This window comes from Centruroides vittatus, unplaced genomic scaffold (genome assembly GCF_030686945.1).
Source record: "Centruroides vittatus isolate TY-2023 unplaced genomic scaffold, ASM3068694v2 contig_3236, whole genome shotgun sequence".
NCBI classification, from domain to species: domain Eukaryota; kingdom Metazoa; phylum Arthropoda; class Arachnida; order Scorpiones; family Buthidae; genus Centruroides; species Centruroides vittatus.
In genome coordinates, this window is record NW_027122077.1 from 5,738 (window position 1) to 149,916 (window position 144,179).

At 29.6% G+C, this 144,179-nt stretch overlaps 7 protein-coding genes and 2 non-coding genes across 19 annotated transcripts; 5 read left to right on the forward strand and 4 right to left on the reverse strand.

Moving 5' to 3' along the window:
- Positions 1-21,369: 21,369 nt before the first annotated feature.
- LOC136973598 (patched domain-containing protein 3-like) lies at positions 21,370-29,991 on the reverse strand. Its single transcript, XM_067268336.1, has 3 exons — positions 28,725-29,991; positions 24,387-24,719; positions 21,370-23,506 (listed from the first exon to the last, which is right to left on the reverse strand). Exons 1-3 carry the CDS (start codon positions 29,719-29,721, stop codon positions 21,696-21,698), a joined length of 3,141 nt encoding a protein of 1,046 aa, XP_067124437.1. The 5' UTR covers positions 29,722-29,991; the 3' UTR covers positions 21,370-21,695.
- Positions 29,992-35,659: 5,668 nt separating this feature from the next.
- Positions 35,660-44,084, forward strand: LOC136973596 (pyridoxine-5'-phosphate oxidase-like). Of its 7 annotated transcripts, none has more exons than XM_067268334.1 (7): positions 35,660-35,683; positions 41,706-41,862; positions 41,952-42,051; positions 42,162-42,215; positions 43,318-43,446; positions 43,524-43,585; positions 43,654-44,083. In XM_067268334.1, exons 2-7 carry the CDS (start codon positions 41,708-41,710, stop codon positions 43,814-43,816), a joined length of 663 nt encoding a protein of 220 aa, XP_067124435.1. In that variant the 5' UTR covers positions 35,660-35,683; positions 41,706-41,707; the 3' UTR covers positions 43,817-44,083. The 7 variants fall into 7 exon arrangements, with proteins under 7 accessions (XP_067124435.1, XP_067124428.1, XP_067124434.1 ...); XM_067268327.1 differs by lacking the exon at positions 35,660-35,683 and adding an exon at positions 38,948-39,093; XM_067268333.1 differs by lacking the exon at positions 35,660-35,683 and adding an exon at positions 39,219-39,257.
- Positions 35,825-35,896, forward strand: TRNAW-CCA (transfer RNA tryptophan (anticodon CCA)). Its single transcript has one exon. It is a non-coding gene; the product is annotated as a tRNA-Trp (tRNA).
- Positions 36,243-36,313, forward strand: TRNAD-GUC (transfer RNA aspartic acid (anticodon GUC)). Its single transcript has one exon. It is a non-coding gene; the product is annotated as a tRNA-Asp (tRNA).
- On the reverse strand, positions 37,624-38,937 carry LOC136973597 (partner of bursicon-like). Its single transcript, XM_067268335.1, has 3 exons — positions 38,679-38,937; positions 38,118-38,415; positions 37,624-37,910 (listed from the first exon to the last, which is right to left on the reverse strand). The coding sequence occupies exons 1-3, from the start codon at positions 38,729-38,731 to the stop codon at positions 37,755-37,757; spliced, it is 507 nt and encodes a 168-aa protein (XP_067124436.1). The 5' UTR covers positions 38,732-38,937; the 3' UTR covers positions 37,624-37,754.
- Positions 44,085-44,183: 99 nt separating the features above from the next.
- On the reverse strand, positions 44,184-52,546 carry LOC136973594 (zinc metalloproteinase-disintegrin-like protein H4 subunit A). Of its 3 annotated transcripts, XM_067268325.1 has the most exons (26): positions 52,157-52,542; positions 50,726-50,874; positions 49,892-49,971; positions 49,378-49,444; positions 49,227-49,309; positions 49,083-49,146; positions 48,953-49,013; positions 47,675-47,748; positions 47,545-47,604; positions 47,403-47,474; positions 47,168-47,334; positions 47,018-47,099; positions 46,867-46,945; positions 46,751-46,805; positions 46,499-46,598; positions 46,112-46,183; positions 45,947-46,042; positions 45,798-45,878; positions 45,613-45,727; positions 45,437-45,545; positions 45,256-45,375; positions 45,106-45,178; positions 44,952-45,038; positions 44,637-44,787; positions 44,458-44,557; positions 44,184-44,392 (listed from the first exon to the last, which is right to left on the reverse strand). In XM_067268325.1, exons 1-26 carry the CDS (start codon positions 52,221-52,223, stop codon positions 44,305-44,307), a joined length of 2,352 nt encoding a protein of 783 aa, XP_067124426.1. In that variant the 5' UTR covers positions 52,224-52,542; the 3' UTR covers positions 44,184-44,304. The 3 variants fall into 3 exon arrangements, 2 of the variants coding, with proteins under 2 accessions (XP_067124426.1, XP_067124427.1); XM_067268326.1 differs by lacking the exons at positions 44,184-44,392; positions 44,458-44,557 and having other exon boundaries at positions 44,671-44,787; positions 44,917-45,038; positions 52,157-52,546; XR_010880517.1 differs by lacking the exons at positions 44,184-44,392; positions 44,458-44,557; positions 44,637-44,787 and having other exon boundaries at positions 44,981-45,038; positions 45,260-45,375; positions 52,157-52,546.
- A 7,718-nt stretch (positions 52,547-60,264) lies between these two features.
- Positions 60,265-108,277, forward strand: LOC136973599 (sentrin-specific protease 1-like). The gene is made up of 20 exons (XM_067268337.1): positions 60,265-60,557; positions 71,833-71,900; positions 74,398-74,570; positions 74,658-74,730; positions 77,029-77,121; positions 80,236-80,328; positions 84,373-84,626; positions 86,409-86,533; positions 86,687-86,949; positions 90,415-90,478; positions 90,586-90,645; positions 90,719-90,803; positions 90,890-90,922; positions 90,990-91,074; positions 91,145-91,287; positions 91,365-91,568; positions 91,787-91,866; positions 100,211-100,289; positions 106,920-107,015; positions 107,333-108,277. Exons 1-20 carry the CDS (start codon positions 60,469-60,471, stop codon positions 107,393-107,395), a joined length of 2,223 nt encoding a protein of 740 aa, XP_067124438.1. The 5' UTR covers positions 60,265-60,468; the 3' UTR covers positions 107,396-108,277.
- An 11,042-nt stretch (positions 108,278-119,319) lies between these two features.
- LOC136973600 (SH3 domain-binding protein 5 homolog) lies at positions 119,320-134,686 on the forward strand. Of its 3 annotated transcripts, none has more exons than XM_067268338.1 (9): positions 119,320-119,467; positions 124,109-124,171; positions 124,236-124,364; positions 124,446-124,613; positions 124,849-124,979; positions 133,809-133,851; positions 133,924-134,107; positions 134,177-134,281; positions 134,352-134,686. In XM_067268338.1, the coding sequence occupies exons 1-9, from the start codon at positions 119,426-119,428 to the stop codon at positions 134,591-134,593; spliced, it is 1,107 nt and encodes a 368-aa protein (XP_067124439.1). In that variant the 5' UTR covers positions 119,320-119,425; the 3' UTR covers positions 134,594-134,686. The 3 variants fall into 3 exon arrangements, with proteins under 3 accessions (XP_067124439.1, XP_067124441.1, XP_067124440.1); XM_067268340.1 differs by having other exon boundaries at positions 134,338-134,471; XM_067268339.1 differs by having other exon boundaries at positions 119,328-119,467; positions 124,060-124,171.
- Positions 134,687-138,424: 3,738 nt separating this feature from the next.
- LOC136973602 (progranulin-like) lies at positions 138,425-141,632 on the reverse strand. The gene is made up of 3 exons (XM_067268341.1): positions 141,487-141,632; positions 139,454-139,524; positions 138,425-139,371 (listed from the first exon to the last, which is right to left on the reverse strand). Exons 2-3 carry the CDS (start codon positions 139,521-139,523, stop codon positions 138,884-138,886), a joined length of 558 nt encoding a protein of 185 aa, XP_067124442.1. The 5' UTR covers position 139,524; positions 141,487-141,632; the 3' UTR covers positions 138,425-138,883.
- Between the last annotated feature and the right edge of the window lie 2,547 nt (positions 141,633-144,179).

Genomic DNA, 144,179 nt, shown 5'->3' on the forward strand with positions numbered 1-144,179 from the left:
TCTTTCTGACGAGAATAAAACCGGACGTTCATTAGAAGTAACGTGTGTCAATTATTATTTTGTGTCGGTCTGTTCGCGGAAACCGTTACACCTCGTCACGAAACATCACATTATTATGGAGTTGTGCAACCTGCTTAATTGCTTAAATAATGTACTAATAACATAATAATATTGCTTATGTATAATATTATTGCAATGGGTTATCACACACATCCTTTTATTGTAATAATTCCTGTGATAACTCGTTCTAATAATCTATGTATGTGTAATAAAGTATATATGCATTAAATATCTTAAAAAAAGAGATTAAAGGCTTATTGTTAATTAAAAGTAATATTGCAAAAATTATTGTAATATTTACTCAAGATGAAGTTGTTTAATGTAGGATATGAGTGTTAAGAATATTAAATTCTTTAGGAACATAAGCATAATGTGAATTGACTCTACTGGAATTTATTCTTAAGTGTTATATAAAATTATAAATTGTAACTAGTATAATTACTCATAAATTTGAGTAGATTTTTGAAATTATGTTTTTTCATATCTATTGGGTGAACAAATAAAAAGTGGACTTGGGAGAGGTAATGTAAGATGTTTGGTAAAGCTGTGACTGTATTCTTATTATTATTGCTTAAATTAAGTGTTGTGATAAATGAACATAGTGTACATTGCAGAACAAAATTTTTCTAATTGAATGACACAGGAAGATAGAAAGTTACCAAAAATCATACTTACATATTAGAAAGGAATTGATCAAATAATATATGAACATACTTCATGAAGTAACTCTGTTCCAGAGTGAAATCAATTAAAAATTTTAGAATAGTTTTTTCAAAGCTGGATGGAAATGAGTTTTCTGTTAAGAATGTTGTATTCAGTGAGATATTTGAAAAGTAATATGTAAAAATTAAAAATATCTGAATTTTAAGTAAATTTATTTCTCAAATTTTGAAAATAATTTCAAAAATTTTTATTTCTGTCAAAAGTGGATTTTATAAAGTTAAGAAAGAAGAAATGAATAGTTTTTTACTCAGTATGAGTGCAGTTCAAAATTCTAATGAGTTTGACATTGGACTAATTGGCAAATCATATTCTGATCAAACCGAATATTTAATGGGTTCTGGCTAATTAAGGTTAAAAATATTTAAAATCATCCTTGCCTTATAGAAGTTTATTTTTACAAGTGGTAAGTTATGATCTATGTATAACAAAAAAGGAGTTGTCATAAACAAAAAGTTATCTGAGAAAAGAAATATTTAGGCATTTTTAGAAGAGAATTCGATACAATGTTTAAAATGTTTATATGAAGAAATTATGTTATCTTATTTCGAAATTTGAACTGAGATAACCCAATTTTGATCTTATACTATAAAAAGTTGTCTACAAATCTTATTTGTTTGTTTGTTTAGAGTTTTAAACAGTTTTAAATATCCCTTGAATCCATAGTAAATAAATGTTCATGATTTAAGTGTTACTCACAATGCATAGCAGATAATGACAAGCATTGCTAAACTCCTCACACTTCTCCTTTTGTTTGATCATCCTATAAATATAATATATATTTGTTTGATTTTATATATAAATATTATTAAACTTATTATTCTTTTAAATTTAAAGATTTATAAACTGATAGAACTTTTATTTTAGTTAAAGCCAAGTGGACATCTTTGTAGAGAAGCGATTGATGAATGTGATATTCCAGAATACTGTGATGGAAAGGATGGACAGGTAATTAAATTAAATTTACTAAGTATTTATTTCAGGTTTAACAGTAATTTTAACTGTTTTTTATTCATATTATTGAATTAACCAAATATGAATTCACAATATAAATATATATTAAAATATGAGCCTAATTTAATGGTGCATTAAAGTGTATTGAAATAAGAATAAAATCAATTTGTTCTTATTTTATTATTATTATTTATTATTGAAGATAAAAGTAAGTAAATATCAATAATCTTCAAATTTAGATCAATAAATTATGCAACACTGCTTTGTATGGATACCAAAAACATATGATTTTTGTTTTCATGATGATTCAGGATATCTTCTAATTTAAAATTTGAAATTTGTTTAATTTTTGTAAATAATCTTAACTTTGAAGTTAAGACTATTTACAAAAATTAAACAAATTTCAAATTTTAAAGTAGAAGATATCCTGAGTCGTCATGAAAATTGTAATTATATGCAAATGAAATGGATAACTCGAATCACCACCAGAGAGCTATGAAGCAGTTATAAATTGGCTAAGGACTTGATATGGTGAGAAGATTTTCTTGTTTTTAATGTAAAAGTGTCAGATCCTCAAATAAAAGGCTGATGTTTGGTATCGTTTTTAACTTTGTGAATTTTTACCTATTATTGTCTTTTTTTAATGAAGTTTTTTCTTCAATCCAATGTAACTGTTACTTCTGTGATGGTGTTAAAGGGATAAATGGATAGACTCAAAAACGTATATTTTTGTAAATAGTCTTAACTTCAAATTTTAAATATGATTTTCGGTATCCATACAAAGGAGTCTTGCACAATTTATCTATCAGAAATCTAATTGAAGAAAACTATTTAAAATATTATTAAAAGTAATTTGTATTTATTTCAATAGACAATTAAAAATTGTACAATGGAGAAAAGCTAAATCAATTCAGTATGATATTCTAATAATTACAAGTAAATTAGAAGTTACAATAAAAAATAAGTTATATTTGAAATCAATGTTTTTTAATAACTAAAAATTGATAAAATTTACATAATTACAATCAATAAAGATTTCTTGCCCAGTGCAACTGTTTAAATGTAACGAAATCAAACATTTCCATTTGAATATTATTATACAATAACAGTTTTGTTTAGCAGAAAAAAATATTATAAAATAAATTAACCTAATTTTTAAAATACAAAATGATGATTAAAAAGTTCTGAGAAATGGGCATGTAAAATAAAAATATTAAAAATATGTTTTTGTAATTTACATATGATAAGTTTAATGTGTTCCCATGATAGTAATTGTGGAACTAACTCTCATACAAGGTTGCAATAGTTCTTATTTTCGTTTATAAAGTAGCAAAACTTCTAAGACAGATTTTAAAAATTTGTCTTTGAAGTTTTTTGAGGTTTAGAAGGAACAGAAAAATGCATTAAAATGAACTACACAACTGCAGAAATGTTCAATGTGATAAAATAAGCTTTTGAAGAGATGTTATGGATGGTATAAACAATTCAAAACTTTGATTGTTAGTTATAGCAACTTCTCTATGTAGTAGATTACCCCAAATCACAAGAAATGACAAAAACATTGAAAATATTTGATCAATTGCTAGTGCAAATTGTAATGCAACCATTTGAGAAATTGCACAACAGTTGGAGATATTTGTAGGGACATGTCATGCTATCGTAATGTAAGATCCTAAGCTGAGACATGCACTTTGCTGATGTATACCTCAGCTTACATCTGACAGACTGCAGAAACAATGACAAAACAAACTACAATTTTCTGCAACACTCTATTCCCATGATCCTAATGACTTTTTCTTTATCAAAGTTGAAAAAAACTTTGAAAGGAAAACTAATAGATGAATTGAAGAAAATGTGATTCCTGAGAAAAACTCATTTTTTTGTTTCCTGAATTTGAGAAATCATTGGAGAAAATGTATTGAAGCTCATGGTGATTACTTTAAAAAATAGGATATGAAAACAAATTTATTTAATAACATGTTTGATTTTTTGATGTATTTCTGGAACATTTTGAACTCATCTTATATTTATAAATTTTTTTAAATATTATTATTTTTAAGGCAATTCTGTGCAATTTCTTGTTACTTTATCAATTTAGAATATGGCTTTAAAATGGTCTTAATAGTTCAAAATTTTTAAATATTTCTTATTAAATTTAGTGCCCAACTGATCTATATAAAAGAAATGGTGATCCATGTAAAAATGGTGTAGGATTTTGTTTCTATGGTCGTTGCCCAACAGCTGATGAAAAGATGTGAATATATTTGGGGATATGGTAAGTGGCATTTTAATCATTAAAATATAATTAAAATGAAAAATTATTGAAATAGATGTAATTAAAACTTTCATTCATTAAATTTTTTTTAATCAGTGGTTTGTGTTTTAATTTTTTATTTAAAATAATGTATATGAATATTATATAAATTCCCAAAATTATTATACGAGGGCAGTTTTTTCAAGCTCCAATGGTCTATAAAACAATGACAAGTATAAATAACAAAATGAATTTATTACCAAAAGTTAGGTACAAACATGGTTACTTTTTGACAGAATTACCATGAAGATTGAGGAATTTTTCTATCTATGGATCAGCTTTTCCATCCCCTTGTCATAGAATGTTGCCACCAGTGAATTGAGATGGCTTTAACAACATTGTTTTGAAGATTGTCATTAGTCTCAAACTCTGCCCGGCTAGTCACATTTTCAGTTCAAAAAAGAGGTGGAAGTCTTCACATATTAAAAAGTTCCAAGCTGGATAGAAGTCTGAAAGGTGAAAGTCTTCACCACCTTTAAACACCCAGCGTATAGTGTTGAGCATCTTCCACCTCTTTCCTGAACAGGAAAAGTAGCTAGGAATGCAGAGGTTCGAGACTAATGACGATCTTCAAAACAATGTTGTTAAGGCCATCTCAATTCACTGGCGGCAACATTCTATGACAAGAGGATGGAAAAGTTTGTTTACAGATATGACAAATTTCTCAATCTTCATGGTGATTTTATGTCGAAAAGTAACCATATTTGTACCTAACTTTTGGTAATAAATTCATTTTGTTATTTACACTTGTCTTTTTTTTTAAGGACAATCAGTGCTTGAAAAAAAACAGCCTACGTACAATATAATCAATCCACTTACTGTTACCTGTCATTCTAATATTATCAGAATTAGCACATTGAAAACATATAGATTAAAATGCATTTACAAAACTTTACATTTTGCAATTGAGTTCTAGTTATACTTACCATTAAGAGATAAATAGGTATTTTTAAGTTAATTTTTTTATGCTATGAATAATGAGTAAGTGGAATGAGTAAATGATTTATTTGTCAAGGCTCTGAAGGCAGCTAATTTGTGACCAATTATAACAGTTAGATTTCTAGATGAAGGATTCAATGAAGTAGGTTTTCTACAAATTTTCATGTTGTGGCAACCATCATTTTTGTATATCTGAAAAGTTGATGTTAGTATAACTGCTTTTTACAAAACAAGTGTGACTCCTGCAGAGTTAGTATTTACAGGTTTTATAATGTCCTGTACTTTCTTTCCAAATTATTAGTATGTCATTGACATTGTGAAGTTTAGGGCGACAGGTACAAATAAATGACTAGTTTACTTAATGTGACAAAGTAATTTATTATCGCTCTAAACAAGTTTGTTGGATCCCAACAACTACAAGTAATTGACTATACACACATACGCTACGATATATTCTAACGAACAAAAGATCAATGCGCGCGACAACTATACGCGGGCCGAAACTTACGAACTAATACTTATACTAACTACAACTAAGGAAGGGTGAGAAAATGGAAGATAGAAGAATGAGAAAAAAGAAGAAATACCCGGGATTTTCCTGGTCTTAAAGACTTGGGTGAGACAAATCTGATTCTTTTCTTGGGGTTAATGTTACACCTCGATGTTATGCGTCGGAGCTCTTCAATTCCTTTACTAGTTCCTTGGGGTGAACGTAACTTTTGATCTTCTAAAAAGTCGATCGGGTGGCTACCCAAATTCCGCCCTTACTCTTCAGGACTCGAGTACAAGTTTCCCTTTCGCAACTCATCGGTCTCTGATTAGCGTGCTAGCTATATCGAGCCTTCCTTCTGTCCGTCTGTACTTGTTGAGTGTCCCGACCAAAGTGTCTCTACTCTTTGTTAATCGGCTCCAGGGCCTTGCCTCACCCTTTGTTTATGTACTCCTTTTCTCAGAATTGGCAATCCCACCCAAGGGGTAATGAACCAGAAAGACAAAGCAAGAAAGTTCTAGAAGGGGATGAGACAAAGGATAGGGAAAAGAAAGATATTAAACTAAACTTAAATCTATATTTACAATAAAAAGGTATAGCGTACAGCTACAACATATTGCAGAAGAATTTCGTATATTGAATGAATATTAAATATTATTTTGAGTTCTTATTATAAAGGAAGTTGTATTGATTTTGTTTTAATTTTTACTTTATATGTATATGAAAAATACAAAATAGTAAAGTATATGTCAAAAATATTGTAATTCATATCTTATGTTTTAATCTAATGAATATACAGACCTACTTACATACAGGTTAGGTTCTCATGTTTTATCTTGAGTCAAAAACTAACCTAGAAAGTACATTTGTACACAGAATAACCATGCACCACATTTATCCATTTGCTGCTGCTTAGTAGCAGATTTTTAAATGTGGTTCATTTTCTACCTAACATACTTAATTTTATAATGTCAAGTTTAGTTTCCATGGAAATAGAGTAACACTGCTTGTAATCACCTCAACCTTAACTGCTAGACTTATTATTACATTTTGGAGACATTTTTGAAACACTAATCATTAAAGTTTATAAAAATTGCAAACAACAATGAAAATGTCATTACTTAAATGTTACCAACTTCAACGCTACCTCACCAGCAGTGGTGGAACCTCAGAATTCGCACGAAAATGAAAAATGCAATAGAAATAAGTCCACATTAATTATTTATTATTGGCCAAAAATAGACTTTGATGCCACCTCATGAGTGGCAGGAGAACTTCAGAATCTGCATGAAATTTAAATTTTAGACATAGTCAAACTGTTTGTAAGTAGGGGAACTCCTCCATTATAAGTCAGAAATATTAAACTTTATACTTGTGGTTTATGTTTAAATTTCTCTGAATGTAATGTCCAAACTGTAAATATTCCATTTTATAATAATTAAATATATTTTATTATTATTATCATCATTTTTGTTGTATAAATAAAATGCACAGCAATTCTTTGAAATGATTTTTAGGTGCAGTTTCTTCAGAATTGCAATGTTATGAACAGTTTAATACTCAAGGTAGCCTCAATGGTCATTGTGGGACTGATAGCAAGGGTGAATACATTAAATGCAGTAAGGAGTGAGTATTATTTTACTAATTATAGGTAGTAGCTTGAAAATGTGAGCTTTATGAAAGAATTTATAATTTGATTCTGCATCGAAAATACTTTTTAAAAATAAGAACAGTTTTAAAAAGTTTTAGTGTAATTATTTTTACATTTTATTAAATACATAAATAATTCTTAATAAATTATAGTAGACTCTGTAATAGTAGACTTATTGTAATAATGGATATTGTTTTAGTCATTTAATGTTATGGAATTAGCATGTCTAAATAATTTGCCCATAATTAGTTAAAATACATTTACAAAACATCACTTACTGTTAAGATTACCATATGATATCCATAAGGAAGGCCTGTCTTTTATTTTGACCTTAAAAAATAGTCTGTCTTATATATTTTACAAAAATCTAAGAATTAACATTAAAGTTATGTAACTGAAAAACATGGTAATAAACATTTTTTGGGGTAATATATTGATTGAAGTAAAAAATTTTAAAGAAATCAATCACATTCAAATACACTCCTAATGTCTTCTGTTGTCAGAACAATTTGTTCTCTGCTCATAATTTTTTATCTGGTAAAGTTGCTTATTGTAGTAAAGGCTTAAGTAAAGATTATTTGTGCTATCAACATCATCATCTGCTGATAACATTACCAATTATTATCAGTCTTTAAATCTGGTTCTCACTATTGTAAGTATGCAATAGATGCATATTGTTATCATAAGTATATATATGCAAGTCCTCACATCCATTCTGTTTAGATGTAGACATATATACCTGAATGTAGTCAGTTATATGCTTTGAAACATTGCAGTTTGTCCAATAACAGAAGCTAATTCATTTGATTTGTGGCTGATAAAAATATTTGTTCTTACTTTTACACTATTTTCTAGAAATTAGTGATTTGTTAAACTGAATTGGTATATTTATGGTAGAGTATAACATCAATAAGGAAGATGTGTTTTTTTAAAACTATGAAAAGTTATTATTTCATGTATATTTGAAGGAACTGCCACTGGATATATATATTTTGATAATAGTCTGCTCATTGATATAGACAATTTGAAGTCACAAAGAATAGTGCTATTGTGAATAGTTTAAACTAGTGCTTCAGACTTTTAACATACTTTTCTTAACATAAACGAAAACATTCCATACTCTTTAATTTATATCGGGTTAACCCAAAAAACTTACTTCTTTGTCCTACACCCAATTTAGTAAGAGCTGTGTGAAGCATGTTGGGTTCTTGTGTAATTGTATGCTTATACTATTTGGAACGTAATGCTGAAGAAATTGGGCATATTATGATATAGTAATGCAAAGCTATCTTATGAAATGTTTTAAAATACATTATATTTTTAATTTATTACTTAATTTATTAAATTAAAAGAACTTTTTTTAATTTCAGAGAACTTTAACTTCATTCTATTTCTTTATTCCTTGATATGATTCAATTTTATGTCATTTAATATAATGCTTTAAGAGAATACAAAAATAAACTTTGGTAATTCTGGAAAAAGACATACTAAGTACCAATTAATAATCCAAAGCAATAACAAAGCAAAAGTTATATTTTTAAAATTGTTAATCATCATTATATCAAAAGTGATGATGAATTATCATCAAATTATCAAGAAATTATAATACTTTTTTTATTGGTATTAAATGTTCTTTATACAAGTAAACTGTGAGTTTAATACAGATTTCTGTTGATTTATATTACAGTAGAGTGTCGATTATCCAAAATAATTGCAGCATACAATTTCATATACAGTAGTTGATTTTTTTAGATAACTTTGGTAGGGAAAGAATGAAAAGGTAATTTTACTTTATTTAAGGTATTTATTTCATCTACATATCTAAGATAGCAAGCCAGATAGCTATTGTGAGCAGAGAGGAGAAAACTTTAGATTCAATATAGATGACATCTTAATTGCCTGGGAAGATTCTTTTGACAAATTACTAGTCTTCAAAAGTAAAACTATTAATTTTAATTTTAATACAATAGTAAGAAAGGTTAAGGCATAGAAATTTAATACACACAGAGGGTAAGAAATAACAAAAAAGTTGTCTAATTTATTAAAATAGGCTTTAGTCTTTCATCAAAGTCTACAATGCACTGATAAAACTTTGAATTCAAAGCAAAAATATATAACAGTAAAATTAATACTAAACAAAATACAATACTCACATGAAAATTATTTATTACAGTTCTTTTTTTTAAGAAATCACTTATTAACATAAATCTTTTTCTTTTTAACTCCACTCAATCCTTGGCTTGAAGATCAAGCAAAATCAATTATGCAAGTTGAAAAATTGATTCAGCTTGCATTTGTAATCTACTGAATACTGTTTATAATGTATCAAATGGTTCACTGTGCACAATGAACCATTTGATGCATTATGAACAGCTGCATTCACTGCATTAGAAGCATGTGACTCATTAATCATGTTTTTCTATTTCTACTGTAACAAATAAATTTAACATTATTGTTGATAATGAGTTAACTCAATCACACTCCGTTTTCAACTCCATAGTCCTTACTGTAATTCTGATTTTCTTTGAATAATTCTTATAAAAGGTCAAATGTTCTAGCAGGCTGTAAGTATTCCAACAATAAATTACATCTGTATGAATTAATCCTGTATCTGATAATAGAGCTGGCTGGCTCAAAAAATAAAGAAATAAACAAATAAGCGAAGTTTAGTACAAACAAATAAAAATGAGACATCTATGTATGATAGTGATTTGTTTTGATAGCTCAATACTGGACCTAGAAGATTTCCAACAATCATTATTACAGAAAACTTTTTTAGTTCTGGAATTAGTATTCTCTGAAGTCAATTTTAGATAGCTGATTTTCACATTACTGTATTTATTTATATTCTACCACTACTTATTTCATTACTTTATGTAGTTATTACTGTTTGAAAGAGAAATTAGAGAAAAATAACCTTCTAATTTTACTTCTTTAATAATAATTAAATTTCTTTACTGCAATGGCAATCAGAATGAACTTTAGAATTCAGAATTTAAATCCTTAATCTTGTATATATACATTATAACCCATATTATTTGTACATTTTTATGAAATTATTTACAAACCTAGTAAAAAAGAAATATATTTATACAGTAATTAATATAACAAATTGTCTAGAAATATTTTATGTGGAGCAGTCCAGTGCCAACAAGGAGGACGGACACCTATGGTTCAAGGAATGAGTAAACAATACGCACGCACAATTGTATCTATTGGTGGTTCCGAATACGAGTGCAAGTAAGTCAAGATGGTTTTTTGAAGTAGTTTTAATTAAATTTCGTTTCAGTTGCTTAAGTGCTATTATTAATTTTCTAGAGTTGCTAGCGGAAGTCTCGAATCAGATATTACTGATTTAGGAATGATGCCTGATGGTTCTAAATGTGCTGAAAATAAGGTAAAATATTTTTATATACAGTTTATTTTATTTGCATTTATTAATTTATTACTTTAATTACAAACTGGTTTTGATTTAATGAATGTTTTAGACAAAAATATCACATACTTGTTGCAAAACATCTTTGAATATATTCAGTTTCTACAAAGTTAGATTAAGGAATTTATTATATACTTAAGGATATAAGTAATCCTATGAAATAGAAAATAAAAATAAAAAAAAAATCTTTCAATATCAAATACACAATATTATTTATGAAATAAACATGCAGACTGAAAAATATGTGAAGATTTTCATATAAAATTCTGAAATTTTTAAATACATTCTAAGGAACTGACTGATTTATTGACTTTTGCTTTCCTAGTTGTTATATATGCATAACAAGAGAAAATATTGCAACTGTGTCAGATTTGACCCTCCAAGTTTTTTGCAACTCTCCACAATTTGAGACCTCCTGAACTCAAAAAAGTAAAAAAAAAGAACAATGGAAAAATTCTGCATGTGCACACATGTTGGTGTCTGTTTCAATTAATATCTCAGGATGGGGTAAAGGTTAAGAAACAAAATTTGGCATTGTAGCTTGTGTATAACAATCTATAATGCCAAATTTTGCCAACATTACCACAAAAATTACCACTTAATATTTGACATAGATTCTGAAAAAAGTTATATAATTTATACATAATAACTATTATTAGTATTTAACCAATATCTGATATAAAGTTTGAAATATAATAATTATTATTTTTAACAGATATGTATAAATCAAACTTGTTTGAAGTTAGAATTTTTTGTAGAACCAGGATCTTGCCTTACAAATAATATAGCTCTGTCATGTTCTGGACATGGGGTATTATTATTATTTTTTTAATTAAAAATAAAATATTACAGCAATAAACTCTTAATTCATATAAAACAAACATTAATCTTTTAATGGAAAAACTTATTGCTTTGACCTAGGTATGCTCAAACATAAACACTTGTTTTTGTGACGATGGCTGGACTTCGCCAGATTGCAGTCAGCGAATAAATGGAGATGAAGATATCGGTTTGGGTCGCACCGATATACCATCTGCAGGTGGGGATAGACCTCGTGTTTTTGGTGTAACGACTCAAGGATCTATTTCGGATACGGGACAAGGTTTAAAAAAGACGTCTAAATCCACAACATACGGTAATTAAAAACAATATATATTATTATGTTATTTTCATTATAGACATTATACTTTTTTACATAAAACAAATAATTATAAATAAGTTTAAAATTTTTAAAGGAAAAAAAGATGCTCTTAGTGCTCCATCTCTAGTTGTAGTATTGGTGTCGGTAGTTGGTGGTGTATTCATTTTTTTCGCTCTGTTGGCAACTTGTTACAGGTATATACATTACATAAATATATTTAATTTAAATAACAAAATCTTAAAAATAATCTTATTTTTAATTAAATTTGTTGTATGTTTCTATTAAAATAACTAATGGATTTCCATTAATTACCAAAATGTTTCAAAAATTTCCTTATGTAAAAGAAGAAGCACCCTTCCTAAACAAGAACCACCTCACATAAAAAAACATGTTGTTAGAAAACACACACTGCCAGTAACAGTTACTGCAAAAAGTGAAGATGAATCATCTCAGGAAAATGTCAATAGAATAATAACTTTTGGCAGTATGCCATCTTATAGGTAAATTGCTAATGTGTTAATTTATTCAAATTTAAAATATTTAGAAATTTTTTAAACAAATAATTCAAATGCCTCTATTTTATACTTGCCATTACAGCATTTACAGAAAAAATAATTTTGTTACTATAATTAGTAATTTGATTTTTATGTTTGTGCTTGTTGATTTAGGGAAGATAAGCTTCAACAATTGAAAAGGCAACAGTTACAGCTGAAAGATACTTCACTTTCGGAAGAAGGAGAAAGTCATGGTCTTATTGCTGAGACGTCTGCATTTATTGAACTATCCCCTAATAATCTTTCTAAAGTGCCAGAAAAAGGTATCTTAAAACATCCACCTCGGTCTGATAAAGAAAAATGGAGTGATGAAGCATCTCAATCCGATAATCAAGATTCCGTGAGCCAATCTGATAACAACTTGGATCGAAACAGTGATACTCTAACAGAAGTTGAACGTACTTTGAAGAGTCTTAATGGTTATCATGAAGAAATATTAGAAGCACTTCATACAGCATCTTCACATCGACCTCCATATACAAAACTAAGTCCCAAAGAAGATTCTAAGAAATTTCCTGATGGGATGTCAGATTATGGTGGAATTGGTATATTAAAAAGCTCTACTGAACATTTAGGTTCAGGAGGTGATGAACCAGAAGAAACTGTTCCACCATGTGGTCCAATTAGAATAAGGAATCTAGAAGATCTTTTGAGACAGTTAGAACATACACCTGGACCTCATATTTCCCCTGCCGGTTCAGAAGATGTTCGACTTAGTGAAACAGAAGCCGATCGTCAATATAGATCAGACAATGCCAGTGGAACAGAAAGTCAAGTGGATCCAAGTCTTCAATTTTTGCTTGGTCGTCAAAAAGCCAGTCTTGGAATTACCGGAGATATATCTGCAGGCCACCTACAATCAGCTTCCGGTCATTTACTTAGGCGACTTCCACTCGAGGTTGAAGAGGAAGAGGATGAAGATGATGACGAAGGAAGCTTAGACGATGAGGGAGATGACACATATTCAATTCCTCATTTTATCCGTAGTGCCAGTGAAGAAGCCCTTCCAGTTTATGGCTATAAGCGTAACCTCAACACACAACAGTGTCCAGAAAAAACGTTAAAAAGAGACACATGTGAATATTTTCCCAGTCCCCCTTCGGACGAATCTTATCCATCATATGGAGAAAATAATTGCTTCCCTTCTCTTACAACTGCTGCCAGTGGTTCGCGGGGTGACAAAGGAATCACAATTCAAACTCATGGGCTCTCACCTGCTACCTCTTCCTCATCTGGATCTCAACCAATGTCTGGGGCCAAAAGAAAAATGAGGAAAAAATTTCCAGAGTATAAAGTAAGCTATTATTTTTATTTAGTTTTAATTTACAACTTTCTTTCAACAATGAAAGTAAACATTTAGGTTTGGCAGTGCTCTAAATTTTGTACTTTATTGAATAAAAGAGAGAAATCTGATTCGTTAAGAACCTGACTAAATTATAATGTAATGAATTAAATCATTTAACTGTAACATATTCATTGGAAATACTATATTATCTTTAATTTTAAAGTATTAGTATTTTGGATTATTATTACTATTTTTCTAATAATTTTTACAATGAGAAACATTACAATGAAACATTAGAAAAACTATCATATTGATTTTTTTTTTAATTGTTGAATTTCGTCCTTAGGCAATTTTCTTAATCAATCCAAGAAGACACAGTCTGTTCAAAAAATATTTTTGAATTCACCATATATTATATTGATATATCAGATAATACTGTATTTCCTCAAAAATAAGACTTAACCAGAAAATAAACCCTAGTATGATTTTTCAGGATGCTCATAGGCTTATACAGGGTGGAGCAAATAAAAGTGGCCCGGAGAACCGAGTTTCAGGGTACAAAGAAACACAGCAGAGGAAAGGAAATACTAACCTGACTGCTCTGAACCAGTGTGGATCACGTGGCGGGCGTACACGTGGTTTGTACGTCACGGGGTGTGGTTGTATGCATACATTCACGTCCAATCATATCCATTTGTCCGGACCACTTTTATTTGCCCCACCCTGTATTATGATGGTTGTATTTAATACATTCGTTGCAACCCATGACGATATATTGAATTATAAAATAATAATATTAATACATATAATTAAACATAAATGAATATTATTATTGACATTAATACTTAAAATAAATGATGATATAAATTATAATTAAGTATTTTTAAATACCCAAGTGAACACCTTTGGACAAGACATCCTCTGAAAATTAGACCTAATGCATCTTTTGGAGCAAAATTAATATAAGCCTGATCTTATTTTTGAGGAACACAATATAACAATCAATATATTAATTAATACTTCCTCCATCAATAACTAATGTATTACATCAGTAGTGCTTTATGAGTTCTTAAACATCATTAGTGGTCTACAGGATGTATTAATATTGTGAGACCCAAGAGCGAAACAAAGACACAAAGTCGAAAATGAATAAAATAAAATACAATGCTTTTATTAATTTGCTTGTTACAACACAGGATACTGAAGGATACCAACTACACTACTCCCACCAAATGTTTAACACAATTAATTATCCAACGGCTGTACAATATAATTCCCCGACAAAGGATGCGCACGTGCAGTTCTTTGTTTGATGCGATAACTCGATGACTTAAAATTAGATAGGTTAAAACTAAATTCCTATAACTATTTATAAGTATTGGAAGAAGAAGGCTTATAAGGACAGTTAAGAAACAATAGTAAAGTATAGAAAAGAGGGTACTCAATTTATCGGCAAGCAAGTAGTCCAAGTACTTCTTCGTCTCGACTTCCGAGTCTTTAACGTTTTATTTTCTTGCAGACTGGCTACCTGAAGATTCTCCTCCAGATCTATTAATATATATCTTTTTTGACCTGTTCTCCGCGGTCTCCTTTTTCAAAGCGCTCGACAAATTCCACTTCCAAGCCTTGCCACCACACATCCGTTACCTCTCGTCTCTCGCCCAAGAATGAATGCTCAAACTCTTATTTTCCCCTCCAGTCTTGTGGCAGACTATTGTTTGCCACAAGACTGGAGGGGAAAATAAGGTGGGCTAGGGGTGAGTTCGAATTCCCGGAAGTTTGAAACAAAGGAACAAAGGAAAGTGGAGGGAAGGATAAATTTAGAGAAATAGAATATAAAATTAAAATAAAAACTATACAAAATATAATGGCGTACAGCCACAATCTTACTTATATTACAGTTATACAATATAAATATGGCATGTAGCCACAATATTATACTGTACATACATTCCATTTAGATCAGTGGATAAACATGTTTTGTTACTAATTCATATATATTTCTTTTATTCATGTATACATTCTAGGTAACTGAACTGTCTAGGTAATCTGAACTGTCAAAAAAAATGAAAGTTCTGTTTAAAATAAAGATACAAAAATGTTTGTCTTAAAAAAATATTAAAACTTTTAAAAAGAACAGAGTTAAATAGCATCATAATAAATTTATCCTTACATCTATTCTTCTAATTAAGATTAATTAGATAACAATCAGAATATCTTTCTTGTTGATCAAGATCATTGGAAATACAACATAGTCTCTGTAATCTGACATATATCAGACTGACGGGTATTGAATTATAGCAGATTATAGATTTGATGTGTACAGTACAGTAAAATGCATAGTTAGTTCACAAGTTAAGTTTTTCTATTAATGAACATGCAACAAACAAGTAGTAACTGACAGTATATATATATATATACTGTACAGTACATCAATCTCTCTCTCTGTCACATACATTGACAAGTGATAAAATGAAAATTTTGTATGCATTGGAGAGTGTCAGATTACTGGACATGACAGACTGTAGATAATCTACTATATTCATAATGAATTACATTATTTAAAATTTACATTGCTGTTTGGATATTCAGAGATATAAAGATCAACGAATTTGAAAATAAAGTAGAACATCGTTTATTTAAATCAATTGGGGACTGGGGTTGTTCGGATAACTTATTTTTCGGATAACCGATTATATACGAAAAAATATATTAACCTATCCCATGTTGCAATTCTTCTCCGTTGCTTGTCGCTTCGCATTGAATTTTCGTCTATTTTAAGCCTAACGAAAATTTTTATAATAATAATTATGGCTATTGTATCGTTAAAAATTATTTCTTTATTTTGTACAAACAAAATAAATATATTGAAAAATATAAAAACAAAAAAATATACTTTAGAAGTTAATCTAGTATCAAAAACATTTCGATTCAGCACGACACAGTCCGACTGGAAAGCTTTCGGTTAACCGACGTTTCGGTTGATCGGCTTTTGGATAAACGACATTCTACTGTATAACATTTTTAAAAAAAAGTTTTTGGAACAAGCTTTTAAAATACATACGTCATCTTCAAGTTATATTTTCACAAATGAATAAAACTTCCTCTTTATTGGTCTTTTTGATAAATAAGCATATACTGTTTAATCTAGTACTTTTGAGCTTCAAAACTTATCTTTGAAATGTATTTCTATTTTGTTGTGGTGACAAATTCAAATACAGATGTTCAAATGATTGAAACTTATGAAGAGTAGAATTAGCTTTTAGCAAAACTGAATCCTAACATTTCAATTTTTTTATATTAAATTTTAATAGTGGCACTTGCTAGTTATTCTACTGCCTCAAAAGGAGAGCTGTCTTTAAATTATTTTGAAATATTTTCTTTATACAGTCAAACCTGTTTTTATGCGGGGGATAGGGACCGCATTAAAAAGCATACATCATTATAATGCACGTTTCTGTTGCTCTGTTTCATCATAAAATAGTAATAAAAATTAATTTTAAACTCAGCACTTTATATTTATTATGAATAATGATAAATACAGTTTTATTCTTATAGTTTTAAGGCATTAAGTACTTTAATTATTTCCTTCAAGACTTATCTATTAATTTATTTTACTTTTGCAGAGAGATCGCAGTAAGCCACATCATACTTGACATCAATGAAAAATTATCTCGACAGGAAGAATCACATCTAGTCAAAACACTCATCTCCAGTCATTCAGCTCCTAAAAGGAACTAGGGATCACTGCCATTACCATTTGTATAAGATGTGATGACCTGCATTTTACAACTTTGTTTTCATCTAAAAAGAAACAAAAATTTGGGATTAGCTACTTCCACTGAATTCCTGCTCATTTTCAACTGCATTTGCTCTCAGTGTGTGCAGCATTTTGAAGCGGAATGCTCACTGTGTCATCATTCTTACAGCCCAAGTGAAAAGTGAGCATTAGTGACAGATATATCTTCTGTACATTTTTTTTTATCACTTTATAAAATTACAAAGAAATGTACAGCCTTTAACTAAATATTTAAATCAGACTTTTTCTTAAAAAAAAGCAAAAAAACAAAAACAAGAGAGGGAGAGCGAGAGAATGATCTTAGTTCAGTTGACACTCGCAGAACAAAGAACAAGTTTTACTGTCATCGAGCTTAAACTTTTCTCCTAGTCTTCTTTTAATCATTATTAACTTGTTCTTACTGAAACGAAAAAATTTTTCCTCTTAGATTTGTTTTTAATTATTGGACCTTTGGAATATCATATGGAATTTTTGAATAAGCTATTTCTGAAACCAGAAGAAATGATGGTGCTACTAATTAATGCTGTTATTGGATAAGAAAGCCAGCTTAAAAATACACAAAGCCAAGTTGATTTGAAAATCTTTTGACAAAAACTGATTAAAATATATTCAGGACTTTATATAATTTCAGCATTGCATCACATAGAGGAGCATTATTAAGTGTTTATAAGATCTTTTTTCCTCCCTCTTTATTTTGTTTACAAAAAAATGGCATGCCCAAAATAGCCATTTGCTAATAATAAATGATATCAGTCTTTTTTAGATAGAATAAACATATACTTTAAACAACTCTGCCTTATGTGCAAACTGACATTTTTTCATCTGTTTGTCATGTAAGATATATTCATTTGATGTGTATCATCATTTCAGAGCTTAAAATGGACACTAAAAAGTGGATACAAGCTTCTCTTTGTGTACTGCCAAATTCCTGGGGATTTGTTACTTCTAAATGTTCGAAGATTTGAATCTTAAAAGTTTCTCCGTGATCTTCTGACTTCTATTTTTCATTTTTTGGTAACGCCAATTAATATTTATCTTCTATTTTATTATGAATCTGATGTTTTACTTCTGAAATTTGATTTTTTCCAATCTCTTTCTTACCTGGAAATAATCTAAAAGATTGGGGAAAATATTACTAATTGAGAAAAATTTGCCAAGAGATTTGAGAAATTTACAGAAAGAAAAGAGTGAAGAAATTACCCACTCAAATAGAGAAAAGAAAAGAAAAATTATTGATGTATGTGCTGACTGTGCATCATTCTAAACTGATATCTCTAGTTTTATAACAAGATCATGATATTTTTTAATCTAAGTAGAAATTTTTATGAGAAAGATTTCATTTTTTCGATCAGAATTCTTTTTATGCAATTGAATTCTTGTTTTGTTCTGCTACAGAATCGAGAAATATTCTATGCTTACAATTCTTTTTTACTGTAGAGAATGGTTTGAGTACAGATTTACCAAGAGACTTTGTGTAAATTGCAGGATGAAATGTAAAGATTAAGAATAATTTTTTTTAGCACACTTTGTTCTGATGTAGCTAATTATTTTTCTCCCAGATTAACAATACTTTATCATATAACAAAGGTGCTTATTTCTGCCTTAAAATATGCATTTATTTTAAATTTGTTTAAGCCGTCTGACCTTATTAGTATTGCATATATACTTTATAAATATATTTTACAGTTCACATTGAATTGTAAAGTATGGTTCGGTCATGATAAACTGTTATAAAACTTGAGATAAAAACACTATAGACAATACTTATTTATATAAAGACAGGAAACTGTAGTAATTGTTCTCTGTCACATTTTTAATAATTCCTGTTTAGGATAGAAATCTGATGTGTAACGTCAATGGAACAATATCCATACAAGCCCAGATTTAAAAAAAGACGCCAAAAATCTTTTGTGGATCTTTTGGCAATCCAGTAATGGTTGGAAAAACTCCTCCCATTGCATGGGCATGTCAAAATGTGGCAGCTATTTTAATCTTGTGTCATCCTACTGGATACTCCAGTAGACATGCCTCGTAGTTTCAAAAGAAAAAAAAAAAGATATGTCATTGTATGAAACAATTTTTAGTTTGTCTCTCCAATGTTTGTCATTTGTATGCCTTTGATGATATAAATAACTGCTCATTATGGAAGAGAAATATACAGGATATCATTGAATTTTAGGAGTAAATTATTTACTGTTTTTTGTTTATATTTTAGCATAATTTGCTTACACCAAACTTCATTTTAATTGTAAGAAATTCTCTATATGGAAAATTAATGAATTCCTGTAATTTCTTTCCTCATTTTGATGTTTAATAGGTACTTTACAAGGAAGATCTGTTTCCATTCCAAATGATATTTTATTACATCATGTGTTAGACATTTTATTGGAATGGTTGCAGATGTTAGAAGTGAAATTCCACAAGAGAAGAATTTAGCATTTAAAGATTTTTCTACCCTTTTAAATTATTTATATCTTTCGTTATGTGTAAACCAAACTACATATTATTGGTGACCTTAAAGTGCAGGTAAATTAATGAATAATTTAAGTTTTTTTATATACAAATCTAGTCATGTATCTTTTAAATCAAAATGTTAACAGTAAAATAACCAGCTTTTTTGAAATTCATTTATATACAATAATTTTAAAATATTAAAAAAAAAAAAAGAGAGAGAGAGAACAATTAGAATCTTAGAGAAGCAGGCATACCACATTTACTTCATGCTTCTGCTTTAAACAGAAAAAAAAAAAATGCTTAAAGCATGTTGTCTACAGTACACATGCCGATCCGAAGGGGCCTCATTTTTCTCTACCCGTGACTTTTTACTGTTTGAAAAAATTGCTCTACGGTGAGCTTCCCCCTTTGATAAGTTTAAATAAAAACTTTTAAGAATAAATGAAAAGAATGTTGACATTTTAAGATCACTGAATGTGCTTGTCATTTTTAAAGAATGAAATAATAATAAAATTACTTTATAATTTATTATTTATTTTAAAAAACAAAAACAAAAAAAAAACATGCTTTAAAATTTATTAATTTTGGACCTTCCAACAGCAAGAAGATTTATGTTCTTATGTAAACAATGTAATTTTCCTCATGATCGGAAAAAAGCCGTCCCCAAAGACTATTGTAGCATGCCAAATTTAATGAGGTAATCAAGTGTATATACATATTTATAAATTATATTCTTTGCTAATTGATTTATATGTATTTTTAATTAATTAATTTAATTAATTTTATTTGTCTTCCAACAAAAATAATTTCCATTAACTCTTCTTTATTGTGTGGACCATTTTTTTGTAATTTTTAATGTTGCTTTTTTAACTAATTAAATTAATTTTTTTTAAACTGTTTATTAAACAACAGTTGCAACAAATAAAGATCAAAAAATAACTAGTCAATTTTTAAAATATTTATTGGAAATGGTTACTCGGCATAAATTATACATATTCATACATGTATATAAATATATATATATTTAAAAAAAAGTAAAGGTAGTTTTTATCTAATTTTGTTGGAAAATTTTAAAATTTGTTTCTTAGTAAAGCCGATAATGCCCTCATGTAATTGGAATGACTATCGGGTTGGGATATAACAATATAAAGAAAAAAAAAGTTGCATTGCAACCAGACCAATTCGATGCTACTGTATGTATGTCGGTGCGTGTGCATGTGATGTGTTTTGTGTTACCTGCCATTTGTACCCCATTGCCAAAATAAAAACAGATTCTTGCCTTTTAATAATTTGTGTTGTTTTCTTGCATTCAACCTAGAAATTAATGATTCGTGCCCACCATACAAGTGATAAAAAACATCACAACGTGGTTGTTGGTGGGTTCGCGCCTCACCAACGGGCTGAAGGTGTTTTTTTTCACGTGCCTAACACCTAAATAGGGGCCGTTTCATATTAAAGGTAGATTGCCTGCGTGTTGCGCTGCCTAATTTCCATTAGTCAAATTAAGAATGATATAACGTTTTTTTACTCGATGAAGATGATGCCGAGATTTAAAAATAAAATAATTTTATTATCCACAACACACATTTTTATACAGAAGATCAGCACATTATTTTTTTTTAAAAAAAAAAAAAGATTAAACAGAAAAACTGGCTTGTAGTCCATTATTGTTATGGTTAAAATTCCCAAAAACTAGGCAGTCAGCCATGTGTTAGAATTTAGTTTGAGTCAAATCACAAAATACAAACATTTCACCAATCAACGCATGGATTTGTGGAAAGGCACTCGCTTTCCCTGGTTCGAATCCTGTTGGCTAGAAACAACATGGCACCTCAGTTTCGTCATCGAGTAGTGCCATTGTCTTATATAAATTTAAATTTTCGCTTTGAAAGTAACAACTAAGGTCGCGACGAATATTCCCTACGTGCAGTCCAGTTTCTGGGAGGTGCTCTCCTGTGTGGTAACTCCCAGTCACTGTAATGACGTTCTTGTGTAAGGGGATGTGCCCACGATGAGGGTCGTAATTGGTAGGGTGGATTCGGCTGCTCGTGATAAATTGCAATCCTATCCCGCGATGTTCTTTGTGGTGCAAGTTGGGGGCGAGAATGCCAAACCGTATCGGCTTCTTCGTCGTGTATGTAAGCTGCATTTGCATAATCTCCTCTACTTCTGTAACGGTACGGATGAAGGTAGTGTCGAAACATTTCCACTGCTAGCTGTTGTCTTGGTAAATCTTCGCTAGGAGATTTCCAGCTGCCATCACTGCTTTCCTCACCACTTGTTCCTAAGCCCAGGTCTTTATCCTGAGAATCTGCCATGGCTTTGCGCTCTTCCATTTCTGTTGGAGAAGTGTAAGAAGGACGAGGTATACAGACATTTTCAGCTGTGTTTGTTTCCTTCTTACCCTCTTCGCTAGTGGAAATAATGTAAGGAGCCGTGATCTGTTTAGTAGTTTTCTTTACCTTCCTTCTGCAACATGTGTCGGATAATGACAGTAGCACAGGAAGCAACAAAATTCCATGAAGAGCACCAAATAATATAACTAAGAATACAGTTTTAAAAAAGGTGAGAAATATATAAGAAGGGGCAAAAGCTAAGGCAATGACACCCAATATTGTAGAGATACTTCCCTGAAAAATGGGTAGTCCCAAAGAGTGTAGGGCACTCTTCACTCTCTCATCTGGCGCGGTGTTTTCTGATGAAAAGTAAGCGTAGGATATGTGAGCAGAAAAATCAACAGAGAATCCAATACACATTATTAGATTAATCATAGATATTGAATCCAGATTGACTCCCCATAGAGTCATGTATCCAATGACGCCGACTTCTATAGATATAATGGAAAATGCTACCCACACCGCACAATTGACATTAGGTATGAACACCAAAGAAATTACCATCATCACTGCCACAGCCACGCATATTGATTGAATGGAAGTTTCTCTAACGAGTATAAACTGATCAAAATATATGAAATATTGTTGAAAAACCGTTACGGGGAATGGGAAACTATCAGCAATGTTACGTAATGCCACCACCATGTCTTTCTCCACGTTGGCATTAAGTATATCAACAGCTTGAATGATAAACCTGCTTCCAGTAATTGCTGTCATATCATTATTAAATACCACATCCTGCTCGAAATAATCTGCAGTGGGGAAGCGAAAGAAAACCTCTCTTAGGCATCTAATGAAATCCACATTGTTAGTTAGATTGAAGCCCTTCAGGAAAAGAGAAGTCCTCTTGTCGCTGGCAAATTTTAAAAATCCTCTGAGCCACGATTCGGTTAAAGAGCTATCAGCAACGTATGGGCTGGCTTCGAATTTCTGCAGCATGGACTCAATGACACTCTGAGTTTCGGGGTTAGAATAATCTAGTGTTGCGTTCACAATGACCTGGATGCGGTAGGCATACTTACGAAAATACTTATCTTCAAGATCGTAGAATGTTACAGAGTACGAATCGCTTCTAGAAAGTTTGTGCCTTTCTAGACCTTCTCTAACTTGCAAGCATCCCCATATTCCTACTCCAAGGTACGCTGCGAAGATGATCACAACTAGGATCTTAACTGGCATCCTACCGAGAAAATCTCCCATAAAATCACGGAAAAACACCATCAAGGCATGTTCTTTGTTGTCTTCTAGATTTGTCGGATCTTCGGAATTTCTTCCACCAGTGCAAAATAGTCGGAAGAGAATGTTTCGATTTTCTGAAAGAGGGAAAAAATATTTTGAATACGAATATAATTTAATAATTGAGTTAATTTAATTTTTTTTATCGTGTTCCGTCACAGATTCCACTTGTGATATCACAGAGGGACTGTTTTGGTCTTATCTAAGCCGTAATCACCTGACATTGGTGGATTTTTGCTTGAACCCACGATTGGATTTTCATACCAATCATAGGTTGGGTCATGCCCACAATAGGAATAACGGGATATTGAGGGAGGAAGCCCGACATATCCGGGACAGACCTCCTATGAAAAATTCTTGTGGTTTTTCGACCACTCGGATTCGGATTTGATCCCGGATTCCCCCGAGCGGTAGGTTGACGCCTTTACCGTTTCGGCCATCCGGCCCACCTGAAATGGGTATAGAAGGAGATCCAACCCATACTATTCATGAAGAATTATGAGAATGCGGATGGAAATCGAACCCGAAACCCTCAACACATAGCGACCGTCTTACTGAATTTTCTTTTCAAATTTGCATCCGATGATTGAGAGGCAAAAACATTTGAAACCTCATAATGCAATTCGTGTCTTCTGACATAAAAATCGGCAATTTTATTTTTTTCTGATTGATTGCCAAAAATAGCAGATTACGATCATTCATTCACAAAATAAATCCGCTTCCTCCTCGACCTACTTTCTATCAAATTCTTGTTCTAAGTTCGATTCTAGTTGCTATTTCTAATTATAGAATGAAACCTGAAGGTATGCGGTTTATATATATATATATATATATATATATATATATTTTATATTTTGTTGATTAATAAAATACTTCAACAGATATTGTATTTCAGTATCTGGATAGTTATCTGTGATAAATTCACACTTGGAATCCATTTTAAAACACGTAACTTACTGGCTAACGACTTGGGTACAGCGGGCAGACAGACAAACGAGTGAATATTCCTTTTTTCTCTATATCCACCGAAAGCCAGACATCCTCCAAAAAATGTCAAGTGGAAGGCATATGTAAACAGCACAGCCATAGCTGTATATATACAAAATATGCGTACACTAGGAAAAGGTGTTATGGCTCCGATACAAAAGGATATAAAATTAGTTAAGGAAGTGATAGTGACTGATACTGCTGCTTCCGAATAAGTTTTAGCCATTCTGTCTTCAACGCTGCTTGTTGGGTCCGTCTGTCTCCATGCTGCTAGCAGTAAAAAAGTATCGTCCATGCCGATACCTAAAAAAAAATTAACGTAAAAAGTCATTTAAAATTGTTTAAAACAATTAAATTTGCATTGTTCCTACATAATTAAAGGTAAATTCGATATCATAATAGGCAATCGTAAACACTTTCAAGTGTCAAAACTAAATACCACGAACACAATAACATTAATTTCATTCAAATATTTACAATTTTCTAGCGTTTAAACCTTGTATTTTATATTGTTACTTCTGTAATTAAATTTCGATCTCTATTGTGACGTCACAATGAAGTAGTTTAAAATCAAATATTCTCTCCCTTTGTTAGTGTTTGCTACGTCACATTACACGCCAATAATTGTTAAGAATACCGTAACGTTAATTTTCACCGTGTGACATCAAACAAGCGATAGTGAATAGATGACGTTTTAAGTCATGTGTGATGTAAGAAGAAAAAAAAAACTTTTACAAAAGGAATTTAAACGTGATAGATAAGGGAATTTTTAAAGGAAAAATCTTTAAGAAAAAGATATTTATCAGTAGGAGACGAAAAATCTTACTTGTTTCTTATTGAAAAATACCTTAAGGGCGTAGACAGTAAAAGAGGACAAGACGTCAAAGAACTTCGATATTGATGAAAATATACAGTGTGTGTGTAAATATGTACGCTTATACAACACATACACACTCGTATAACGTGCTTCTATAAATATATATTCGTATATATTATTTCTTAAACTATTTTTAACGTAATAAAAAGTTATCGATTTAATATTGACGCATACTACACTACTGTGTAACAATAAAATAGGTCATACATTATAAAGAATCGTTTGTTACGCTATGAACTTAGTTCGTATAATTTTCATTTTAGAGGAAAGTAAATTAAAATTAAGTAAATAATATCCATCTAACTAGCTGATAATTAAACTTTTTTATATATATTATTATTATTAAATTACACAGGGAAAATAATATATGTGTGTGTCTGTGTGTGAATCAGAATGTTTGAATGTATCATTGACCCCAATGTCTATAGAGCAAAACGGATGGAGTAGGAAAGTGTTAAAGTGTTATCGATAATATCTTAAAATTATCTAATGTTAAATCTTTAAAAATATATATATAAAAGAATAAAGCTGTTATTCCGCATTTAACTGTGTTTTATTTTATTTTTATTTCCATAACACAAGCTATTTTCTGAACATAATTCTTTTTTTTATTATCGAGTTTATGAATATAAAATGGAGTCCGAGGAAAGTTTTATATGAAGTTTAATCGGAAAGGAACCTATTTAACTAACGAAGCGTAGGTGTATAAATAGACTGTTAAAAACAATAATAATTAATATATAATTTAAATATTTTCTACGTGTAACGTCGTTAAATTCAAATTCTCCGCCTCGCGTTTTACGTAATTTTAAACAGAACAATATTAGCTGTAAAAAAACTGCGATGTAATGTGACGTCACTGATTACGTTTAAAAAAAATTATTATAATAGCGATTGTTTTGTCTTAAGCGGCTAGTCTCTGTGTGACGTAATCGAGCGAGATAACCGAGCTGAATGACGACATAATAGCCGAAGTGTAATTTACAGTTAACAAAAGCGACGGTCGTAATTTTACACTTCGGAGTCACGGATGACGTCTGACGATAATGCGACGCGTTACACGCTTAAATTTTGCTATAAGCTGGCGTGTTTAATTGGACAATTGCCACTTGGCTCCCTGTTTTTATAATTATAAACATTTGCTCGTTAATTATAAGATTAACGATTAGTTTTTGTCTAATTCAAATACCCGACGTAACAGTAAGAGGTGCATTGTGACGTTTGATCGCGGGTCTGTTATTTTTAATACGTTACAGTAATCTTTATGCGTGACGTCACAAACGAAGAAACTTTACTTCCTAGAATGTCGGAAACTAAATCCGAAAATAACATTATAATGCCATTATTAGTAAAAATTCATGTACAAGCGTAATTTGTGTGCACGCGAAAACACTAGCCCACGATGTCACCTGACCTAGGTTACGAGGTCAAGTCAATTCGCCGAATGAGAAGAGACAAGCAAATAATATCGAAATTAATAAAAGTTTATCGGGGGTATTTATCTATGACGTCGTAGTTACGCTGGTATAATCATGCGGCACTTTATGCTATTTATACGTATAACTTCCGCTTTCGTCTTTAAGTAGTGGACTCGGCGAAATTTTTAAGAAAAGAGATGAACTTTTGACCTCGCCAAACCATACCAAATATTGCCAATAAACACATACGAAAACCTCCCCTAGATGCGGCAGAACAGGAAGTCTAGTGTATGCATTTGGTGACAAAAGTAGGCATTTTAAGGGAACTGTCATCGTTTATAAACTTTCTACTTTCCTGTATCCGTTTTGTCCCCGTTTTGGCTCGATAAATTCTTTTTTCTAGAACCTTTTGGTGATGTTTCCTGGTCTGATATTTATTTTTAAAAGATTTTCGATAACCAAATTTTGCAGGTACGGGTTTAAGATCCTGCTTTACGCACATTACATCGCGTGTAGTTACGTGTGTCTCTGCTCTGTCACGGCTAAGAGATAAGCTTCTTAACAAAGTTGCCACATCGCTAATTTAATATATACCACGAGCCTCATTAATTTTATCTAGTTTTATGAGTTGCTCATTGTTCGATATTTTCTCGATTTAAATGGACAATGCAAGTCCGTATTCTGTCCCGTTTACACAGATCATTATGCGTCGGATCGGTAACGAATACCCTCTTCACGGTTCGAAGAATCGGGAGATCACGCGTGACCTGTTCGTGATGCAGCTCTGAACACACACATCTTACATTAAATGTTAGCCATTTGCTTTAAGTAACGAACGTGGAAGGATCAAGTGGACATTAAGGAGGTCATAAGTACAGTACATTATATCTCGCCTCCTATGTGTTGCCCCCTTTCAGTCTGTCGCTGATCAAACAGTTTCGATCGTCACGTGGGTCGCTCCCAGTAGAAAATTCTGATGGTTAGATATATTTAGAAAGATCTTCGTGACTATATCGGTTCTATCTCGGAAGGATACACGCCTGGCCCAGTTATAGAACTGCAATGTTTTGTTTCCGACCCTTGAGAACTGGTGCATCAAGAGTACTCGAAGAGCGTGTATTTCCTCTTGTTTCTCATAATTGTTAGGTGAGAAATTAGATCGCAATGACTGAAAGTTCTAGGAAACAGAATTTCAAAACCAGGTAAAACCATGATAATGAGACCAGCACCAAGTACCCAGTGACCTGGCGCCATAGGAACCTAAAAAACAGTTCAACCCTTATACATTTTTCCTAAAGAAAGTTTTAATAATTATAAAAATGCCGATTTTTGAAGTTAATTATCACCTGTTAAATACCAAACTGGAGTTTATAAGTATGGACCGGTTTTAGAGTTGTATCGAATAACTTCATCGCTGTATAACCTGTTGCGATTGTAACGGCAGCTTGTATTTTTTTTCTTCTTTAAATTATAAAATCAACCAGCTGAACCAAATTTAGCTACTCGCAGGAACCATCGAAAGCTTTGCTACGTGAAAAACCCAAGCGAGAACCCTCTTGAAAGATCAACTTTGCAATTGGAATGTTTATTGAAAGTGAAATTTTTATAATGAACACCCTTCTAAAGTCTAGACAAATTAAAACCGTGGTTCAAATATAGGTAAATTCATATTTTTTTTTATTATTTATCCGGGGTCACACGTGCAGGAAACATCTTTCATTCCTCGGCTGTCTTGACTTTCCTGAAGATGGTGCTTCAGGACACATGTGCACCACTTCCCTCTGCATGGACTCATTTTATAGAATAGCTTACGATCAATTATCAGCTTTATTTTTTCGGTGAATGAACTATTCTTATTGTTAAAACTTTTTAGTGAAAGTTTGTACCACGTTCGAACACCGTATTTAATATAATGTACATTTTATGAACCAAACTGGTTTCTACACTACTTTTTAGTCAATAAAGGAAAAAACTATAATGTATAAATTCGGAAATGCACGAAAATGAACTTACCTAGCATCAGGAAAGGTGCTGCCAAATTAATTCCAATAAATTCCAACCCACAATAGGCGATGAGACCAAAAGCAGCACCGACAGCAATTGTAGAGGAAACACAACCCAATACACCAATCCAAGGTTTGCTCCTAACACAATCGGCCATGGTGCAAGTTATCAGGGAGAAGATCAACATAACGGCTACAGTTAAACTAAAAAATGGCACCACACTTTGAGTATTTCTCTCCAGTTCCTCCGTTAGAGTTTTCGACACGAACATAGCCACTTCGATTCTGTCAAACTCCAAAGATTCTACCATTTCTAAGAATGCTGCTTCCCACGCTGCTGCTCTTCTTTCCGATCTTGGCGTGCTGGTATCTAGGTAGTACATTAAATTAATAGCGAAAGCAGACTTGACGTAACCATTATCGTCTACGTCCACTCCACCTATGTTACCAGCAAAGAAATAAGTTTTGTATGTCTCGTCGTTGGTCATCAGAGGGTACTTCAGCAGCAGAGTTCGGTTTTCGACCTCACTTATCCTACCAGCGATCTCTAGTATACCATTTTCGAAACATTTTCCATTCTGTTTGGCACATGTTTGCTTGTAATGCCATTCTTCGTCGTCCCAGTACACGCTCATATTTTGTATAAGATCGTCCAGTTCGAGGACTTCCTCGAAAACCGAATTCCTTAGCATCGTCCCACCGTCTTTAGCAACGGCTATGACCCTCCCAAATTTGCCAGGGCGCGTCATGCGACTGAGGTCGAAATTTAGGGAAGAGTTCATAGGGAACAGATTCTCGACCACTCTTCTTTCGTCTTTGGATCTCCCGTTAGTTGGGGTAAAGAGGTACTCGGGATCATCCTCGTAATGGATCCTTTGCAATCCCGAAGCAAATATCCCAGCGAGGAGTAGAGGAACCACAACGAAATAACCAGGTTCACAACCTACTGTTTTTCCTAACTTATAAAATATCCTTGACACGAAACGATCCACGCAGTCCCAGGACATGATTATATACAATTCGATTCAGGATCAAATCTGTTGTGGCATCACGTACTCGTCCATTGGCACAGAAAGTTGAGCACACCAAAAAAAGAACCCCCCTTCCTACGTACCAGTTATGATATCTGACTTTGCAATTTTTTTTCCTTTTTTTTTCTTCTACTAGAGGTTAATCACTTGGGTAACAATCGATTTTGTTGCTGTGGTAACATCTTGCGATTATTTAACACAGTATCGAAGAAGAGGTAAAACGCGTAATTCATTAATAATAAAATATCTTCTATGTCACTAAGAAGGCTACGTTTATACCTTACGTGATGTTTCGATGGTTCGTTGAACTTCGTCAGACGAAACAGCTTCACTCATAAAAGTTACCGTAACTTCGTTATTCTTAAACTTAGTGGATAAACTAATAGTTGTATCTATACCGCTTAACATAATACAGTACACAGAAAATTGTGGCAAAAAGTAATATCGGTACTCTACACTCTTAACATTTTTGTACGAATGAAAACACACGAATAGTCTCTCTCACCGCTCGAGTTGTACGATTAACATGCGTTACGTCACCGATTGTACACACGCTATTGGTTAAAGGAAGAACGGTCCTCGAGCGTTCAAGAACTTCTCGACTTTGCGGAAGTCGACTTCGCCTGTTCCCCTTTTACAACTGTAGCGGTAACTTGTCGCGACGACACAAAACTAGGGTAACATCAGCGAGTGACGTCATCTGGCCGAAACCAGTCTAAGATGTCCCTTCTTCCTGAATGGACCAGTAAGATAGTAGTTTTCTGTGCTTTTCGCTGCTGACCGTTGCCTTTAGGTATTTTGTGACCTGGTCGATTCACTGAATGTCGTTTCCAGGGGAGGATATGCTTGCGCGTGCAACGAAAATGCAAACACCCTACACTCGTTACATTGAACTTCTATGTGAAAGGAAGAAAGGTGTAGGCGTTGTTTTTCTGTGCTAACTTTTTTACATAGGTAAATCTTACTTAAGAAAGTTGAACACAAGTAGCAGATATACATAAAACTCTATTAATAAAACTGACAACAGAGAACACACACAAATTGATAGAACACTAAAATTGGCCGTGAATCCTACGACCTTTTTGATTCTCCACAATTCAGGATTTATAATAATTATCATTATATTCTTTATTATTTTGTTGATGAACTTGCAGCTGCAGATGTTTATAGTTATGCTTCCAGCTGAATTGCATACAAAACAGGCATTACAAGATTATTTATACGGTATTTTGAAACAATATAATGATAAAGGACACTACGAAGAGATTACTAAACCATACATAATCTTATATATAAACTATTCTTTATTGAAGATCATTTATACAGTTGTGTAAGCTGCTATGCCCGTAGCCGTATAATAGATACAGTATACCATAATTATACCATTGCTATAGATAGAATGGCAATTATACTTCCCTTACCTGTTGCAGTTTTTAGATGAACTGCAAAATTATAAAGATTAATGCCTCTAACATGAACTAGAACTTGAAGAAACTATAATTTTATCTATAATTCTTCGCCATACTTCAAAGAACCATATATTAAAGATTTGTGAATCATTTTGCCCATTTTCATTGTAGATAACGTGATACACTCATATAATATAGATCCTGCCGTAAATCATATTTAAGATGTAACAATACAGCATTGTTACACGCTTCTTATAGATGATTTATATTACAAATTGTTATATGTCTCTATATATTGTAAATCGTCACACACACCTCCCTATATGATGTAACAATATAATATTGTTACATCTAATAGGGGCAAGCGTATAGTTAACTGAAATTATTTTCCTTTTCGCTTATCTACATCAGTTAAATGTAATTAAGTAATTACATTTGTTATTAATTAAAATTAAATTCCAATTATCTATATCTCAATTGAACACTCACCCAAACTAAATTTAAAAACATTCTTTCAGAGGAGTCATTTGATTGGCTGGTTTCGCCAATTTCGCCAATTAACCAGCACGTAATTATTTAATAAATGTAGTAATTGGTCGATTTAAATTATTTTAAAACATTTAAAAATTCGAAAATAGAAATATTTAATTAAAAAATATGGTATCTAGCTCAACTATGCGATCATTTTTAACTACAGTAAACAAGTGACGTTATTCAGCAGACACGACGAAAATCTAAATGCAGTTTTAGTGAAAGTATTGATTTATACGTAAAATAATAATCGTAATATCAATATATTTTACCCCAGATATACATTATAAGTCGTATAATATAAAAATCAATGGGGTATAGTTAGATAGAAGACCGTTATGGACGTACAGAGAAGTCGGGATTGTCTCGTGTGAAACGGTCTGTTGCTGTGAAATTAATTTAACGAGATGGAAAAAATATGTACGTGTATATTAATCAAAATTTGTAAAAAAAAATCTCGATTTTATAGGCGAAATATATAAATAAAATTCGTTTTAATATTGGCGGAATTGTAAATGCATTAGAACACTTCCCAGTATATAACTCATGAACCGTAAAGTGTGATCTACATTCTTCTTAAAGATTATCTTATCAGGATGTACAAAATAAACGGAACTAAGAAAATTTATTGACTTATACGTTTTGTTTTAAATATGTACAAGTTTATTGCTTCGTTAAAATATAACGCATTTATTATTATTTAAAATTATTTTTTTTAAAATTAACAACACAAGAACACTCTTACGAGTCGCAGAATTTAATGGTTTTTTTTATAGTTATAGGATATGAAACAAGGTAAATTTAATTATAAAAAATTTAAACAAGTTTTCAGTAATTCTAATTAATAATTTTAAAAAAATAAATTAAATTTATTGTTAATAATATCCGAGTAACCGTGATTGGTTAATTTGAATTGGTTTTTAAAATTACGCAACCTGATTGGTTCGTTTGAATTTTTAAATATTTAAAATCGCTGTAAGTTAATAAATATTTAATTGTTACAAAAAAAACTAGTAAATTTTCTTCAATTTAAATTACTTTCATAATTTAATTTGAAAGATAATGTAATTAATACGGAATATAGTTTTATATAAAAATTGTTACATATTTATATGTACTGTATTTTTAATTATTGAGGATAAAAGTTCATAATCAAATGCAGAACTTTTAAAATATATTAAATTTTTTCAAGAAATCGAAATTAACTTGGGTTAAAATTTAAAAAAACATCATTGACATTTCACTAAAAAATTTATGTAAAACAAACCTTTTCTTTCTTTCAGGTAATTTTATTAATAACAAATCAAGTTAAACCCGGTTTTCAAGAACTTAAAAATGCCGAGATATTTTTATACAAGAGATTTACTGAGAATGATTTTTAAAAATTATTTATTTATTTATTTATATAAGATAAATAAACTCTAATTCTTATTTTATTTATTAACTCCTCATCTGTTGATTTAACGATAAATTATAAATGAATTTTAATTAAGTATAATTAAACAACAAAAAAAAACATATTTAGTTTAAAATTTTTCCTTCATAAACATAAATTAACCACATATTCTTCTGTTAATATCAGAATAGCTCTTATTGGTTTAATTTGAATCAGTTTTTAAAATACGCCATCGTGATTGGTTCGTTAAAATTTTTAAATATCTAAATCGCTACAGGAGAGAAAGATAGTAATTTTTGTTTAATCAAATGTTACAAATTAGTGAAGAATAAAGAAATAAAAAGTTAAAACATCGAGAGCTAAGACCTACAGGACGCTACCCTATTTATGTGAAAACAATTTCGAAGAAAGAGAATTTTCCTTCTATACAACGTTTTGTAAAGGTCGAAATTCTCTGCCTCCATGTCCCTTTTTTTTCCCAACAGCCATCTTATATTAGGGCAATGTTAAGGTTGATAATCTTTAAACAACACCTGGCATAAGATTCCCATGCATGGAAAGAGTTCCTCCTACTCACCTCCACTCAAAATCAGAGAAAACTTGAATCTATTTTTAGAATTTACGCGCAAGAAATTCAGGTGACGTAACACATTTAAAAAAAGGAACCTTTAGGCTAAAGAGAGGTTAGAAAAGGGGAATTAAAAATATATATATATGTATATATATAAAAAAGAAAAATTAGGTTAGTAATACCAAGTTTATCTTTCTAATAACTAACCGTAATTTTAGTCACCATTTTAAATTGCTTCTTTATCTGACACTAACTGATTTTTTCGTTAAAATTTATTGTGTTAAATATATGTTTTTTTCCGCCAGTATGTGAGGGCGTGACGTCACCGATAATGCTCCCATCATTTAGCTGAATTATGAAATAAGCGAGTGACCGATTTCTTGGTAAATATGGTGATTTCTGATTATGGGTCATACTCAAGGAAACGATTAAAAAGAAGTTCAATGCTACCTATTACCCCGAACTAGTTCGTTGGAATTTTAAGATCATATATGAAATAAATACAAGGAAAGCATTTTTAGTTTATTTAGAATGGACAGTGAAATTATGAAAGTGGGATAATGTCCTTTTGTTAATATGATTTTACTTTTTTTCGTGAAAAATCTCATTTTCTATATGACCTTTCATCAGTTTTTTTTTTTCGTTCGTTAACTTAGCTGCAAGGCGCTACGTAACGGATCGAAAATTTGTAACGTTACTTTGCTCATTTCTGTTTATAAAGGTGTTAAAATAATATTGTTACGTTGTCTTGAAACAAACCGTATTATTATGTAGATGGATTTGTGACGGTATTTAAAATTTTGTTAGTAGGATATAGACTACTATAATTGTTATGCATTATCTTTTTTTATTTTATTATACGTAACAGTAACGCAATAGTTACGTATTGTACAAGCTATTCTGTATAGTAATAGTCAGAAATATTTAAAATTTTTGTTAGTATACTATGATTGTCACTCACACCAATTTTTGTTTTATTACCACGTAACAATAACGCATTAGTTACGTAAGCAAACAGTAGCGCATATATTGTTACATAGATACATTATTGTTATACATCTGCGTTTTAATTTAACTGTTTCGATTAATCGCGAGATATTACGTCATTATTACGCGAGAAACGTGATTGTTAAGCATTTTTTACGTATGTAAACGAACAGTACTGTTTCACTGTGCTTCAATTTTCGTAAAAATACATAACATGTAACGATTTACATAAATAACGAATTACGCTGCTTTAACAGCGTAATTCGTTAATCGAATGATCTAGAAGCAAGATTTTAAAAGCTGTTTTCAGTCAGACATTCGAAATAATAACGACATTCATGTTCTAGGCATCACTAGTAAAGCTAAATTAATAAATAAACATGGCATGAAAATAAAATGAGCGAGTTAATAGAACGGGAAAGTTGATAACAAAGATTTAACTTATTATTTTGGAAAATGAAACGAATGCACTTTCTTATCTACAAAAGGAAAATAATATTCATTTCTTATTGTTATATAAATTTGATTTTTCCTTAAAGATCCGAACGTAACATTAACAATTTTTCGAGTTGAAAAGTGATTCTATCGGTTGCATGTCACAGAAATTTACTTTAGGCAATATCGCTGCAGGCTTGTTTTTATTTATTTTTCGCTACTCCGTTCCTATTTGTTTTCGCTGTGTTTTGCTTACACCAAGCTTCTCCACGTTTCCCTATATTTAAATCAGCGAAATTATTACTAATCTTCGTCAATAATTATAAAATTAATAACGGAATGTAATACAAGTTAACACACAACTCCGCGTTAGACGTTATAAAAAATGGCTTCCATTCGATATCTTTTTTCTTTAATTTTTACCTTTAGTTGAAATCCGAAATATTTTCTAAGATTAATATTAAAAATTGTTAATTTTTAAATTATAAAAATATAAAAATTTACTGGAAGTATTAATAATAACGGACGTTTACTGCTGCTGTCATCTGGTGGGAAGTTCAAGCAAATGTTAACAAGTAGAGGGATATAGTAAAGGATGGAGGCGTTATCGTAGGTTTATACGTTTTCATTTCACTATGCATGCAATTAATTGACATAAACACACGTATAAAAGTAAAATAATAACATGAATTAACAAACGATGAATTAGGTTGTTACTTATATAGGATATTAAAGGAAGCTTGGTCAGGCGGGCCGGTGGCGCAATGGCAGCGCGTCTGACTCCAGATCAGAAGGTTGCGTGTTCGAGTCACGTCCGGCTCAAATGCAATTTTTGCTCTTTTTTTTCAATTTTTCAACTTTTTTCCAATTAATTAAGAAATTTTAAGGTTAAAATTTTAATTAAACTCAAATTTTTTCTTATATATTTCGTGTAGATGAATACTTTTCAAATCGGCACGCATATTGAGTTTGCAGGTAGAATTCAAACTTCCATGTGTAAGTTTTTTGCGAAAATTAAAGTGGATTGGACTCGATTTTACATAACAGGTTGGACGTGTTCAATTATAAATGCCTAATTTTTTCATAAAACATCAATATCTAAGGGTTTAAAGGGAATTGATTACGTTAAAGATAGTATATATGCGTAAAAGAAAGAAAATGCTTTCAGTCCTCGGTAGTATAGTGGTCAGTATCCCGCCTGTCACGCGGGAGACCGGGGTTCGATTCCCCGCCGGGGAGGAAAATATTTTTTATTATTATTTTTTTTTCGTAAATTTTTAACATTTCTCTTCCATTTTTCTAACAGTAAGTTAATAGATTTTGCGCTATTATCTTAGTCACATCATAAACGCTATCACTCCTGAAAGAAATGTCTTGTATAGGATATTATAGTCTTATTTACATGTATTTTAATTTATATATAATTTAATTAAATTATATACTATACATAACAATAATTTTGAAACAATTTTAAACACTTTTTCATGAGTAAAAATTTATATAAAATGTAATTATTCCATATCACCGCGCCATCTGTTGGGCGAACTGTTATACATTTCTTTTTAATTGAGTAATTATATATAAATATTGTTACTAAAAAATTTAATTAATGTACAGTTTTTCGACATGTTATAAATTAATGTTAGAAACATAATTTATTAATGAGAACGCAATAAAATTGTAAATAAAATTTCAAATATTGCCATCTGGTGAGTGAAATATGTACGAAGTGGATGCTGTTTCATATTCTAAAGTATTTTTACGCTATTAATTATGGGAACGGATGTTTGAAATTGAGATCAGTGCAGGCTGTAATCTCCTTGATTCGTTTTTAAGTATGAACAGAAATGAATTCAAGAAAACCTTTAAACACAATGATCAGTTTGGGATGCCATAAAATTAAAACTGTGTAAAAAATAAAGTGATGCAATTAGAGCTTACTAAATGTTACGTACAGTACACGTGTTGGAAGATTGCCAGTTTAGAGATGGTCTAGGTTCATTTCGGTACGCTGCTAAGGGCACATACAAAATAGAAGCACAAAATGGCAGTCGCATGGCAGCAGGCGAGTTATATACTTTAATGCGATAAATTATTCAGTAATTCATATTTAATTAAATCTGTTAAAATAATACGAACGAGCTATTACTTATTGTGACATAGTCACAGTCCTGGGCTGCAATTTTTAGCCACAATACTCTTGATTTTAGTAGGGTCTTGCCCCTGTACATCATACTTTTCCTGTTAACACCTACAGGAAAAGTACGATGTACAGTGGCAAGACACTACTAATTTGAGATTGAGAGCATATATTTTAAATTAAATTAAATAGAAATATGATTAAAAATTTCAGCCTGGCATTGTGAAAATGTAACAATAAGTTTTTCCTGTTCCTAATAAACAATAACGGATTACTACAATATTCAATTTTATTAAACATTTGTTTACGTTTTAAATTTAACTTCAAAAATTTAATTTGTTTATTATTTATTAGACATTTCACGAAATTCTATGTTTATTTTTTCGTTTAGTATATTTAAATGTTTAAATTATTCTTTATCTCAACGCTGTTTATTAATTTTTCATAGATCATGTTTACAGAGTAATATTAATTTCAAATTACATACTGTATTTGGTCAACATGTTTACTATTTTTGCTTCTTGGCGAGTGGAAACAATACTAACCGCAGATGTGACAGGCACAGCTATCTGGCTCTTTCAAAAATATAACCATAGTTCCCAATTCTCCATATATTTTCTGCCCATTCGAGTCGTAACAATCAGTTAGACGTGTTTCTTTTTGGGTCATCCAAGTTTCTCTGCAGCATTGACAAGACTGAAAAGAAATTAATTAATTGAAATTGAATAATTTAAGGCTATTTGCAACCTCTTTGGTCACTCACGCGATTTCCAGAAGATGGCTTTAAAAATTTAATGCTTTTTCTATGGGAAAACACTTCTCCAAAAAATGCTCCGAAGTAGATACGACCGAACAGTTCTTTTTGTTTTAGGATTGTATTTAATTCTAAGAAATTACACTAACCTTCGTGAATCCCGTAGGCATCACCACGCTCGGTTCTACTTGAGACGAACATGTTCCTTCGCATTTTTTCACTAAAACATCGCCGCTACAAGATCTAACAACGCTTCCAACTTCGTCATATTCTTCTTTGTTTACGTGAATGGTACTTTGCTGGGTTTCGCACGTGTTTGGTATTATGTCCTCTTCTTCTTGGTTAGCGAGAAGTTCTAAAGCCTTGGAAAGTCTCTCTAGAGATTCGGATGTCGATAGAAGGAACAGCAAAGTAAACGCTAAGAACCAATCGTTCAGCTTCATTCTACTTCAAAAAATAAGAAAAAAATACGAGAGTATTTTATAAATTCTATTGTTATATAATGTTTACTCTCGTCTAGAAGCATAAATAAATTAATTATTAAGATTTTACAGCAGGAATTGTCGATTGAAAGGTGCATTTGGTGAGGACTTGCGTCGCATGTTTTAAGCTAATAAACAATTAAAGTATAAAAGAAATGCGTCGAGGCATACGGTTTCATATTGCTTGAACGATCAGTAATATAAATAAATCCGAAAAAATTAACTTACCTTACTACACCGAATATGAACGAGAAATAATTTGCAGGCTGAACGGTGGGCATCCATACTTTATCACGATGCCGCCCATAGAGTTACTCAATATAAATCTTATGTTCTGACGGCAGGGGACCACTTTAGCGTTATGTCATTCCCGTCAGTGTTTTGGCACTTCGGTTAAAAAGTTTAAGTAACTTTTTTCGAGTACTTTTATTATTATATTTTTCGGCGTTTTTTTTTACACTGCATATTTACATCGCACGGAAGTAAATTGCGGAATGCTCTACATGTCGGCGTCGTAATTACGCCGTTGGCTCACAGATGGCGCTGTTACCAATCAGATCGTACGGTATAAGAGCCGCCGTGATCGTTAACATTTATCGATTAAAGGCGAAAATAAAAATGGACTACTGCGTGGATCTAAGCGGTGAGTAAATCGTTTTCAGAATTATCGTATATTTTCAATTCTAAACATTGATCCTTTACGGAAATTTCGTGTACTTAAGTGAAAAAAATGTTTCATAACTCTAGGGTGCGCTGATGATTGTTTACCGGGGCGACGTGTTTTTGCCGTCACGTGTTTCAATTAATGTAATTAGAATTAATTTAGTGTAATCTGGGCGATTTAGTAGGTCCATAAGTTTTAAAAATAAGATATGTTATTTGATTTTGTACTTTAATTTAAGAATCTGCAGTCAAAATTTGATTATTTTTGTTGAATTTCCCATTTTTCTCCATTTTACTTGTTGTTAGAGGTTACTTTTAGGGTAAGAGGGTGAAAATCCACCCCCAGAGTTTTGACGAGCAAAAAGGTCAATGGAACCATACCTATACATGCGACCCTTCGGGAGATATTCGCCTTGTTCCTATGGGTATGGTCTACTGCAGCGTTTCTCAACCTGGAGGTCGCGGTGATATTAAAGGGGGTCGCGAAACAATAATGAAATCATTTTATGAGAAAAAATCATTTATTATAAACTTATAAACATTTTACTTACAATAAGTACACGTGTAAAGAAAAGAAATTAATGCGATGGTTGTATTTGTTTTTCATTTAAAATTTTCTCCATACGTGATCTACGTTAGAAACACACAAAAGCGAATTGTTTTCGAGTGTTAAAAGACGATTCCTGTATTTAGTTTTTAGCGCAACCGTAGATGAAAAACCCTTTTCGCAGAGATAAGACGTGGCCAAAGGGATTAATATTTTCGATGCTTCTGTGACTGAATTTCTATATTCGTGTCGACGAGTGAGCCAAAACGTATTTAAATCTTTAGATGTAAATTGCCGTTGTAGCGTTTTGTCGGCAGACATTTCGACGAGCTGGTCGTGAATCTCAACTGGTAACTTAGCAGCGGCAACATTTTCACTAAACGGATTAAAATTTACATTTATGATTACAGTCAAAATTCAATTAGTAATAGTAAGGCTTACTGGTTATTATTCCTTTGGGTGGGGGTCGTGAAATATTAATTTTATTTATATTTACTATCTGGGGGGTCGTGGAGCTAAGAAGGTTGAGAATTGCTGGTCTACTGCTCTGGTAAGGTTCCAATCGTGTCATTCAGAGGTGTAATTGTACCACTGAGGTACTTGGCTAATGTATAAATACATAAATTAGTGATCTAAAGGTAACTTCTACTGTTACATTAAGTTATTTTCCCTTCACTATTAAAAAATATGAATAATAATTGAAGAATTGCTGGAGAGTATATGTGGGAAGGATGGATGAGAAGCATGCTAGGAAAAGTCAAAAAAGTCTTGGTTGGAACAAGTGGATGAATATTTGAAAGAACACAAGATGTTGAGTCAGAAAGAGAATGTGAGGAACTATGCTAGAAGCAGCATAAATGCAGTGGCAAAAAAAGGCGATTACCTGGGTTTCCCACTGACGGGACCTCAAACCAATCTTTTATAAGAAAATATTTTCCCAAAAAAATATCTGAAGTCAACACTGTACGTGGCCTCTCAATTTCAATTTGCCTGGGCCTCGTGAAGCTATAACATGCAACTGCACAAATATGTCTGAACTGGACTGGAAGTTGTGGAGAAACTTGCTGAATGGATGATGTGTAGGATTGCATCTCTTTTTACCTGCTGCTCACCCTTTTGGATCAAGAGTGTGAGGATATGTATGTATGTATATGAAAATATGAATAATTATGTTTGAATTTAATTAAAAATGCCTTAAAATTCAAAAGAATTTTTAAAATATAATATTTTAGTAGAAATTACTGTTAGATATTTGTATATAATTTACCTCTGTACATTTATATCTAAATTACCTAAAAGTAACTTTTTAACTGATCTGATTTAAAAAGTAATTTAAATTCCATCTAGGAAAATTTACTTTAAATCAGTTTTACAAGATTTAAAATATTTTTTCAGATAAATTCATGTATAAAATATCATTCTGAAATATTTCTAGATGCTAAATTAATGCATAAACAGCAAAATATTATCATTGTAATCTAATCATCAATTGGAATTTATTTTTAGTAAATTATTAACTATTATAAAAGTATTGTAGTACATTTTTCTATTGACAACAACATAATTTTATAAATTACACCAGTAACATGCAGAAAAATAACGTTATCAATTACATTTGTTTTTCTCTGGTTATTTACATAATTATACTTTGTTGTAAACAAAAACATAAATTGTTTATATATAATTTTGCAATGAGTGAGAAATTACAGACATTAATTTAATCTTTAATTGGACTTCAAAGGTTTTACAGTTAGAAACCTTTCAATACATGTAATAGTTCAAGTATTTAATACATAAATATGCATATTTTTTAATCAGATAATTAAATTATTTGTTAAAGGAATTGATTTATGAATAATTATTTATGCTATAATTTAAGCTAAATTAAATTTTTGTGTTTATCGGAATCACACTTCAAAAATAGATAATGTTGTTTGCAAAAGTTTCTATGTTATCTGTTTATCACATATATAGAAAAAAAACATATGTTCTTTTCTTAATTGAAAGTCACTTCAACTTATCTTAAATATTTTTTTAATTTTTAGATATGAGGACGCCGTACAAAGATAGTAGACATGCTTTCAGCGAAGAAACATTATCGTATAAGGAACCGATTGGCTTATTCAGAGAATGGTTTGAACTTGCGTCAAAAATTCCTTCGATTCGAGAACCGAATGCAATGGTGCTGGCAACTGCTAACAAGTAATTTTTTTTTTTTTAAGATATTTAATTGTGGTAAATTGTTTTGAAATTAAATTTTAACAATGTTAAAATTAATTGCAATGAAATAGAGAAGGAAGACCGTCGGCTCGATTTGTGCTGTTAAAGGGATTTGGCAAAGATGGCTTTAAATTTTATTCAAATTATGAAAGCAGGAAGGGTAAAGAAATTGTAAGATATTTTTTTTTTTTTATTGTTTGGTACGAAATAATTTGTATATTAAAAGAATACTTCAATAATTTGTTTTTAATCTTATATCTTTGTTTTTAATTACGATGTAGACTGAAAATCCTCATGCTGCTTTGACATTTTATTGGGAACCTTTACATCGTCAGGTAAACTTTTTATAAATCAGGGACATGCTAATTTAAATGAATTATTTTAGATGTTTAGAACATGTTATGCTGAGTTTAATGGTGACAAGGGGGGTCATGACATGGTCATTACAGATTTCAGTAATAATATTTGTGGTTAAGCCTCGATACAAACTTTTGAGAAAAACTTATTGAGCAAAGAGAACGTAGAATATATTAAAAGAGGATATACAAAGAGAATATAGCTCACTTTTCAAACAATTAGAAGAAAATTGAAGTTAAAAAATTTCGAGTAACTTAAGTCTTACAAAGTATATCATCATAGACTACATGGTTTAATGGAAGAGTACCTTACCTGCCATTCATAATTGTAAATTGCATATATAAATCCATGTAATTTACAATTATTTTATGTAAAAATTGCATTAATCTGAAGAAAGTGCACTTGTTCAGATGCAAATCTTGCCAATATGAGTAAGGCATTCTCCTACCAAACTAAGTGGTTATAATGATATATTTTGCAAAAATTACTCATAAGTCACTCGAAACTCAAGTTTTATTTTCTTGAAAACATTTGCTCAAATGCTTATCCATGATGCCCATGTCTTAACCTTCTCTTGTAATGTACATAATTCCATGGGTGAAACAATTTCCTTCAACATTTTAAGGCATCTTTCTTCCTTGGAAATAATTCATAAACTAGAAAAGATAAATATATACACCATACAATTTTAATTTCACATGTTCTCTTTCGTATATTTAATTTTATTTCATTCTGTTAACTTCAGCTTTTAAAAATTCTTAGTTTATTTTATTTGTATGTAAAATATTCACATAACTAATAAAGATTAAAATAGGGCATATTGTATTTTATATGCCATTTGCTAATTATGTGAAAAAGTTCTTTGTTTTTAGTTTGAAGGCAATCAAAGAATTGATTCTTTAATAAATTTGTGTGCAATTTTGCAGATGATCTTTCAACACAGAAATCAATAGTTTAAAATGACTTATTGTTTTGTCATGTGCTGCTATAGTCTATCATAATAATCTATAACATAAAACATTGTTATACGTTAGTTTATATAGTAATAAATATATTGTATTTACTTATTATTATTCTAAGATAAGAGTTGAAGGATTTGTTACAAGACTTTCAAAAGAAGAATCTGATGAATATTTTAACAGTAGACCTCGAGAGAGCCAAATCTCTTGTTCAGTCAGCAAACAGAGTTCTGTTATTCCAAACAGAGAAGTAAGGAAAAAATTTAAAGCATTTACTGAAGTTATATAATTTATTATTATATTTTTATTATCGTTTTATCTTTTTAGTATCTGAGTGAAGAAAGAAAGAAGTTTGAAGATATGGAAACAATACCTAGACCCAAAAACTGGTAAATATTTTCTAATAATTCAAATTACGATTCAAAGTTACATAGTTTAAACATTTTTAATGTCTTAGGGGTGGTTTTATCGTTAAACCAGAAGTGATAGAATTTTGGCAGGGACAAACAAACAGAGCACACGATCGTATTCGTTTCTCTCGTCAAGAAAGTAAAACATGTTGCCCAAAATTGTCAAAAATTGGAGATGATGGTTGGGTTTATGAAAGACTTGCACCTTGAATTTCAATATAACTCGTGGAAATTGAATCACAAACGAGATACGAATATATTAATCATGCTATTAAATTATATGGATAATTAATAATCTATTCTGTGATACATATCAGGATGTCTTCCAAATTTATAATGTAAAGAAATAGTAAGAATATCTTAAAGTTAACATTAATCATGTGGTAAATAATCAATAATATAAATAAAAATATTTGTGTACAGAAAAATTTAATTTTTGTTACAAATATTAAAAGTAATTCTAAATGGTAGTAAAGTATTTTTGTCTTTTTAATATCCATAATTAAACAGTTTAGTCCTTAAAAATGAATATAAAGATCAGAAATATTTTCTTAACAATTATAAAAATATTATAGTTTATTAAATACACTTTTTTTTCTCAAAAATGTACAAATAACTTGATAATTAGCTTATCAAAATCAATTTCAATATGATTTTGAAAAAGGAAGTTAACATTTCTCCATATTCTAATATATAATTTATAAATTATTTATAGGTGTAGTTTGTTCTCTTTGACTTTTGGTAAAAATCTTTTGTTCTGTTGGTTGTTGGATCCAATATTGACTTCTGGAAAACATAAATTGGGTTAATCAACAATAGCATACTATAAAAAGTAGTGTAGATTTACTTACACAATGTATATTGCTATTAGAAAAACAAAAAGTGCAGCTATTACTAAAAGTGTTATGACCAATATTGGCTGTGGAATATCAAGTGATGGAGTGTCTCCAACTGTGAAAAATATGGACAAAAAATTTATAGCAATTTCTACTTCTTACATTTAAAATTGTACTTCTGTTAATGTAATTACAATTTACTATCTGGACACTTAATTTTTTGAGCCAAGATCTCGAATTATCTACGTTCACTTGTATTGGAATTTTTCCAGAATCCACCTGTACGCTGCAGTCGAAATAGGTCCATCCTTCATTGCAATAGCAAGTATCAATTGTTGAACATATCTATGAAATTATATTAAAGTTTTTGAAGATTCAAATCTTCTAAAATATAATCTAATGACAATGCAAAAATTTCTTAATAAACCTATTCTTCCTATAATATAAATTTTGTTATGCATAATATAATACTACCTGACAAAATAAAGCTGATAATTTTGATGTCATACCCCATGTCCAGAACATGTTTTGTTGTTATCTGATGGACACTTGTCAACAGCATCATCTAATTTGGTGCAGTTTCCTTTAATGCAAACCTAATAAAGTATATTAGGTCAGAATTTGCAACAAGTAATGCAGAAAGCAATGACAATTATACTATACCTTATTTTCCCCACATTTTGACCCTTCCGGCACTATAGTCCATATGTCTGTACTTTCATTCCCTTGCATTAATCTGTTTAAAATGTAATTTAATTATTGTTTTTAATATATTTATTAGATTTAATACACATAGTATGTATTAAAACATACTTGCATTTGGAAATGCTTCCATTATTTATAAATTCTGCAGAAGTAAATTCAGTATCTGGCTCCATTAAAGGTTTATTATAAAGTCCTTTCTGGCATTGAAGTGCTCCACATTTTACATTCCTACAATATTATCATTACATATAATAGTATAAATTATATGAATTCTAAATATAAATCTTACTCTGGTAGACATTTCTTGTATCCTCCATGCCCATCCCTTCCACAATGTCCACCAAGTCCTCCTTGAACATTTAGACGCTCAAAACATATGTCATCGGCAGGATAAGAATCTATCAGTTAATATATTTTTTGATTAAATGTGTAAACTTTTGCAAATTTTCATATCTTGTTACTCACTGTATCCCCATATGTGTTCACATAAAGATCGTGGTGAAGGACATGTTCCCAGATAACAGTAATTTTCACCATCTCCACATAATTTGCCATTTTTTTTATAAATATCTGTGGGACACTAAAATAATAAAAATTAAGTTACTATGAGAAATTTGGTTTTTCACAAAAGTAAATTAAATATAACTTACTTTTCCGTGAACTCCATCACAATATTCTGGTATGTCGCATTCCGAGACAGATTTCCGACAAAGATGCCCTTTCGGCTTTAACTTTAAAAACAAATATTTATGTGTCTGTTCATCAGTAATTGTGCTTATTACAACATAAAAAAACTCACTTTGCAATTATAGCAACATTCTCCAAGAGAACATTCGGCTCCATGCTTTAACTTACAGGTAATAGGGTTGCAACATGGCTCGTTATCCAAACAATCCTTGTTTAAAATTGTAAAAATATCTTTAATACTACATTTGGAAGTTTTGATAAATAAATAATTACATACTTGAATGCTACCGCAGTCACAATCTTCGTCGGTTTCTATGATTCCATTGCCACAAAATGGAATATTTTCTAACTGAAAATGTATGCAATACATAGATTGGTATATATTTTGATTTTATAGTTATTATCTTTTTATTGGAAATGCAAAAATGTTTTTTAAAATATTCAATAGATTATGACTTAAGAAAAACGTCGATGTGCTCTTTTGTGATTTAACCACAAGAACAGAACAGATAGATATTTTCCATTATAAATTACTTTTTGTTTCTGGATTTATATCATTTATATTGGATACTGAATTACAGATACATAATCTAGAAATTTATTTAAACCTTCTTAAATACTATAAACATTTTCATGTAAATTAAGCAAAAATATTAAAATGTACCGGATATGGCTTATTGAAAAGGCAGATGGCTTCGTTATTCTGTAAAATATTAAGGTACGTTTCAAGATTGCATGAAGAAAAATGGGATCTGGTACTATTTCTGAAATATTAAAATACATTAAGATAACACAAAATATGCAATTTCTAAAATTAAGATAGATTCTTCATAGGTATATTATATGATAAATATATCACGTGCTAAGTATTGAATTAAAAGAAACATTTGATATCTAAAATGGAAAATTTATTTACGTTAATGTTTCTTCCATAATGCATCCCCTCCACCAATCCTCGCAAATACAGTCTGCTGTAATTTAATAACAAAATATATTGTGTCAGAAAAAATTATTTAATATTTAAAAACTTACCCGAATCATGGTTTATTCCTAGGGTATGTCCTAACAAATGAGCTGTGGTTCCAGCAATTATGTGAGTATCAGTTCTGCCCTGACATGAAAACACACAAACTAGTTTTTAATATCTTTTTATCATTAATAACTTAACATTTTTTTAACTTACTTGTAATATAATAGCAGATTGATCGGTACAAATACTACGTGGAGTGCATATTCCCAGTTTTTCTTCTTGAATTTCGTGGCCTCTAAAGATAGTTTAAAATGAAATGTTGAAACCTTTTTAAATTTTACTAATAAAAATAACATTGCTTACGTAACAAAAAGCATAACATCTCTATTGATTGTTGATAATTTATCAGTTGCATAATTAATAAAATTATTCATTATGCTCTGAAGAGGGCTTTCCGTGTCTATGTAATCGTTATCGTTCCAAGTTTTAACATATACTATCGACAGCCGAGTATTTATTTGTTTATAAAACTGTAACAAATAAAAAAAATGAATATTTTGCAATAAGATCAGTTGCTTTCACAAGACGCATCACTTACCAGATCGACATAATTCACCGATTGAATAATATCACCAATTACTGCAGAATGTATTCCATTTTTCATGTTAAACTGCAAATTTAAAAAATATTAAGGCAATTCTTATTTGTTTATCAAGTTACGGGAAGAAAAGAATTCTTACCATAGTTTTATCGATGACTATACCCACTTCGATATATTTAATTAATTCTTGAATATTTCTCTAATGAAAAAGATTTTTATAAATATAAAATTTAATTACAGGTTTTTACAAAAAGTTAAACACGCTATACTCGAGTTCTGGCAGTCTCTGTTAGATTTCCTTCATCCGTATCGTTTGTATTCACTTCTTCAACTCCATTGATATCTGTTATACAATATTTTGGTAAATTTTGAGTCATTACATGATAGAAAAACATCTTGGGATAATAATCTTTAAAATCTTACATGTAATTTCATTATACTGGGAGTTCATAAGTATAGCTTACTTCTGAGCAGTAGACTTGATGATGATGGTGGTACATTAGTGATAACCTGACTCAACACTTATACATTTATTTACTACAGTCTTACTGTATGGATAAATGTTATCCTTTATTTTATTTGAAATTCTATCATCATTAAGTCTACTTCTCAAATAGGAAAGAATGATCAAATAAGTAAACTACTTATTTGATCATCCTTTACTAGATACTGATCTAAAATATACACAAGATTTTCTGGACACTTTCACTTTAATATAATTTTGTAATTATTTATTCATACTTTATTTCCTTTTTGTCTTTTAACATCAATATAAATATTAAATGATAAATTATATAATTTTTATTTTGCAATTCCTTACACATTATACTGTGAACATAAATGTATTAATATTCTTTAGATACTGAAGAAATATTTATTAATGCATGTTTTGTTATATGCAAGTTCAACAAAGTATTTATAATTAAAATGAAATAGGCAATATTTATTATTTTACTAACAGAATTAACAGTAATCTCTTATAGGGTGCACAGTTCACCTTTTAGGTAGAGATGTGTTTGGCCTGTTGGCCCCTATGTGTATAATACACTGTAACAGCATTGAATTGAACTGATTTTTTTCTCTCTTTTTCTGCCATATGGGCACTAAGACAGCCTTTTCTAATTATATCCATCACAGGTTTGGCTAGGCCCACAATTGGTGACCAGGTGTTGGAGTCAGGTATCCAGGACAGACTACCCACTAAAACTTCCTGGGGCACTTTTCTAGGAATTTTTCGTAGGTAGTCTGTGGTACAGAGGACCAGAATTAAATCTGGGCGAGCAACTCGTAAAGGGAGTTACTTGCCCAGATTTGATCCTGGGTCCTCCAGAGTAGTAGGCTGATACCTTAACTGCCTTGGCTATCTGTCTGTCAAAATTGAACTTATTAATTATTGTGGTAATTTACCAATCAGCCTGACATAAAAATGAGTCAATGTTATTTTTTTCTTTAATTAGTACACATAAACATTTACATTGTATAATATTTAAGATGCCTTTATATAGAATAATAATTTTATAATTATTAGATTTTCAATATATAGTTACCGCATAGTTTAACTGTGTCTGTGTCAGGTGGCAAATGATATATAACATGGGGATGTCGGATCTGTAAAACATAAAAGTAACTTATTAAGATCATTTTGCAGTAATTTAAATAAAGCAAGAAAAAACTTACAGAAAGATCACCTCCATAAAATGGATGAATGGCTAGAGTATCATTTTGCAAGTAGATGATACCACTTATAAAATAACACATCTTATATTAATTTAAATAATTAATAAATATAATTAATATATTTTTTAATGCCATTATTTATACCTGATCCCATCGCAGGTTCTTAAAGCAGCTACGGCATCTGGATAATCTTTTATAGTTGCATGATAATAGCAATTTTCTATAGACTACGAACGAAATTACTTATTTTAATAATTGATTATTTATAATCGGTTCCAATAAAATAAATAATAACCTGCGCCGAATGCACGACTCCATCCGGTAAGTATGCTTTATAAATTAAATTCGGGGAGAGTAGGTATCTAAAATGAATATTAAATTTATTTTTAAAGGTACGTATGTATACATTATATATAACTGTAATAATATAACCTTACATCTAATAGAGTTAAGTTTAATAAGCTTAATTTGCAGTTGCTAAGAGCAATGATAGTTCTGTTCATCTAAAATTAGGTACAGGAAATAAATGAGATAATAACCTTGACACAGTTGACACATGCAGTTATTAACATGTTATATCTTTTAAGATTTTTAAAGCATTTTAAATTAATCTTTATTACTTATTATTAAAGAAAATTTGCCAGCACAGATTATGTTCTTTGATAAAGACCGTAAGCAGTACTTTTCTTTTATTACATAATATTTAATTATTAGATAAAAATCTCCGACGGAAATGCTAAAGGATAGTTTGAGCGAACATGTCGGTCAGGCTCGAGCAATAATTAATTATCGAATTTTTAAATTCCTACTTGTTTATTTCTAGTTCCAGGCGAAAGTCGTAATTAAAAGCTTTTATCAGCAAGGTAGTTTGTTGGTAATGCTTCTCGGACTGGAAGAAATAAATAAACGTTAATCTGTTTTTTACACACTAAAAAATGCCATTTAAAATTATAATTTACAGAAACTGCAAAATTGTTAATAAACAAATTGAAATGTTTAATGTAGCATTTATTATTAGGACAAAATAATTGTTCAGAATTATAAATTTATTAACATTCAAACCTTAATAACGGTTAGAAGCAATTTTTTCCAAACAAATTTTAAAGTGGATTTATTTGTAAAGTGTCTTAAATGCTGTTTAATTCATCATTGGAAGTGTCTTACAATCCTAATTTGCATGTTAAGTGAAATATTATTTATTAGAATTTAAGCAATTACAAAGTACAGTTAAAATAAAGTAAAAATTAAACAGCATTAGATTTTGTTCTCTAGCATCATCATATCTATGGCATTGTTTTGGAAAGATTTTAATTAGAATTAAATCAATGCACCTTTAACAGTGGGTGAAGTTTAAGGAATGTTAACATTTTAAACTAAGTTAATAGACCATCTTTGAGTGTCAATAGTTAAAAATGGAATCTTTCCTCGTTAACCAAGTCAATAACGTTAGCATCCTTTAAACTGCATCCACCATTTAAGGTGCATTAATTAATTCGACAGACTAACTACAGTGTCTAGTTCATCCTGATTCTAATTAGGTTAGCAAGTATCAATCCCTTTTGTAGCCGTATCGGCTGGAAGAGCAAAGTAATGGCATTGTCCATTTCCAAAGAAACGGCATATGTCAGAATACAATAGCTTACAGTATTGTGTGAGGTATATTTTGTGGATATTCCAAGTTTGAGGTGCTGTTTCATCTGAATGGGATTAATAATTTCATAAGTCTCATTCTGTAATTTCTGTAACAGCAATTCATTTTCTGGATATTGAAGTCTCAGCCTTTCCACTTCATCTATCAAAAGAAAACAAATTAAAATCAAAGTTTTATGATAGGAATATTTAATTTATGCTGGATAATCAATATTTAATGAAAATACAGCATGTTGTTTTTTTAACTGTGCAAATTTTATATTTAACATAATAATTATATAGCAGTTAAATACTGTAAATGAAGGGAAATTAACAATAAAAAAATGAGTGCTTAAAAAGATAATTATTAAAACCCAGACAGCTTGGGGATAAATCCCCAAGCTGTCTGGGTTTTAATAAATATTTTTCTGCTTTAAAACAAAATAGCAAAAATATTTAATTACCAGAAAAATGTATACCAATTTATGTAAATTTTAAGTAGAAATTCATATCTATTTAATAAATTTTTTAAATTTAGGGACTTTAAAAAAAAAAAAAAAAAGTTGCTTAATTTGAATTCCGCGAAATTTATTCCCCACTATATTAAGCTTATTCGTAAGTGATGGGGAAATTTTTCGTTTTAGGGAATTTTACGAAAATTTGTAATGAAAATCTTAAAATTGATTAAATAATAATAATAATAATAATAATAATAATATTTGTCCTTATAGATTTACTTTTTACAATTAGATGATTTTAAAAAAATAACTTAGTAAATATTTCCAAAAATTATTTATTTTAAGAAAAGCATTCATCAAATATAATTCATTTTAATTAAAAAGTTTAGGGAATTCTTATAATAAAAATTTCCTTTAAAATATTTACTTAATTAAATTTACTTCAAACAAGGAATGCGGGTGATTTTTTTCCGGTTACTAAAATAAATTTTCCTAAAAATCCCATTATAAAAAAATCCCTCAATTTTAAAATATACAATAACTAATTTCCCTATTCTCAGAAATTACTTCTTAAAATAAAGAAAATTCCCTAGATATTCGTTAAAATTTGTTTCTTTTCGAAAGCTTTCTCACGTAATTAAACAAGTTAGCAAATGACTAATGTAATTTAAAATTATTAATTATTATTATTATTACATTGCTTCTGAAAATTAATTAAATTTTACTTGAAAAGATTTAAGCGTTAAGAAATTTTTTTAAACCCTTAAATGACGGAAATTTAAAGCATTTTCTACCGAACTTCCCCCAGAAATTACCCAAAAATCCATATGTTACATCAGAAAATATTTGATGACGTAATAAATATTATTTTATCGGACGAAATTTTATATTTTTTAAAAGGTTATAATTTTTTTTCTTAGTAAATATTTAATTATTAGAATTTTAAATCGGATAAACGGCACAAAACTTAAATAAAATAAAACTTACTCATGATATGTCCACCCGCACATAGACTAAACATCAATAAGAGGGAAGAAACTAAAGATGGATCCATGAAGGTAAAAATCAATGAAAGGGAACAAAAAAATAATGGAAAGTGCAATAGAGCAACCTTTTAACTCTGGCATAACACAGGCGAATGGATAATTGCTTCATTAAAGGTTTGTATCACATCCTCTCTGAATTCGAGTACCAAATCCAGATTGGCAAGGACACCTGCAATTAATACTCTTACTCTATATTATTATTAAACGTGCCTTATTTTTTCTTAATTTAATTTATTTAAAAATTCATCCAACTCCATATTTTCTAATTAATCAACTAAATGACTGATTTGATAATTTTTCCGGCATTTTAAAGTATTTTTAGGGAAGGTGTTTTCTGTATATTAAGCGTACAAAAGTAAGTTTTTAATTTATTTAATTACGTGCTGAATTAGTTTCGTGGTTGAAAACTTTATAAATGATTTTATTACGTTTTTTACATTTATAAATCACTTATTCTGGCGTGTATATATATAATTTTTAATGTTACTTTTGTAATGTTAAAAGTTACCAAGAGATGGCGGCACGTTTTAATTTTGACCTCGCTCCTCTGGAAGCGGAAGTTTAGTATTTATTGACTAGCCAAAGAACTTTAAATTTTATAATGTTAAGAAACGTAACAAAAATCATCTATATAGTAACAAACGAGATAATGTTTATATTTAACATCTGATTTAAACAAGATGCCGCCATATTTAATCCTTTTGTAGTGTCTACTTCAGAATGTGCGCCATTTATAAGCATTCTTGGAGAAACAATATATACCTGATGTGATGAAGCAGGAGATAGCCGCGCAGTCATAGAATGTTTCATTAGAGTGTATGAACAATACAGTAGAAACTTTTATCCGTCAGAGTACGCGACAGGTAATAGAATCCTCCTACCAACACAGAAAAATTAATTTACAATCCGCAATTAATACCCAATCTTGTACGTACAGTGCTGTACAATCAACTGTTTACTCGCTGTACAGTGCAGTTGTACTTTTACGCGATGCTGTTCATTAACTAGCATACAGTACAAAAATAGAGTCTTGTATAAAGTACAGCATGCACTTCATTATGGCAATAGCAAAAAAATTTAAAAATTACTGTAACTGTACTCCTAAAACTGAATTTAGCACTCTGACGGTTAAAAGAGTGACGAATAATGGAAATTTAACTGTACTTCTGTGCGAAGTGAGCTAATTTAGTTAGAAATTGGCCAGTTAAGAAGTGAAATAGTGACTTAGCAGTACGTATACTGGAATTTTAAAAAAATTTTGTGATTCGATAAAGGAAGGAATACCAACGATCAGAGCCGTAACTAGGATATTGGACTCCTATGGCCAAGAATAAAAATGGCGCCTTTTTAATTTTTGTTATTAAAAAATAATTATCTAATGACATTCAATATATTTTTCAACTATACACGGTAAATAATTTAAAATATATCTTTATAAATAACTTTTTTTGACTATCATCGATTTCACTTTGTTACACAGGCAAATGACTCCAACATATATACTGCTGCTTATCAACATTGTTATGAAGTTAATAATATCACTTTTAAATGTCAAAATTAAATAAATATTTAACCCTTTATTGGTATGTTACTGGTAACAAAACAAAAATAATAATTACTTAGTAATAAACATAAAAAATAAAAAAGTTTATAATTACCATATCAGATTGATGAATGTTCACAATATTAACTAATATCTTTCGAATAATAATCACAAAATAAACTTAAACACGATGAACTTTTCTAGCCTTCAGATTTGCAAATTCATCTATAACGTCCTCAAAATCAGTTTCTTTAAAAATATCATTTTCTATAGATAATAAATTTAAACTACTCAATCTGTCTTGGACATTGTAGGACGTAAATAGTTCTTAATGATTAATTAGAAAAGCCTTACTGTCCTTACAATTTATTATCATTTAAAGTCGTCTACGTTGACGTTATTTATTAATAGGACCTTGTACTGGTGTATTGGCACAGTAATGAGAGTTAATTCAGTAAAATTTCTTTATTTTATCACCTGTAGTAGCAATATCTAGCTGTAGTAGCAATATCTGTAGTAGCGGATATTGCTACTACAGGTGGTAAAATTTCTTTATTGTTACTCACTGTAGGTGATAAAATAAAGAAATTTTACTGAATTAACTCTCATTACTGTGCCAATACACCAGTACAAGGTCCTATTAATAAATAACGTCCACGTAGACGACTTTAAATGAGTTCTTAATGATTTTTAATTTACCGAAACTTCTCTCGCCTTAAACAACAGTCACGGGCAGAGTAAGCATTAGCCTTAATGCAATACTGGTGTCGTGATAAGACTCACAGAGAACCAACCCACTTGACCATTCCCTGTAATATTTGTAAATGGTGTAAAGATATCAAATTTTTAAATATTATTTTTGCTTGACTTTGAACGCGTCCAATTGCACTATATACAATGCAACAATCGGCTACAGCTTTTTAAAATTACTAATGCCATGGTAATTTTTCCATTTAAAAAATCAAAAATCGATGATATCGAACGCGTATTTTTAAATTGATCACTTAGTTGGGATATAATATTGTCAACGACTTCATAAAACAAATGTTTTAATTCATCCTGACTTGAAAGTATAGTTCCTTCTGTTTCTCCAAGTAACAGTTTTCTTTTGCGTTTTCGCTTCACTTGGGTATTGAATCAATTTCCAACTTTTCGCATTTTTGTTTGCATTCCAACATGATAATATAATTATTTCTAAAATGTTGAAAAAAAGTACTAGTCCATTTAATAATTGAGAAGAGCGAAAAATGTCTTGTGATTTATACTGTAACTGATTATTTACAACATTTATTTCGGCTAAAATATCTTCCCACATAATTAACATAAAAATAAAATTTTATGATTCAATATGTCCAATAATAATTCTAGCTGTAGCGACACCATCTTTAAATGAAGAATATTTCTTTAAGGACTTCTATAACTGCGTTAATTTGATATTTTAAATGACTTACGGCTGTTGTATAGAACTCCCCGTGGAATTTCGGGACTTTCAGTATATATCTGAACTCGGGGAACCGAGACGATTTCAACGATACCCTACTTTTGGACCGGAGACCAAAAATAATAATTTTATCATATTTACGATTTCTTGCCTTTAACAATGAATTCTACCAGGGTACCGTTGAACTCGTCTCGGCCCCCTGAGTTCAGATACAGTAGAGCATCGATTATCCGACCCCCGATTAACCGACTTCTCGGTTAACCGACCGCGTTCTAGTCAGCAAATTCAAATGTCCCCTAGTGATGTGGCTCTACAATATTTGGTTATGTCTTGGCTACTTTAATATTATTTTTGTTAAATTTTTGTATGTTTTAGCTGGCAGCGCTGGCTCGACCATAAAAGGGAGGCTAGTATTTAAACCAGGCCTAATGGACTATACTAATAATGTATTTTTTCATACTTTTCGGTTATCCGACTTTTCAGTTATCCGACCAACCCCAGTCCCCAATTAAGTCGAATAATCGATGCTCTACTGTATATACTAAAAGTCCCGAAATTCCATGGGGAGTAATCTATACAACTTCCATCTACAGACGGCCGAATGCCCGAGCGGTCAAGGTGGCAGCCTACCGCTCTGGGGACCCGGGATCGAACCCGAACGGGTCGAATAATCCCCAGGAATTTTTCGGGGGTGGTCCGTTTGGATATGTCGGGCCCCGTCCCTCACCACCCGGTCGCCTCATTGTGGGCCTGGCCGAACCCATAATGGGCCTACTAAAAGAGGCCCTCTTAGTGCCCACAGGGCGGAAAGAGTTTAAAAAAACTTTTATCTACTAAACGTGATTTACAGCACCATCTCGCGTCGCTATGTCCTTCAAGTGTTGTCTTTAGTAACGTTGTACAGTAGACCCCCCTATAACACGGTAGATACGTTCCGTGTTATATGAATCCGTGTTGTACGAGTCACTTAAATACATGATACAATCACAGCCCGGCACGTGTGCTGTTTAGGGACTACGGCTGTTTGAAAGGTTTTCTTCTATAAAATTAATCGAGTCTAGACTAATTTGACTCAACATTTCCAAATCACGTATATTTTTTTGGGAATAATCCATATAAACTATGCTATAAACAAAAAATTATAGGATTACTTACCGAGTGTGCATCGTTCGACGACGCCATTGCTTAAGCTTGTTTTCGTCGCGGAGCGGCTCGTCAAAAGACGGACGCGTGTTTCCCGATCGGCGAATTTTTCCCAAATAAATAACTTAACTTTGGAGACATCACTAATAAAAATATAATTTTTATGGCCGTTGAATAATGTTTTTTAGTAGGTCCAGTGCTCGGTTAAACTCGGCGGTTTGTACAATGTCCGCTATTGGTACAGATTCGACCAATCCTGTCGCGACACGAGTCGGCGATGACGTTTTACCGTGTTATACGAGTCTCTTTTAGCTATCATAACGCCAATGTATCAATATTCAAGTTAGGAAAGAATGCAATGAAGAAGTTTTTCGTAGGGAAAACAATGATAAAAATTTGTTTTTAGGCATTAGAAAATAAATGGATTATTTTCATTTAAACATAAAAATAATAATAATGAACGTGAATAATATATAATAAAATTGATCTATCATCTGTGAATGGAGTGAGGAAGAAACCGTAAAAATATAAAATAAAATTTTATTAATTAAAATAATTTTAAGTCATTTATTTCTACAATTATTAAAATTTAGAGTCTCTTTTAGCGTGTTATACGAACCCGATCGCAATTTTTTAGCCATGTTATACGAATCCGTGTTATATGAACCCGTGCTATAGGGGGTCTACTGTAATTTTTTCCCATCTTCGGGTAGAAGAAGAAAAAAAATTAAACAATTTCTGGATTATTCCAAAAAATGAATCCATCTCCACGGTCATGCTTGCTGCGCGCCCTCCAATTAAATTATGCGAATGCACGGCACAAGAAACAAATTTGGCAAGATCGTTTAATCGTGCCATATGCGCTTGCATGCCATTATATCAATATATTCCGGCCATGTTTGCTCCGCTGTGGTATCCTTGTCCTCTTATGTTTTTAAAATCTAAACCATCAGTTTTTAACTTATCCAAAACTTCAATTGCAAGTCCTTGTCCTGTTTTACATTTCGATAGTACAAAATCAACAAATCTTTCTTTTATAGTTACCACTTCATATTCAATTTTGACACATCTGATAATCTGGCATACTTGTTCTTTATGAGATGTATCAGGAATATTATCAATTATTATGCTAAGATATTTTGCTCTCTTTATATTATAATTTTGTTTCGAACTTTAGATGCTAGTGAAGAAATAATTCGTTTTGCATTTTTGCACTTAAATACGATACTTTTGTTTCTTTTTGTTCTTTCATTAATAGTGCAATGCGCATGCAATATTAACACCGAACATATCGTAACAATATAGATAAATACGTGCGGTCGTATCTACTGCAAAGAGGTTCTCGGAAGTAAACTATTGTTGATAAAATATCGTATTCATATTTATATATTTCAATTTTGTTATAATTGTTAACAAGTTGAAATATATAAATTTTCCTCTTTCCTTTTATTAATAGTTTTATTGTTAATAAAAGAAGAAGACCAAAGATGCGTAGGAAAGACGACTTGAACCAGAGGGGACTTAAGGCAGAAGAAGCCCTTGATATGGAAAAACGGAAGAAACGCATTAGAGAAGAAAACGCCGACCCCATATAAACATGGAAAAAGGCGAGGATAAAGAAAGAAAAAATTTATATATTTCAATAACAATAAAAATGGCGGTTTATTTTTGAAATATATGTTTGTAGAAATTACAGATCATAAATACTATATAAATATAAAAGTTTTTTTGTGTTATTAATTTCGAATACATATTATTCTGAAACCTTTTCATTGGCGCCTTTATTAAATCGGCGCTTATGGCGGGGGCCACATTGGCCATACCCTAGTTACGGCTCTGCCAACGATATAAACATTTTCGGTTCAAAATTCAATATTTTTATATTCTTAGTAAAGGACGTCCAGCAACGAATGAACCCTTCGTTAAATTACTTTTTCAAAAAAACAACGAACTGGAGAGGTAAGTTATTTTTATTTATTTATTTATTTATTTATTAGAATTGAACCTATCAAAAGAAATTAATTAATTAATTAAAATCTTTGGTATATTTATTTTCTTACAGACGAAACTAGCAAAAACAAGTACCAACCAACCAACCAATCAACAACCAGAATGACCCGTAATCGAAGCTGTTAAAGCTTCGGCCTACCCTCTCTATTCTTTAGGACCCGGGTTCGAATCCGGGCGGTCAAAACACTCCATGTTCGTCCCGAACATGTCAGGCTCCGTTCCTCATCATTGTGGGCCATGCGTAACCCCTGATAGATGTGATTAAAAGGCGTTCTTTGTGTCCACAGGGCGGAAATAATTTAAGAGAAAAATTGAATTGTATTAGAAAAATACATTATTTTAATTAATAAATAAACCACTCACTCTAATGAATATTGCAATAAAAACTGTTGACAAATTACTGTTATTGATAAATGTCTAGTATATTTGCCTCTAACGCCATCCGATAGTGAATAAACTAAGATCTTATAATCTTATACTTTATATGAAATGGTAATTACGAAAAACAAAAATTGGAAATGGCGGCACCGGGATTCGATAATTGTTAGAAATTTTTCTTTTGAATTTAGTATAGTGGTTAAAGGGGCTAAGTCCTCTAGTACAGTATATAAAATAGTTAATATAGTATTATATACCTCATATAGGTAAATAGGAAATAACGTCATTAAATACGACAAATTTACGACATGTCGTAACTCCAATTTACAAAGCTCATCGTAACCGGATTTACGACAAAATATCAGGATTGGTTTAGTTTATTTGGTTACGGCAACGCGACACATCTGATGAGGGGAAATTGATTCCTATTTACGTGTTAATAAAGTGAAGAAAACCGGAAACTCCACGTGGCTATAACATGAGCTTTTAAAAATAATTTTATGAATTGTTTTCAGTTTTACATATTTTAAATATTTAAACTGTTCGGATATGTCGGGCCCCGTCCCTCACCACCCGGTCGCCCCATTGTGGGCCTGGCCGAACCCATAATGGGCTTACTAATAGAGGCCCTCTTAGTGCCCACAGGGCGGAAAGAGTTAAAAAAAATATTTAAACTGTTAATTTAATAAAATCTTTAAATTTAATTTATCAAACGAATAATTTTAAAATACATATCCAATAAAATGATACATGCAATTCGAAATGAATTTTAAATCGCGAATTATTTTATCTATATTTTGCATATTTATTAATAAAATGCAATAAATTAGATAATTTGATTAAAATTAAAACTAAAATTAGAATCATTGAACATTTTTTTAAAAAATTAAAACCGAGACAATTTATTTTACGGAACTGACCGCTAGGAGTGGTTTTAGCGCTCGTTGATTTAGTTTCATTTGAAGTGTATTTCGATAATATTTGCATTTCGGCTATTTGTGTAGTTTAATTTAAATTGAACGAGAATCTGTAAAATCGTTATCATTTTAATTTGTAAGTCCATAATTAATTTTTAATTGTTATGTACGCGTGCAAGTGTTTGATATTTGAACCTGTAAAACAACATAATTTATTTATATAATTTAAGGAAATTAATATTATATTTTGAATGTAGAGTAATATTACTTTCAGTTTTAAGAAATTATATAATTTTTAAACAATATAAACAAAAAAATTTAAATAATAATAATAATAATACATCGTGACGAATATTGAGTAAGTGTTGCCACTCAAACGATTAAACGGAAGGTCGAAAGTATATTTACAATATTTCGACTTTATAGAAACCATACGCGGCAAACTGTAAAATCGTAATTTTAAAAAAATTGCAGTTTTACAGTTAACAAATACAAAATAAAAAATAAGGCAGCCGGCCTTAAAAAATATTTAAAAATACAAATAAAAAAATAAAGCAGGCGTCTGATGTATTGAACCGGCCCGCTGTCGCATTCGAGTTCGAGGATCACGTTCTATACCCTCGAAATAGTGTAAATATACTCTCGACCTTTCGTTTAATCGTCGAGATGGCAACACTTAATCAACGTTCATCATGTCGGAGAGAAATCGTTTGGTTGAATTTTGTTCTTTAAGTCATTTATGAAACAGATATTAAATCGTATCAAAAAAACTATTTATTTTGCATCATTTCATTATTCATAATATTGCATCGACAAAGCTCATGTTATCTGAATTCACTGACAGTTTTAAAAATCTGTTTACACCATCTTTCGTCGATAATGGAGAGAACAGAAAACGGCCGTTGTATAGGTAATTTCTATATTTCTCACTAGTTTACATTGATTAATCGCCGAATAATAATGCATTATTGAATATTATAAATGTAAATATACTATCGACCGCGTATAAGATGCGCCCGACGCCACAAAATCGCTTAAAAAGTTTTGACAAACGAAGTAAAAAAAAAGTAAATGTGCACGTTCGCACCGGAGCTCGCCTCCATCTTGTTCTTGAAACGTGCTTATTTAGAAAGGAAGAAGGGGAGTTGTTTCAATGGTCGGACGTTTCCGGAGATGTTTATAACTTAGACCACGTGTCGCTTAATTAATTTGTTTGAGAACTGCGATTTGCCTTTGTCGCTTGCCATTGAAAATGCGCTTTGTTTACGTCGCGCGCGCGCCGCTCTGTAAAAAGTGACAGTTTTTTATATCGAATCGCGAAGTTGCGATTGTCGTCGTCAGGGGACGTTAGTTCGTTTCGTGTTTGTAATGGCGGCGGATGTCGGTAAGGCTCTTTTCGTTTACTTTAATTTTAAGAATTTATTGTAAACGTTAGACGTGTCGACTCCAATCAGAAATGTATCGAGATTTTGCATCCTATTGGGTTCAATTCAGTAAAATAATTTATTTCTTCGTATATCATCTGATAACTTATAGAATTTGATAAGATTGTAGCACTCGTTACACTGTAGATCAGCGGTTCCAAATCAGTGGTCCGCAAGAGCTAAAATATGGTCCGCGAAAGATTTAAAACTTTTATTCATTTTAAATTATTATTCCCACATTGATAAAAACTGAATTTAATTTTTACTAAAAATGTTATGTTTTCTATTATAATAGTACTGTTAAAGCATGTTACTCGTGAGTTTAACGATTACTTATGTTAAAAGTTTTGATTAAAGTTTATTTTTAGATTGACACAGTTTATTTTTCTTAAATCTTGTGGTCCCTGCTAACAACAATGAAATCAACGTGGTCCCTGGTCAAAAAAAGGTTGGGAACTGCTGCTGTAGAGGATTTAATTGAGGTTTAATAACCATATTGTTTGATATTTTAAAAAAACAGTAGTTGAATATACAGTAGATATTTCACATATTTTGAGTTTTGGATTTAGTACAGTGAATATTTAAAATAAATATCATTCTAAAATGTAACTTGGAAATAACCATTAATATCATTGAATATATAGTATATACATTAATGTCAAGGATCAAATTATAATTACATATACCATAGTTAGAATTTGAATTTGAGAGGCTTTGTATAATGCAGATTTATATGAAATTTCTGATTTTCTGAAGAATGGAAACTGAATATAAATATTTTTATGCACTAACTTTGTGTTAAAAGATGCTGCCAGTTTGTCTAAAAGATTTTAAGGATGTCTTTTAACAGTATTAAGAGTTCTAGTTTGGAGAGATATGAGCCTTCTAGGACAAGTACTCTAATAAATTTTAGAACAGAAGGAAGTTTGGGTTTTCAACTGAATAAAGACAGATCTTAACAGGTAAAACAAATTTATTTTGAGCTCAAGTACAGTGTGTGTCAGCAGTACCATGCACGTTGTCAAAAGGGCTGTCCGGGAGACAAAAGACTAAATCTAGGGGCACAGTAAGTGTTGTCAGATTGGCCACAGAAGTATATAGAGAGATTTGTTTTATATTGGACATATAAAAATGTTAAAATTAACACCTAAGGTCAAATAAGTTCTTAAATCTAGAAATGATGCAGTTTACATTTTCAATTGTTTATATATTTATTTATTTTTCACTGTATTCTAGGAATTTGATTTGAAGTTTAATGATTTTTAACTTATTTCTGTTGTAGTTAAATAAAGTTTACTATTATAATAATACACTTTATTTGATGTCATTTATTTTGGAGTTTTTTCTGTTAATTATAATTTAATAAATAGTTATTTAATCTCTTTATCCAGAATATAAATTCACACTTTAGAAATCAACTGCAGCAAAAAGTTTAATGAAATAAAAACATTTTCAGCCTAATTTGATAGGTTTTCATCAGTTGAGTATTCTATCTATATTTTTTGCTAAGCTGAAAATTATGAAATAGTTATTGTTTTTTGGAAAGTGTTAAATAGAAAGAATAAAAAATAGTGTATAGTTTTATATATTATTATAAAGAGTTTGATGTGTACAAATTAGATAAATATTATGATGATGATCATGTGACTATTCATATTGATAGAATATTTGTTGATAAAAATTTTAAAGCTATTTGAATTCTGTTATGTACAGTACTGTTGTGGCCATTAGAATAATACATTTTAGACAAAATCAAAACTTTTGGAATTATATCAGGTATAGAAAATGTATTGCTAATATAAAACATGACAAAGATTATATATTACAATCGAAAGATTAAATATTATAAGTTAATGCTAAATGCAGAAGAGTTATTTTTTATGTTCCCTCATTCAGTACAAAAATATTTGCCAAGTTGCTGGAAAACAGTTTATTAATAGATTATCAATGACTGCTTCATAGTGATAATATTTACTGTAGAAAATTTGGTTGATATGCAACTTGTTTTGACATTTTTGAAAGTTAAAATAATATAAAAAGTATAATAATTTTAAAGAACTACATCTTGTTAAGTGCACTTGATACAATTAGCATTTTGAGAGAATTACTTTTGAATATATTATTTTAATCATATATGAATGTCCCAAATAGAGATTGCAATTGCTGGATCCCTCATTCAGCAATCTAGCTGAATCCAGCACATTCTTTGGCCTGCTGGATCCGCAAATACTCAATTAACTTTCTAAATAATGCCAAGAAAGTCTATGTTGTCGTGTTGCCGCTTTGCTATGTGTGCAATCGCTCGGCGGCAAAAGTGACATTGCCATTCAGTGCGACATGTGCCACACCTCCTCTCTACACTGCACCTCCCGCCCTTTTGCCTCTGCTGATCTAATTGCCAGTTGACTTTCCGCTTTTGCTAAATAAAGTGTCTTCGCACTAAATAAAATAAGTAACCCCTCTTCTAGTCCTGGTGCATAATTCTAATTTATGGTCGGTTGTGATATTTGATGACCCTGAAACCAACTGAAGTAGAGGCAGAAAGGGCCTTCTCCGCAGCGGGATATATATGCAGTTCATTAAAAAGTAGGTTGGGAGACAACACCATTAATACCATTTGTTTCTTGAGATCCTACTTCCAGAAAAGTCAAAAAAATAATCGAAGTGACTGATTTAATTTTATTTAATCCTTTAAAATACTTTATTCAAGACAAGACTAATATTTTAAAACTTCTACTCTAATTCTATTAAGTAAGAGTTTTTAACTTTTATTCTATAAGTGGTTAGTGGGCTAGGCTAGGCAGTTTTATTGTGAAAATTAATGAGAAACTGAGACTACCTAGTTAGTTAAATAGTTAATTAAATGAATGATTATCAGTATCTTAGATATATGATGATATGAACGTATGTGATTCTTGACTGTGATAATAATAACTAACTACTAATTACTTACTCACTACTTTACTAACACGAATAATTAAATTAGTTATAAATAACTACAGACTTACATGTAGAACCTATATAAAAAAACTTGTAAGACTGATAGCCACTTAGCCACTGATTATCCATCCTTACATTATTATAATATACAGTGGAACCTCGGTATATGTCCAATTTGGAATACGTCCTGTTTGGACGAAACAAATTTTGCTTGGTATACGACTTAATTCAATTATACACGCCATCTATGAACTAGTAGCACTATCGGTGTACTAGACCAGACTACACGTTCGTGGTTCCACAGTTTGTAACTTTGTTAAATTTCTTCTGATTTTAATTTGTAAGTAAAATTTTATTATTTTCATTAATCACGAATTGCAAAAAGGCAAATGAAAAGCAACAGAAAACTAAAAAAAATGACTAGAATCACAATGGAATGAAAAAAGATTGTTGAGAAATATGGAGGTGGCATGGGTGTTTGAGATTTAACTGTTGCATACCATATTCTGAGAACAACGATATCGACAGTCGTGAAAAATAAAGACATTATTAAATCTGCTAATGTTGCGAAAGGGATTTAATCAATTTCTAAACGGATTATTAGTATTAAGGAGAGTTTGATTTGATTTGATTTTGATTTAATGATTTAAATCTATATATATAAAAATGAATGTATGTTTGTCTGTCTGTGTGTGTGTGTGTGTGTTTGTCCTTCATGCACTACCACACCATTTATCTGATTGCCATGAAACTTCGGGAAATTGTTTAATACACTTCCACAAAGGTTTCTGGCACATGTGAAGACCACCATTTCCCCCTTTCAAAAATATATTTATATATGGATTAAGGCTTTTATGTCCAACAGATGGCGCTAACTTCCGACAACCTAAGTTTGCTTTTCTGTGAGGCATTATGCTTTTCTGTGAGAATGGACTAAAGCAGATCATTTTCTATCTATCTATATAAATAAAATATAACGTTCGTTTGTTCCTACCAATTCCTTTGAAATTTTGACACAACGTTGCATTCAAATACGCACGTGTTTTCATATAATATACATGTCGAAATTCCCCCACTGGGGGGGTGAGATGGACAGGATTATGGCTTACTGCAAAGAACTCAGCTTCTATTTATACTATTTTACATGCGGTTTTTTGCGTTTTTAATTGCGTTTTAATAGGGTACGTCAACAGAATATACACTAAAAAGGGATTTTTCGATATTTCCTTGCGGGGGAGAGGGACGGGATTAAGGCTTACTGCGAAGAACTCAGCTTCTATTTATACTATTTTACATGCGGTTTTTGCGTTTTTAATTGCTTTTTAATAGGGTACGTCAAGAGAATGTACTGTACAAGTTCAAGTTCTTTATTGCCGTACAAAGGTACAACCCCGGTACCACGTAAAAGAATGTACTGTACACTAAGAAGGGATTTTTTGAAATTCTCCCCACGGGGGAAGTGTTACACATTTATAATAGATACATTTTGAGCCACAACAACGCGTGGCCGGGTCAGCTAGTAATATAATACAATATACTGTAATAACTTTAAAAATATATAAGAAAATTTATTTTTGTATTAATGTGCTCAAACAGTGTTTAAATTATTTTACAACTCCATTAATATATCATACCAAGAGGGGTTTTTTTACATGAGAACGGATTAATCATTTTTACATTACTTCTTATGGGAAAGGTTGGTTTGGTATATGTCCTATTCGGTATAAGTCCAAACATCAGGAACGGATTAAGGTCGTATACCGAGGTTCCACTGTATTAATATAAATTAATTAGTAGAATTACCTTTGCTATTATTTAACTTAAAGATTACATTATAATTATAATCTAACTAAACATTTAAAGTTAATTATCTCTATTTCAAGTGTTAAACCGAACCAAGGTTAAGTTTACTTCCTGAATGTGTAAGAAGTTTTACTGATTTATAGTGACCAGTCTAAATAATAAAAGTTTCTTAAGTATTTAAAAAAAATGTTTTATTTCTTTAAAAGAAACTGTAAATTGTTGGATAAATAGATAGATAACACTTTATTACACCAAAAATACATCTGCGCTGGATCCAGCTGGAATGATGTTGGTCCAGCAAAAATCCAGCTGGATTGAAAACACTGCTGGATTGCAATCCCTAGTCCCAAAGCCCAATATTTTAGTGATAAGCCAAACAATTGCTGGATTAAATCATTTGACTTATTAATAGTAGCAGCAAAGTAGCTCGATTTAAACTGGCAATTACTTGGCGTATTATTTTAATCATGTTTTTGTTGTTTATTAGTGTGTTTCAATTTTTGAATATTTGGGTATCTAGTGATGGTCTATAAATGGGCTAAAAACATTAATTTTCAGTAATCTGTCCTTACTCTGGTGTTGATATTTTAAATTTAAGTGAATATTACAATTGTTTAAACCTAATTAAAATAAAATTTAAGAGAGCAATTCAAATCATTAAAAAATTTCAGAAATAAATAGTCAGTCACTTAGCAAAATTCCATAATTTTCATATGCAGAGTGACAAGTTATAAAATTGAATAAAAATAATCGAATAATGTTTTCTTAAGATCAGGAATGCTTGGTTATTTCTTATTGTATATAAATTTAATATAAATTCTCTTTTGTGAAACTTTTTATTAACATATAAAGATTAATTCATGTAACCAAGTATTAATTGTTTAATGACATTATTTTTGCATTTGCTGATTAAAAAATTTGAAGTTTCTAAAAATTAGAAAGAAAACACGAATTTTAACAGTAATAAAAGCAAATTGGAAATTAAACATACATAATCTGTTCTGTTTATGGAATATGCCAAGGCAGAATATATTTCTAATTTGTTAAGATACTTACATGTGAAATTATATTTAATTTTTTTTATAACACTTTGAATATATTTGATATAGATTAGCTTTAATGCATTTATTTTACTGTTTAATTTCATTTAAAATACAGTAGCGCGTCGATAAGTGGAACCAATTGGGGACTGGGGTCCTTCCAGTTAATGATTTGTTCCAGTTTCCGACTTTGTATGAAAAAATACATTAACCTGTCCGATGTTCAAATTTTTCTCCGTTGTGTGTCGCTTCGTGTTGAATTTTCATCGATTTTAAGCCTAACGAAAATTTTTATAATAATCATCGAGGCTATCGTATCGTTAAAAATTATTTTTGCATTTTGTACAAACAAAATAAATATATTAAAGAATATAAAAACATGAAAATTATACTTTAGAAGTAAATTTAGTATCAAAAACATTTGATTCAGCACAACACAGTCCGACTGAAAATCGTTCCACTTTCCGGCCTTTCCACTTACCGACGTTCCACTTATCGACGCTCTACTGTATTATTAACCAATAAGGAATATTTATTAAGACAGAGTTGTAAGCATAATCGTTTAATATTCATATTTATATCCTTTGATCAGCACAACACAGTCCGACTAATCGTTCCCTTTTCGGCCTTTCCACTTACCGCGTTCCACTTATCGCGCTCTACTGTATTATTAACCAATAAGGAATATTTATTAAGACAGAGTTGTAAGCATAATCGTTTAATATTCATATTTATATCGGCTATAATAAATCTGGAGTTAGAAGGAATTTTTAAAATCAGAGTACCATGGATGATAGGTCGATTTCAATATTGAATTTTGATCCTGAGTTATTGATTGCGATATGGCCGAATTCATCAATAGTGTGTAGCCGTTTTACCAATTTATGTCAGATTCATCTAGTAAGGCACTTGAAATTTCATACGTTTGAAGTGTGTTGTTAAATTTATATTGCCAAGTATCTTTGATGGGGTCTAGGACATTGGTTTGATACATATTTTGGTGTAAAAATTTTATATTCTCAATCACCTGTATTTATAAGTTGGTAGTAAAATCTTATTAATCTCTTTAAAAACCAAGGAAATAGTTGAATTCTAGTTGTTTCTGATCTAATAGATTAACCTGATTCTGTTCTCTCAAGTTTGAATATTTTACGTAGATAATTAATGTGAAATTTTTCAAATTTATAAAAAAGATCAAGAGCCCACACCGAGCTGGTGTAAAAAAGTGAAGGAAGAATAACAGCATTAAAAATTTTAAATTGAAGTTTTAAATTAGAAATTTTTAACATTGAGCATAAATATATAGTATTATCGATGAGTGTATTAATTTTTGCAGTAAGAACTTTCAAATGCTGTTCAAATGCAATATAATTCATTCTAACTAAAAGTAATTTCCAAGTATTTTATATTGCTGACAATTTCGAGAGGTTTGTCGTCTAGGTAAAAACCTTTTTCTTGATTAGTTAATTTAGTATTTTTTCTGAAGATGATTATTTTTGTTTTTGAAGCGTTAATCGATAAATGTAGCGATAATAAGTATTTATTTACTGTATCGATTTTATGTTGTAATGTTATGCAAGTAGGTGCTAATAATACCAAATTGTCTGCATATAAAATATGGTGGAAGATACAACTATTGATATGTATTCCTTCATTATCCTTATCAAATAGATTGTTTGTCATTTATGTAGAAATTGAAAAGATACGGAGAAAGAGGTTCACTCTGAAGTTTTCCATGATTTGTAATTATTTCTGGATTATTTAAGTTGCTATTTACAATATAAAGTTTATAGGAAGAAAAAAGATACATAATTGAGCTTGAGAAACAGTTACCTGCACCATATAATTTTAATTTGTTGACCAGAGTCAGAACATGTACAGGGTCAAAAGCTTTGGTGATATCAATAAAGACAGTGTAAATTTTCCTATGTTTTTTTTGTAAATATATTTGAATAATTGAAGATAGTAGGAAAATAGCAAATTCTGTTCCTCTGGATTTGGTAAAAGCATATTGAAATTCAATTCAGCTACAAAAATTAAGAATTAAGTAAGTAACTGAGAGTACTTTTGAGTGAAGTTATAAATGAAATTTATGTTAAAAATTGGAAAATAAACAAACTTTTAATACATTAATAGTGTGAATTGTTTAAAAAAGTATAATGTGCAAAAATTTTTAATGGTTTTTCTAGTTATTAACAGTGCTGAAGCTCAAATGCAAATTTTTTTTTATAGTTTAGCACTAAATATAAAAAAATCTGTGAAATGTTTTGCTAAAGTTGCTTTTTGAAGTTATTTTTCTGTCAGGTAGTCATCTTTTCTGTTTCTTATATTTTGGCAGGACAGTTCTATTTTTAAGCAGTTTTTTAAGTTATCTCTGAGTTGTTTAACATTACAGATTGATTTTAATGTATATTTTCTGTAATAATAATAATATTATTTGTCAAAAAAACTTTTTCACATTAATTTAGGATTTTCTATAGTTTTTTAGTACTAATCAAATAATAAAAATTTTATATTAGTTAAAATTTTAAAATGTTAAGTGTTTGGCATGTTTAACTGATTTTATATTTAAGCATTTTGAATTAATGTGAAATTGCTAAAGTTATTTTGCTACTGATATTCTGAAGAAAAAATAGTCAAGATTACTGGAAGTATTGAAGTTGTTAATAGAGCTTTGGTTTTTAAATTCTGCTTGTTCTGTTATTACTATAAAACAATGGAATTCAAACATTTTAACATTGCAACCAAAAGGTAATTTTCTGCGACCCCAAATGGGGTCGTGGAAAATTACCTTTTGGTTGCAATGTTAAAACGTTTGAAATTCAATCTAAAAATTTAAATTTAAATTTTTAGATTGAATACCATTGCTATAAAATGTTTAGCCCACTGACAAGCGACCTTTTCTGGATGTAAATTTCAAGACAACTTTGTACGGTTTAGTAGGGTTGCATACATTTTTTCTTATCAAGTTGCAGGCTTTAAGCTGTCAAGTACCAACATACTTCATAACTGGCAGCATGTTGGGCACAAAAATAAGACATGCTAATGATATGCAAACTAATAACATATACCGTATTTTACGGACTATAAGACACATTTTTTTCTTTGAAAAATCGCCTCCAAAATTCAGGTGTGTCTTATAGTCCATAGCATCTTATATGTATTTTATATTATGTATTTAAAAAAAAAAAAAAATGCTTAAAAATTAAAGTGCATCTTATAGTCTGTAGCATCTTATAGTCTGTAAAATACGGTAGTTTCTAAAATTGTTAAATGGAAGATGAAAGCTGATGTAAAAAGTTATGTAATTTTAAAGTAAGTGAGTAACATTCTCCAGAAGGGAATGTGTCTTTTGGAGAATGTTACTCAATTACCATAGGGGCATGTGCCTTGGTACTCCCCAAATTTACCTTGAGCAGCACCCATATTTTCAAAATCCTGGATACATCATTTGTTTATTCTCACTTTTTCACTGGTTCAAGTTTAGTTTGAATGTTCACTGTGACAATTATCACCATAATTATGATTGCTTAATGGCACCAGACAGAAAGTAGGAGAATAAAATTATGTAGTTTTGTTTTACAAATATTATGTTTTAATTTAAGTTACTTTTACTCAAACTGTTATTGGCTAAACCATAGGGCCTTGTATTAGGACCTGGCAGATTGTGGGTTGCTTGTAACTTGTTTAGCCAATAATAGTTTGAGGTTTTCTTTTTATACAAATATATTGTTTTAATTTCAGTTGAGAAATCAAACATCACGAGCATAACAGTTTTTAAACAGTTTTTCTATTTTTAGTTGTTATGGTTTTGAAGTTCTATCATTATTTCTCTATGATAATTTTTTAAAAAAACTGTTTTTTGAACACTCACTGAACATTCTCACTGATTATAAATGAATTCCAACTTAAAGAAGTACTTTAATTTAAATGTTTATAAAATAAAAATTGTCTTATATGAATCACTTTTCTTTTTGTTTTTAGAAAAACATTATAAAAAGTATACTAAATTTAAATTTTTTAATCAGGAAATTATTATTATTATTATTATTTATATTTTCTGTATCACAAAAATATTGAAACTATTTATTTGACAAGAAATAAATTTTATAAGATAGTTTAAAAATTTGAAATAATTAACATTATGACTACAAGGTCGGCACCTCTTTGATGCCCTTGTCAGGATGACACCACTGTGTCTCGTTCTACGGACACAGAAGCTGCACTGGCTGTTTATTTTCGTTGAAACTTAATAATGCAAATGGTTGTGTGTGTAGCAGTCGGCTTGGGATGAGGAAGTCTACGAGAAAGCGTTATGGAAGGTAATCACGTGGATAGTAGTTAAACAAAACAAATACTCATTTATTTGTTAAAGAAAATACATTCTATCAATAGTGAAACAAAACAGATATAGATATCACTGCTTTGCATTCACGCAAGAGTTTACGTTAAAGAATGCATTGTAATAAATACTGGGGTTAGAGGAGAGGCGATTGTTCTGATCGTCTTTTAAGAAGGGTTTAAAAATGAGAGTTTGTGGCACTCAGGATAGTTTGGAGAGAGACAAAGAATTATCAATCCATTTTAGGGGAGATGGAATTATTTGAAATATGAGTAGAGGATGTAGTCATAGCTGGCGGAGAGGATATTCTGTTATTGGATTCACAGGGTTGACTATTCCAGTTAAGAAACTGGTGATGACTGCTCAACCAGGTTGTTAGTTGTATATTAAAATGGCAGAATACGAACAGCAGGTTAGAAGGTTGCAGGAAAGTGTCCCTTTCAGTGCTGAGAACACATATAAGAAGAAACGCTCTCAGGTATACAAGTTGATAGATATCGCTGGCAATAAAATTATATATTGACAAAATTTCTCTTCTTACTTTGATAACATTTCATTTGTTAAATCCAGGTTCTCATAACATTATTAATTTTTAAAATAAATTATTGATACAAAATTGTTTTATTTCTTTTATAGTGATTCTGATACTAACATATATGAAGCTGCAAAGAGACCAAGAACTGATGATATCACCTATGCTAAAAGTAATTATTCAATTTATTAGATTTATAATTTTGAATTAATATTTTTAATTAAGTATTGTATGAAATGCATGTGCACTTGTATGTGTATATATGTACCAACATTGTTTATAATTAAAAATTTTGTTACAATAAACACTTATACACATAATGAATAGAACAAAATTCAAGAAGTACAGTCAAACCTGTTTTTATGCGCTCTTTTTATGTGCGATTTTTATTTGTGCGATTTTTTTAATGCGAATTTTTAATTTGTGCGGTATAGTTGGCGACTAGTCTCGTGCGATTCGTCATGTCTCACGTTGACTTATTATAGCTAAATAAACTTATTATAGCATAAATGCACTTATTATAGTAATATTATTGCATGAATATGCGAAAAATGAAATAATTTACTTTTTAAGTCAACAAAACACCACCTGGACAAAAATATGTAAAACAGACGATAGACCAGACGATGCAGTCAAGTGCTGACATCTGTTGTCAATAAATTCTATTTCGTACGGTTTTGAGTTATTTTCTATGTGAGACTTTTTTTATGCGGTCCCTGTTGACCGCATAAAAAAATTATTTTTAAAATTGTGTTGCGAAAACTATTATTTACAGCCATTCGTGAAGTTTCGTGAGATTTTTTTTAATGCGTTTTTTTTAATGCGGTCCCTATCCCCCGCATAAAAACAGGTTTGACGTATTTTATTTTATTCCTATTTATATTTTAATCTATTTACTATAAACAAATATCATGTTGACAGAGCATAAAATGGGGTCATTATATTTGTTTATAGCATATAAATTAAAATTTAAATGGAAATAAGATGAAATGTGAAAAGCATTTTATTCGTATTTACTGATTGATTATACTTTTTATCTTTTCCATAATTATCAGATGACTTAGAGACATGATGATGTATTTGATCATTCACCCAAATTTTAATTTGTTTATATAGCTGATATACTGACAGATTTGAGAATGAGTCTACAGTTAGTGAAAAGTATTTTCTTTAATATTAAATTATCATTAATAAATTGTATCACACTTGAAAATTAGATTAAAATTGGAATATGGCTATACAGTAGAGAGTCGTTTATCCAAATCAATTGGGGACTGGGGTTGTTCAGATAACTGATTTTTCGGATAACCGATTATGTACGAAAGAATATATTAACCTATCCTATGTTGTAATTCTTCTCCGTTGCATGTCGCTTCGTGTTGAATTTTCGTCGATTTTAAGCCAAACGAAAATTTTTATAATAATAATGGAGGCTATTGTAACGTTAAAAATTATTTCTTTATTTTGTACAAACAAAATGAATATATTGAAAAATATAAAAACAAAAAATTATACTTTAGAAGTTAATCTAGTATCAAAAACATTCGATTCAGCACGACACAGTCCGACTGGAAAGCTTTTGGTTAACCAACGTTTCGGATAAATGACGCTCTACTGTATTTGATTTTCGTCGTTATAATTTTACATTGTAAGTTATAAAACTATCTAAAATTGCACTAATTAGTATTAGTAAATATAGTGGATCTGTTTTTTCTTGTTATTGCATCAAATTTAAAAAATCATATACACAAAATAACAGTGATTCTTTATTTACATATTAAGTCTCTTTCATTTTATGTTCATGCAAAACAAAAATAATCATTAAAAAATGTGATGATAGGACTCTGAGAATCATCTTTACTGGAATATAAAAGTAACATGGAATATAATTAAAACTATAAAAAAACTGGAATATAATTACAAAATAAGAAAAACTAAGCACAAAAGTAAAAAATCCAGCAGAGTTGTTTTAACTTTTCCAGCAACAATATTTAAAATTGAGTCATCTGTTATGATATTTTATTCAATAAACTTTTCATGTAATTATTATAAAATGGAAAATAGCTTAATTTTATGGATAGAGATGTGTTTTATAAAAAATTATAAATGCTAATAATGAGTAAAATCTTCATTAGGTCTAACCCTACTTGAGATATGACACATGATGCCCTCTCTCCCTACTCTCTTGACCTTTAATTACTAAAATTTAATAGTATCAATTTCCCCTAATACACAGTCTCCCTGCAAAATTTTAGAAATTTTCAACAAAAGGCACAGGAGTTATTAAGCTTCAAAGTGAGTGAACAAAATTGTCCCATCCATACACAGAAACATCCATACAAACAGAAAACTGAATTTTTTTTGCATTTCTCGATGTTTCAAGATGTCCTAAGTCCAAAAATGTAAGTCTTGGGGGCTATTTTTTGACTGACTGTCATAGTTTGCCTCTGTTACATATAACAGCTAGGAAAGTAAAAAAGTAAATAAAAATTGTTTTGCGAAAGATTATAGATTGCTTTTCTATGAAACAAATAAATTTAATTTCTAACATATTTTTCATTAATTTTTCTTGTAGCATGTTAATTTAAAAAAAACTAAAATTATTTTATTTACATTATTAAAACTTAGATATAGAAATTAAATATTTTGTATAAAAATGCAAATTTTAGGACAGGAAGAACCATTAAAAAGCCCTTTAGTTAACATTTTCTCCTGGATGGTTGATTTACCTTCTCGTAACTATTTTGTCAAAAGGTTCCTTGGGACATTTAGATCAGCAAAACCTATTGATAATTTACAAAACAATACAGCAAGAGAAAATTTAAATATGGATACTAAACGGGTAAGTTATCATCTTAAAATAATATCTTACTACAAAATGTTTTGCTGAATTAATGTGTTGTAATTATTATCTTTTTTAAAATGATAGATTGAATGTCATCACACAAAAGATAACCCTGGATTTTCAGAAAAGCAATTAACTAGAGCACCTCTTCATAGTGGTAAGCAATTAAGAATTTTTTCCCTGTATAATTAGAACTAATTTTTACATTGTTTTCATTAGTTATAATTCTGTTTAGTTTCATTTATGTTTTTTCATTTCATTAAAAATTTTTAGTTTTATTTATGGAGGAAAAATTAATTTTAAAAGAGAAATGGCCCAAGTCCAAATTCTTTACTTTCTAAATGCTTAGTATTGTGTTTTGTTCTGTAATAAGACTTAAAAGAATTGAAAATTAAAGATCTTCAATAAAGTTTTTTCAAATTGTTATAAGGAGTTCTAACAGACAGAGTTTGGAAATCAGAAATTTTCACAGCAATAAAATATTCTGCTTTTAAATAAAGAATTTTAAGCAAGTAACCTTGTTTATCCATTAAAAATGCTGTGAATGCAAAGAAAGTGATTTTCTTGTCTGTCGTTTCTGTAGATCAGCTATGGCAAACAAATTGATCATGGATAATATGACTTGTTAAAACATTTGCGTTTTAACAAGTAAAAAAATTACATATGCTTTTTCAACAAAGCATTTGTAATTTTTTTGAAAGTATAAATTCCATATTTTTACCATTAAATCTTTAACTATGGCTTGTTAGTACAGTGATGTATTAGATTGTATGTGAAACAGAGATGAATGATGGTCATTGTTTCTGATTTATGTACAGTGAAAAGAACACTCATAGCTACTGAATGAGAAACAGAAATAAATGCAATTGCTTTTTGTGTCAGTTGTTGTATCTAGATTATGTTGTTATTTTAGAAATTGCTATGTTGTGCTCTAAACAATTTCAGTTGTATGAAATGATTGTGTCAGAGAAAAGCAAAACTTGTACAATGAATGGAAGTAAAATTCTTTTTTGTTATAGTGAATGATACATGCTGCTGTTTAGTTTATGCCTTGTATCTACCAAAAAGGGCTCCTTAGTATGTCAGTTACTACACAATAATTAAATATATAATTGTTTTGCAGAGTATAATTTTATAAGAGTGGCTTCGTACACTTTTATAAAATAATAAAAATGTGGTGGTAGACCAGCTGTACTTTTGACTTCAGAAAGTTGTTCACATTTCACTTAAGTTGGCCAAACCCACTAGAGAACATACAGTATTTCAATATTGTTAACTATTTAATCTCTTACATGCTTACTTTGGCAATGTTAATACTGTTTAAATTTTCCATTTGAGTATCGTATTTTCATGGAATGACTGGCATGCCAGTCATATCCCGGGGAGACCAGGAAATCAGATATTTCCATATGGTAAAAGCAGGTATGCTGGCTTATTCCAGGGAATGCCTGCATGTCGGTTTAAGTGAGATTATACATCCCTCTCTATAGGGTGCATTAAAAAAATGAACAAGTCATTTATGTCATGTAAAAATGAAAGAGTTTTTATTCTAAAACTGTGAAACTGTTAGCATTATATCAAAAACTATGATTATACCTTTCATTTCTTCATTTTGTCTTCTTTCTAACATTGTAAAATACTCATGGAATTTTGAAAGTGGTTTTTTTTATGTGTATTTTATTATTATTTGATTCAAAAATGCAATAAACACATTAAATATGAGAAACTGGCTGTAAATTATTTCAATGTACATTGATTAACATCAGCTTTGTTTGAAATTTGAGAGGAAGGTGTTATTTTTAAGGTTAAAGTAGATGGTCAGTGTAGCCCACACTGACTAACTACTACTACTACTACTACTAATGTCAATAAGTTGCTAATTGCTTTATTGTCTTATAAAGGAAAACTGTCTTCCTGATTTTAAGTCAGTCAAATTACAATGTTATTATTTTATTGTACTGGGAAGAATTTTTTCTTTAATATTTAATTAACAACTAGTTTTGTTCGTAACCCTGGGTTTCCGACATGCTAGTCATTCTGCAAAAATACAGTATGATAATTATAAAAGTAAATGTTTAGTGTTTTGATTTTTATTTATTTATTTAGGAAAATTCCATTTTAATTAATTCTTCATACTAATTTAATGAAATTAAATTTGTGGAATACATAACTCATTTGTTAACTATTTTTATTTGTTACGGTGAAAATTACAATTAATCCAATTACATGTGTTAATAATATCTTATTTTTGTATTAAACATTTTTAAATTAGACAGAACTAGACTGGCAAAGTAAACTGATCGTGTTTATTGTTACTGTTATATTTTTTCCCATTTAAACTTTTACTTGTGTGTAAAAAATACTATTCAAAATATTCAGTTTTGTTTACGTATGTTTAATAAATAAAATGAATAGACTTTTGTATTATAATAATAAAAATAAATATTATTTGCAGGAAGGAATGAATATCGATCATTATTATCTGTTGGAACATCAAAACATTCTTTTAATAAATCTCATTTCAATGGTTGCAAAGAATCATTTCAAAGTAAGTAATTAACAAATGATTAATGATAATAGAGAAAAAAGAGAAACATTTTTTAGATTTATGTAAAACTTCAGTATGGACATGTTTATACTTAAGTATCATTACATCAGTTAAATTTTATAAAAATTCCATTATGAACATCATTCAATCATAAAAAAACATCAAATTATCTTTCTTTGATTGGTCTTTCTTAGAATCCTCTTTGCCCACACAAATTATAGCTGATAAAATGTATGACGTATTAATATCCACAATAAATAACTTTGTACAATACTGCAAAATTGGCATATCCTCATATAAGTGGATTGTGTATCACCTTAAAAGATTACATAATGTCATAAGAAAACAATGGAGATTAACTGGTAATCCTCATACATCCACATCCACAAAACACTACAAAAGCAATATTATAGAGAATGCCATATGTCCTCTCTTAATTACTTTAACACGTTAACTGCCATCCGTTTTATTAGTTAGGGCCTCACAGAGCCATCCAACTGCCAGCCGTCACCTGACATCGCTATAACCAATGTAGTTTCACTCAAGATTAAATTATCCTGGCTTTATAAGATGTTTTACATTTTAGTGGTGGCCTCTTGTGGCCGTCTATGAAGTTGGTTTCTGACTGCCGACTGTCGAACCCCCCCATGAGGCTCATGAAGGGGTTTGATGGTCGGCGGTTGAACCACTTCTTCATCTGATAGTGTTTTTTTTAACAGTGAATAGTTAAAACAAGGAAAAAATATTGAAAACTAGTTTAATTATTCTCTTTTGTTACATATAAAGTAATTAATATTAAATATTTTGTGGTCTTATAGTCTGCGGTTTCAGGCCATACGACGGCCAGTCATCATTGATATATTTTTTAATCTTCACTCTACCAACTGTTATATAATGACCCTTCTATTTATATCATAATAAAATATTAAATATCAAATTTTCTCATTGTGGCCTGAAAAAACGGAATATATCATATTGCAGTTAGCCTGATAAAATGCAAAATATCATATTACAGGTGGCAGTTAACGTGTTAATAGAGTAGTGTTTGACTTCTTGTCTGAACTTTGCACTTTCTGGGGGTTTTATTCCTAAATTCCTTTAAAAACCCATAAAACAAACATTATTTCCAGATGGTAAAATTATATAACATTTACAAAAAAAAAAGGAAAAAAAAGTACCATCAAATATTACCAAATGCAGAATTTAGTGACTTTATATATCATCAGTACAACTTAAATTATTTATTTCTTTCATCAATGTCAAAGAGGCTATTATCAAACTAAATATAGTCAAACCTCAGGTTATAAATGCCCCTATTTACAATTTGATTTACGAACAAAATTTTGTCCATATTTGCTCTAGTTGCTAAACGATAACTCTGTTTCTGAACAAGCTACTCGGCAGTGCTGTCACCAATGGTCAACTTCTTATAGTTCCTATGTTGAAGAAAGTCGACGACCTGACCAATGAAGGGCAGGACTACTGATTCAGAAGTTAGTGGCACTGAGATTACCTTGCATCACAATAAGAAATCATTCTTGATGATGATATTTAAATTACATTTCAATACACGTGTGGGAAAGATACTGTTTTCGTTTTTCATACATGCCACAGTTGAATTTAAATCAAATTAATTAATAAAAACTGCATTAATTGACATTCATGTAATATAAATGGCATTCAAGAATTTGTGTTTAAATATGCTTAAGTTAAATTAAATGACTAAACTTTATTAATATAATATATATTATAATACTAATATTTAATATTTATTAATATTAAATAAATATTAATAATTAAACCAGTAATTAATTAATAAATAAAGCCAGTTAATTAAACTAAAACTAATAATTAAATTTAAAAATAATAAAATAATAATCAATTAATCAATCAATCTTTATTCACAGAAGGAAAAAGTTTCCCTGTTTCAGGTGGTAGTACATATGTTAGATAATGATTAACAAAAGTAATTACAAAAATACTGAAATTACTTCCAAACTATCGAACCCATATAATTATTTCACAATAGATTCCATGAAAAACGTGTTATAAACATAAACAAAGAAAATGGTTTTATAACAAAATAATAATTAAAACTGGCCTTTACACCGAAACTAAATTAATTAATTAAAATTGAAATCAAATCAATTGAAAAACAATATTTTAGAAAGTGTGGATAAAGTACTTGTCTGTCTTGATAGATTTGGTTATATTTCATCCTGGCAGTTAGAGTTGAGTTTCTATTTGTAGCACTTCTTTGTAAAGTGTTAGTTTCGGTTTTGTTTTGATTGGTGGTGATGGAACATTTTGCTTCTTTGTGTGTGTGTATTTAATAAAGAAGCAAAATGTTCCATCACCACCATATATATATATATATATATATATATATATATATATATAGAATAAATATGGGTATAGAATATGGATAAAGTAATATTATATATAATACTAGAAATTTCCCCATCAAGCATTACAGAATACTTTTTTATGAGAAAGTAGGGATTGAAAAATTGAGAAGAGTAGATATTTCAAGAAAATTTGCTAATATTCCTACAGATTAAGTAGTTTATACTATTTGTTGTAACAGAATTGTTTTGTTATGGCAATGCAACACTCAGGCGATCTGCCTAGTGGGGATGCCTTCTGAGAGGTCTTTTAATGGTAACTGGCTCCTATTTAGGCATTAAAGATTAGGAAAAAAACTTGAAAAATCCACATGCAACCCATGACCAAACCATCTCTTCAAAATTTTCCTAAATAAAATTTTTTGAAAGTTAATTAATTATTAAAAAGTTATATTATCTATTTAAATTTAAGTTTTTTTAAAAAAATTATTAATGTTAGAAAATAAACAGTTTTAATTATTAAGGTTATTGAAGTATAGTGTGTAATATTGTATATTGCTACAAATATTATTTATTTATTTATTTATTCATTAATATTTACATTTGTCTGTAGAATATTTAACAGTTTTTATAATATATAAAATAAATATACCTAAAAATAATAACTTTTTTATTTCAAAACTGCCTTTTTCTTTAATTTTATTACAACAAATTGATAGAAATAGTATTAATGAACAATAATTAACAAATATTTCATTAATGTATTTAGATAAATATAAAAATCCATCTTCATCAATCACTGGCACAATTCCAAAAGACTTCCTTAACAGAACATTTGTAACTTCTAAAGATACAGGGAAAGGTAAATCGTAAAATTTGTCTAAATATAAGCTAATTTTATATGTATATATATATATATATATAAAAATAATATAATATAAAGAAATTTCTTCATTGATCAAATAAATCTTTAATATATTTTCTATGGGTTTTCAATTAAAAAATTGAAAATATTTTTAAAATTATGAAGTGATCATTAATTTAGTTTATAGTATCAACTGAATTATTAAACTGTTCAATAGAATTGAAATAAATATGAGCATAATATTAATTATTAGAAATCATTAGGAAAAAAATGAAGAAATGTAAAAATTATTTGAAGTTGTTCATTTTCATGAATTTTCTTTTTGTAGTATTAAAAATAATTTTGTATTATAACCATTTGTAAATTAAATCCTAATGTATGATTTTAATATCTTAGTGAAAGGAAAACAAACAAATTGTTTATTTAAAAACAAAGTTCTCATTCATTATTGAATGAAATAAATTTTATTAATGGATAAAAACCTTTTGAATTTATACTCTTTCAGATAGGACAAAATTGGCACTATATTCCATAATGTATATAGAAAGCTTATTATTTTTAACAACGTTTTATAATATCAGAAACTTTTTTATTTTCATGTTTTATTTTTAATAATACTTATTATAGAGATGTCACTGAACAGTTATTGTTTCAGTACATTTAAATTTCTTCACTTTTTTTCTGAGCCATTTTTACTCAGCCATCTTTCTTTTGGTCAGATATAAGAGCATGCTGTAATATGTGACGCTCTCACAACCAAAGCTAACAGGTTTCAAAGTAGTGAAAAACAAGTGTTTTTTTTTATAAGAATGTGCTCTTATTTACAAGGAAAAAACAGAAAAGATTATTAAATTTTACTTCAAAGATGTGTGAATATTTTGTGCACACAGTAAATATTTAGAAAAATAAAAATTTGTAATAACATTTATTCTAAGTGTTTTGAATAAAGCCTGTTGATTGATGCATCCTCTGTACTTAATAACTTTGTATAATGAAACACAATGTTGTGGGGAGTCTAATGATGGATAATTACATGGATTTGCATTTAAAACTGTAAAGCAGCGTTTCTCAAAGTGGGCGGTGAGTAAATCTAGGGGGGCGCTGGAGGCAGGGTACTGAACGGTGATCAAAGGTAAAATTTCCCTTTCCTCTGTCAAACGGATAAGAGGAAACATTGCATTTAATGGTTTCCAGATGTCGAGAACAATGTACGGTAAGGGCACAAAGTGTGAGATTCATAGAAAAGTTTTCCTAAGAATATTTCCAATCCTTTCTCACACGGGAGGCGTTGGGTATAACTTTATGGAACAAAGGGGGTGGTGGATTGAAAAAGTTTGAGAATCACTGCTGTAAAATTTTCCATGTAAATAGCAAGTTAGAATTTGCATAGCATTTTGGCTGAAGCTGGTTTTAAGAAAAAACCCAAGACAGTTCTAACTAGCTTAGTAGTATGTCTTCTATGCAAAATATCTTTTTGATGTTACTTAAAATGTATAAAATAGTTTGAAAATTATTATGTGAATGTAAATATCTTTTTAATTCAATATAATGCACTTTGAATTTTGTCTTGTGATGATAACATTAAGTTATCTAAAGCCTTTGTAAAGTATATAATTTGTGTGTTTTTATATTTTATTTTTAATTATCCTTTAATACAAATGTTGGAATGATGATTTCTTTTTCTGAGAACCTTGATTTCTTTTGGATCTATAATTCTTTATTTTGCTCTTATTCAATCAAAGAACTTTTCATTAATCAGTTATGCAATTTAAATTATTAATATTTGTTTCACTTAAGTTTTTTCTATTTTTTTAAAAATTTGAATAGGTCAAGGTATTTCTTGTATCCATATATTCATAACATTTATATAATTCTGAATTAAAAACAACACTAATTTTTCAGTTAAAATTCTCATATCAATTTTAAGAATCTGTCAGCTGATACTCATTAAAGTTGTTTAAAATTCTTTTAGTGATATTTTATTTTGCTAATTTAAATAAACTGTAAGTGTGATGCATAGTTTTATTCATTTATTTATTTTTATAAGTATTTTGTGTAGTTTTTAGTTTAAAATATATGAAGTGTGCATTGCCATAACATTGTGAATGCCTTTTTTCTCTGAATTCATTTTATTGAAGAGTTGAATTCCAAATGCAATGTTTTCTGCTTTAAAAATAATATTGTGGCAATATTGGTACTGTAAGTGGCTGTATTTTGAAGTTGAATTTATGTAAAGCTGTAATGTTTAAAGCACCAAAGTACAAGTCACACGACTTTTGGTGCTTAAAATGTTATAGCTTATATTTACATCATTTTGATATTCCCAAGAATTTGTAACTTGGTGAGTTTTTTTATTGTAAAATTGAAATAAATTCATTCACTAGAAAAAGTGTTTTTTAATCTCTCCAGAAAAGTTGTTTTTTGGCATTGCACACTTCATATATTTTTGATTTTTGTTTTATTAAGATTTATCTTTTTCATACACATCTATTTCTTATGTTTTTTAAAGTTTATTTATTAGCTCTGTTGTTTAGGAAGCCACATTCAACCTGAGGTTTTTTTTAGTTAGGAATGTGCATTTTGAGCTTAATAAATAATAATAATAATAAATAAATAAATAATAAATGTATTTGCAATAAAACATGTAGATTAAATTTATACAAAACAATTTCTTTTGTAAATTAATCTTCCTTTTGTTTATTACTTAATTGTTATATTTTATTTCCATTAAAAAGCTTTTACTCTTATTTAATACAGTGAAACCTCGCTTAACTAGCACCTCACACAATGAGTATTTCGCATAACGAGCAAAACAAATTGTAAAAATTTTCCTCACTTAACAAGCTATATTTCACATAATGATTGATGAGGAGAGGGGAAATCCTGATGCGGCATGCTCCATCAGTCTGTGTTTAGCACTCATTCTGCTAGCATCTCAGTGTTGCTTGTGATGATAAATTTTTTCAAACTTGTGTTCACACATATTACTTATAAACATCAACAACCATAGCCTGTTATATAATAAACACGCCAAACGATATGCCAAATTCTTGGGTCATTAAATTTAATGACCGATTCCAAATTAAATTTTAGAAATGTCTGAATTAAAAATTAACAATTTATAATTATTAAATTTAATACGAGATGGAAACATAACTGCCTACCTCTAGTCAAATTAATTAATTTTTAATATTTAATTATGCCTTTACATAACCCAAGAATTTGGCATATCGTTTGCAGTGTTTATCATACATATTAGCTGTGTGTTTTTTTTCTTTTTTTTTTTTTCTGCAAATTGACTTCTCATTCCAGGATGGTTCATTCTGCTCTAGAAGAAAAGATGATGATGATGATGATGATTCATGCTCTTTAATATTGTACAATTTTTTTGAATAAACGTTATACATAAAGCATTTCAGCATTTTTTCTTTTGGCGTGGAACGCATTATTGTACTTTACATTAATTTCTATGGGAAAAATTGTTTCGCTTAATGAGTGTTTCACATTACGAGTAAGACTCTGGAATGAATTATGCTTGTTAAGCGAGGTTTCATTGTATTTATATAAATGACATACTACTAAATTATATGATGTCTATTTTAAGTTTATATTTTATATATTTAATAACAAAAAATGTTTTCTTGTGTATAGAACCACATGTGGTTGTTTCACTCTATGTTTTGCAGTTTTTAATAATAGATTGTGTTAAACACATTCTACTTGAGACAGTAAACAGATATGTAAAATTTTAAGTGGTTACATAAAATAACGGTTTTAGTTGGTCCAGTTTTCATATTTCATTTTCTGAAGATTATGGTTTCACTGTTAGTATGTACCCACAGTTTGTTTTTATAGGTAATAAAAAAAAATAACTCTAAAATGTGAAAACTGACTTTTTTTTTTTTTGTTTTTGGTGCTTATAGTTGATAGTGCCCATTTTATTAGTTTTTCTGCTGTCATATCATAGTAAAAAATATATAAAAATATCATTTTTTTAAGACAAATTAATATAGAACAAAATGAAATTTTTTTACTTAACAGGCTGCAGTGAACAAAATCAACTTTCAGATTCTGAAAATAAGAAGTCTTTGCTACATGAAAGTAAAGTTCCTAATTATTCGAGGACACATACAGTGAATGATTCAAATGAAGAACCAGAAGTGTGTTTTCTTTCAAAAATAAGTAATGAAAATAATAAAAGTAATGGACTTCAAATGAATGATGCTTCTACTAAATATAAGAGAATTAGATATTCAGGTTTAAATGGAAGAACAAAGTTTTTAACTGCTCAAGAGGTAACCATTTGCTTTTGAAATTATTAATTAATAACAGTATAGAATTTCACTTTCAAAGAAGAAAAAATCATTGTGACTGTGAAGGAAGAGTAGGCTTAACTGTGATATAATTTGAATATTCAAAATAACAGGAAATACACAGATAAATTTAACCATTTTTAAAATGAAAGCAATCTTTTTTTTTTCCTTGATAATCCTTTTAATCATAGATAATCAGCTTTCCATTTTCACAATTAGAGATTATATTTACAAAATATTTACATAATTACAATTGAATAAAGTTACTTGAATTTCTAATAGTTCTTACAATTGGATTTTATCTGAAAATTTTGGATAAATAGAAAATAATATAGATCAGCCTAGAAATAATTTGATATAAGTATGAATTACAGTATGCTATAATTGGAAATTGTGAAATTTACTAATACTCAATAAAAATTTGATTTGGAAAAATGCAGTGAAAATGCAGCTATCTCAGTAGTGTGAACATTATGTATTTAAAAAATTTTATGTATAGAAATTAGAATTTTGATTAATTGAGATAAAATTACCGTACAAGATAATATCTTTGTTGATAATCATAACACACATTAACTTATAAAACAGTATAAACCATGAATTTTAATAGCTTTTAGTCTTTTTGGTATTGAATTTTTTTCATTTTCTTGTATTTTCAGTGTTTTGGTTAAACAAATGTTCTCTCTTTTAAAAAATATTTGTAAAATTATATTATTAATAATTTTTTCTTTTAATTACACAACATATATTTATAAATTTTTTAAAATTATATGAATATATATTATTAGAATTAAGAATATTTTTGCTGATGGAATGTACAGTACATTTATATCAGTATTTTTGTAATAATGAATACCTCAAGTACAAAGTGTGATCAAAAAGAAATGGGAATGAGCTTGGAAAATAAAAAAAATATCACAAAGATACTGTTTTTGTAATTTATATATGATCAATTTCATGTGTTCATATGATAGTAATTATAGATCTATTGCAGACTTTCATGTGTAAGAGTTTGTGTTTTCATAAAAAAGATTCAAATAATGAAACATTTTCAAAATTTTAGTCATAGAAGATTTAGAAAAACAGAGACTATGCAGAAATTTTTGTGTTAAATTGGGGAAAATGTCAGAAGCTAAGTTTTTATGATAAACCAAGAGATAACAGGTGAGTATGAATAGTGAGAGATGAGCTTAGAAAAGGGCAAGACTGAAAATTTAACATTGGCATTTTGCTGATGACATTCTTTGATATGAAGACTAGATTGTTTTTTATAAATTTATTTCTGAGAATTAAACAATAAACACATTTATTTTAACATTTTATGATAATTATGTGAAGCAATTTGCATGAAAAACTCACACAAGATATAGTGAAAAAACTTTTGCAGTCTCTAAAATAAACTGATTTTTCTAAATTTAGGAAAATCAGTTTATTTTTTGTTATAGTAATTAGTTTAAAATATATTTGATAACTTTTATATTCTAACACATTTTGAATTTTCTTAACCTATTCCCAAAACTTTATGAACACACTTTGTACATTTCATAAAATGTAGATATAATTGAATAAATGCCACATTTTTAAAAATGTGTATCAAAAGTGATTGGGCTGATTATTTAATCTGGGTTGAATTAACAAAATTAATGAATTTGTAATAATAATAAAAATAAAATTTTAGATTGTTATTTTTATTTTATTTGTATATTTTATATTATTAAATTAATTACAAAATGTTCATAAAAACATATGTAATCATTTATGTAGAGTATTCGACTTCATGAAAAAGAACAATACAAATTATTATTACAGCAGCATACGTCGGAATCATTGTTTAATTCGTCAAAAGTGATAAATAATATGAAAGATGCACAAGTTCAAAGTGACTTAAGGTATCTGAAATTTTACTTATTAAGAAAATAGATTTTTCAAGAATAAAAACAAATCTTTATGTGAAGGCTATTAAAACATTATTATTTTTATTAATTTTATATTTTCACATATAAAATATCACATTAAATATGAATAAAACTATTACCTTTCAGTTATGGCAAACCACAACAGAAAGCAAATAAACAGATGTCATTCAAATTTTCATCACCTGTGAGAAGAGAGAAATTAAGCAAAGAATCAACCTATGATTTAATAGAATTATTACATTCAATTCATAATGTTCAGCATTCAAGTATAAAGAAAACATCCACACCAAAAGAGTATTTTCCAATATTGAAATTTGGAAATGACACTAGTACTTTGAACAAATATTCTTTAATGAAAGCAAACAGGGAGAAACCTTCACCTATTAAAAGTAATAAATTAAAAATAATTTCTAATATTTAACGCTATATATAATCTTAAATAATCCTTCTTAGAATAAGTGTTTTTTCATAAACATCCCTTGTTTTCACTGTAATATTATGCAAATACATTTCATATTTATAGTTTTTAATATAAATGAATAAATTCTAGCAGCAAAATAAATAATTATTTTCTTCTGTAGAGATAAAATATTGATGTAATTCTGATATCAGTCTAAATGGATTGGAAGTAAATTATGCAATAATTTTATTAATTGAAACCATCATTGACAATGACTTAAATTCAGTAACTAGAAAAAGTTATTTTGAATTATAAATGATTAGAATTTATATCAGATTCAGAAAAATTAGATTAAATCAATATTAAAAATTATAAATATGAAACTACTTTTATGTAATAGTAATATTATAATAAAAATGAAACAATAAGGCATGAAAATTGAACTAAATCGAAACATTTAATGAGTTAGTATTTATTTTTATATGAGTTTTAAAAATTTTTATTTATATATGCAATTAAATGCTTGTTATAGTATAAATTATTGTATATAAATAAATAATATTTGATTCTTTTGAGAAGTTGCATAAAATATTTATTATTAATATATAATTATTTTAAATATAGATTAAAACTTAAAGTTTTTGTTAATTCTTCATAAAAACATTAATAGAAAAATAAAAAAACAGTCATACATAACAAAATTAACTATACTTCATGACAAGTAATGATATAATGTAAAGGTACGATGTATCATGAATACTGCAAGGAAAAACTACATTGCTGAAATTGAATGAACAATAGCTAAAACAGGCACAACTCTGGTTTCTGCTGTGATGTTGAAAATATAGAATTATTTGTAAATGTGTTTCACTCAAATATAATTTACTTCTTTCTGTGTGTGATCTATACTTGCATGGGTGGAGTGGAAACTCCCAGCCCAACTTATTAGAGACAAAAGATCAATTGCTGATGTTGAGCAAAAATTGTATGTTGCCCATTTGTGCTTTACAAAAGTATGCGAGCCAATGATCCTATATACTCAACTGGAAAAGATTGCTTTAGTGCTCATAGAGCACTTCCACACACAGAAAGCTAAACAAAAAATTCAGATGCTTGCTACAATCTTCCTGATATATTCTGTACTACAACAGTGAAGATCCTTATTAATCCGTCACAATCTTTACGATGAATCGTCTCGAGTTGGGTTTCGTGACTCGAAAATGTCCGTAAGATGGTTCGAGGAAAGCTACACCTCCACACTCAACAAGTAAATATATACAGTTTATTTACACAACAAATATTTACAAGAAGTACAATGTTCGACACCAATACATACACTATGCTACAAAGATGTATCTCACGTCGGCTTATCTATTGGGGACTGTTAAACTTCGGGGAATTCAGGTCGCCTTTTTGGAGTTGGCTCAACTATACGGCCTGTCCAGTCTCCGCACTCACCCGTCCCTGAGATCGTTGTCAGAGGAGAACACTCTCTCTACGCTCAGCGGGCTGTCCAAGTGCCTGAGACTACCGTATTATCAGTCTCTTGCCCTTCTCCTCGTTTTTTCGCCACCCTTCCAATTTAAGGGATCCTGCTGCGACCACCCGCGACCAATCAGTTCTTTCCTTTTTTTTTGCGAGCTTCCAAAGATGTCCACCCTATTTCCCGCCGACGTAGCTCACATTTGCGTCCGTCCCTTGTTTACATTTTTTTCCCAAGCTGGCTGGCACGTAGCACACACATTGACCCCTAAACGAAACCGCTACTCTTTTGATCTTTCCGGCCGTTTATGGCCCCAACGCCAGGTGGGTCCAATTATCTCTGTCGCGTGGCTTTTCGACTTAGGACGCTAAAAGCGACCTTTACAACAACTATGCAAACATTGCAGTTCATCATATTGCAGCTTAGACCAAAATTCATCCCAGCTCCAAGGAGAGACTACAGACAACTAATATCTCCCACCAGGGCTGCCATAACACATACTCAACAGGCTGAACTATAGTCTAGATTGGAGCTTTCAGTATTCACAAAAATTGTTGCCCAATGACCCCCATGTGTTTGTGATGTTACCTAAAAACAGATGGTGTATCAGACATTTATGAGTAATATGGATCTGAGGTGGGTACAGAATGGAAGTTTGTGATATTCAAGAATAATGATTTCCTGAATAGAGCTAAAGACTTCCTTCTACAATCAGGGTTGGTCCTACCAAATAAAGATCTGATACTGACAGTTCTAAGAGGAGCACAAAGGGTGGTAGCATCACTGGGTGTTCTATCTTCCTTAACACAGGGCTTAAAGTGACATGCTTTTTTTTCATAGCTCCTCTCTTTTAGCTTTTTCTGAGGCAAACTTGCTTTTTTCACTTCCCACATGGAAATGTACTCGTAAGGCATATGGAGGTGTGCTGGTCTCTATTACAAGACCAGCATGCCTCCATATGCCTTATCATGTGACTATGCGCAACATGATAAGGCACTATCATCTACACATGTACAGTACATGTGTGTTGGCTAACATAACGAGGAGCTTCCCAAGGCTTGCTACTCTGCACATGCTGTAGGAATTTGCAAGTGAGTTCTTCTTGCTTGTATTCTTGTGAAATACTGATCTCCACAGCACTTCAATACAATCACATGGCACTAAGGCATAAGTACACCTATAGCTCGGGGTTAAGAGTGATTTTTGTATGGCATTATTTTTAACATTTGTATTTATTTAAGCGCAGTGGACAAAAGAAAGAAATACATTTTATTTAATACAGTAGAAACTCATGTTTTAGCAACAGAAAATTGTATAGAATCCAATACTTTCTGAAGTAAGTTGCTAAGCAAACTTTTCCTTCCCAACGGTCTTTCTACTATTCTTCTTTAGCTTAAATGATGACATCACTCGTTCTTGAGTACTGTAGATAAACTGAAAATAATAATTGTTGAGTGATAATAAAGTTGATTTCTATTGTTAATATTAAATAAAACGTTGTAGGACACTCGTTTAAAATCTTGTATCTTTCTGGCACACTGTAAAATTAAAGATTCAGTGAAACCCCGTGCCAGAAAGTACAAGATTTTAAACTAGTATCCTAAATATTAATAACTTCTGTAGAGACAATGTTTAGACAAAGAAGTTTGGTCTTAAGTGGGTGCTTATATATTTGGCATACATCATAGTTTTCTGCTTTCTAACGGTGTCCTTAATTTTTCATTTTGAAAGAAACTATAACCTAAAATAAACCACGTTCATGGAAGCTGTGGAATTGCCACTTCCCTTGTATTTTCGAAAATATAAATACACATTGTGAGATTATTTTCATATTTTAACGTACAGTGGAACCTCTCTTAACGAGCACTTTGCATAACGAGCAAAACAGGACCTAATTTAAGTAATAGTATATATTATTATTTCTAATAGAAATAATACAAATTATATTTTATTGAATTTATTTTATTTTAGATGATGACGACGATAGTGTGATCATAACAAAGGTAGAGGTTAGGAAACCACCACTCTCTAAAGTGTAAGATATACAAATAGATATACTTAATTTTTACAAAGTATTTATGTTTATATTTAATATAAAAATACAGAAATTATAAAATGATAAGATATTAAATCTTGTTACAGCCAAATCCCAGCAAGGCAAAAAGAGAACCATTTTTTTAATGGAAATTGGCTGAAAGAACTGTAAGTTGAAAGTTTATTTTTATAATTTCATGATCATGTAGTCGATTATGTGCTTAGAAGAATATTTTTGTAGTAGACAGTCAATAGAAAGGCGAGATGAAGAAGAGAAGAAGAAGATAAGATATCAAGAAGAATTAACGCGATCAATTCGAGAGAAGGTAATTTTTTCATTGTTCTTAAGAAATTTCAAATTTCATTTGCTTATGCTTTGTTTATAACAAGTTTCTTTTTCTTATGCAATTAGAGGGAAGCAAAATATGCAATTGCAGAGGAAAAGGTTTGTTAAATTTTAGCTTTCTTTTTGTTTATTAAGGAAAAAATTTTGAAATGATTATTTATATTAGATGAAAGAAATTTTTAAGAGAAAAGGACCAGCAGTTTTAGAAGAAAAACCTCTTGAAGATGAAGATCAGTTAGATGGTTTTCCAGGTAAAAACATAAACTAATAATTACTTTTTGAAAAGTTAGTTTTGTTCTCAATCATATATTATTATATCAGAGTTAACATCTGAAATGGATGTGGAAGTTGATGATGCCTTAAGGCCAAATCCTCCTGATGAAGTCTTAGCTGAAGGTTTTCGTCTGTCAGTTGCACGCAGAGATATGGAGACACTTGCGGGACTTAATTGGCTTAATGATGAAGTGCGTTGTCATATCTATAGTAATTTGTATATTCTTATTTGAAATCATTTTCTTATTTTTATTTTTACATTTTGTAGATAATTAATTTCTACATGAATTTGCTTATGGAAAGAAGCAAATTGGATAATTTTCCAACTGTATATGCCTTTAACACATTCTTCTATACCAAATTGTTAAACAGTGGTCACAGTGCATTAAAAAGATGGACGAGAAAAGTTGACATTTTTGGATATGACATGCTGCTTATTCCCGTTCACATGGGAATGCACTGGTGTTTAGCTGTAAGTAATTTAAGCATTCTTCTTTATAATACTTTTTAGTTGTAAATGGAATTAAAACATCAAATTGAAATTTACTGGTATTCTGTAAAATATAATTTTAAATTAATTTTGAAAACATTTTACAGGCCAATTTCATTAAAATTTAGATAGTTTAAAAAAATTTTTCAATCTGATTTAAATAATTGTAATGAATTTATTTAAATTAAGAATTTTTATAGGTTATCGACTTCCGACATAAAAAAATTCAGTATTATGATTCTATGGGAGGGCAAAATGACGAGTGTTTAAATGCACTAAGGTAAGTTTTTCAGGAACTGATTATTATTTAAGATTTTTACATTAAGAGTGAAAATTTTTAATATTAACTGCTAGCAGATGAGCCTGGCGTTGCTCGGGCAAAACATAATGATAGAGAAGATTAAGATTATTAGATTATAGCTAATCTTACCTGTTTTCACCAAGTGCATGAATTAGGTCTCCCTCTTCTGAGACTAATTAGAGAATTTTTACATGGTCTGAAAATATGTTTGATTTTTTGCAAAAATGCAAAAAACCGCATCTAAAATAGTATAGTAAAATGCCAAGTTATTTAAAATAATCCTTAACCCTCTTCCATGTGGGGATAGTTTTCAAAAATTCCTTCTTAGTGTGCATTCTCAAGGCATATCCTACTAAAACACAGTCAAAAACACAATGATTAAAATCATTATAGAATTTTAATTGAATAAATCTTTAGTATTTAAAAAGATTTTTTTATTTAAATAGCCTACAAAATATAAAAAAAATCAGAAAATTTTTCATTATAATGGAGAATTAATTTACTTGATGGTAACATCACTTGAATTATATGGTTGATTTTAAATTCTAAAATCTGAAAAAACTTGTTTGGAACTTTATATTTCGAATTTTCTGAATTTGAAGTGAATTCAAATACTCGTTTGAATGCATTTATTTTGAATTTATTGTTATTGTTTTTGGTTACCCAAAAGATGGAAATGATTAAATATTTATTAATTTTTAAAATGTATGCTATATGTGCCACTATTTATTTTCTAAATTATTTACACTTTATACTGACTGAAACTAACTCTCTTCTCTTCCCTTGAGAGGATTGGAATTTTCAAAAGTCCCTTTTTAGTGTGCATTCTCAAGGCATACCCTACTAAAACGCAGTTAAAAACAAAAAAATGCATCTTATAGTAGAAGCTGTTCTTCAGATTAAGCCTTAATCCTCTGCATCTCTTCCCTGCGGGGGAATTTCCAAAAATCTTTTCTTAGTGTGCGTTTTCATGACGAACTCTGTGTACCAAATTTCAACTTTCAACTGCTAATCGTTTGGGCTCTGCACTTATTATTATCATCATCAACCCATCTTGATTGTATTAGTGAGGTTGAGGTCGAAGTTTTAAACACAAAAGCGTGTACGTTGGACGTTCAGCACTGCTTTCCTGTAAGGCTAGAAGTTTGACAATGGCATTTGGAAAGTCAGTAGAATCATGCTCAATAGAATGGTGCATTCCAAATACCATTGTCAAACTTCTTGGCTTACAGGAAAGTGGCACTGAACGTCCGACATACTTGTTTTCGCATTTAAAACTTCAGCCTCAACCTCGCTATTATAAGATACATACTGTATTGAATGTTTAACAATTCATAAAATCATGATTAATAATTTGTACATACTCATAACCTACTAAAAACTTTGTGAAAGAATGTTATCATACCAAAATTTGTAAATGTAAAATATTGTTGTTATTTTCTGAATTCAGTAAATAAAACATCTTATATGCATTAATACTAAGGCAAATGATTTCCATAATTAATTGGGCTATTTGCTATTATTAGTAATTAGATATTGAGTAATTTCGTATTAGAGGTGCCATCGCTTATCTAAATAATTAATTATTATAATTACAGTAGAGCGTCAAAAATTGGCGTCAATTGGGGACTGGGGTTGTTCCAATTAGTCATTTGTTCCAATTTCCAACTTTGTACGAAAAAATATATTAACCTGTCCGATGTTCAAATTTTTCTCCATTGCGTATCGCTTCCTGTTGAATTTTTCTCAGTTGCGTGTCGCTTTGTGTTGAATTTTCGTCGATTTTAAGCCTAACGAAAATTTTTATAATAATAATCGAGGCTATCGTATCGTTAAAAATTATTTCTTTATTTTGTACAAACAAAATAAATATATTGAAGAATATAAAAAAACATGAAAATTATACTTTAGAAGTAAATCTAGTATCAAAAACGTTTGATTCAGCACGACACAGTCCGACTGAAAATTGTTCCAATTTCCGGCCATTTCAATTACCGACGTTCCAATTAACGATACTCTACTGTATTGATTTAGATAAGAGATTGCATCTCATATCTATCTCTAATACCAAATTACTCAATATCTAATTACTAATAATAGCAAAATAATAGCCTGATCAATTACAGCAATTATTTGGTTTAGTAAAATATGGGATTAATTTATTATTGCAGTTATTATTTGCTACTTCAATTTTTATTTATTTATGAAAGTTTTATTAAAATTATTCTCCTTGTTATATATTCTAATTGCTTCACTAATAATTATATTGGTGTGATGATAATTATTATTCTAATATGATACTGACTAGAATGTACTGATAAAAATATAGTGTTGATTCTGTACACTAACATATATTAGTGGCCATGGAAATTGCATCATTATTCAAATTTTATAAAAATATGATTATTTTTTTTTAAACTAAGTGTCATTTTGGTGCTGATCTACAAGAAACTGAAAAAGATTGACATCAATGACAACATAAACATGAGAATGCCTTTTATTGCTGACAGTCTACTTTAGTAATGCTTCTGGTAATTGTATCATCTATTACTAGAAAATACATGTAATTCTTACTTGCTTGATAATTGGCCATACTTGGCTGACTCATGAATACCTTTTTGAAGGGAAAAGACCAACCAGTATGCCAGAACTGCAACTGCAGTTTAAGTGTGAAACACACATTGTGCAGATGCTCTGTATTTGAGAGGACTCAGATTTTGTTTTAAAAATGCATGTTTGTCAAGAATTTTGGATCAGAGACCAAATCTCTGCATTCTACTGAACTTTCTGAAAGTGATTAATGTGTATAAAGGGATCTGGTTATTAATTTTTATTTTACTTATAAATACCATATTGTTTAGGTTATTTATACAGTTCTATACACTTGTTATTGTTTGTCGATATTAGTATTGTTATAGTTAGTATATTTATTATTATATAGAATTTGTATTTATTTGTAAAAGGGGCTGGCGGAAATACAGTATTAAACGTAAAAACACATAAACAGATAATAAAAATATCTTCTTTACTCGCCATGTCCAATCACCAAGAACAAACTATTCTCCACACATAATTTGGCAGAGGCGTAGCCTCTAAAGAAAGGTCGTCTCTGCTGTGGAGAATAGTTTGTTCCTGGTGATTGGACATGGCGAGTAAAGAAGATATTTTTATTATCTGTTTACGTGTTTTTACATTTAATATTGTATTTATTTGTTTATAAAGTTTTACCAATTGCAATGGTGCAGCTTAGCTTGTATGGCTCTTGTGCCAAATAAATACTCATCAACCATCCAATCTACAAAACTCATGCAAAGGCAATGTGCTTTCATAAGCAAAATAGAAAGTTTTGTCAATTATTATGCATAAAAAGTCTGTAATTGTTGCTTTTCTTGAAATAGCACAGTGTGTGCATCAATTGATGTCTTCAATCAACAGTTGTGCATTTATTACAAAAGAGACTTGAACATGACAACACTGAAAAAAAGGTGGAACCAAAAAGTAAATCTGTTAGTATGTTTGCAAAGATAGGATACTGAAGTGTCAGCCAACATACAGTTTTTCCAAACAAAGTGGGAAGAGCAGATAGGTGTAAAAGTAAGAATGTGAACAGTGTGATGTTGCCTGTGCAACATAGATCTAGAAGCTGATCATTCACGTAAGAAGTCATTACTCACAAATAAAATGAAAAGACAGCATCTTCTCTGGGCTGAACATTAACATGTTGAATTCTGTTACGTTTTCAACTGAATCCAAATTTAACTTGTAAGGATCTGACAGCAAACACTGTTTTCTGTCAATATTAGCAGTAGGTAAGTATAGAAAAAGAAAAAATTGTTAGTCTTGATGTAGACAATATTTCCAGTGAGTCAGATGATATGGGGCAATGGTCACCAATCTGTAATCCATGGAGAAATTTGGACAACAATTAAGTATTACAGAAAAAATGCAAATGCTTGGTTTCTTTTTCTCACTCATTGGGGATTTTTTATTCAAATCTAAAACTAAACACGAAATGACTGTTATCAATAAATAATAATGTCAATAAATCAATAAATAATGTGAGTATGATTGTTGTCCTTCATAGAAAAAGAGTCAAGAATCCATAAACTTATTTCAAACAAGCAGCAACAAACTTCACACTTATTTGTTTTAATTAAACAAGTGAATTTCATATTAATAAAATGAAATGCAACTTTAATGATCTTTATTCTATAGATTTATAATAGTGGTCTGCGGGCTTCAAAATTGTGAGTTTAGTGGTCCATGAGATTGGAAAGGTTAGCAACCACTGATATGGGGGATGCACGTCTAGTAAAGATGTCAGCAAGCTATACTTTATAAATGGATCTGTGAATTCATTAAAAATGTCTCCCAAGTTACAATAATAAAGTCCAACAATCAAGGAACAGTTTTGTAACACAAAGTTCTGCATCTTCCAAGACTGCTTTGTGTGTTATCACCATGTGAAGATGAAGAGTAAAGTATAAGATGTTCTTTTTCTATGCTTTGTTAGAATTATTGTCAATTAAACTGACACAAATTACTGTGTGGATATTTAAAAAGTTTCCACGGGAGGTCTAGATCAGATGCCTAAGTTGGCCAGGTAAGAATCTTGAGCTCAACATTATTGAGAACTGCTGGCATATTGATTGACATAAAAATTGCTGAGAAAATAAGCAGCAGCTGGAAGAGTATTAGAAGAGTTTGGTATCACAAGCTTGATGTAGAGTAGTTGAAGAAATTCATCCATTCTATGCTAGTACTACATAGAACAGATGCATTTCTATTATTAAAAATCTCATTTAGTTAGAAATAACAGTTCATGTTATGTTTTTTTAAGTATATTTACACTGTGAACCTTTTCCTTGCTTTCATAACTGTGAATGACAAGTTCTTGCCATATTACTCGTTAACAATATTGATGACTCTGTAGTGTGAAATTACACTTTTAGTTAAGTATAATATTATATGTAGTAAATTGCAGGTTTTTGTTTGTTCTGGTTTCTTCTCTATACAGTGGGTGATCGGTTAACAAACATAATCCGTTCCAAGACTTTGTTTGCTATCTGAATTGTTTGTTAACCAATTATCGATTTACCATAGATTTTTATGGGAATTTGATTAATTCGTTCTGGAAACCCCAAAAAATAAATAAAAAAATTGGGGATTATATAGATTACCACCTATGGAATCTTGGGTTTTTGAGTATATATCTGAACTCAGGACCGAGATGAGTTCAATGATATCCTACTTTTGGACCGGAGACGAAAAATAAGAAAGTTGTTATACTTTTTTCCGGCGATCGTGCGATGATCGGGAGTCATGTCACTCTCTCCACTAAACCTATTGCGTGTTTAAAATTGTCTACCTCATTATCATGTCTACTTCAAAACCATTGATAACTGGACCTACAGTGAATTATGAGATTGGATACGTCTGTGGTTCAAACGGGGTTTGCCTGGAGTGTAAGTTTAAGCCTATGGGGCGCTGCAGTCTCGTGGCTCACTTTGCTTGCCACTTCGGCTGTGAGAGGCAGCGTCTCCTTGATGGTTGGCACTTGCGGTGCTCGCCTACTTTATCATCACTGCTTTGGCTGCACAACAGCATGGCCTCGGAATACACAAGAAACATCGCCTAGGTTATGAACAGTAAAGGGTGAATCACTAATTCTATTTTTTTATAGTGGATTCGATATTCAAGGGTGTAAATCCTCAAAATCTTGGATTAAGTTTCTGGCTATCGCAATCGGGAGTTGCGTCGCTTGCTGCAGAACTACTGCAAATCAATAACTAGTGACGTTAAACACTCAGCGGCTCCCCTCCAGGAGGTCTGTTTGGAGCATGAATAGTCGAACATCACCTAGTGGAAAACTAAAATAGCATAGAATGCATTGTGAAAGGCAAGAAATTGTAAATATGATAACATTCTTATTTTTCGTCTCCGGTCCAAAAGTAGAGTACCGTTGAATTCATCTCAGTCCTCTGAGTTCAAATATATACACAGTCCCAAAATTCCATACGTGGTAATCTATAGTACAGCCTAAAAAGTATATACTTTCTTACTATATTTATTTACATGTAATAAAAAACTAAAAGCAATCTCCATTTTTTCATAGATGCCACATCTTTGTTTCTCAGATGTGATTTTTGTTACTCTTTTAGCTGTTCAAGTCTTCTTGATTATATCTTTAGCTAAGATTGTGCTTACTGTTGACCTGTTCAAGTCATACTGCCTAGCACCATCAGATATCTGCTAACTCTCTACCTTGGCTATTATCTCTTGCTTGGTTTTTAAGGTGAGCATGGTTCTTGACACTCCACTCTTTTTTAGATTTCATAATATTACCAATGTCTTTTTGAAATAAAATGTTCAGAAAAGCATTCACAAAAATTCAGTGAACAGAAATCAGTTAGCGCACAAAAGAATTATGTAAATGTGAGGCTCGAATAAAATTTGAAATTTTGGTGTTACTGTTAATAAATATCCAATAAGACAGTTAAACTCTCACCTTTAGAAAATAAAAACTGATGCAAAACTTAATGAGTACCCAACAGTCTCGCAAAGACTATAAAAAATTATTTGTCAGAAAGGTAAACAAAAAGCTGGAATACAATGAAGAGTTCCAAAGTTTGAAGGAACAATATCGGGTTGAGTGTCTCTCATGCAGGGCCAGATTAATCCACTTTGGGGCTTTAGACATTTTCTTCTTACCGGGCCCCTCCCTCTCCCACAAGAAATAGAGCGCACAAAAAATATAAAACAATAAATAAAACAAAACTAAATAATGCGAAAAACTAAAACAAATCTTAAATTTTTAGTTTTCTAGAAAAGTTTGAAGTTTGTTTATAAATTCAAAAAAATTGAAATTTATTTTATTAAATGTCTAACAAAAGTTGTTATACAATAACAATATTACATTAAAATATTAATTGTTTAATTTAATCTTTTTGGTTAATATTTAAATAATATAATATTTTACCCATGAAAGGTAAATTGAATAATGAAAAAGATAATTTAAATAAAAGCCAAGATAGTTTTAAAAAAGTAAGTATATAAATATAAATAAACTTTATCTAAAAATTCAGAAAAGTAAACTACTTATTTACAAATCTTTTCAAAATACAGGTATACCTCGAGTTACGTCGTTCTCAATTATACGTCATTTGTCAAAAAAGTATATGGAATAATAAAAATTAAGTTTAAGTCATTTTATTCGACTTTACATCCGTCTGCCACAAATACTGAAGTCGTAATATCACTAGAAAAGTGTTAAAAGCACATAAAATCATATTAAAATATGTACATTTACAGTAAATGTTAAAATAATCATCATAAATTCTAGAGAACAAAACATGAAAACATCTGTGTTTGTGTTCTTATTTAGCGGTCTTTAAGTGCTCATTATTGGCATTTTCCACGGTAGTTCCAATATCTACCGTTTGGTGTTGTCATCAGCACCCCTCGATATCAGTGAATTTAACATAAACTAGTTTATTTTATACTATCGCAAAATAATTTTAATAACTGTATTTGTTATTTAACCTTAAAAAATCATCTTATTTTATAATGTCTTAGAGAAACCACATTCACAAATAGAGTCCACGATGTACTGTAAACATCACCAAATTGTAAACATGTACATTTACAAGTATGTACTGTACATACATGTATTTGTAAATTTAATTACTTTTTTTCTGTACTACATTAAAAACTAAAATTTATTTGTTTGTAAGCTTAAAATAGATTCTTATTAACCATATATTATTAAAAATGCATTTATAAATAAAATACAGAACTGGGAATGGTAATTTGTGGTTTAGCGTAGTGACAAGTAAATTCTACTTACGTTGCCTCTCCTGGAACCAATTACTGACATAAGGCGAGGTATATCTGTATATCTGTAGACAGTTTGACCGGGCCCTAGACATTTGTCTGATTTGTCTATGTGATGATCCGGCCCTGCTCCCATGCTTCGAAAGGTTTTGAATTGTTACCTGCAGACAAGGGAAAACCAATCTGTATTCGTTATTTTATGTCACTTCTTTTTGTGTTTGTTCTGTGAAGTGTTTGTTCTCCAAACATAACGAACACTTTTGTGAAAGATTTTTATCTGATTTGTTTGCTGTCCGATCACCCACTGTATTATGTAATCACATCTTTAATATGCTACTTTATGCATTCGTTGAACAATTTTTGCTAAATATATATGATACAATTTCCATGGTCACTACTCTGTATAATTTAATAGTATAATTGATTGTTAATATTAAAAATAATTTTGTAGAATTCATTATAAATTAAATTTTATTTACTAATTTCATAGAACATATTTACAAGATGAGAGAATGGATAAAAAGAAGGAAGAATTTGATATGAGTGGATGGGCACTAGAAACAGTAAAAGTAAGAAATATATTTTTACAACTAAGTTAAAAAAAATAAATTATGTAAATATAACATAGTTCTTTATCTAAAATATATTTTCTCATTCTGTGTCACATTTTTTTGTTTTACATTTCTTTTTCATACTTAATAATATATTACTAATACAGAGTTTGAATTAGTAATTATGTTTATTTGTATTAAATTGATTAATGATGATTTTTTACATTAACAAAATAGTATAAAATAAGTCATACTTTAAATTTAAGATTAATAAGTTTGGTCTGAACAACAGATGATTTTTTATTAATAGTTTATTTTCAATGACTCTATCTTAATATTTGATGTATGGTTTGTGTTTAGTTTTTTATAAATTTTTAAAATTTGCTTCTCAACAATTTCTACCGTATTTTTTTCTTTTCTTTCATATTATTAATAAAAAGAATAATTATAATTAATTAGATAAGCTTCAAATTTATACAATTTTTTAATGTGTTCTCTTAATATCAGTCAATAAAACCAAAAATTTTATTGATTATTACCTGAATTACTTACTCTGTTTAATATTGTGGTCAGCTATTATCGGCCTTAGATGAATCCCAAAGTGATTTCGTTAAGCAGGTTCTGATGTCTATTTTAAGCTTACCGTCTTGATACCTCAACACACAAATTTACAAGCAATAAAACATTCAGTAGAATGTCATTAATTTTGCTAAGGAAACAAAATATTAAAATTGAAAACACTAATTTATAATATTTACCCAAATTGTGACTTTAAATGAAAAGAAATGAATAAGACAAGCAATTGCTATTGATTTTGACTTGGCAGTAGTTGATATGACAAACAGATGAGTTAGAATTTAATGGATGTAAGCCAAATAATTGATGGAAAAGATGTAGTGGAACTACTAGAAATTCATTGAAAGAAAATTTGTAATGCTATCTTCCTCTTTTCTTATTTGTAATTTCTTCTGTAGTTAACTTCTGGTTTGGACGAATTCAGTAGATTGAAGATAGTGTCCAAAGCATTGAATGAAGATAGATCCAAATATTATTTGAATTTTTTTCTCATAAACATAGCGTAAAATTAAAAATTGGTATTATATTCAAGTTGCACTTTTATATACAAGATAATTTTATAAAATGAATGCTTCTAACATAGAAAAAGTATGATTTCATAAATTCCTTATAATGATATTTTGGAACAGTGTTGTTTTGTGTGTGCATGTTTGTGTTCAAATTTTAAAAAAGTTATCCAATTTCAAATTGTAATAATTATTAAAATAATTTTGCAGTTTTTTTTTGTTTATTTATTCAAGTTCTACAAACGGAAAAATGAGTAAATTTTGTTTTTTGTTTCTGCCATTGATGAATTAAAATTGAGTTTCATAAAAGTAGGATTTTTAATGGTATTAAAAATTCTTTGAATACAAATTTAATGCCATTACAACTCAAATACTGATGCTTTCCCATATATGATTATATACTTGGAATAATAACCAAATTAGTTTGTTTCATCATATTTGTATATTAATGGTTACTGACTGCCCTTGTACATGAAGTTTTGAGCTGTATTATCATAATGATATACAGTGAAACTAATAATAAAGTATATGCATATGTAGCTATATTTCTTGTGTTATGCTACACTATTTGAAAAAATAATGTATATTGATTTATTACAAAATTGATCATATTAGGATTTTAAAGAAGTTTGTTATGAGTCTGAATAAGTAGATCAATTACAAAGTGTTTGTTAAATTCTTTATCTTAATAAAATGACAAAAGAAACAACTCTTATAAATTTAATATTATAGTTAATATAAATTTGGGAAAAACAGATTAAATTATAGAAATCATTTATTTATTTAACAACAATGAATTTAAATTTAAGGCTGACTTTAATCTCAGTGGTTATGTTTGCAATCTCCAGCATGTGGTGTTAAAAATTTAATGCTTTTTCTATGGGAAAAACTTTTTCCGAAAATTCTTGAAAATGGAAGCAGACAGAACCAAATGGTTTTTGCACTAGAATCCTATTTAATTTTTCTATTAATGTGAGGTTCACGATGATTACAGCATATGTTTTCAATGTCACTATTAGAAATGTCAAATATAAATATTTTAAAACTACTCATTATTATAAATTATTAATTATTTTTTGTTCAGTTTTATTATCTTAATAACATTAGAACTGATGTTTGGTGATTCCCCAAGATGGTGATTTTAACATAACAAAAACTTTTTGATGATAAAATTAATGTAAATTTTATTTTTAAACTTACAATTTAATTGAAAGAAAAGAATTAAAGTAGTAAATTTTTTAACAGATCAGTTTTCTAGTGAAAATTTTAAAATGCTTGAATCATCAATTATAATCTGTTATAATCTAAGTAAAAAAATATTATATTAGTTTTATATTTAAAATAAATTCAAGTTAAAGTATAGAAAGAAACTTGCTTCGATTTGTGATTTATTTGAAAATGTATTTTATAAAAGTATTTGAATTATGTTCTCACATAAGTTTTAAAATATATTTCATGCTAATATATCATTTTTTGACAAGACTGTCTTGTTTATAAAATCGTATGTCCTGCTGTCTTATCAGCTTAGAGGTGTGAAGGATTACATGTCAGGAGTTGAAATTTGGCACAGAGTATTAGATGCCCAAATCATGCTCGCATAAAATAAACCAGACTTGTAGGTAGTCAAGAGACTGAGAACCAAAACACAATAAAATACAAAATTGTGACTCTCTCTACAAACAGGCAGTAGTGTGAGATTTGCACATGTGTTGCTTGTTGGTAAGTTGGAAATACGAATATTGTGAAATTGAATTTTGACAAACACGTGCATTGGGAAGTTCGAAAAGCGAATGTTGCTAAATCAAATTTTGACAAATGAATCTTTAACTCAGGACAGGTAAATGGGTTTTTTCATTCCCCACATGCTAACCTTGACTGACTGACCGGAGATATCTTGTTTCATCATTGGAACTTTTTGAAACTAGATGGTGCGTCATTATAATTTTATATTAAAACTAACTTCTGAAATAGAATTATTTTTTCTTTTTACATTTATATATATATTTCATTTGTGCAAAATAAAAAAAATAATTGTGAACGATACAATAGCCACCATTATTTTTTTCAAAAATGGGAAATTTTCACATTGACAAAAATTCAACCTGGGGTGCCATGCAACGGAGAGAAACTCCAACATTTGATAGGTCAGTGAAAATGCATCGTGGAAGACGTTGTGGCTGTGGCCAGTGAAGTTTGAATGGTCACGCTCAAAACCAGCGATACCAAAGATGATTGGAGAATGAGAACAAGACTTGTCGTGAGCGTCGAAGTGATCCCATTTAGTAGTGAGTCTTCGAGACATAGTCTTGTCCCAAATACAGCTTTGCCATTTTACTTGTTTTAACTCAAAGTAAATACAAAACATGAAACAGTTACAGATGGAAAGATAAAATTTTATGTCTGGTGACTGACTTAAATTAAGGGCATAATTTTTCAGAATAGTTTTAGAATTCAATATTCTTATGTTTGTTTTAAATAAAAACAAAATACTTTTATTTTTATTCTTACATGAGTTACTGTAAATTCATTTTAAAATAATAATTATATAAATGATTTTTTATTTTTATGTCCATACATTTGCTGATTCTTCATATTCTAATGTCTTTAAATTAAAGTATTAATTATGTAAATAATTACTATCCATCCAAGTTAGGCTTATATGTCTATTGCTTGTATTGAAAATTGTATATAAATTTTAGTAATAGTAAGAAAATAATTGAATGTATGATTGAATAGATGGCAAATTTGATATTTGACACTGTCACTTTGTGATCAGATAAAGATTTTTATGTTTTGTTTCAAAGATTGGTAAAGGTAAACTCATTAGCTATTTCCTAAGACCTTAACATCTGCACTTTTCTGCTTTCTTGAAGACCATATTGTTGGCCTTCTGATTTTGAGTGTTTTTGGATCTTTTGGTACAAATGTCACTGTAATATAAATATGACTTGGATTCTGAGACTGCATTCTTTAAATTCCTGTTGCGTCATATCAAATGTTAGCTTCCCTTCCAACTCCATGCTTTCTGTCAGATAGGATTGATGGTTTGTAACAAAAATGAGATATGTAACTATAATCATCAAGAATAATATAAATTATATTATTTTCAAGCAAATGATCAATTAACTATCAATTGTATATTCTTAGTAGGGATTGTAATAGCAGTAAGTTGTCAAATACACCTTCAAAATTTTTACCAGTAAATTAGAAATTTTTTACCGGTAATTCAGTAAATAAAAAATATGTTAAAAATTACCTTTTTCTTCAAAAAGAAAATTGATGAATCTCTTGCAGCTGAACTTTCGTGAATCACAGCAAAAGCTGGAATTCCTTTTATAAAATTTTGTACTTCTGAAGATTTGCAAATGTTATTAAAAGAAAAGGCTATAATGACATTCCAAAATCACCAAAAAGCATCCAAGAACTTGTAATGCAATATACTGATAAAATTAAGCAAGAAATATTGAATGAAATGTTACAACATAAACTTGAAAATAAAGCATAGAGCTTAACAATAGATGAATGGGCATCTAATAGAAATTGTTGTTATATGAATATTTTAATGTTCACAGAAATTATGATAAATCTTGGATTGAGTCTTATTCGTGGATCCCAATTAGGAGAAAAAATTTTGGATAAGTTAAACTTTTTACAAACATACTTTTTAAAGTTTATTATATCTGTAGTAATCTTTGTATGCTTTACATTTTAATATCAGCATTTCTTTCACATTTTTCATTAATATTTAAATTTTTTATTAACCAATTAAACTAAATGGAATACTTTGTTAGTGTTTAAATGTTTACATTTATTACTATCCAATATTTTCTGTTTGAAATAAATACAAAGCACAAATTCAAAAATTCTTGTTTTTATTACTTTTAACATGTTATTTTTCAGAAAAAAATTACCAGTAAATTACCGACAAACCAGTATTCAAGTCAATAAATTTACAAACCCTAATTCTTAGTAAGCAGAGAGATATGTTTTAATGAAATTTAAAAAACAAATTCTAGCACTTTTGGACATACAGTATATCCATCATTACAAATATTTGCATTATTTTATACAATAGGTTTTTGTCTAGACATTGACTACATATTCAGTTAGAACTAGAAGAAATAAAACCAAATTGCTTTCCACAATTCAAAATTTTGAAACCAAATATTTACTGTTAAATTATTGAACTAGAGAGAGATCAATATAATGATAAAATTGAAATTTTATCATATTTACTTATTCTTTTTATCTAATACTTGCATCTGTGGTATTACATTATTTCTTTTTGTTTTATTATCTCTGTTGTTTGCTATCCAGTTACACAGATAATTAATTTTGTATAACATTAATTTAGCAATTTAATAAAGATTTCTACCATAGTCAAATTATATTTTTAATATAATAATTACACAAAAGTTTGTTTGTCCAGTTTCATTAAGTTTCTGAAAATGATTATATAATTTAAAAGTAAAAATAATGATTTAACTCAATATAATACACCATTCACTTAGCAGAAAGTAATAACAAGAAGTTTTATTTCTGAATTGATTGTGAAAAATGATCAGTAACTATAAAACAAACTACTATAATCTTCAAAATTTCTCGAACTTTATACGGCTTTGCATTTATGTGTTTGAATATTTCCATCGTAGAATCTGAAGATAGCTGAAAACATGTTAATAAATCTTGCTGGATTTTAAAGGTACTCTGCTTTGTAGCACAGTAGTTATATTTATCTGGTTTAAAGTTCTTCAAAGAATGATTACTTAGAAGTGCTCGGTTAAACTTGATGATGTTGGAAAGGGAGTTTAAAGTTTTTGTATAAAACCTGTTGAAAAGAGTCATCTATGAATTAGATTGTATATCATTAATACATAAATTCAAGTAATATAGACCAAGCTTTTTTAATGAATGTTAACTTGTAAAAATTTTCTCTTTCTGTTCTTATTTCTGAGAAAAACCATAGATTAATGCTTTTAAAGTTATTCGATTTATTATACTATTTATTATTTGTTTTATAGGTTATTTTGGAAATATCTAAATGTTTTTGAAGTCTTAATTTTCCTTATTTGTTTTCTTTGGTCCACTTATTTTGATAATAGACAATTTAAAATAGCTTTCTAGATATAGTTTAAAGAAGTAGCATAAAATAATGTTTATATTTTAGTTTCTTGATTTTATTGTCAGAGATTTTATTAAGAGGACTGTTTAAAATATTCAAAATTTTTCAATGCATGCCAAGGGGATTTTTCAATAAGTCCATTCTGTGTTTGGCCACATCCACAATGAAGAGCTGGGTGGTCAGAGACAAAATTTATTTCATTAATTTAGCAACAGATGATATAAATAGTACAGTCTAGCAGTTTATGTTTATTTTCCTTATTAGAAAGTATATTTTACTTAATATATGTTATTTTCTGTTTATTTTGAATATCAAAATATCAGTTCTCATGTCATTTTTAAATTTGATTTTATTCAATTTGTTTATATATTTAATTTTGTTTTCTAATAAAGTGTGTTTATAATCTCAATTAAATTTTAAGTTCCTAATGAGAATTTTTTGCAGAATATACCTCATCAAATGAACGGAAGTGATTGTGGAATGTTTGCATTGAAATATGCGGAGTATATAACGAGAGATGCAAAAATTAATTTCACACAGGTTAGTAAAAAATAAATATTAATCATACATAAATCTGTAGAAAGAAACCAATTTACAAAAATATAAACACTAGATTTTAATGGTTTAGAATTACATTTATTGTAAATTTACAGATTCTAATTTAAGATTAAATATTACGAGACAAATTAAAACAAATTACTATTTTCTGTGAGACTGTAAAAGTACAGGGATTCATTAGTTGATGAGACACTAATTGGTTTCTCTCTGTAAAAAATTTGATTTAGTTTTTATTTAAAAAATATAGAAATAGTAAATACAAAGGTTTCGAGAAATCTGAAACAAAGTTTGTTCCATAGGGTCATATGCCTTATTTTCGCCGGCGAATGGTTTATGAAATCTTGAAGAAACAGTTATTGTGATGAACGTCAAATCTACGACAGTCCATACGTGAAATTATTATTTTGCCACTCGCAGAATAAAAATATAACCCCACCTCCACGAGGTTCCAGATTTTTATATTTACATAATCATTACTTAGGAGAATTTTACTAGTATGGTGTGAACTTATCATTACGTGCGAATGAACATCCGAGAATTCATTTACATTGTAAAATCATATTTAAATTAAATGCCATTCATACAAGAAATGTCATAAAAGCTGCATGAAAAAACTCATAATTTCATAACTGTAATTATGGTAAATCTTCATTTCCTTAACTTTTCTTTTTAATTTCCTGGCATAGAATTTATAATTTTATAAGATGGTAATCATTAATTGAATATCTCAAAAGGTAAATGGATATAATGATTTAACTGAATGAAATTTAGTATTTTTAAAAAGAAAATTGCATTGTTTTGATGAATGATAATCTGTTAAAAATGTCTTTTCCCCCCTCTACTTTTTTAAAATGAAACATTGTAAATTGAATTGTTATTTTCTTCATTTTGAAAAGTCTATTATTGTACATATGTATTACAATATCAAATAAGTTTATGTATTAAAAATTCTGAATTGATAAAAAATTTTCCCAGTTTGTTATGAAATTAAATCCTAAAATAATTAAATATACAATTACAGTAATATAATTGGAATTGATTTAAGAAGAAATAAATTTTATGCTTGGAAACATTAAGAATTTTCATAACCGAAGCGTAAGCATATAATTTTACATTTAAGAATAATTACAGTCTTCCTAACATTTTTAATGTTTAATAAATTTGTGTAATTCGGTGGTTCTCAACCCGTGTTCCTCAAACTCGCCCCAAGTGTTCCATGAAAATAAAATGATTTTAAAGATTTAGTTACAAGTTTATTCCGAACCACTACAACATATTCCTTTATTCGCAGAAATTCCTAGTTTTGTGTTGCTTCGTTGGTTCGCAAGAACAGTAAATACACAATTGTGTGTGGAGTTTTAAATGATACTGATGCTAATGCTCTAATAGTAGAGTATATGAATGGTGTTCTTCACCTCAGAAAGGTTGAGAACCATTAATTTATTGTATTGATAACAATGGATATTTCTGATATTATGTAAATATAATGGTTATTTTTAAAGTATTAATTGAAATCAGGAAATGTATTACCATTTGATCAGATATTAATGATTTATCTCAAAATATTAATTAATATGATGATCATGTTTTCTAGTTTAATATAGATTTAGATGTAGTTGTGTGAATGATATTTACTTATGTTTTAATGATGTATGAATGTAATTTTGTGTCAAAAATAATGAATTTTTATGCCATTATATATAATTTTGACACAATTTACTGATTTCCTTATGCTATTAATTTCTAACTAAACAAGGCCAAATGGATCAACAATTTCTTCCTTAATACTTTAAATTTGGAGCGAGTTTATAGATAAGAATGCTCAATATAACTTTTTAAAAACGTTTATTTACACAAAGCAAATTTTTAAAATTAATTTACATCAGATTATGTACAAAAAAATGTCTTGAAAGGAGCGTACAGTTGTTGGATGTAGCAAGTGACCGTTCACTAACTCGAGCCAAACGAACAAAACAACTATGAGTCAGTTTTGTACGGACGGCTCAAGTCAGCTAACGGCAAATAATTTCCAAATTCGGCAACCCCCTGAATCGATACCACTTTGATAAGGGGGTGGAGCTTGCCTACGTGATTCACGTCGATTCCGTGACGTTCTCACTGACACGCGGACGTCCCGCATATAATAATTGTTGATAGCAGATGGTGTCGGTTTTGCTGCAACACACGAAAAAACAACCCGCATTTTGCCCAGGTAACGGGAAGATTTGAGCGATTCGACTGTATCGAATTTAAAAATAGGTTAAAGTGTCGCAGCGGTGCATTAAAAAACGGTTCGGAATGTATAAAAGTCGTGTATAGAAACACTAGAGTTGACATTTATCGCCATGCGCGGCCACCCTACAAAAGACGTTGTTGTCTGTAGAAGGGCGGATTCCCTTTCGTACATGTACACGTACAGTGAAGACTGATTTACAGGATCGCATACTAAGTTAAAATCTTAAAACTATTCTTAAAAATGGAAACGGAGCATGCTGTCACCAGGGTAACACGGCAGTTAAAAAAAGCAGAAAAAACATTAAATGTATTTATTTTATTTTACTTTTTTTAAGGGAATTAATAGCGAGATGATATAGTTTTTAATTGGTAATATGTTTTAAGGAGGCAATTTGAAATGGGTGAAGTAGACTTAAAATTTTTCATGGTAGTGTACGTCAATGATTATGTACTTCTTAAATTATTATTTATTAAACGAGAGAAAATTATAAGTCAAATATAAATATATGAAGCATTTTTGTAAGAGAAGATCGAGTGTAGAATTTTAATGTGAAAAAATTATGAATAGAAACAAGCTTGTGTTTATTATTAATGCGTTTTTAAAACATTAAAAATGTATTAATAATACAAAATGCGAGTAAAAGCGCTGTATCTTTTTCGTAAAATTAACAGAAAATTGGTTAAAATTTAACTAATTTTGTATACTTTGAGCGTGGCCAGATATACAACCGCACCCTGAAGTACAAGCTCTTAATTGGATATTTGTGTGTACAGTATGCAGAGCGTCGTAGACAGACTTTTTAAAAAAGGCGCAATATATAAAAGTCTATTAGGCGACACAGTATTTACAAATATCCAATTACAAGCTTGATTTTCAGTTTGTGGTTGTATATCCGACTGTACTTAAAGTGTGCTAAATTAGTTAAAATTTAACTATTTTATGTAGTTTTAATCATCAACCGTACCCTGCAAGCTTAAAATTGAATATTTGTGTGCATGTAGAGCGTCGTAGACAGACTTTTTAAAAAAATACATAATATTGATGTAAAAAAGAGCAAAAGCGCTCTATTTTTCTTATATTTTGTGTACTTTAATCATAATCAGACATACAACCGCACCCCGAGGCACAAGCCGGTAATTGAATATTTGTGTGTAAGTGGTGTGTTTGTGTAGAGCGTGGTAGACAGACTTTTTCTTTTTTTTTTAAAAAAAGTCTGTCTACGACGATAGATAAGGTATAAAGTTTAGTTAAGATAGAAAATCTACTTACCTAGAGTAATTGCGATTTAATAATCCCTTCGGTAAAGTCAAAGTTTAAATCAGACCCGGGCTGTGGTCCGGCGTGTTCGATTTGGGGGGAGACCACTCCCTGGAGGAAGGGTGTGACCAAATCGGCGTAACAGCCGAAAGGAAACACGCGAGTTGTCAGAAAAGAACGGCAGAATAAACCACACCCAGCAATACTCCAGTATCGGCGGCACATGGCCCTCTTATTCCATTCATCCATCATTAGGTGCGCGATCGGTACGAAAAACTTCGTCTTACCTCTCCACCATTTTCAACTTTTCTCCAATTGCGGACCAACTTTTAAAACCGCGACTCCTACCGCCGAGCATGCGCGCCAACGGTTTACCTATATCCCTTTTAAGACTATTTTAATTTTTACGTCTACCGCCGCTTTACTTTATAATTAATAATAATTTCGGCTTAAGATCGATTAATTAAATACATTAAATTTAATTTAGCCATCTTTTAAAGTTTCGCATCGAGCAGACGACTTTTAGCCAAATTTTCCCCACTAGTGCGCGTTTGCGCATGTGCCGTCCGAAAAGGTAAATAATAATAATAATAATTTAAAAAATTTATTTATTATTGAGTGATTTTTAGTAACTTAATTGTTCATTTATTATTATTTTTTTATTAATTATAAATTTTATGATTAATTCTTGCTTTTCTTCTGATCTTTATTATTATTATTATTATTTTTAAAGTCGTCTGCTTTAAAATTAGACCGAAGTTATTTTATACGCATGCGCAGTTGTATACTTTTTAAAATTGAATTATATTTGGAATTTTAATCGAAATTAATTAATTAATAACTGTTTTTTTAATTAATTAGAAATTTCTTTTGTTATAATAATAATTTTTTGGAGACGGAGCACGTGTCGTTTAAAAATCAATACGATATTAATGTGGCGCTTACATAAAAATATGAATATTTATTAAACAATTAAAATTTTTAAATCTGTTTTTTTAAGTGAAATTAATGTAAATAAATCAAAATAAATAATAAAATATTTAAATTACATTTTAAACGGTAACTAATATATGATATAATTTATAGAACAGAGAAGTATTTTTTTGTAATATTTAAATAAGAATTGGGCCATTTAAAAAATTCTTAACATTACATATTTATAAAAAAAAAATGAAAAAAAGGCGGAAGTTCAGTGTTAAACCGAGGAAATCAGCCAAACGAATTTTTTGAAGAACCAAAGTGATTAACATTAAAGGACAATTGGAAACGATTCTAGAGCAAATTGGCTCGATAAATTGCTTCTGTCGTGCCCCAATGACATTAACAAAATTAAATTTAGTGGTGTCCATTACGATAAATTTTTTTACATATATATATATATATATATATGCACCACGTGACTTAATAGTAATGCAGTTGTTCGAAATTCTTTTAATTTTTTTTTCCTCATATAATACTAATTTTAAACGTTATACTATTCGATTAATTATACCGCTTTAAAATAAATTTTAAGCGCTCATTGCCACACACAATCATTTCGTGTATTGAATCTCGTTTAAAATGATAGATTATTTGGCAAAATAATATCCAATAGTTTAATAAATAAATTGCTCTTGTTAAAATAAAATAAATTAAATTAGAAATTTGTTATTTAGCAAAATACTCGCTGTTCCGATACTCAAACTTGTCTGCAAAATAGCAGATGGTTTTTGTTGGTGGCTGTGCTGCAAGAATGCCACCTGCTTTTATTTGATCGACGTATTAATTAAATTCGTTATTTTAATGCATATATTTTAAACAATGATGATAATAAATAATAATAATGATTTTAAAAAAAGGGGGAGAGGACGACTTTTCAGCATGTCACGTGATCGGCGATGACGCATTCGTCGAGAAGAGTCGTAAGGTAAGGTCAAAGTTTAAATCTCTCGAAGAAAACTGAACGATGCTTATTAATTAGTTTTAAACGTATATAAACTGTATAAATGCATCACGGAATTAATATAAGCTAAAAATACGCGATTTGAGTAATTTCCTTTATTTTCCTTCATTACAAAATACGAATAATCCGAATTGGGACGGTTGGCATTTATCCAGCTTTAAATTGCTTATTCGCCGCTAGGGGCGGGGCTAATTTCTATCATGATCGAACTCAATAATTTTTAAAAAATAAGTAGAATATATTCGCAAATTTAAAACAATTATTCCTTTATCTAACATAAATTATACCCTTTATCAATGTATAAAAAATTAAAGAATTAATAAATTTAGATTTATAATTAAGAAACGGGAAGTGCAACAGATTGCGTTGAAATTGTAACATATAGGTCGGCAGTTTGTAAGAGATTTCAACTTTTAGTATAAATTTTATTTTTATTAGCATTAAAATCATTTCCGTGTATTCAATAATTAATACTCAAGTTTTTCCCGTATAAAACATGCAAACGGTTAAAGTTTAGCATCGACTTAATAACACGAATTCAGTTGATTTTGAAATTCATCTGTATTATTTTTAGTAACATTAATATCTGGACATCATTCTATTTTAAAGCATGGCGAAGATATTCCCTCTCTCTATTCATCGCGCGATAACACATTATTCCTTTCTCCTATTTATGTCGGGGGATTATTTTCTACTTGAATAGGGATTTGCTCGAATGTTTCATAAACTGTACTTTAGTGCTTCTGTAGATATTTTAAAATCCCGGATTAATTTTTCTTCTCTTATGTATTGTTATTTTGTTTCCATAGGTAAATACAGCATACAGTAACATATTAATATTTAGACACGGAAATGATTAAAGAAAGTTATTTGAACTCGAATATTAATTAATACAAGTGTGCAAAATATACCAAATTTTCGGTATTTATTCAACACAATCTTAAGATTTAATTAATAGTAATTTATAATTAATAAACTGAGGTTCGTAATTTTAAATACATTTCATCTATATACCTGTTAGAATTTTATTTATTTAAAAAACAGAAATTCGAACTAATTTTGATTTAAATCCGAGATAAAAACGTACTCCGGAATTGTATAAATACATATTTTATAACTTAAAAAGGTTTTTTTCCTTTTTTACACATGAAATGGCTTTGCATGAGAATTTCTTCTGATAATAGCTGGAAAGTATATACATATATAATAATATAAAAATCACTAAAAATATTTTAAATATTGATTAAAAAAATAAGGTGATAAATATGCATTAAATAAACAAAACTGAACAGAGAAATGTTGTGTAAATAAAGAAAAATGTGTGTAATTATCGTTAAATATAAACATTAAAAATACATTAAATCGGTATTAAACACGTATACAACTCTGTGTATAACATATATTATTAAATATAAAGCCGCTATTAAGATTAAAATATAAAAATATATATTTTTAACTTCCTGGTCTAAACAAAATCGAGGACGTAAAAAATTTGTAACGGTAGAAAAACTTATATAAATTTTTTCTGAAGGAGTAACAGAAAAAAATACTACCAGAGAATTATTTAAGCCGTCAATATCAACAAATACTAAATAGTATAAAATTAAAAAAATATATTACGTGTAAATTAGATAAATAAATTTTATCTTAAGTAATAATTTTGCTGGTAGGAGGAGAGATTTTATAGTAAAATTTATATTAGAATAGGAACGTACCTCGATGATAAACGTGTTTCGGATGAAAATGGAAGCGAAAAACCTTTGACACAAATATTTCCGGAGAATAAGTAGTAACGCAAGAGGGCGCTTCATCATTTCCGTGCCACGTGGTTAGACGGTTATCGCGGAGTAAAGATCGTATCGCGATTTATCGACTTTAAAAAAAGAAAAAAAAAACAATAGAATGCCAAATGTCGTGTAGACATAATTTCCCACCTGTTTAGTCCCATAATAACGTTTTATTCGGGAAATTATCTGTATAAAACTGTATTTTAAATGCGAACAAAACGGTTGCGAGTAAAATACTCATGTGATGGTTAAAAAATTAGTGAAGAAAAATGGACGATGCTCTCTCTCTCTCTTTTTAATTTATAGATGGTGTTAGACGAATTAAATGTCAGTTTTAATTAATTATATAATTATAAGTTTATAAAAAGTTGTGGTGTGTAAAGACGATGCAACGACGGCTCGTTTGGAAAGGCGTTTAAAGTTTATTAAAACTTCCCTTTGATCCATTATTAAAGCTTTATGACTCGTTATAAACTCTCTTTGATCAATTACGGTTCCTTTTTAGTACATTTCGATACAATAAATGACTTTTCAATATTATAAATAAAATTATTCGATTAAAAAAATAAATAAATAAATATATATATAAATATATATATATATATATAACTTGTCACAAATTTTTCAAAATGGCCAAGTTTGGAAGCGATTTATTCAGTAATAAATAAATAAAATACATTATTATTTAATAATATAAATCAACGGAAGTATAATGCCAACGACTTTTTACGTGTCGCCATCTAGTGTCTGCGATACGAAACAAATTAATAACGGTTTTAAAAATTTATTTTTCTTTATAACAAATAAGTAATTCGAAATTATACTTATGAACTTTACACGCTGAAGATAAGGGTTAATGTATAAATATATATTTATCTGGAATTTTCTAACTTATCGTTAGAACTCGTTCTACAATTTCCGTACTAGAGATAAATTCGGCTGAACAGGTGACAGTCCCAATTTCCTCTCTCATCTGCTTAACACCTGTAGAAACACATGTAAAGTTTGAATGAATAAATAAAATTTATTTGTACGGGAATAATAATAACGAAATAAAAATTCGAATGTTAATTATATTGAATGTATAATTTTTTTAAAAAAATAGTGTCTTATGCATCCAATAATAAATTAAAATTAAATTATTTAGTGTAATTTTCATATTTTTAGTGTTACTTTTAGTAAAATCCTCAAAATAACTTAAAAAATACATTTTCCTATTTTATGTATATACAGAATGATCTAAAACTCATTTAACCGAAATAAAGAAAGGTTAGTTAATTTGTTTAACTGATCTTTGTGGTTGTTTGTATCCCAAAAGTTATAATTTATATCGATTTTTAAGTGAAAAATTCATATTAATAAGGACATTTAACGAAATTTATATTATCGTTAAACCGTGTATATAAATTCAAAAGATGGAGATGAATCATACAACGCGGGACAAAATGTGGACTTACGAGGACCTTTTATTATACAAGTTTATATAATATAAATCTTGTTTCACCCGATAAAAGATTTAGGATCATAGCTGGTAGCGGATTCGAGTACTGGAGTGTCGAGATGGCTGGACTTAGACTCGTGGGCCTAAGCTATAAAGTTTAACTAGGCCCTTTCTCTCTATCAAATGATACATGTAAAAATGTGAGGCCTAATCTGTGGGTTGTCTAAGCTTGTGTACAAATTCTGTCCCCTGAGTATCGAGTGCATGTGTATGAATCATTTTTAAGAGTCGAGTACCTGTCTGTGTGTATGTCTGGCCCTTAAACGTGCGTGATCCTAGGCAAAAGATTATGTTGCTTATGTCTAAAATTAATACTAAGATACTGTTTTAACTAATTTATTCCATTTGTAAGAGGAAAAGTCCCGAAAATCCTATAAATTTTATCTTTTCTAAGTCATAATAAACTGTTATATTCTTTTCAGAATAAATAGGAAATAGTAATTTTTCCTTACGAAATAAATATTATGAAAAAGTAAAAAATAATTTATATTTTTTACATAAATAGCAACTTATGAAATTCAAATAAAAATGTGAATTCTTTTAAAAAATAAAAATATACTATTTACATAATAATCCTGACTTATTTAAGTAGCTTATTTGCATGAAATAATTCATGCGCATTCTTTTGTTATGACGTTAAAAACGTGATGAAAATTTATCAACTGTGTAACGAGTGTATTATTAATTGATCCGTTTACATGGATAAAAATCTGTAAAAGCGGTAACCTTGTACCTTTTAAATTCTCATTGGTATTTTAAATTCATCGCTCGTAAATCATATACAACTTCTCTTATAATCTAATATATATATATATATACAGTTGAATCTCCAATAACGGCCATTTTTATGTTCTCTTCAGTGGCAGTTTAGTAGTTTGACTGTGCAGTAAAACCTGTGTAAACCGGTTTTACTGCACAGTTTTTCCTGTTTAGCAGGATTCAGTTTTGAACTGGTTTCTTTTAACGTAGTAAATCTGTTCCGAAGAATTTTCTGCTTAAGCAGGTTTCCGTTTTATTCAGGTTTTATTGTGTATATATATGTATATATTTTCTAAGAGAATGTCATTGTATGATGTATTGTACGTATTGTAAGGGCATTACGTGTAGAGTGATACATATACACATTACGCGCGGCGTAGCTAAGGGGGGACGAAAGTAGGCACATGCTCCGGGTGTCGGTCGACCTCGGGGCGCCAAAATGATTTTTTTTCCTAATTAATCTTGAATCAGGGTCGCTAGGCATAACGTTTCCCTCGTGCGCCAAACCATTCGGCACGGCCCTGTGTATATATGTATACGTTTATTTGTATGCGTACAGTAGGTGTGTATGCACGTAAGCGCGCGATATAATAGACACTCGCATAGGTAGGCTATATTTATATAACGCTTTTACGTAAATATCAACAGGCATTCTATACAATACATTGGGTAGAACACCTATTATGTATTGATGTTCTAAAAAAACAATACATCGTAATTAACAAGAGGCATTGAACCTGTAATATATGTATATATAAACGTATTAATTTATATTAATATGCAGTGCCATAACCTGGATGCGGGTAATTAGAACATTTTCTCCAGTCGCTGCGACACAAAGGCACAAAACACAAAATGTTCGAGATCAAATATGAATCTCACGGTTGTAGTTACGGACCTGGATATAGGCTTTATATAATTACGTTGAGATTATAAAATTTGCATTATACTTGTAGAGAATTTTTATTTATTTTGATATCGATATTTTCTAGGAATTAGAAGATTGATATGTTAATAATGACGTATTACATGTCGAGTGTTTTATGTTGTGACATAAGCGTTCAATAACAAAAAGCGTGCCATTTGAGATTGCTGGGCAGGATTTATGCGCATTGAAGCTTAAGGCCTCATACTACAAGAGCACGTATCGTTTAATGGAGGGGAAAGGAACCTTACATGTTGTTTTTATTTTTTTTTTAAGAATAAATATCTTATGGCCATGACAAGTTCAATCCTGTGTGAATGATTGTTAATTCAAATCATATTAGTGTAGTAAAACCTGCGTAAACCTGACTCGCAGGAAGGTTTGGTATTTTTCCCTGTTTGGCCTGTTTCCGTCTTGAACAGGTTTTTTTTAACACAGAAAATTTCGAAGAATTTGTCTCGTTTATCCAGGTTAAGGTTCCGTTTTGAACAGGTTTTACTGTACTAGTCTTTGTCATTTTAATATTTTTATGGTGATTTGGAGCAAATATATGTTTTATTTATGAGTAAATTCGGGTCTTTCCTCTACTCGTTTCTTAAATACGAAGTAAATTTTGAAATTGTTTTCAAAATCCAGACATAAATTAAGCAGTTCTCTTTGAAATTTCGAGCTAGATTTTTAAAAAAAATTTAAATTATGCATTTAATTTAATTATTATTTTAGCTGACAGTTGCAATACAATTGCAATTACACAAAGCACAGTTAGTGATGATAAAGATTGCCAACAATTATTTCTCACATTTTCTATTATGACGTTGCGTAAAAATTCTGTCTACGTAATGATATATATATATATCACTAATACTTCGGAGATAAACTTAAATAGTGAATTAATACAATGGCGGCCACCTCTAAATGGCGGACACTTTTTCGGGATTGTTTCTTTTTTCAAGTGCGTACAAAATAACCTGCAAACAATGGCCATGTCTGAAAAACGGCCATGTTTTTTACAGTCAAACTTCTGAACAACCGCCACCTTTCCCTCGGTGGCCGTTGTTCAGAGGTTTGACTGTATAAAGAAGTAGAATCGAAAAGATATTTATATTCAATTATACTGATAATGTAAGCTACTTCCCCCAAAATGATAATAGAAGAGTCTGATGACTACGTGAGACATACGTCATCAGCTATCTTCTTCGCGCGTACAGACAAATAACGGTAAAAATATCTTTTCGCCACTGATTTGGCTTTAAAAATCAAAATATAAAACTCGGATGCATTAAAAAAGAATATTCGTTAATCTCATTTTCCATTCGAGTCTAAAAAATCATCGGAGACCAAAAAAATTCCAGTTAATTCTAGAAATATATTTGTAACACTCCATAACTTCTAGTTGTTACTGAAGTTTTAATTGGAACTTTAGAAATAAATGGAAATTTATTGATTAAAGCGGCTCTAGATATGGAAATAAAGTAGTAAATGTTAAAAGGTATTTTTAAAAATAGTCTTTATTAACTTTAGATTGGCTTTTGCCATTTACCGTATTTTACGGACTATAAGACGCACTTTTTTCTTCGAAAAATTGCCTCCAAAATTCAGGTGCGTCTTATACTCCGTAGCGTCTTATAGGTATTTTTTTTTTTAAAATTGCTTAAAAATTAAGGTGCATCTTATAGTCTGTAGCGTCTTATAGTCCGTAAAATACGGTAATTTGTGCGATTTATTATATATATATATATTTTTATTCTTTAATTTTTATTCTAAAATATTTTAAAGATACAATAACCTTAAAAGGATTTTTAAAAAATTTTTTTAAAAAAATTAAAAATGTGCCGTCCTAATATTAAATGCTTATGTAAATTTTAATGCGTTACCTTTACGTCAGATGGCGCATTGGAGTATGGTAGAGCGAGATGTGTGGATGTAGAAGGAATGTTTATAATAAGTTTAAGTAGCATGAAAATACGCTCGGTTTGATTTCAATAATGTCGGAAGGGTTGCAGGAAGTCCTGGATCCACGTGTACAGGTAAATCGTAAGAATATTCCGCTAATTCCGATCAATTCCACCTGTAATGAATGAATGGAGAAGTACATAAGTTTACATGGATACGTTAATTAACCTATGATACAATCACTGACTAAACAGTGAATTACAGAATAATTACTGTTATGTGCTATGGGATGAATTGGAACAGGTTAAGAATTGTACTAGACACTGTGAAATAAATAGGCCATTGCTCAGTGTAGTAGTGGACACCTGAAAATCTATATTTAGTGGTTTAGTAAGGTCTATATATAAATTACATATACCTGTACTGTAGTCGGGGTGGCCTGCCTTTAAACTAGTGTTACGAGCCCATAACTTAAGGCTTTGTATTTTTATATGCATTATTTGGTAGAGGGGAAGGACCCGAAGCGTGGAGTAGGGCGATCGGATGTCCCCGGTTTTACCCCTTTTTAATATTTGTAAAATCGGTCTTCGGACGGAGCAATTTTATTAATGCGCCACCGTAACGTACGGATCAATAAATAAATTTTAATTCCCTTTAGATCCCATGTTTGTCGATTCCGAAATGTTTCTCCCCGTTGGATGTTGCGGTCGAGCTACGACAAATTAAGTCCGGCCTTTGCCGTAGCTTATTAATACTTTTTTCTGCAGATTTATTAATGCTTTTTTGTGTTTAAGTTTGAATATCGTGTTACGTGCCGGTTTAAATGTTACATTGTTTTTTCTTTTAATTTCTTTTGGCATCTGGTATTATATTGTTACTTGTAGGAATGGTTGATTTTAATATATTATGTTAAGGTTAAAGTAAATTTATTATTATCGGAATTAAACGGCAACTATTTTTTATGAATAAAAATGTGGTTTAATAATATAAAAAGTTTTTGGTGATTTCTTATTCATTCTGAGAATGATACATAAAGATGCATTAAACAAAGGAAATGTATCCTGTAACATTGATGAGATTCCATTATTGTTAATTTTAAAGTTAAATATTAAAAAGTATTTTCCAGTTATATATATTTCCACATGTAGTATATGGAATGGTGTAATTTTAATGATACACTATCAAAATTTATCAGAAAAATTTTTTGCTAATCTTATACTTTGCAAATGATTTATTACAAAATGGTTAGATTTGCCAATTAAAATGTTTATTTTTAAAAGTATATAAAACTGGAATGTATTAGAAATGTTATTTAAATATATTGCATTTTGTGTATGTTGTACTTTATATTTGCAGTATTTATTTATTCTAAGTAGGATTTTATATTGAGATAAATTATAATTTTCAAACAGGATATTGTTACAAAATCACTGTGAAGATAACTTTAGATCTGTAATATGCAATTGTTATTTCATTACAAAATGACTTATAATTTCAAGCAATTTAGCTATAATGCTATAATACATATAATAATTCATTTATTAAGTTGATCATTAGTAACTGATCTATTTAATAAATCATCCATTAATTTTTTGAATGGTTCAGTTGTCATTTTAAATCTTCCATAACCGTTAACGTATGCATTTAAAAAAAATTTTTATTAGTATTATTTATCTATTAGAAAAATTCTAATACAATAAATACAGTTATAGCTAGGAAATATATTATTTTTGATTTGAAAATTTTAGTGACTTCAATCATAAGTTATTATTTAGTAAAATTTCTATATCAAATACGTTATGTATAGAAGTGTAAAATATGACAATGTTTTTATGTAATAAATATTATGTTGAATTAATTTTGTAAATTTTTGTTACATAAGTCTTTACTGTATATAAATTATTACAGTTACATTGCGTAAGTTTGCTGAATGACATTTGAAACTTGATAGCTTCATTCTATTAGCATAATAAATATGTTAAATTAATTTATTTCAATCAGAATGTAAATGATATGTTAAGGCAATTTTTTTTTAATTGAAAATCTAATCTGTAAATAATGAAAAGTTTAAATTGCTGTTACTGTGAATATGTAGAACATATTTTTAAGATAAATACAGGCTGTGGCTGAGAGTGAACATGAACAATAACATGGTGTCTCAACTGTCTAATTCTGAGTGATCCAAAACTCTATTATAAATATATAATATGCTGTATTAATGTTTAATTTTTTCTTGCTTCCAATTGTTTCCAAATATGTGATTGTGACGCCAAGTGGGTTCGTCAGTTGTTTTTATGGGGTTTCATAAACTATTTTATTTTTATAAACACCAATGAAATTATTAATTAATCAATGGATTGTCATCAATGAGCATTTCTGATATTCATAAAAAGATAAAATTGTATTTATTCAGTAACAGGATGAATACAACAGATGCAGAACCAACTTCCAGTGCATATAATACAAAAAACAAACACTGCACAAACATTTTCCAACTTCTTCAGATGCAAGTGAATGGTTACCTTACATTTGTGCAGTGTTTGTTTTTTTGTATTATACACATCAGAAGTTAGTTCTGGATCTGTTATACATATATACATACCACTCCATACCAGAATATAACGAGATGAATGGTTTTGATGATTGAAACCTGTTTGTTACAGTTCTGAAATGTATATCAAAAAACTTAATTATTTCACATTGTGTAATTCTTTTAGTTTGTTTAACTTTTATTTACATTTTCCTTTATATCTTCTTATTGTTTAACAAAAATATTTTGCATATCCAGTTCTCATAGTGTTTGGGTTTGTAGAAACCCTTTCAACATTTATTCTGGTTTTGAAGTTTCAATTGAATTTAAATGTGGTCAATTGGCATATAGCCTGTGTTCTGTACTGCTGCACCACATGTAGGTGATTATTGTAACTTAAATGTATCCATTTTATACAAATCCATTTAGTACATTTTTTTCGTTGGAGATATTAGTTATTTTATGATGTCATATTTGTTTTATCTAGATATATGAACCAATGGATTATTAAGTAAAATGCAACGGAATTAAAAGTTTATATCTGCTATAAAAGTGGGGCCCACCAATGGCTGGGTGGATAAAACTCCCAAACACTGTTAGTTGGTTGCGGGTTTGTATTTTAAACGGGCTGGCTATGGGAAGTTTTTTCTGATTTTCTTCATGTGTCTAACACCTAAATGGAAGCCAATTTCCCATAAAAGTTCTTCCATAGAAGCAGTGGCGTGCCATCATTGGAAGCGATGGAAGCGCCGCTTCCACCTTCCAATGACCTTCAAACCACTTTACAACACTAAGACTACACTAACAACAAAAAATGAAGAAAAATACTGTCAGTATTAGAAATATATAAAGAATAAATAAATAAATGGTTCAACACATTTTCTGTCTTTACATTTTGTTTTGAAGTTTTAAAATATAGACTGATATAAAATTGGCCTTTTTGTGCTCTCAGAGCAGTAAAGGGCCTAAAAAAACAAAACAAAAAAAAAAAAGACTGATATAAGGAAATTAATGGTAGACCTTGAATTTTTTTGTATAACTTGTAGCGAAACTTTAGCAAATAAGAACTTGAAAGGTGCAAATTTAATCAGTTTCCTCCCAAAAAATATAGTCTTAAAAAAATTGGTATTGAAATAAGAATATGATGACCTTTACAAAAAATTGAACCCCCAGTTTAGCAAGCTGTGTGATAAAATGAAAGATTAAAATAAATGTAAAGAAACCGATCGAAGAAAGGATGATTGAAAGAGACAAGTGATTAAACAGAAATTTTATGATATGTCATGTGTCAGATGATTTTTCCTTACGTGTCACTTTGGGCAAACGTGCCATAGATTCACCACCCGTGGTCTAGAACCTATATTGATTATAGCAATGGTTCTCTATTAGTTTTTAATGTCATTTTTAGTATCATAGCTTTTCACTATCAAAATCTCCTTGAAAAGAAGATAATATATTGCTGCAATTTCTATATATAATTAAAGAGCAATAAGAAAAGGTACTTTTATCAGGAATTGTAAGGTTTAATAATCCTGCAATTACTGATAAATTGTACACATTGAATACAATATACATATACACTGAATATTATATACATTTAGTAGATAAAATTTGCTCTAACTGTAGCTTTGTGATGCCTTAATATATTGTAAATATTATTATTTGGCTATTTAAGAAACTATTATGTTGTTCATAAAATGACTTTAGATCTAATTTCAAAAATTTAATCAGGCTTTAAAAGTTTATTGGAAAGAAAATCTAATATGTGAAGTGAATGAATAACGTTGCATGAAAGAAAGAAAAAATGCAAGTGTGCATCTGAAAGAATGCAGAATTCATTAAAAAAGAATACTATCATCAATATGAAATCACTTTTCCGTCTTATATATAAAATTGAAACCTCTAAATGAAATATCCAAGCTTAAAGGAGGGCTTAGACCAACTTAAAGAAAATCATTTTTTGTCAAAATTAAATAATAATCTATTAATTACAACAGTATGTATACAATAAAATATTTTATAGATGTGTTTTGTGACAAAAATTCTGACACATTTTAGTTGTTTTGAAATTTGATGAGGATGGAAAAAGAGATAAAGTTTATAGTTTTCACAATTACAATTTGCTAGATTATTATTTTGAATGAGCATTAAAAATTTTTGATTGTTTATGACAGATATTTCATTTCTGTCATTTAGTGTATCCAAGACAAAAGGACAATCATCAGCCATGTATTTAATATTTCAGGATCAGCTGGAGAATCTGAATGTTTGTACAGATAAAATCAACCAGTTAGAGTTACAGCTGGATGTGAGTATCTGCAAATAATCTATTTTTCTAAGAAGAATAAATAATTATAATAATATATTTGTAGGAAGCAAATGCTGTTTTTCGGAGTACGTTGAGTGAATCGAGCCAAAGGTTGAAACAGCTCTCCAAGAAATCGGGAAAGTGTATCGAAATTGCAAGACCGTATTATGAGTCGAAAGAGGCAGCGAGATTGGTTTGTATTTTATGTAATTACTTATTTAAAGAATTTATTAAAAAATTATAGATGTAGAGAATGAATTTTTATGCATTTTAGGCTCAGATGGAGTGTCAGAAGGCTGCGGTGCAATATCAGCGTGCTTGTTGTATTCATAAAGCTGCACGAGAGACCATTACCATGGCAGAAGAGAAATTTCTAAATAAAGATAACAATTGGAAATTCAATACAGCTTGGCAAGAAATGGTGAATCATGCAGCTATAAAAGTAAATACTATTATCGATTGATGATACAATTTATCTAACAGATACATAAAAAAATAAATACAGTTGTATAAATATGGCATCACGCAGATATTTTATTGAGTAATAAATTTCAGGCAGTGTTACAGTCGTTATTATTTTAGTAAAATGAATAAATAATTGATTATATTTGTCTAAAAATTACTGATATTTATTAATATTTAAAGGAAAAAAATAAATTAAAAAAATTTTTATATAGGTATTAGAAGCAGAAGCATTAAAAGTGGAGAGTGAAAGGGAACATCAGAAAAGAGCACAAATGTGTGCTGTTGCAGAAGAGAAAGTTCAAATTTTGTCTAGACAGTTAAAGCATGCAATTATAAAATCAAGGTGATAATTTAAAAATTGTATGATTAATTATATTATAGATTTAATTAGATATCCTTATATTTATTGGGCTACAGTTTGAAAAATAATTGTAGACCTATAAATTCCCACTGTTGTCCATCCGTCTGTCTTTCCTTAATCTCCGAGAACAGAGTTAGATAGATGAAAGATGAGACCAGATATGGAAACCTTAGGGAGAGGAGGCCCAATTTAACTATATATATATGAGCTTCCAATGCAAAGCATGGAAGTAATGTTCTTTCAATTCAAAAAATTTTTCCCCGAAAGGTGTTAGATGACCAGACAACTCTACTGATAGAGGAAAAGTATGACGTACAGGGGCAAGCCACTACTAATGTGAAGTGGAGAGCATATATCTTAAATTAAATAAATTAAACTATGATTAAAAATTGCAGCCCAAATGTAAAACTTGGTTGTTACCTAGTTAAAATTGAGTTTATTCAATTCAACAATTTAGAGTCAAGAGTTAAAACAAAAGAATAATTAAATTATTTTTTCACTTAATCCATTAATATAATGTATATTTGGATGTGTTTGGATGTAAACAGTTGGATATGTTTGTTCTGTAAATGGCTATTGGCTACTGAAATGTATATGAAGTACTTTAACTTGTCTCTTTTTGATATTTTTTAGATGTAGAAGCAAAGTATTGTTTTTAAGAAAAATTAAATTTAAGTAAATTATAGTTACAGGTTCCTGTTTGAAATGTAGTTTTATCTATTCTAGTTTGTAAGTATTTAGATGAAGAAATATGCACCTTAACATTTATGTAAATTTATCATTGATTCTATTAGGAAAGAATTTATACTGTTACTGAGTTTATCCTAATAAATATTTAGCAATTTGAAGATCTCATATAGAATAAAACATAAGTTGTTGATAGGTTAGAGCAGTGTTTCTCAAACTTTTTGGACCGCGACCCCCCTTCTGCACTTAAAATTTCAAAGGACCCCGAAGAATAAGTATGTGTCGAAAAACATTCCGGAGGGAGGGGGTTAGGCTCGTATTTAAATATTTATATTATTTTTATTATTTATATGTGCAATTTATTTAAGTAAAAATTATTTTATATATTTTTTATTTCTATTATTTCTAAACATGAATCCATAGTAAATTTATAAAATATTTGAAAAAATTGATCTAGCATCAATTTTTCAGCGACCCCCCCCCCAAATATTTTTCACGACCCCCACTTTGAGAATCACTGGGTTAGAGTATCTGAACAGCTTATTTATAATACTTTGCAAAAGAAAAAATTAGGTAAAAGTCCTGGAAGACATAATTATGATGAATAATGATATAATATTCAAATAATCACCAAACATGCAGAAAAAACAAATGTCATGGTTCTGCATGATAAAAATGATGAATAATTAGATTATCAAATTATCCTTTAATTAATCTTAGTATTAATATTTACATACATAAACAACTGTAGTCTTGAATGATAACATCAATTTTATATATATATATATATATATATATTTGCTTATGAGTGGATGTAATCCACTAAAGGAAGAGAACTCAAACTTAGTTTATGATTTCAGTGACAGTTGACTGAAGATAATTTTGGAAAATGATCACATAGTAAGCTCAGATTATATGTTAATAATAATTTGGTTTTTGGAAAATGACTTTTATGAAATTAAAATTTGTATTTCTGTTTTATTTTGCATTGAGATAGTGAAATTTTGTGCGGTTTAACAACCCCAATAAATTAAATTCAGGAATCAATTATAATGTTTATGTTTATATAGGAAAAATGCACTGTAATGGCCAAACTGTGGCTCATGATGTGCATGCTATTCTTCTAGATCCTGATTGCAACTCCCACACACACACACACACACACACACACACACACATATATATATATAATATTTTTGTAACTTTTCTGACTATTGTGTAGTGTAATATAAACAGAGATTTGTAAATGTAATTCTCAACTTAAACTCAAATAGGAAACTGAAAGCTTAGGGTACATTCATAAGTTAAAGGAGTTAAATGATTGTTTACCTAGTCAGTCATTCAGTAAAGTAATAGTAATATTAACTATATATAACTAGCAGATGAAGTCTGTGTTGCTCAGACAAAAAGTAATGATAACAAAGATTAAGATTATTAGATTATAGCCGATCTTACCCATTTTCACCGTGTGCAAGAATGGTCTTCCCCTCTTCCGGGACTAATTAGAAAATTTTTAGATATCTGCTTACCACACCAGAATAATGATAATTAAGATTCACTGCAACCACTAACTGTGCATAGTTCCACTAATTGATGAATAATAAATGTTTTTGTAACTCAGGGTTTTTCTTCAGGTTTACTAAATTTGAAAAATAAGCTGGATCTTCCAGAATCATTCATAAATATAAATTCGAACATTAAGACAAAGAGTTCAAATAAAGCAACCTTATGCACGTGAGCTCCCCGTGTCAACTTTATATACCAGGGGTTGGCAAGCAAGAGTTCATTGGGAGCCGAAATGTAGGTTTTGCAAAATGCATGGGAGCCGCAGTTCTGTACTGTCGTGGCGGATAGTATGGTAAGGCGAGCGATTTTATTATATAATATAAATATAATATAAAACAAATATTGAATTTTTTTAATAAACTATTTTCACGAAATTATAAAAATAATAATAAAAAACAGAAATTAACACTTTCAGCAAGAGCCGCATTTGCCCATGCCTGTTATATACTATGGAACATTAAATATCGTTGAGAATTTTTAGAAGGGTCTAAAAATATGTTGAATTTCCCACATAAATGCAAAAAAAATGCAACTAAAATAGTATAGTAGAAGCCAAGTTCTTTGGGATAATCCTTAACCCCCCCTCTCTCTCTCTCTCTCTCTGCAGGGGGAATTTTGAAAAATCCTTTCTTAGTGTACGTTCTTATGACATACCCTAACTGTGTACCAAATTTCAACTTTCAACTCCTAATCATTTGGGCTCCATCATCATCAACCCATCTCAATAAGATATAGTTATCACTATTCTATAGTTAAAATATTATAAATAGATGATGCAGTTCTCCATTAACCATTCCAATAGAGGATGTCTCTCTCTTATATTTCTGATAGGCAGTGTATGCCTTCTGTTTTGACAAGGTTTGACCATCCTTGGCATATAATATTTTTATTTTACAGTTTTTAATATTTGAGATTAATTTTTTGGATTGAGATGTATAACTGAATATTACAGGCTACTAAAGTTATAATTTATTTACAACATAATTTATCTTTCACAAGCTGTTTTATTTCTAGAGATGATACAGTGCAAAAAATTATGACAATATCTAAGAATTCATTATATCAGTTTCGTTTATACACAGCAATTTGAAAGTTCAAATTCATGAAAAAATTCGATAATATTTAAATGAACAATGTACATGACATTTTTAAAAATTCAGAATAAAAATTTTGAAAGTACAAAAAGCCCAAGAATGTTAGTTTAATAATACTTTTCCTGTTAGATTTTCTAAAATTTTGAATATTTATTTATTGAAATAGATCATCATTAATAATTTTGCTTTTTTAAGGAAACAATTTATTTATATTAGAGTAATTGAAAATACATTTTTTTATGTTAACATCTAGAAATTCACTTTGAATGATATAAATAGAAAGTATTAACAATGGTGTAAGCTTGTAAAGATTTTATTGGATTTAATGGAGTAATATTACTAAAACAATAGAATTTCTATTTACGGCAATTTAAAAGTATGTGAAATTAAATGATGATGATTATTTAAATTTCTGTCTTTTCATTGATTGAATTTCTGATATTTATAAGAGTTAAACAATAATAATGTGCATGTGATTTTTGTTTCATGTGATAAAATTAAATAATACCTAATAATAATTATTACATATATATATATTATTAATAGATATTTGAAACATCTTTCTTCAAATTCTGCATAAAATTTTAAAAATAAGACTCAAGCTTACTTTAATTGGCATGCAAACTTAAAAAGTGGACACTGGATAAGATTGTAACTAAATTTTATTTCATGCTTGGACCTATATGAAATATTTATATTTTCTATTTCTTGTAGGTACATATTTATTTCCGTGGTTAAACTGCAGTGCAAAAAATTATGACAATATCTAAGAATTCATTATATCAGTTTCGTTTATACACAGCAATTTGAAAGTTCAAATTTATGAAAAAATTTGATAATATTTAAATGAACAATGTACATGACATTGTAACTAAATTTATTTTCCAGGATGGAATGGATTATTTTTTAAATGTACATATCTCTAGAGTTTATTTGAAGTCGCAGGTATTTTTGAGGCTGGGGTTTATCGTCTTATGACAGAAGATACGAGTAAAACTTGAAAGAAATGCCTTAATTACTCATACATTTCTGGATCTATCAAAACCTGGATCTATTTATAGGTTACAGCTACAAAATGTGAAATATTATTTTCACAATTAATGTAATTCTCTTTTCCAGTTTGTTTGCTACATTGCCATTGTCTGTTTCTATGTTGTTGGAATCATTGTCTTGGCTACCATCTCCAGTTTGAGTTTTCCTAATTGCCCCTTGGTTGATAAGTTTTCAACTTACGAACTCAATCCCAATTTTCCCATGCTCGATATTCGACAAAATTGATTTCTGAAAATATTCCCATTAACCTTGGAATAGAAAGTGCTGTCTAACTATTGACAATTTAAGAGGTAAAATCTCAGTTAAATTTCTTACCTGCCACTCTAAACTATATTATCCTACAAGTTGCAGTACTTCATGTTTTTCATGCTTTTGAGCTTGGGGTTTATTTCTAAGAGTGCCTTCATTCCATGGTATTTATTTGAAGAACAGAGTTTATTTGAATCCTTGGGTTTAATAGAGAAAATAATTAGGAAAATTGGAGTCTTTGAAGGAAGATTAGAGGTTCTGGGTGACAAAAATTTATATGATATCCTAAATTTGTATTATGACATTGAACGTTAACATTCAGCCACTGATAGTATGTGAACAGTCCATTGCTGCTTCACTCAAGCTTTCGAAAATGCAAACAATTACTAGTATTTTATTTAATTTTACTTAAATAGTTTTTTTAATCTACTAATGAAATATGTAAGTTGCTAGTAACTTGTCGCTTAACTTTGGTGAGATGGGAATATGGATAAATAGTAGTTCCATAATAGGTTCTACAGGTTTTTTAGAGTTCTGTGTTTTAAAATAGATTGAAAAACACTGCAGTAAGTTATATAAATCTGATGATCAGTTTTCCAAATGTTTTGTTTACTATAGCATAATTATGAAACAATTTCACTTTAAAAATGGTAATTATCTATTCATTAAACAGTTTTTGCTTGACGTAGGCAAACGGGCAACTGCATTTAGAAAGTCTTGTTCGAGTTTGCATAATTAAATTTTTATTTTTCATGTAAGGATTCTGAGTGTTTCCATCACTCTCATAAAGAAATGTTTACTATGAGTATTCATATGATTCATTTTTAAAATAATTTGTATGAAAACAAAACTATCAGCACTTTTATTGTATAATTAAGCTCATTCTGTATTCAAAACTGTGTGTGTAATCAAAGCAAAAGAAAGCATTCAATCAATTTTTCATAGAAATAAAGAAAACTGAACTTATTTCAAGAGTTTTATTTGAAAATTTATCCATATTTTGTTCACTTCTACACAACAATTTCAATCAAAATGTTATTTCTTGCAACAATCAATGATCAGGATAAATTATTGTATGTTTAATTGCCCGGTTGCAAGTTATTTTAAAAATAACTACGAACAGATACCGTTTGGAATTCAATTAAATTTACAGTAAATTAATATACACTTTTACAGTTTATATTGCTTAAAAAAATCAACTAAAAAGATATTTAAGCATGATATAAATATTTTTACTGATTTTTCAGGAAGAATTTGACATGGATGTGTTCATTGAATAAGAGAACAAGTTTACTTTTATTGTGTATTTCTAATGCTTATTTCAGTGTCAATACCAGTTTTTGTTGACTGGTTGTTAGTGCTTACGGATTGTATTTTCTTAGTGATTTAAAACTGGCTCTCACCTAACATTTGTCTTGTGTTGTTCAGTGAAGCAGTTTCAGAAAATTTCTGGATAAGATCATATGCTGAATGAATTAGTTATTGTTTGATAGATTTTGATTTCAATCATATGATTTTAATCATAAAAATGAAAATTTTGACTTTAATGATGTCAGAATAATTATTGATCTGACTGTAATAGTGGTGTCAAGAATTTTCATTAAATACAGTTTTGGTATATGTGCCAATTTGTCACTTTTTAAAAAACATTTCGGTTTTCAGACGTACATTTGATAGTGCATTACAGATTTATTTTTAATTATTCTAAAGCAGGGATGGCAAACCTTTTTGTGTTCGCGTGCCATATTGTACGCATACTTAACTTTAAAGATGTTAATGCGTGCCAAAGTTTCAGACTTTGCATAACGATATTTATAGAAATTAAACAAATATGCTTTAATTAGAATAACTGTAAAAAATCTGATTGAAAAAAGGATGATTTGAAAAAGACAGAAATCGTATGATACATTACATACCAGATGATTTCTCCTTACATGCCACTTTCGGCACACATGCCATAGGTTTACCACCCCTGTTCTAAAGCATGTTTTGTTATAAACTGTTTGAAGGAATTATCATCACATTTTAAAGCAACAGTGGAAAGAATTACGATCTGCACTACAAATTGTACATTTGAGAACTGAAATATATATATATTATTTTTAAATGACTGACACCAATACCAAAACTGTATATAATGAAAATTCTTGACACCACCATTATGACTTTTGATGTCGGAATGATTACTTGACATCCACAATATCACAACTTTCCATAGCAGAATAATTATGAATGTAAAACATAGTCATTGAACAAAGGTATCATACTTTATTGTACTAAAATGTTTTGTATACGTATAAGATAAAATGGTGATAATTTGAGAACAACTGATCTACACGTGCTTGATGGCAGTTTCTGTACCAGTAAGGTTTACAAATAGGTTTTTGGAGATAAATATTAACTGAAACAATATTGTTGTGTGCATCATACTATGTAACACAAACTTAATTAGGATGTGATCAGTTAACTGATTTTGAGCACTGATCGTAAAGTCAATTGATCGAAGGAATGAAAGTTTGGCAAAAGTTGAGATATTCTCGACTCTTAATGAACCGATGAACACACTGGCAATTCGTATCCACTTTGTAGTGGTTTGTATGCCAATATGATCCTAGCTTAATGTTTTAAATTATGATTTGTTTCCTCAAAACAATTATCTTAATTATTTACTTTATGACACTTATTTTACAGTGAAGAAGTATTTTAAATCAATAGCTTGATTTCATATATTTTATATTTTCTATATATAAGCTCATATTCTATTTTAAAACCGTTTGATTTTCTTTTATTAGAAAATCCTAATTCTAAATTTATTATTGATAAAGTACAGGTATGCACTACTTAAGAACTATATGACATTAAGTACATTCTATGTTGCTCATTTAGACAAACCTTGTATGATATAGTCTACTACTCGTATAGGCAGCGCCGGATAAAGGGGCGGGCAAGCCGGGCGACTGCCCGGGGCGCCGATATAAAAATAAAATATTTTTTTACATTCATTATTTTTTTAGATTTTATAAATTAAAATTGATCATTTTTCATGAGACATCGATTTTTTTAGCAAGCAATAAATTGTTTTTTCTTTAATAATACCAAATAAAGGTCACAACGCTAATTATTTTATTATTGTCAACAGATATAAATAATATTACAATTATTCAAAGAAAACTATTTGTATAGTCAGAATTCATAATAACTCAAAAAAAAAATTAATAGACAAAAACAAAAATTTACTAATTAAAATAATGAAACCTAAGAATTTTTATGGCTTTTATCACACAACATTGATGCAGACAAATGCTTTTTAATCTCTAAAAAGTTTATTTTTATTTATTTTCAAAAGATAATTTGTAATCAGTATCACGTATCACAACAATCTACTCAAAAAATGGACGAGATCAAATTTATAAATTACAAATATCAACAAAATTATGAATAGTCAAAGTGATACTGGCGCCTGTCATACGCCTTAATGGTTAAATAACTTTGTCTTTCTGTAAACTTTGCATTAACAACACTTGCCGTGCTTTAAATAAATAAATTTTTTATACAGTTCTTTATTGTGTAATTTTGATTTTTTGCCTTTTTTTACTTTTTTTTTAAATTTGCAGTAAATTTGTATATTCTTGTATGAAAGGGCGCCAAATTTTGTTTTGCCCGGGGCGCTCAAAACCCTAGAACCGGCCCTGCATATAAGGTATATATAACATGATAAATATTTATAAATATTTATGTATCTAAATATAGAAAAGATATAATAAAAATTATATTTATATCGCATAATTATAAATGTACTAAATTAGACAATTTGTTGTTTAGAAATTTTCTGAAAATACTTCATTTCATAAACTTTTAGACACCTTGTGTAGTGATCCTGAGGTTTGTTTGTTGTGTGTTAATATATTGCATGATGCTGCTGCTGTGAGCCATTTAAGGCAGCTGTAACTTTTTCAGCACCATTATGATCTTGAGACCTCCATTGTATGTGGTTTGTCATTAAGTGGTGTACACCTCTTCAGTACCAGTATATGAAATACTGGTACTGAGGAGGTGTACCAGTATTTATAAAATAATGAATAAAAGAACAATAAAATTAATTGTAAAACTTTAATTAGAAATTTATTTATGTTAATATCATTTAAACTATATTTTTATGTAGACAATATTTTGAAGAGAAAACAGAATTTCAAAAAAAACTTCAGGTAAGATATTACGTTAATAGTCATGATTTACATCTGCAAATTAAAAATGGATCAGTGATTTTATTAATACAGGATTTGAAGCTTCGTGTCGATAGTTTACAGAAATCGGTCAGTGATGCCAAAGCGACTTATTCCAAATCGCTGCATAATTTAGAGATAATATCCGAAGAAATTCATGAAAAAAGAAGGATGTTACAACCAAGAGAACCTGGTGTTGGTGCTGAATTAGAAGCAATGGAATCATTATTAGATATAGGTAAAATTCAGATTCAAAAAATATTTTTGTTGCATTTAAAAAAAATTAATTCTTCGAACATTATTTTAGATAAATGTCGTCTTATCGACAGTATTAGCCAAGCAGATAATGATTCGCTGGATAGAGAAAGTAGTTACGATTCTCTCGATACTACTTTCGAAAAGATGATTCCTGGTAAGTGAAAGAACTGAGACTATAAAAATGATCTATTTTATACAACTATTAAAAAGCTTTCTAATTACAGAATTAAATTTAAATATGTTAGAAGTTATGAGAACACGAACTCTCTCCGAATATAGTGCATGCTCTTCTACCGTAGAATCAACAGCGTGTTCTTTCCGTTGTGGCTCGGTCGAGCCCGAATGCAATTCCGATATCGTCCACCAAAGGGAAGTATCGGGCGATAGTAAAATTAGTTCTCAGATTCAGAATCTTTCGATAGATGATAGCAGCGAATTTGTAGAAATTGACCTCAATAGCGATTAGATGTTTTAAAGTATCTACTTTTTTATATTGTTATGAGGAAAGTTTTAATCAAAGCATTCCATTATTCAATATCTATCAAAATATCAATTTTGTCTTTTTTAACTAGAATATAGGATAGAATTTGTTTGTCGTACGTGTAAATTTAACACTACTAAGTATTATTTTTATGACAAAAATGCACATTAAATACATGTAAGAATTGTTAGACACTAGACAGCGAGTAGCAACAGAAATGTATAATAGAAAGATTACGAATCATTTATTTAATAATAATATATGTTTATAAGATTAATTTATTTATTAAAACATTATCAAAAGTTTTGTTATAAAAACTTTATAATTTTCTTCTCTGGTAAGTATTGTATAATAATTCTTAAGTGAGAAGATATTTAAGTTTTAAAGAGAATTTTCTCAGCTCTGTAAATAAATAAATATAGGTAAGTGCTATAATTTTTTTATGTAGATAATTTAATACTAAATACTTATAGATGTTAGAATATTATAAATAGTAGTAAGACATTCATCATCAAGTAGGAATGTTAATGTATATATTATTATTATTATTGTTAACTTCTTCATCACTCTTTGGGTACTCACTTAAAAGCACGAATGAAAAAAGCAATAATGAAAATATTACACAAGGTTGGTTTATGTCCATGATAATATTGAATAATTATTTGTAAAATTATTCTATGCCGATTTCTACATATCTCATGACACACAACATTATTCCTCATTGCACGAACAGTTTGTTAGAATTTCGATAATTATTTTCTTCTAATTTGCATTATTCATCTATGCAATATTTTATTATTATTCTATGCAATATGTTTTAAAGTAGAACAAATTAGGACGAAAATGATAAAGGTCGTAATAATAATTTTTAACCGTACCACGGAATTCAAATAATTTTTCAAAAAACAGTTTAAAATATTTTTAATAAACTAATTATACAATTTCTTACTTGCTGATTTCTTATGATTGTCTTTAATATTTTGTTAATTTTAACTATTAAAATTTACAGAGAAACCTTGATAATGCAAATAAAATATGAGTTCATTATAGTTTTCGTAAAGATGTCAAAATTGACAGTTCATGTCTTAATGAAGTTATTAGTTTGATCTTTTTTTTTTATAGAACTTCATTATTCTTTTACAGTTAGTTTTGTATACAGATATTTGTTGCTTAAGTATTATTAGCCAAAACAATTCATTTGGACTTTCTCTGGTTGTTTTTCTAAAATCTGAGTTTAATATGCATTTACATATTAGTTTAACTCTTTAAGAATTAAGATTTGTTTTAATACTTTTATTTAGCACAAACAGATCAAGTGTATCTTCTTATAGCATATAGTGTGTCTTTATATCTTAAGATACTTTGAGAAGATATGAATATTTTTTAAAATACAAAGACAAACGGAAATAATTCTGATTCTTCCTAGTGTAAGTTTTTCTTTTAAATGTGTTGAATGTTATTTTGCTCCATATTGTTGTTGAAGCTTTCCTTAAAATTATACAGAATGTAACATCTTAAAAGGTTTGCTATTTTCATTTAAAGTTTCCACACTTAATGAATATAGTTATTTCCAAGTAATACTTGGCAAATTATACCATAGAAAGATTAATTTATTATGAAAAATATAGCAATTTCTTTCTTTTTAGTAAGCTTCACACTTAAGCTTATTATTAACCTTAAAACAGAAAACTAGGCCAAAAAAACAAATTGATAATGCTGTCATCTTCAGTGTCAGATTCAATAGAATATTTTTAAAATTTCAGATAGAAGTTAAAATTTTAACTTCTATCTGAAATTGACTACCTTTCAGCATAAAATTAAAATTTTATGCTGAAAGGTAGTCAAGAACTGAACTTTGTAAGCTACTTTAAATATTGCTTTTAGTGTTTTAAAAAAATGATGGTAACATGATTTGTGGATTTTGCTGATGTTAATAAACTGGAGAGAAGAAACTTTATAATCTTATCAACTTAAATGTTAGCTTTACAATTAAATTAATATAGAAGTGATAATTTTATTATGATCATCAGAAGTTTGAAAGATGTGAGATGGGGCCTGAACTACTGTCTCTGTCCTGAAAGCTATATGTGAAGTAGTGAAAAATATTAATATTACTATCTTAATTTATATCTTTCAATTTCTCTTATGTAAGAAACATGATAAAATTTAGAGACTAGGGCAAGGGGTCTTGAAATTTCTTTGTAATAGATGCAGTTTTTAAGTGTGCATGACAAATATCCAAATTTGATGCAAAATTTTCTCATGAGCCAATGGGAGCATATCTGGAGTATTAATTTGAAAAGGTTCTCTCAATACTTGTGTATATGTGAATTTTTGACTCTAGAAACCCAATAAATTCGTTGCATAACATGGGGGAAGAAATCACTCCATGTCTGGTTGTGTAATGAATGATTATTTCTGCAATGTACTATTTCCAAGACAGTGTTTATTGAATTTTAGTACTGCTCTACTCAGTAAATTGTTTGCCAAGTTCTATATTTAACTTAATAGAAAAGATATTGGATATTTGAGGTGAGTCTTGGATAATGTGCTGGAAAAAGTCATAGGCATAACACATTTGGCACACTTGCCAAGTGTTCTTAAAGCTGCCTTTGTGATTCCATCTGTCTAGGTCTGGTTATTGCTGGTTTTGCCTATAAGATCACAATAGTACATGTTTTGTCTTAGTTGCTAAGTTTTTGATGTTTCTTCTTGGTTTAATTTTCAACAAAAGGTAAAGTTTTACTTTTAGTACAGAAGTTATTTTGAGATAAAGCATCATGTTTCATTATTTAAAAATATTTATTACTGCATTTTACAGCACATAAGACACGTGTCCAAAAATTCATCCCGCGTCTTACATACAGAGTCACAATCTTCCATAGACTAATGAATTCCTCAAATGGCCTTCAGTAGGCTGTAGATAACCTTTACCTAGTCCAGATCATCAATTATAATTTTTTTCATTTAATTAAATAAAACATTATTTAGCTAATCAGGTTTTGCATGTATTCATGTTGATTGGTTAATTTGATTTTTTTTAACTAGCGTACATTTGAAAAATATTAGGGGCTGAGAATACACAGGATGGCTTAAATACATCAAATGTTTTCCAGCACAGAATATTTAGGAAAAAATAGGTGCATCTTATACGCTGTAAAATACAGTAATAATGTGTATGAAAATAAAATTTTGATATTAAGTTTATTTGCTAGTGCTATAATCCATGGGAATTGAGTGCTCGATATGACCATTTGTAAAACAAGACCTAAAAACTTTACTGTTAAGTAGTGCCTTATTATTGTGCATATGACTAAATTCGGACAGGTTCCCTTGACTTTTCATAAAATTTAGACTCTGATTCCTGCAGTATTTTTTTTATAATCTGAATTTGACATAAAAGATTCTGGATAAAAAGAGAGCCAATAATATCAAATGCATGTTTCCTTGGATTTGTATACATCTCCAGTATGACAGGTGGATTTCTTTTTTTTCCTTGATTTATACTTACCAAAATAACTTTGTGTGTGTTGTATAAACAAGGTTTCTCTGTAATTTTATAGCGAAAATAAGATAATTTTTTGAAAAATGCTCGAGTCAGCAATTACAAAAACTCTGCCACTATTCAACATTACCGTTGATTACTAATAAAACATCCATCCAGTTTATTGCCACAATCAATCAGTTTGTTCGAGTCGTACTCTAGAATCGCAATTATGTAAGTATTAAGAAATACAACGTTATTTAAATTTATTCTGCTTATTAGCTAAATTGTAAATAGTCATTTCAAAATATATATATAATTGAAAACAAGACTTTTAGTAATGCTATTTAATCAATATAGTTTGCCCTTAATTATACAAAAGTATTATGTGCAATCTTTGTATGTATTTACATAAGTAATGTATGTTAGATAATTAGATGTTTCCACAAAAGTGTGCCTTACAAATTGTTGTTATAAAAAAATCATAATGTATAGAAATAGAACTCTGTTCTCTGTTATCACTAATGCCAGTAGCATTGGAAATCTTGTCGGCTTGGAATATTTTTGCTACTAGAATGTACTTAATTCTGTATATTTTCTGAAAATTAAAATATTTTAGTGTTTTTTATTCTTTTTGTTAGTTTTATTTTTGTGGCATTATTGCCTCTAAATTTTGTAAATTTACTCTTCACAGCTTTAAAAGAATATCCTACTAATTACTCACATTTTCTATAAGCTGGATTTGAAATTTAATTTTAAATCCTGAACCCGGTCACAAAAAAAGGATTGTTTTACAAGAAAGGCAGTTTGATGGCACCCGTGAGGCACGTTCCCTCTCGTACATCACAGATGGTATTCTGCGGACAACAGTGTATTTTATCGGAACAACATACGGCATTCGGAAGGGGACAACATCCCCAACGACCGCTTTGTAGCTGACAGCAGGTAGTGTTATCGTTACATCGCGTTTGATCTTCACAGATGACGTCTTCAAACTTGCGAGCCCATAAGGTTTTTAGTTTCGTAAAGACTCTACCTTCTTCAGCTTTTATACAACTGTTGTTTCTGTAGCAAACCAAGCCATAAGGGCAGCAGTGGAGTCCATCCGTGCAGCAACTGCCTGCAGGATAGGGACAACAGGTAAACATACCTGCTGGTGTGACGCAACAAGGATCATTTCCTTGGCACGTGTGGATGTAATCGGGGCAGATATTGTTTATGCTAGAAGCTTTCTTTGTAATCTGAAGTAAATTATTGGACACTTGCAAGGAAGCAATATCTAAGAAAAGTATTTATAAAATTTATTTAAAAGATCATTCTGAGGTGGTAAATTTTGATAAAAAAGTGAAACATTTTCTTACCTTTGCTATTCACATCAGGACAAATTATAGTAACAGCCAGAATTGTTAGAAGCCACAAAGCATTCATCATCCTATTAAATTAAGCAATACAATTAGCATTCAAGATTGATTTTTATGTCATGCGACAAAATGCTCTGCGCCGGCGGCCATCATCCAAAGCCAAAGTAAATGGACTATGTTAGTCAAATTTGGCCATGTACTAAAATTGCTTTATTTATTCAAATCATTTTGAAAGCATCATTGGATTTTTAAATATTAAGCAATTAAAGGGTGAGCTGAAATATTTATTTAGATTCAGAGAAAATAGTGTTTGGCACAAATTCACAATTTTTTTAATGGGAAAGTAAAGCATAATATTCTTGTCTACAAAAACCTTTATCATCACCATTCCAAAACAATATTTGCCTTTCCATTATGTATAATGAAGTGGCAAGATCATACTAAAGTTGGAGAGGGCGTACTTGTGTATTGTTCAGTGTCAAGTGTACTGTGCCTTACGTGTATAAATCATACTTGCATTGTATGTCTGATCTATTTTTATTTGAAGAAACCACGTATATTGATGTATGTTACAAATTATATATTTAAAAAAATGGTGGATGAAATACAAGCACATAGAGAACTGCTCATCACTCTGATCGGTCGCATTTTGTGATTGGTAGCCACGGAGCTTATAAATACATTATAAGCATAGTATGTATTTAATTAGTAGTTTTTAACAACAACCCTTCGTATGTGGATTACTAAAAACCAACTAGTAATTATATAGATACTGTGCTTCACATATATTATCGATCACAAGATCTACTCAATGTTCTGATTGGTTGTTTCTTTTCTTTAGAGCAGGCTTTCGCCCTTCCGTGCTGATTCTTTTTGGAGTTTGTTTTGTTATTGCGAAATTATGCACAGGGATACAGTAATGCAAGTTTAATTCTTTATTATAGGAAACTGGTAACATCAACTTTATGTACTCTAAAAAATAGTAAACATGAATCAAAGAGATACTTTGATGGGGTATAATGGATAATTGAGAGACCAGATTAGCAAGAGTCTACTGTAGTCATTGTTTCAAAGCAGTTTGAGGGTGTGTTTGTGTGTAAATGGATAAATCATTTCAGACGATGGCCGCAAGGAAAAGCGCCGTTAGCTTGACGCTTTTAAATTCATATCGGTAATGAACACCTCAGATTAGATATAATACTAGTCAATACCATAAATGTTGATAAGAAAAATAGTACTGATAGAGGCGACTGATTCAGATTTGTAAAGAAGATAATGACTAAATTTTATCTAATTTGTTTTTTTAATAGATAAAGTCTGGGCAAAATTTGATTTCTAAATTCAATGCCACCCATTTATATAAGCAAACTAATCTGAAAATTCCTTCTCTAGTTCGTTATCATTAACTGGTCATTATAGTTGGTATAATTGTAGCTAAGCAACCTTCTTGTTACTTAGTATAGAGAAATTAAATTTATTTTAAGAAAACGGAAATTTAGCTAAAAACTAAACATTTAAAAATGGATGTAAAAACATAGGAATCGATAACAAATAATTAACTAAGTTAGCGGCGTTCTAATTCTAACGATCTATATAGAACGAACGTCTTCGCAATTCCTGGTTAGGTTCAATAGTTATAATTTGATTTTCAACTCTTTCCGCTAGAGGGCGATGCGTCTTCGCTGTCGATGCGTACATTTCGCTTATGTTTTAATGGATTTTTTAAAGCTAAATTTCCGTTTTCTTAAAATGAATTTCATTTCTTTACACTATATTCAGAGATTTTACCTATCATCATCAGTTATATCCACAAAAAATAACCGACACCGAATAAAATTCGAATTTTCCTCTATCCGAAAGTAACCTCTACCAAATTATTCTGCACTTAGAACAGCATCTACATCAGTCGAAACAAAAATTATATAAAATTACTTATATAATCTTTTAAAAACGTACTACAGAATGTGGCTACTAGATTATTTTAAATGAATAGTAACAAATAATATAATCATATTATTAAACACAGTACTCACGAAGTTGTTTTCGATTCCCTAATTCAGAAAACGAAGATGCACTCTCCTCCACCCTCTCCTGTATATATACTCAGCTGATATTGACTGGGAAAGATCACGTGCTGATGTAATCAACGGTTCCTGCAGTCTGATAACCAATCACGTTACTACAAAACGATGTTTTTTATATAGTAAAAAATACGGATTCTTAATTATCACTTAGTAACAAGGAAAATAAATATGCAATAATTTAAGAAATTTATATAAAGGATTTTAAATCATATTTGTTATTTTCCTATTTCTTGAGAAAATTATTTTACAAAATCTAATATGAAATATATGTAAAATATTACAAATTGAACACACAGTATGCACTCTGCTCGGGTTAACTGTAGTTGTGAAAGATGTGCGAAGACATCGGATTTTTTTTTTGTATTTATTCCTCAATTTTTAATATTTTAAAATATAATATGTTTTACTCTTAGAATAGAAATTTGAGGCTCTAAGTGCAATAACAGTTTGTAGGATGTATATATAGTGAAGTCATTTGTTTATTCATCTGCTTATCTACTTTAGGTTCAAAGTTTTATTAAATAAAGTTAAGAAAAAAAACAAAATTTAGTTTCGTTGATACAACAAATATGTTGCATACAATTGATGTTATTAATACAGAGTTATTTTTTTCTCATAGTTTCTATTTGTATTGGACTCTCCTAAATACGCATTATTTGATATTGCACACACACTAGTAATACAAAAAATATTTATATATTAATCTAATCTCGGTTATTTTTATTTAAAAAGTTAAGCAATGTCGAGAAATCTTTTATTATTACTAATCTTTAAATTATTGATAACAGAACAACTTTTGAAGTACGATAGTACCCCGCTTTACGGTCTACCTTGTCATTTAAGTGAGCCGTCGTAAAATTTCCACTTTCAACTCCTAACCGTTTGGGTTCCGCGCTTATCATCATCAACCCATCTCGATAATATTATAAGATTTGTGAAAAATCTGTTTAAACGAAAGAAAATTCACTGTTTTCATTCAAATGAGAAATATTTTCAAAGATCTCAACACATCTTTCGTTAAGTTTTGACGAATTCCTCAACTTCACTAATCCGGAAAACACAGAATGCAACCATAGACACAAGGAAACTTTACCAAATCTCTTCATGAAGTTCAATATTTAAAAGCGAACAGTATTTAACACTAAATTATCTAAACCAAATCTCAATAAAAAAAAAATTCTGATATACTTTAAGCTTTTCTAGCAGTTCTAATAGGAAATACCCGAATGCCTTGAAATCCATTTTACATCTGGAAATTTAAAATTGTATTAAACACATTATTGTTCGGTATTACTGTAGCATTAATTAAGTCCCGTATAGATGGAAGAGTCGCAAAACCGAGAAATGTTTTGAGAATATTTTGCAGCACTCAGTTGCCCCGTTGCCCGTCAACCTTCGTGGGTCATCAATCTCTATGGCCACTCGAGATCTCACCAGTTCAGATTTAAGAACAACTGCATTCTCAATTAAAAAGGCGGCGATAGGAATCGAACTCAAAACCTTTTAATTATCTAACTCTTTACCAACCCAGCTATTTAGGTCTTGTCCATTGTAATTTCTAACCAGCTATAATAATACATCAAATTGGGCAATATTACAAAATTTGAATAGTAAAAATAAGAAAAAAGGTCAGGTTTGCCTGAATTCGAATCCGAGACCCTTTGGATTGAACGCGAGTATTTTACCAATTCGCTTATGGTGGATGTTATAAAGACGCTTTCGCATTTAACATATATTGCCTACGCTAATTTTTGAAAAATTATTTAAAAAATGAAATTTTATTTACTTCTTTTCTAATACAATAACATTTCCTGGTATTTAAATTGTTTTTTTTTTAAAGCTATACACACAGGTAATACGTCCGGTCGTGCTTCGTTTAATTTAATAACGAATAAGGAACATCGCTTTGGAACGCATTTTGACTTTTGAGCGTTTTACTTAAACTGTAATATGGTCCACTTTCGAGAAATGTATATAGACTCGTATGGTCTATCTACATTTCTCAAAAATACGCTAAAGTGTCAGTTTATTTAAAAAAACCGAATTTACTATATAAAACAATTTTTTTCTGTTATAGAAATTGTTCTTATTTAAAGTAAATACAGTCGACTCCGCATAAGTCGACACCCCAAGGGAAAGTGGAAATGTGTCGAGTTATCCGATGTGTCGACTAAAGCGAAGTTGGAAAAAAAACCACAAAACTACAATTAATAAAATACAGTAGTGCTTTATACAGTAACAGACTTACAAAACATTGTTCTCTCCATTTACAATTATTCTGTAGATGAAAAACTGAAAAATTCGTTTAGTATTAGTTGTTTTGAGCACTTAACTGTCTCGACTTTTTTTTCAACCATCACGAACGCCTTAAAAACCATCATCTTCGCAATTGTCAATTGTTGGCGAGTAACGTCTAAGGATTTTTAGTGCCTCTGGTGTGAGAAAATGCAAAATTGGATTCTGGTGTAGATTGTATATTTTCTTTTTATCTGTTATTATTTTATACATAAAATGTTAAGGCATTTTTATTAATATATATACATATATATATTAATAATAATATATTATTAAATATATATTAATAAATAAATAGACTCCGCCTCCTGAAAAAAATGAGTTCGCACCACACGTGCGGAGTGAAT

Excerpts from the sequence above, each read along its gene's own strand:
- LOC136973598 (XM_067268336.1), bottom strand. The coding sequence starts at position 29,721 with ATGTCCTGGGACTGCGTGGATCGTTTCGTGTCAAGGATATTTTATAAG. Across the intron at positions 24,720-28,724 it reads AGCACCTTTCCTGATGCTAG|GTATCGGCATGGACGATACT; the intron begins GTAAGTTCATTT and ends ATTTTTTTTTAG. Across the intron at positions 23,507-24,386 it reads TGTACCCAAGTCGTTAGCCA|AAAATCGAAACATTCTCTTC; the intron begins GTAAGTTACGTG and ends TCCCTCTTTCAG.
- LOC136973597 (XM_067268335.1), bottom strand. The coding sequence starts at position 38,731 with ATGCCCACCGTTCAGCCTGCAAATTATTTCTCGTTCATATTCGGTGTA. Across the intron at positions 38,416-38,678 it reads TTCATATTCGGTGTAGTAAG|TAGAATGAAGCTGAACGATT; the intron begins GTAAGTTAATTT and ends TATTTTTTGAAG. Across the intron at positions 37,911-38,117 it reads TGCCTACGGGATTCACGAAG|TCTTGTCAATGCTGCAGAGA; the intron begins GTTAGTGTAATT and ends ATTTCTTTTCAG.
- LOC136973596 (XM_067268327.1), top strand. The coding sequence starts at position 38,988 with ATGGCGCTGTTACCAATCAGATCGTACGGTATAAGAGCCGCCGTGATC. Across the intron at positions 41,863-41,951 it reads GTGCTGGCAACTGCTAACAA|AGAAGGAAGACCGTCGGCTC; the intron begins GTAATTTTTTTT and ends GCAATGAAATAG. Across the intron at positions 43,586-43,653 it reads ATACCTAGACCCAAAAACTG|GGGTGGTTTTATCGTTAAAC; the intron begins GTAAATATTTTC and ends TTAATGTCTTAG.
- LOC136973594 (XM_067268325.1), bottom strand. The coding sequence starts at position 52,223 with ATGGATCCATCTTTAGTTTCTTCCCTCTTATTGATGTTTAGTCTATGT. Across the intron at positions 45,546-45,612 it reads TGAACACATATGGGGATACA|ATTCTTATCCTGCCGATGAC; the intron begins GTGAGTAACAAG and ends ATTAACTGATAG. Across the intron at positions 44,788-44,951 it reads AAACATGTTCTGGACATGGG|ATATGTTCAACAATTGATAC; the intron begins GTATGACATCAA and ends ATAATTTCATAG.
- LOC136973599 (XM_067268337.1), top strand. The coding sequence starts at position 60,469 with ATGTTATCTGAATTCACTGACAGTTTTAAAAATCTGTTTACACCATCT. Across the intron at positions 74,731-77,028 it reads TAGAGCACCTCTTCATAGTG|GAAGGAATGAATATCGATCA; the intron begins GTAAGCAATTAA and ends TATTATTTGCAG. Across the intron at positions 90,646-90,718 it reads GGAAATTGGCTGAAAGAACT|TAGACAGTCAATAGAAAGGC; the intron begins GTAAGTTGAAAG and ends ATATTTTTGTAG.
- LOC136973600 (XM_067268338.1), top strand. The coding sequence starts at position 119,426 with ATGTCGGAAGGGTTGCAGGAAGTCCTGGATCCACGTGTACAG. Across the intron at positions 119,468-124,108 it reads TCCTGGATCCACGTGTACAG|GATCAGCTGGAGAATCTGAA; the intron begins GTAAATCGTAAG and ends TTAATATTTCAG. Across the intron at positions 134,282-134,351 it reads TTTCGAAAAGATGATTCCTG|AATTAAATTTAAATATGTTA; the intron begins GTAAGTGAAAGA and ends TTCTAATTACAG.
- LOC136973602 (XM_067268341.1), bottom strand. The coding sequence starts at position 139,523 with ATGATGAATGCTTTGTGGCTTCTAACAATTCTGGCTGTTACTATAATT. Across the intron at positions 139,372-139,453 it reads TCCTGATGTGAATAGCAAAG|ATATTGCTTCCTTGCAAGTG; the intron begins GTAAGAAAATGT and ends TACTTTTCTTAG.